The sequence below is a fragment of the Ascaphus truei genome, chromosome 1 (assembly GCF_040206685.1).
Source record: "Ascaphus truei isolate aAscTru1 chromosome 1, aAscTru1.hap1, whole genome shotgun sequence".
Taxonomy (NCBI): Eukaryota; Metazoa; Chordata; class Amphibia; order Anura; family Ascaphidae; genus Ascaphus; species Ascaphus truei.
The window spans coordinates 548,057,346-548,179,778 of NC_134483.1; the positions used below are offsets into that span (position 1 = coordinate 548,057,346).

At 42.9% G+C, this 122,433-nt stretch overlaps 1 protein-coding gene across 1 annotated transcript; it reads left to right on the forward strand.

The window, feature by feature from the left end:
- The first annotated feature begins 51,069 nt into the window (after positions 1–51,069).
- On the forward strand, positions 51,070–118,847 carry LOC142465849 (vomeronasal type-2 receptor 26-like). Its single transcript, XM_075570259.1, has 7 exons — positions 51,070–51,665; positions 60,255–60,546; positions 85,933–86,818; positions 112,571–112,632; positions 113,427–113,654; positions 116,125–116,248; positions 117,837–118,847. The coding sequence occupies exons 1-7, from the start codon at positions 51,070–51,072 to the stop codon at positions 118,742–118,744; spliced, it is 3,096 nt and encodes a 1,031-aa protein (XP_075426374.1). The 3' UTR covers positions 118,745–118,847.
- Positions 118,848–122,433: the final 3,586 nt, after the last annotated feature.

A 122,433-nucleotide genomic window follows, 5' to 3' on the forward strand; every position in this document is an offset into this window, starting at 1 on the left:
TTTTATATGTGGAAGTGTTTCGTGTGATTGGCTGTACATTTCTTTTCTGTTTTTTGTGAGTGCTGTAAGTATGCCCGCAAAGCATGGGAAGAGTGATGCTGGTGGGAGTGGTAGTGCTACTCGTGCGAGTATGCATCAGAGTGAACGTACTGTTCAGGGGAGTGATGTTGCTAGGAGTGCGAGTGCTGTTGCTGGGAGTGGGAGTGCTGTTGCTGCGAGTGCTGTTGCTGGGAGTGTGAGTGGTGTTGCTGGGAGTGTGAGTGCTGTTGGTGGGAGTGGGAGTGCTGTTGCTGGGAGTGGGAGTGCTGTTGCTGGGAGTGGGAGTGCTGTTGCTGGGAGTGGGAGTGCTGTTGCTGGGAGTGGGAGTGCTGTTGCTGGGAGTGGGAGTGCTGGTGCTAGTAGTGCGAGTGCTGTTGCTGGGAGTGGGAGTGCTGCTGGTGGCTCAGTTGCTGATGGGGTGTCTGGTGATGGCGTGCTTGCTGGTGACCAGCTTTTGGAGTCTCTTCCATTGGAACAAGGAGAGTCCAGTCAGCAGCAGTCAAGCTCTGAGCCTAAACCTGCTCGGAAGAAACGTGTGGAGAAGCCACGTAATCCTCGCTTCAATGACCAGGAAAATAGGGCTCTTGTCACTGGGATTCTGGAGCACTATGACAGTCTCTATGGACATTTAGTAGGTAAGTGTACCTTTCCATTTATTCTTCAAATACATGTGATCCTAGGTCATGTGAGTTTTGTTCATATGCAAATATGGGTACAGAATATCTGTCTATGTTAATTATTGTGGAAACACAGCTTTTTATCATGCGTTACAAGGACAACTAAACACAGGCGTTCAATTTCCGATAACTGCATACAATATAAATGCAAGCTTGCTTACATGTCTAGGTTTAGTAGTGAATGCTCATGTGCTTCACATATTACACCTAAAACAGCATGTTTGCTATCTCTTGGAACAGCTAGCAGTGTAGGAAACTGGTGCTTCTATTATTATGAATTAACGTCATATATTTTGTTTCTATTTCAAGCGCGGACAAGTTCATCAAGCAAAAAAGAAATGTGGGACACAATAATAACTGGTGTCAATGCGTGTGGGAATCGTGTCAGGGACAAGGGGAATTGTCCCAAAAGATTTGATGATATTCGGTCAAAATTGAAAAAGAAAATACAAGACCAACGCGTGCATGCTTCTGGCACTGGAGGTGGGCCGACACCACAACGTCTGATATTAACTCCATTGGAGGAGCTGCTTCGGGGAAAATTACTTCCCGTCGTCGTGGAGGGCTTGGCCGGTGACCGGGACATTGGAATTTATCCCTCACAATTTCCACCAGGTGAGAAATATTACTGTACTAGGCGTGTCGTTGCTTACAGTTATTTTGCATATTTCCGCTGCTTTTTATACTGTCTTCACAATATAAGCATACCTGCATCTATATATGTATATGTCTGATTCTGTATATATATATATCTCAAAATATACATATATGTTGTAGTCCTACTAAAAGCAGTAACTAATATAGCACGTGCCATTGCGTGGTCATTTACATGTGAATTACCAAAATGCATTGCTGCAGTGGAACCAATTGATGGTGGGCGAAGATGGGGAACAATAGGGTAGTACACATGTGTAACACATGCTAATGAGAAATTATTACTAGCTACAGGTACAGAACATAAATATGTATAATATTATTGTGTATTTTATTTATTTTACTCCTACAAACACGACATTACTGCCTATTCTAAGCATGCATCGAATATATTGCATGCAACGGCCTACAAACATCACTTGCACTAACACATGTATAGTTGTTTATGAAAAGGTCCATTTTTGCTTTATGTCATATACAGACAGCATAATGAGGCACACGTAGCATATGTTATGTCATTGTGTTCATAACTTGCACACTGCAGACGACTATTTCGCTCCCCTACCATTGTGTTAAAGCAGCTGCAATGAATATATCATCACAGCATACACGTCAACAGAGGGGGTGGGGTTCAGCACACACCCAAATTACAGGGTCATCTTAGGGTCAACTTAGTTCACACCATTTTAACCTGTTTGAAGTAATTGAAAGGTCTGGCTGATTAGGGTTTTTGGGGAAGGGAATACCGTTCTTACAACCTGACTAGCAAAACTGAAGTTAATCACACTCATTTGAAAGCTTAACTCTAGGTACTAAATGCCCCAACAAGTCATTAGTTATCAAACCGTACGTCACACATTAGTTCACTCATATCTATAGTTGAACTGCTATCAACGACACATTATCACACACTGCATGTGTTGTCTTGTTGAGTGACAGCCACATTCAGGTGTGCCACATCTTCTATTAATGTACCACACATATCCTGTAGCAAAAACGAAACTTTTTGCAATATGACCACCTTCATGATAACCATTGTGAATGTTCATCTCATGATAGTTATGTACATTTTGATACTGATATGACTACACAACATATGATTTTTATGTACAGATTTAATCAATTTATCCTCACGCATTACTGCAGAAACATAGTATGTTGTATGTTAGGGAACTCAAAAGTTCTAAGTACACAGGCATGTACATTGTTATTACAACTATTTATGTTCACTTTCACACACACATTTTGGGTTAAGGAACTGATGCTGTTAGGTACTCATAAATACAGAACATACAATAACTGTTTGTTCAATATTTACACATGTAAATGTCCAACTAATGTTATTGTTATATATAGTTGCCCCTGGAGGACATGTGTCACCTGAGACGGAACAAGTGTCTTCACCTGGGTCATGCAGCTCAACACACCTATTAGGTGAGTGTATGAGTTGGTGGCCATATAATATGTGCACTTCTATATGTTATGTTGTCATGTTCATTATTTGTTTTGCACATGTTCTTTAAATAGGATTACTTAGTGTCAGTGAAAATGAAGTGTAAGGCAACATGTATTGTGTTAGTGATGTTAACTATCATGTAGGAGTTGTGAGTTTAGAGCAAGTTTTCATTCATTCATATTTCATACTGAGTCCAAACATTATTCGTAAGTCAAGGTAGTTTTTAATGTGAGGTTATAAAACGTATGGAAACATGTTAGGTGTTACTTATGACACAGTATAATTACATAGTAACACAGCAGAGATTAACATGCCATTTAATAATGTGTACATTTATTTTTAGAACATGATGATGAAGATGATGATGATGCCGCCATAGACACAGAAATACAATCAAGTGAGCATGAAGAGGTTCCCATTGAAACAGTTATACAGCCAAATCGTCCATCAACTAACACATACGATGCAATAGTAGCTTCTGAGGGAAAAATTGTTGAAGCAGAAAATCGTCGCCATTCTGATCTGATGACAGTGCTCGAAAGGATGATTTCACTGCAGGAAGAAACGATATCACAATTGGCACATCTCCACAGAGTTTTCATTGAAGTGCCTAAACAGTTGCAAAAAATCAACACCTCATTCGAAGCATTAGTTGTTCAGCAAACCCAAGCGAATTACTTGAGAATGACTACAGTACCAAATTTCAACTTCAACACATCACAGGAAGGATCTTTACATGGTGCTCATTTTTCACCCCATGCATCTGATGTTCATTCCCCAGGTCGGGATGTTACCGGTCAAGTAGCAGAAAGTTCTGTGCATGTTCCTGACAACATCCTACCGCTGCCATCTGTAGAAATTCTGGAGCAGACACCTACAAAGGAGGCAGCAAAAACAAAGAAGCACAAGCAGTTACTACTGACCAGTTTTTGGACACAAACAAAAAAAGCCACACATGAAACGGACCAACCATCACTTGTGCAGTGTCTACCAACTTGCTCACATGTGTCAGTGGGCACAAGCCCTGTCGGTGAGTCACTGGCCACAAGCCCTGTCCGTGAACAGTCACTGGCCACAAGCCCTGTCCGTGAACTGTCACTGCCCACAAGCCCTGTCCGTGAACAGTCACTGCCCACAAGCCCTGTCCGTGAACAGTCACTGCCCACAAGCCCTGTCCGTGAACAGTCACTGCCCACAAGCCCTGTCGGTGAGTCACTGCCCACAAGCCCTGTCGGTGAGTCACTGCCCACAAGGCCTGTCGGTGAGTCACTGCCCACAAGGCCTGTCGGTGAACAGTCACTGGCCACAAGCCCTGCCCGTGAAGTGCCAGAGGCCCCTCAAAGTGGCTCTGTTGTGCCTAAAGTTGTTGGTAAACGAAAAAGGAAAATCCAAGAGACAACAAGCAGGCCTGTTACTCGCTCTCAAAAGGAAAAAAAATAATAAATGTTATAATTCACTAAATATGTCTTTGGCCTTGTTTTGTTGACTTCAGATTATCTAATGAATATTGTATGTATGCTGAGGACCTGTTGTTTCCAAATTTTCAAGTATGTTCTTGTACACGTGAAGTTTTGGAAATGTTAACAGTCCTAATTAATGAATAGTGTTATTAATATTGATGTATTAATCATCTGTTCAGTAATGGTCCACCAGGAGCCAGTTGCTATGTTTAGAGAAGCTGCCATTGACTTACCTGCAAAACATTTTATTTGGGTGTGTTACTTGATGTAATCATTGCATGTTAATATTATTCACATGCAATTAAAAACACACATCTATTTAACTGCAAACATCTTTCTTGTCCGTGTACAGCAGGATTAAGTGTAAAACATTACTTACCTTCACCTTGCTTGCCCATTGTAATGTTGTCCTTTAATCATTTATGTATTCTTGTTTCAAGAACATATCTGTGAATGTATAATAATATATATGTAGTATGTATGGATATATGTACACACAGTGTGTGTGTGTGTATATATATATATATATATGATTTGTACTATCTAAACTGGTATAGATGTATTTTCAGAAAACATACACTTCATGCTTCCTTGTGAAAACACAGTATTTTAATAATACAGGCCTAATGTTTGTGAACTATACTAACTGTGAGCCTATAACAGTATTGGCCTAAAACAAATGTTTATTACTTAATTCACTCATGTTTATCACCATTTAAATAGGTTTCATACAAGGCCTACTTACTGCCATCAATATGTTCTGTGTACACCTGCATTACAGAGATATTATTGGTTGTAACACTACAGGCCTTCTAAATTAAAAAAAAACCTTGTTTGATGGTAAATCACATTTACCAGACAGGTCAATGCAATAGGCCATAACAATTTTTAAGCCTCTATTATTTTAACCTTTAAATAAATCACACCAATATAAAAATCCCTCTTTTCATATAAACCCTTAAATATTGTAATATACACACACATTAAAAGTTTGGTTTTACTGACATTATATATATATATATATTTATGAGAGAGATATATATATATATATATCTACATATACACACGTACTTAAACTCTGATGCAGACAGGGAGTTAACCAGACTTTCAAATAGACACAGAAATTTATGGGGGAAAAAAAATTACTTTTGCAGGTATGTGTGTATTTCATTAGATGGCTGTGTAAGCACTATTTTCATAAAGTGGACAATGTTTTTTTCCTCAACCCACAATGTTTCTTAATTAAAAGTCTACAAATGTTTTGAGAAAGTAGATAAAAGTTGCTACATGTTGGTCAGTCAAATGGCTATCACAAACCACAAATGTGAAACCAATTATTTCTAGACCTACAATTGGTGCTTGAAACAAGGAGTACAAGTTGAAACATTGTGTGACCTTGAAAAGGAAAGACACAAAATAGTTAGCATTTGAACCATTTCATTATTATGAGCAAAGAACATAGAACTGCACACATCATTTCTGATACTCTGCAATGGCTGATGATTTATGTACAAATATGCATCCACACAAGGGGTACAAACTGATGATTGCAGAAGCGATTGTGTCAAGTCCGGACCAGAAAGCCAACGTGGGACAAATCTATGATTTGATTAGAGCAAAGTATCCTTATTACCAAGAACCTGGGCGTGCGCGAAATTTTAAATCCTCAGTAAGATTCACTTTATCAACTAATGACTGTTTTGAACGTGTGCAGGATAAGCTACAAGAAAGGTATGGTTTTTGGAAGATTGCTAAGGAAAAACAATTCACCGTGGAAGACGGCACACATACACTGGCGACACACTTTATTCGAGCTCGGATAGTCCCACGAATTCGGGTATACCCGGGTGTATTGAGGTTTGTGACTGTTTTCTGCCCGAGTGCATTGAGGTATTTTCCAGGCAGGGATTGAAGCATTTTATTCCCGCTGGCTGCAATACTGCACAGTATATATATATATATATACTGCATTACAATTCATGAATTTATGCCATCTGGTAGACACGCGAAGCATTGCAGCCTATTAAATCCTAATCATTATCATTTAACAGATCAGCCGCCCGTCAGCCAGGCATGAACCCAGGCTGGGAAGGCAAATGCAACGGGGCTTGTCAGAGGTGAGGAGCGGCGCATTCCAGGTATCTGCCAGGTACATACTGGGTATTTGCTCGAATAAAGTGTGTCGGTGCAGTATTGTGCTAAATGGCATATTTATTCCTAATGCCAATAGCAATGGATCCGCTACTACTGTTCCGTGTGAATCCATACCTGCTGCAATATATGCACCCGCCATTGCTGAAACACACATTCTACAAGAACATAACTACTATGATTTTGTACAAAGCGTTTTTGCTGCAAACGCATTCGAATGGGTACCCGAAGAAATGAACCTACCTCCGGACCAATTGTTTGAAGAAAGCAGTGGCGATTCCTATGAGCGCTTCATGGAGGAGATGTGTGTCATACAGGATTCAGCGTTTGGGTTAACCGTGGATGCAAATGCCTTGGTTTTCTGGAGCGACCAGTTGCAGCCAGTAGAAGTGTTACTTCTACAAGAATGGTAAATATAAAATCGTTATGCGTTGACTCAGCGTTAAAAGTTTTTTTTTTGTAACCACCATTTTGACTTTAAATGCGTGGATACAGCGTAACATTGCAGACTGCATAACATGTAGCGATCACAAACACATTGTTTCCTATTACAATATAGTAGAACCTGAAAGAGTAGTACACATTGCTCACGGAATAAATATATGTACTTTCCTATCCCTTTAAACATATTATAAACATGTTACCATAACTGTAACACACACCTGTTTTGTTATCATGCAACATCTACAAAAAACAAACCGGGTCGACCACGTATGACGTGGGACCCTTGTCATGTGCCAAGGCGTCCTTAAAAAGGATTACGGATGTAAGTCCCGCCCCCAAGCGACGTGCGCGCTGTGTTGTTTTGTTATAGTTACTGGCTGTGTTGTTGGCTGTGTTGGCTGTGTTGTTTTGTTATAGTTACGGTAACTGCACTGTGTCATGCGTGCGCCTCAGTGTTTGTGGGCGTACACTGGGCGTTAGCCGAATGTTAATTGAGTGGGAGGAGTGTTTGCGTGCGCTTCACGCTGGCTTAACATGACGTCACACGTATTGCATTTGCGCATTGTGTTATCGGCCGTGCTTTCTTTCCACACACGTCTGTTTAAAAAGAATACAGATGTACTCGTTTAGAAGGAATGTAGTTTCGCCTTCATTGTATTTGAAATAAATATTTAATGGTTAATGCTATTTTCAACATGTATTGAACGCACAACGTACGCATTGCTTTGCGCATGCGCTAACAGTTAGTCGACCCAAGCGTGAAGTGCGTGCGCACACTAAGATGTGCGCGCACATTTTTCAGTATACAGGCAACGTTAACTTCATATACATAGTTATGCCTGCTACTAATTTAATTAACGATTACATAATGATGTACACTTGTAGTTCTAACATATAAGGGACTGACGTGTGTATGTACACAATCATATAGAGCTGTGTAACGCGTTGTCACGGATACATATATAGTAAGGTGCCATCTTTGACCATCATGTGTTTGCTGTATTTCAGAGATGTCGGGGAAGATACAATCGGATCAATGTATGATTTCGGAAGAGTCTACCTTTATATGAGATGATTGTGAGGAGGAGCCACCGACTACTATACTACATATGGAACTAATTTTATATTGCTTGCAGCGCTTATTAACAAACAATTAAAAATGTGATACCCTTATGCCTATATTGCATAAGCACTTAATTAACATAATGATGTTGCAAAAGAGTGCAGCTAGAAATTTTCTTGAGTGTTCTTTAATTACTACTAATATTTTATGCCATGGTGTGTTTTATATATAACAACCATTCCCACTCTGCTAACACATTTGTGTATTCTATTGTGTAATGGAACGTATGACTGTCGAAACTATGTAACAATAATAATAATTATAATAATAATATGAGCATGTTCTTGTATAGCGCTGCTAGTTGTACGCAGCGCTTTACAGACACAATTTTCAGGCTGAGGTCCCTGGCCCGTGGAGCTTACAATTTATTTTTTGCCACCTGAGGCACAGGGAGATAAAGTGACTTGGCCAAGGTCACAAGGAGCCGACACCGGGAATTGAACCAGACTCCCCTGCTTCAAACTCTCAGTGCCAGTGTGTATCTTTACTCACTGAGCCACTCCTTCTCCCAATGTAAAGGACACTTACAACCAACTAGCCATTTCTTGTTAAAAATCTCTTGTTACATGGGTATGTTGATAAAATGGTTTGGGACTGTAGCAAATAATGTTATTGGCAAGATGTTGTGGTCCCCTACAATGCATGATGTTCTGAATATTACATCAACATCATGTAATGAAGTACGTTTATGTGTATATTTCATGTACCAAACTAACTATAGTTTACTGTGTTTATTAAACGTTCAACACGTACATACTACAGTCAATATGATGATATAAGCTACCATAATAAACCCGCTGTTATCATTTGTCGGTGTTATACATGGATCATGCACAAATTGATACAGATACAAACAGTTGTCTTAAAAAGTGTGCCTATGCTTATGTGCACGTGATTGACGTTTATATTTTGAGAATACTTGATAATTATCATCATGATAATGATGAAGTGACGTCAATGACATTCCAAATATATTACCAACATTGTCATTGTGGGAAATTAGAAATGCAAAATTACAGTAACATTTTTGACACAATTGTGGTTTTGTTTACACTTTGACACTTGTTACATGTAGGTCACATCAACACACGTGTGACTTATACATACACATGTGACACATTTTAATTAATGTTGACAAATATTTTGTAGCATTAATAATCACCTACATTGCTAAATATAAGATGTACCACGCATTGTTGTGATTACAGGCATTCATGCATGGAGTGTTATGATCAGTCAATTGCATCCGTGATGAATGAGCTCCCGTAAGTAAACAAATAAGTACAGTTATCCCCTTCTCTCCAAACACCTCTATATTACATTAATGGAATTTATAAGGGAACATACATTAAATGTGATGAAATGGGAGTAATCATTTTCTAATACAATGCACATGAAACCTCAATAGTAGCTAAATGCATGTACATGATACAGAAAGTACATATATGTAACATTTGTCTTTGAACCAATATGTTGGGTTTATAGTTCAAATAATTATACGAATATTGAGGTAGGCACATCTTATGCCAGATGTCAGCAAATATACATACCATGATCAGTCATACTGGAGATATACCTATAATGCAAAGGAACAATATATAAATGGCAAACATTGACATGCCATCTTCAGTACCGTAAGCAACACAGCAAAGTGTGTATTTGGTGTTAAATGTGCAACACCATGTATATTTAATGACATTCAAAATGTAAAGCAGCCTGGTGTACACATCATATGGATGTACATGTTACACTGCACCAATAACATTGTATGTAAGCATACTGCAAGAATGAATGACTATGGCCATACTATGTGTATTGTGTTAGCATAAGGAACAACACAATGCTAAAATATTACTGCTTTGTTACCCCAGTTGTATTCACATACACACAACTAATGTACAATTGAAGAGGGATTATATAACCTGTGCAACAATAACATACGGCTGCGACCTCCCTTTGTGCACACAGCAGAGAAAATAAAGGTGTGCAACCCATATTCATCTGTGTCCTAACAGAAGGTTATATAAAGAAACATTATTGTTAATATAACATAATTAATCTATAAAAGTAGTACTAGGAACATATATGTTTTTACTTACAAGAAAAAAAGGAATTGATGAGATTCTGGCGTGTCTGGCCACCACTGGCTGTTTGTTCATTTTCAGCAGCTACATGGGTTGGATGCTCGTCTACCAAAGCCTCAGCTAGGTCTGATTGTACATTGTGCCTGAGTGCAACATTGTGCAAAATGCAACAGGCAAGGATAATATCAGACACTTTTTGAGGCTTGTATAGAAGAGCCCCACCAGTTCTGTCCAGACACCTAAATCTGGTCTTGAGTAGGCCAAATGTCCTCTCTATAACAGATCTTGTAGAGATATGGGCTGCATTGTACCTCTCCTCTGCTTCAGTTTGAGGGTTTAGCACCGGAGTCAAGAGCCACGGCCTAATTCCGTATCCTGAGTCATCTATAATCAATGGAGCATACATAAAGTAACATTAGTGATAACATTCTAAAATGAAAATATTCCTAATGAAAAATGTGTTTTGTGTTACAACATCCAAATATGTACTCACCCAGCAGCCAACCATGTCCAAAATGGCCTTCTTCGAAAGCATGGAAGACTGAAGAGTTCCTCAGGATAGAGGAATCGTGACTGGAACCAGGGAATTTGGGTACCACATGCACTATCCTCATCGTGGCATCACATACCACCTGTACATTGAGTGAATGGTAGTGCTTACGATTGCGGTACACATGCTCACTCTGACTAGGTGCAATCAAAGCAACATGTGTGCAATCGATTGCACCCAGCACACATGGTATCCCTGCTATATTATAAAAGCCATTCCTGACTTCCAGCCACTCTGTCGCCTCTGTAGGAAAATGAATATAATTCCTAGCGCGTCTATTGAGTGCATAGAGAAACTGGGTCAAGGCCCGCGAGAATGTAGATTGCGAGACCCCGCCCACTATGCCCACAGTTGTCTGGAATGACGCGGAAGCAAGATAATGTAATGAGCACAGCATTTTAACAAGCCCAGGGACTGCACGACCTCTGGCTGTCAAAAAATCTAAATCTCCCCTTATCTCCTCATAAAGAGATAAGATTGCTGCTGAACTCAAACAATAGCGACTTACTATCTCCTCCTCACTCATCCCATCTAACAGGGTTCTCTCCCTGTACACACGCGGACGAGGCACAACTTGTCTCCTCTGTCTTCTCCTCTGATCTCCTGTCCCTCTACCTCTCCCTCGGCCTGTCCCTCTCCCTGTCCCTGTCGTATCCGCGTGCCTGTCCCTGTCACTGTCCCTCGGTCTGTCCCTCCCTTGCCCTATATCATTCTCTTGATCAGCAAGCATGTCATGAAAAAGAATGTTCCTCCGTCTCCTAAACAATCGCAACATTTTGAAATGAGTAGCTGTGAATGAGCAGGTAATGGGCGTCCTTTAAATAGGTATGTGATGATGTCAGGTGACATAGTAAAATGCAAGGTGTTACATTAACATAATAAAGTACTTCTGTGCCAAGCTGTGTGCAGTTGATCTTAGAAGTATTTGTTGTGTGTATTCTGCAGGGAATGATGATATTTGACAATGATGTCACGTGAAGCTTTGTACAAACATTGGTTGAAAAAAATTAATTTAATGTGCAATGCATGTAACACTTCTGAACGCAACAGTCAGTCATGTAATTAGACAAAAAGCCTGAGATTGGCGTGTAAAATGTTTGCTGCAACATGTGTAATTAGCCATGTTATTGTCACATGTTGACAACAATGAATTGTCGTGTGCATATGCATACATTTATTGCATGAGGATAGTTGCTATAGAATCAGTTTGAAAGGTGTCACAATGATTAATTACTGTACATGTGTGTAGAAGTTAGGTTGAAGTGCTTGTAATGCAACGTTTACAATGTAAACATGCAATGTGATTGAGTGTCCAATAAGTGACGTCATGAAAAAGGGAGGACCCAAAACTACATGTAAACATGAGAAGAAAGATGTACATGAACGTTTACAGATGCGTTACACATTACAAGCATTGTGTAATGTAAAGCAACATGAATATACGGTGTATGTGTTAGATGTGTGACATGTGTAACATCATATAAATAATTGTCGCTCAGTTCAGTAAAATGTGTGATATGATGTGAGGTTCTCCTTTAAGAGTTGAGTATAGGATTCTCCCTTGACACATCATCACATGATGAGTAATGTGACACGCAAATGATGAAAACATCTACAAGTACAATGTTATGCAAATAATACACGTCAGCTGTGACACAATGCAGGGAATGCCCCCCACACTGTAATGCAAATGACCTTTGTATTGTGAGCAATGAAACGTAAACAGTACTATACTGTTATACGTCCCCGCTCCATTGACTCCATCGTTCCGGCAGCCTTAGCGATCGTTCTCCCCTCCAACTTGCCAACTTTAGTTGGCGGGAGAAATTGGCCATAACATCTCAATTTCCTAGTGCCGATCAGCCCCGATAAGCTGATTTTGGTACTTGAATCCAGCCGAATTAAAAAAGTGGCGATCAGTGCCGAAAACAGGCTTATCGGCAGCCGACTGGCCATAACAAAATTATCGGCTACGAAACCTGCCGAAATCAAGCACTTATCGGCGCTTACTGAATCTCAAACCCAATTTTGGCTATAAAATGCCGAAAAAATCCTTATCAACGCTTACTGCATGAGGCCCAATGTGCCTAAATGAATCCGAGAAACAGGCAATATTTCTTTGTACATTTATGGGGCATCCGACAACTCCGGACCCCAACCTCCTAGTCACATTCTGTTAATGGTTCCCCCACAAAACCCCCCTTGAACGCATACCCCAGCAATCCCTGCTTGATTGCATGCCGGGAAAGGGAAAACCACAAAAAAAACTTTCATTACGCAAAGTACAATTGAAACATACAATGTTACTTGGCTCAAGAGCAAACTCTCTTGAACACTTATACACGGGGTAACCAAAACTGGCTTAACCTTTATTTGAGTGCCTTGTTACCCCCTAATATCACACATCCCCCCTCAAGATGAGGGCTCTGTGGCAGTCACCACATCAGGTGGCTCCGCAAGCCTGGATGTCCTTGAGGCTTTGGAGTCGCTGGGGGTGTCCTGTCGGGAGAGTCCATCGGCATTACCATGCTCACTACCCTTTTGTGCTGGATGGTAAAGTCAAACTCCTTTAGGGCAAGGCTCCAGCAAAGTAACTTGCCATTCTCCCCAAACATTCTCTGCAACCAACTGAGGGGATTGTGATCTGTTATCACTGTAAATGACTTGCCATACAAATAGGGCTGCAGTTTCTGCAGTGCCCAAACAAAGGCCAGGCATTCCTTTTCAATAGTGGCGTAAGCCACTTCTCTGGGTATCAGTTTCCAGCTCAAGTAGACAATGGGGTGTTCACCCACTTCCTCGCCCACCTAGCTGAGTACAGCACCGATACCATAGTCAGAGGCATCAGTCTGCACAAGGAAATGCTTGCTGTAATCAGGTACTACCAGGATAGGAGCACTAGCCAGTGCTGTCTTCAAGGCCTGGAATTCTTCCTCACCGGCAAAAAAACAACCTACCAGAATGAGAGTCGTTTCTGAGTCAAGTCAGTCAGGGGTTTGGCAATGGCACTATACTGTGGGAAAAACTTCCTATAGTAACCAGCGGTGCTTAAGAAAGCCATAAACTGCTTCTTTGTCCTAGGCGCTGGCCACTGCATTGTGACTTCTACCTTAGCCAGCTCCGGCTTGAGATGCCCTCTACCCACTCTGTGCCCTAGATACATAACGTCTGCCATACTACTAGGCACTTGATAGGTTTAAGTCAGCTTCCCTTATTCTCTTCAGCACTGCTGTTACATGCATAAAGTGAGTTTCCCATTAATTACTGAACACAGCTATTGACCACGCGTTGGAAGGTAGCCGGGGCATTCTTCATCCCGAATGGCATAACCAAGAATTCATATATGCCACTCAGAGTAATGAATGGAGACTTCTCCTGTGCCTCCTGGGTCAGAGGGACTTGCCAATACCCTTTAGACAAATCCATAGTAGTCAGATACTTTGCACCAACAAGCTCTTCTAAGATCTCATCCATTCGGGGCATGGGATAAGCATCCAACACTGTCTGAGCATTGAGGTGCGGGTTGTACACACAGAACCGAGTGGTTCCATCCTTCTTGGGCAAGAGTGTGACTGTGAAAGGGTCATAAAGTTATTTTACCCGGCTGGTTGCCCCTAAGCCTTGTTGGGGATGAAGGGGTTAACTGTATGGTCACCGTAATGCCATGCATTCCCTGTATATCACCTGCAATGTCCCTTGAGTCATACCGTAAATGTGGAGTGTCAGTTCTGCAGCCCAGACCTGGCTGCAGTCCTGTTAATATGTACTGTGTTATGTAGAATGTGCCCGCTAGGCATAAGGGGCTTTTGATGCTGTGTAAAGCGTTAATTGGATAAGTGTGCATGCGGTGAGTGTCTGCATTGTAACCCTGAATCACTTCCTAACCGCAGACAGATCAGAGAAAGCCTTTACCACAAACTCAAGTGGATAAGTGGCTTGCGGTCTAGTTAGGATGGCGGATTGCAACAATGTACAATGTGGTCTCATTATCGGATTAATGTCAATTGGTAAAGTGTGTCTGCGGTTATCAATCCAGACAAGCAATGCAACATTGAATGCCGGCTTCACACCGGAGACAGATTACAAGTCAAACCACGGACCACATCACAGAGCACATTCAATTAAGGGGCTAACTTGAGTTAGGAGTGAGCTAGCACTCTGATTTTTAAGATGCAGAGAGCTAGGGCATAATAATACACATACATATTGTTATAATACCTTCAACTCATATACAAGTAACATATAAGAGTAAGCCTTGTTTTAGGTATTTTAAAATATTAAGACAGGAACCCTTTCCTGTCAGCCCCGGCAGTGAATCCATTATCATGCACATACATTTGGGCTAAATGAGCTTAGGGTTTTCTAACACCAGACTTCAAAGGGCACCCTGCTGGGCAGCTACCCCAATGTCTGTAGAGGTCCAAAGTTGAAAGCTTAAGAGACACTGAAGTGTAGGGGGGGCGGGATACAGGAAAGAAGCCTGTACCGGTGTAAATTTCTGGCTAGCAACAAATGGTAGCCAAAGCCCAGACTTGCTGTTGCCAGTTAAGGGGTTGGGTCCCGTATGCTAAGTGGCATAGGTGCTAGGTTAGCGCATGCCCTTAGCAGACGTTGAAGCCACCCCTGCCAGGTTTATGAGCTACTGGCAAGTCTGGGATACGTGGGGAATGTTATTCCCACGGGGGGATTGGCTGTACAGGTTAAAGATAGGATTCAAAACCCTATAACAATGCCTGCAGCCCAGTTTTTAATCAGATTCACCTAAGATTCATCTGAGATTCATCCAAGGTCCGTTCCAGCTTCAGCGGAGTTCCTGAGTGTGAGGTGTTAAAACATTGTAACCAAGGATCATACCCCTCTTCCAGAGTTCGTTTGAACAAAGGATTCCTGAACGAATCCTGTAAGGACAAAACGCAAAAGTTTCCCTTCGGCGGAGATACAGGGGTTGCATGATACGCCCATAGCCAAGGACTGTCGCACGGCTCTATTTGCGTACCAACCCCGCTCCTGGGAATTGGTGCCTAGAGACTTTGTTTTCCGGTTATTCGTTCCGTGGACATTATATTTTGTTTCCGCAGCCCAGTAAGTGTATATTAAGTGTGAAAGATAAGGAATGATGCAACGCTCCCCTAGTAGTATCCATCAGGATAAAAACAACGGTGCATTGGGATTATCATATATTGGAGCGGAAATGTAAACAGAAATTTACACAAGTTCCCAAATTAGCTGCACTCGTCTTCTCGTAGTGTAATGGACTAACGTAGTAAGGGATATTGTATCATCCCATAAGAAAGATAACGTATCTCTTGCTTCACATTGACACACTTGGTGGGTTGCGTGTCAATGCTGACTTTACCCATCAGGGGCTCTTTGTGTACCACACATAGGTTTGTGTATGGCTGTGGACCTTGGTCTATATTAATCTTCTTGTGTATATATGTATTTCACTGGCTTTACCCATTGGGGATTAATTGTATGTTACATACATTTTCGTCAGTGAAGGCGGACTATATATTAAGTTAAATACTTTATGTATACACACACAGCATTTGTCTAGTTACCTCTGTGGTATGCTACAATTCATGTTATTGGAAGAGGAATATATATTTGTCCTGTAACAGCACTATTATAGAGACTGTGGAATTTGTACCACTGTTTGTACACACTGTTAAGACTCTATACAGAGACAATTGGACAGTGTGGTTTACCAGCACTGGAATATACTTCCCCTCATGTGTATCTATCTGGGGAGGCAACATTGCTTTAATTGCTAACACTGTTACTCTGTATTGATCATACGATACATTGACATGTCTTGCTAATACTAGCTCTTGAAATTGACAACAAGAGTTTTTTTCTACTATGAAACAGTGTTCCAATTAAAACCACAACTACCTCTGTTTGCTCTATCTAGAGACATACCTGCACGTGAGCTAGTTTTACTCTTTGATCATTGTCTGACACAAGGTTAATATATGTAGCATTACCCTACAAGATTTGCATACTGTATGTAGTAGAATTCTTACAGGTACAGCCTGAGAGTACTTGTTAATTTCTGCCAGTACCACATTGGTTTACGAGAATGATGGTCATTATCCAGTAATATAGGTTCTATCAGTTACTAACTGTCCTGATCTAACACATTGGGATCACCAAGATCACACCGGACAGAGTATAGAACTATACACTTCAATTACCTTCTGTCATAATTCTTTATCGTGCTGCCCCTCTGGGATATTTTAATAATCATGTTTGCATTTTAAAATCGTCGCTGTTATTAAATAATAAAATGTATTTGTTTTGCGCCTATATTAGCATCCCACTAAGTGTGTCAATGTGAAGCAAGAGATACATTATCTCTCTTATGGGATGATACAATATCCCTGACAACGTTAGTCCATCACACTACAAGAATGCCACAGAGGTAACAAGACAAATGCTGTGTGTGTATACATAAAGTATTTAACTTAATATATAGTCCGCATTCACTGACTGTAAGAGAAACTGCCCTGCCAATTGGAGAAGGGCTGGAGGCCTGTGACTGGATACACACACAGCACTGCACCTTGAAGACTTTCCCGGGAAGATTTAGCATGTCCTGACACTGCCCGCTCTGATCAGATAAGACGTACGAGCCTGGGAAACCAAAGAAATGAAACGAAACACAAGCCAGGTTTCAAATCCTTTGTCTCCGTTTATTACTTATAGGGTAATGACTTTGATACAGGAAAAAAACATACAATTAATCCCCAATGGGTAAAGCCAGTGAAATATATGTGAGGGAAGCATATTACTGACAAGATGCTGAATGTACAGTGGGGCAAATTGATCATCAATAGACAATCCACACTCGTTCTTCCAACACTCCTTAAAACGTCTCAGAAAATCACTTATTGACTTATCACTTTTTTGCTTACATGCCATAGCATCAGAAATATCCTGTCTGGATCCATTCTCTGCGCATAAAACTTCCTCCACTTGTGCCCACAGATATGAAAAAAAATTAGAATCTGTCCAAGGATTGTCATCTACCGATGTGATGGTCTTGTCACCCTTTTTTAAGTTAACAACCTTGTCTGTCCATTTAATGCCTGCGTGTTTAGTAACCACACCCAAAAGAAAAATGTAATCTGCAGCTAACAAATTCATTCCCTTTGTGCATCGCCTAAGATAACGTACACAAGCAGCAGGATTTTTCTCCGGATCAGGGCAAGCCTTGACCCATGCCGTCATAGTCAGTGTATCAGGGGGTTTAGAAATTACCTGTCCTTCGACAGTCATGAACGGGTAACAGCATTCCCTAATAGCTCAGTACAACTCTCTTCACATTCTGAATCTGACTCCTCTCCTGATTTAGGATCACACAGCTGACCCATGACAGTTTTACTCTGAGTGCCATCAGCTATAGCAGTAACAACTTCCACAGGCAAACTTTTTCCCTCTTTCCCAACTGACTGCACAACGGGACCAGAGATGGCTGCAACTATAACCTCTTCATCACTGAAAGCTGTTGGAGCGCACGGCAGAACTGGATACAGGGAATGTACATACCATGGGAGAGCCGTAAAGACTGGAGTCTCAGATGCCACATCACATCCGTACGGGGCAAGCTTAATCCATGCCAGAGCACATTCTCTCATATATTTCTTATTCCACACAGGGTCACCAGAAAACCACGGCCACGCCGGATCATTCAAACAGGTACCTCTCAACATTGATATATGAAAATCATCAAATGCACCCTCTCTGGGAAATGGATCAACAGATTCCATAGTTTCTGACCAGCCAGCAACACAATCCACAAATGGATTACAGTAAAAATCTCCCACTGTCTGCGCAACAAATTGTTTTGGAGTCTGGCCAAGTTTGCGCTTACAAGGAATAATTTGACTTGTCTCGGCATTCTTAATTTTGTTAGATTTAAACTTAATGACCTCTGACTTAACTCCAGGGTTCTGCTTACTAAAGTTAGTGCCCATTAGTAACTTAAAAGAAAAACAACAAAATAGTGGCAAACAATAGCAGCAATGACAAATACTTTTCTTATGCTTTATACAATATACAATGGTCATTTACCCAGATCAGAGATGACAGTTCAGTCGTGTACAATGATCTCTGGACTCAAACCAGCAAAACGTTGGCACAAAATTCTCTGGACTTAAACCAACATTTTTGTCAAGGGACTTAAACCCAATCCACAGTCACAATTTAGGTCACATATTCCCAGAGGAGGTGAGGACAACACATAAAAATTACATATATACTCACCACCTTTGTGAATCCCACTTCTGACACCATGTAAGAGAAACTGCCCTGTCAATTGGAGAAGGGCTGGAGGCCTGTGACTGGATACACACACAGCCCTGCACCTTGCAGACTTTCCTGGGAAGATTTAGCACGTCCTGACACTGCCCGCTCTGATCAGATAAGACGTACGAGCCCGGGAAACCAAAGAAATGAAACGAAACACAAGCCAGGTTTAAAATCCTTTGTCTCCGTTTATTACTCATAGGGTAATGACTTTTATACAGGAAAAAAACATACAATTAATCCCCAATGGGTAAAGCCAGTGAAATACATATATACACAAGAAGATTAATATAGACCAAGGTCCACAGCCATACACAAACCTATGTGTGGTACACAAATAGCCCCTGATGGGTAAAGCCAGTATTGACACACAACCCACCAAGTGTGTCAATGTGAAGCAAGAAATACATTATCTCTCTTATGGGATGATACAATATCCCTGACAACGTTAGTCCATTACACTACAAGAATACGAGTGCAGCTAATTTGGGAAATTGTGTAAATTTCTGTTTACATTTCTGCTCCAATAATTGTGAAAGATTGTGTTTGTCTAAAAAGGAAATAAATTACAATTTATTTTTCCCTCCTTGTTGTGGTCAATCAAGAATGACAATATTAAAGTGTTAATAAAACCTGGTCACCAATGACAACGAGGACTACAGGACAAGAATAAGGACTCTGGGATGGGACAATTACCCCTAGGGCGAGCATCTCTTCTAGCTCCCTCTCCATACTCCCATTCATCTCTACTAATACCCTATAGGCATGCTTATATAGAGGTCTCTGATCACCGGTATGGACCGAGGGATCAGTGATATGTGTCCTGCCTGGCTTATCCATGAAGAGGACCCTGTGCTGTTCTAATATAGCTTGTGCTTTCACCTGCTGGGTGCACTGAGCGGAGACCATTTCTCTATCAGCTCCACTGTGCCCCAAGGCCTTGCTTCCACTAGGAGGTCTGGCAGAGCTTGGCTCGCCGGGTCCCTGTCACGAAAAACCAGGTATTTACACATTTATACCGGGATCATATCACTGAGCAAAGCCAAGAAGTAAAATAAATTGTAATTTATTCCGTAGAAACAGGCAAACACACATTGGCAGAAGAAAAATACACTTACTGGGGGTTTCGGGTTGAAACACTGACTTTCCTGATTGAAAAAAAATCTTTAAATAGTCCGTTGGTTGAACGGGTCTTACCCCGAAAAGTTCTGGAGCTCAAATCGGCATGATCCTCCAGCAACTTCCACACTTTCCACTCCAAATGGTACTGAAAGTGGGACTTAGGAACCTTTCTGTTTAAAGTCCTGTAGCTATTTCCTTGCTGTCTCCGCAAGGCTTCTTTGGGTCAGTCCAACTCCTCCGTGAAGGTTACACACTTTGGACATTGGAAATCGTGGAACACACATTGAATCTGACTCTCTGGGCTGGCTGCTCACTTTTTTGCAACCTGTTCAAAGTCATCCCTGCAGTATTACACCCAATCTGCAGCGTGGGAACTTCATCTCTAGACACTCACACACTTTGCCAGGTTTGTGAAACCTGGCACCTGAGCCTCAGCATGGCAAAGGAGCATGTGCGAATATCGCCATGTTGCCTACTTGTCATGCAGAGCCCAAGTGCCTCTCAGTCTAGTTAGGTGACTACTTGACCAGATGGCCTGTCTTATTCCCAGGATTTGGACACTTAACTCAGCCATCCTGTTTAGATAGCTTACACACCTCTGCAGCATGTGTGACTTTGATCTACGGACCCAGCAACAGACTGGTTGGCTCCACACTCTATTAGCCATAAGCCCCCCTCTGAGACTTGCAGAACAAAGACCCTGCCTGATTTAATGTATAAAGTTTAGACATATTTTAAAACACGGCTGCTTAATAAAATATACTTGTATCCATTCTGCTGCTAAAATGTGTTACAGTCAGGGTTGCCACCTACGACTGACAGTCAACCTGGAGATTTTTTTTTAAATGACACTGTGTTGCCATGACAACGGGATGCTATGTAACGTCATGCAGCGTCAAGTTGCCATGACAATGTGGCACCGCATGATGTCGTGACATCATGTGGTGTCTCATTGTCATGGCAACGAATATCACGTGATGCTGTTACATCACATGACGTTCCCGTTGGCATGGCAACGCAATGCCATTTAATGCCGCGCAGCCATATTGCCAGTAGTTGCAGGGGTAGATGCCGGGAGACATTGCTGTTGCGGGCACTATTGCTGCGTTAACGGTATATGGAATTATATATTATCTTACGTCATTTCTATTATTTATAACTAACGCTGATGACAATTGTTGCAGACAGAGTCGTCGCTGATCAATATTAATTTATTACAATGGTTTATTTCAGTTTACTTTGCTTGAGTTAAGTAGTAACACTGAAGATGGACAGAACCCCTATATAGCACTCTATTCCTATGTGAGATGGTGGATGAATTAAAACGTATTTATTCAAGAACTTCGTTAAAACAATGGGGTTTAAAACATTTATTAAATAGTACCAAGTGCTTAATAGACTCTTGGGGTAGGTTACTCCAGAGGAGTGTTATATGGATATTAAAGTCCAGTGTTAGTGAATTCACTGGCCCTAGTAATCCTCATATATAGTGGTTAGCTAGGGATTGGTTTTGAGTGGGAATGAAAGTATTGACCATATACTGCACCGACACACTTTATTCGAGCAAATGCCCAGTTTGTACCTGGCAGATACCTGGAATCCGTCGCTGCTCACCTCTTGCATGCTTCGTTGCGTTTGCCTTCCCAGCCATGGTTCATGCCTGGCTGACGGGGGCCTGATCTGTTAAATGATAATGAGAAGGATTTACTAGGCTGCAATGCTTCGCGTGTCCACCAGATGGCATAAACTCATGACTTGTAAAGCGCCGAATCAGTAATGTGTGGGCATGCAGTTGCAGTTGCCCGCTTTATTGTGTGTAGTGGGGATGGGTGAGGGGGGGTATTTGGCCCTTGGTGTGAGTTTAGGACTTGCGGGGGTGGAGGGGTTTGCGGGTGCACTTAACCCCTTCACGACCGTAGCAGTTAATACCGCTACGGTCATGAAGGGGTTAAGCCCTCCCGCTACCCCCCCCCTCCCGCAAGCCCTAAACAACCATCGTTGGGGCTAATACCCCATTCACCCACCCTCCCGCTACCCACAATAAAAAAATACACACACACAGCACAGCAGCCGCCAAAAAATAAATAAATAAATCTAAATAAATAAATGACAATAAATACATTTGAAATACATTTTTATTGATAGTGTAGACTGAAGGGAGGACACCCCAAAAATTGAAGCCGAAGTTGCGGCAGTGGTTATTATATGTTACAATATTTTGCACTAAAATAAAATGTTAAAAGGTTTTCCCCGGTTTCCAGTGGCACATCGCTACAGACAGGCCCCACTCCCCCAAAGGAAGAGCACTAGACACCGAACACCCGATGACTACCTCCTAATACGCCAGGCCAAAGACGGCAACAACCGAGTAAAAACAAACAAGAAATAAAAGCAAACACAATCAAAAAATCAAAGGCCTACCCCTCCGGCAAATCCCTCTACAAGATGGCGAAGGTAGCTGGGATGGCGGGAACCCACGGTGAAGTGCAGGAGCCGGAAGAGCGAGGAGCAGGAGCAGCCGCCCATACCTCCAGCCTGGTGAGACGCAAGATCCAAAATGGCGGCGGCCCGGAAGCGAGTCATAAGGTGGACCCGGAAGGAGCGACGCCATCTTGAAGGTGGCGCGTGGACGGGCCCCGTCGTCGCAAGCCGATGACGTCATCATCCAATATAGCCAGCGCCGGAGGCCCCGATAGGTAGCCAAGAGGCGCCGGACCGGTAAATCAGGCAAGACCGGGACACCACAGCGGGAAATATGAACTCCATCAGTATAAAAAATAAAAAAAAGACGGCACAAGAGCAAAGGAGCGGCAAGAGGGAGATGGGAAGGGATATGTAGGTAGGATAAATAGTAGACGAAGGAAGACAGGCAGGGGGCATCATGGGATAAGGGGCCAGCAGGAAGTAAGACGAAGGGATAATAGAGTAGGTGCGGAAGGAGTAGAGAGTGGAGACTGGGGGAAGAGATGCAGGGGGAAGTGACAGGACGGGGCGAGACAGACTAGTAAGTGAGGGAGGAAATTGCAAGGTAGGAAGGAAAATGAGCAAGTTGCAGAAGGGAGCAGGATAGGTTATGTGTTAGAAAGGTAGGTGAGTTAAGGTTTTGAAGGGAATAAGACATAGGGTATAGACACCATTCGGAGAAGATGGCTACGGGGAGGAACAGGATGGCAAGTCACACAGTCACAGAGAGATGAGGAGTTAATATATAATTCAAACACATCAAGAGGCTGGGGGTTCGGGACGGGTAGGCAAAACCAAATAGAGATAGGAGTAGGGGAGGTATAGAGAGGATTAAGCGTAACTAAGGGTAAGGGGAGACAGAGGGGCCGATGCAATAAGACAGACAAGAGCTGGGATGAGGGGACATCCACTAATAGTTAGGTTTTGTTAAGAAATTATTCAGAGAAAAGCGAGGCGGGAGTAACTGGAGGTGACCTATCTCAAAGTCAGTATGAGCCTCACGCTAGGGAGGGGGAGGGAGGTTCCCCCAGCCCCTAGTGAAACCCTTTGGGTCAGGACTCTTGGACGGGGCATCACCCGCTCCAAGCCAACCCCGGACTGCTGGAACAGAGTTCGGGAACCTAAAGGACAAGTCCTCGACGTGAGGACAATCTCGTTAAGACGTCGAGAAAGTTTATGTTATGAAATGTGTTGTGTGTTGTTTTTGTCTTCCCCGGTTTCCCCTTTTGTGTGCCCCCCCCCCCCCTTTGTATCCTCAGGAGAGAGGGTGGCGGGCCAAGATACGTGGAAGAAACATCGCTCCAGAGGCGAGCCCCACGTCCAAGGGCGAAGTGAGACATCACAACCTGAGATTGAGAGAAGAGTGGGGATCTGGTCCAGGGAATCAGCAGCAAAGTCATCTCATATCCTCAAATGAATAAGGAACTCAGGCTTGTATCACACAACATTAAGGGGTTCAATAATCCGACCAAACGTAGAATCGCCTTCCGAGATTATAAGCGCAAAGGGGCAGAAATTCTGTTCCTACAAGAAACCCACTTTTCCCAAGATAACTTCCCCAAATTCTTAGATAGAGACTTCCCGACACACTTTCTGTCCTCCGCAAGGGTCAAAAAAAAAGGAGTAGCCATACTAATTCATAGAAGAATACCGTTCATACTTGACAAGACCTTTAGAGATAAAGAGGGACGATTTCTTATAGTTAGAGGGACAATTCAAGGGTTTCCAATTACTTTAGCAACAATTTATGCCCCCAACGAGACAGCTCCAGGTTTTTTCTCTTCTTTCTTTGGAAAACTTAACAGAGTGGCCAGAGGCAATATCATTGTCGCTGGGGATCTGAATAGGACGCTACGGGAGGACCTTGACAGATGTACATCCACTAAAAATACACACAGACCCGACGTACTAACACTCAAACAGGGAATACGTGACTGCCAGTTACTCGATATTTGGAGAGAACAACACCAGAGACAGAAAGAATACACCTTCTACTCACACCCACATGACACATACAGCAGGATAGATTACTTCCTTGTATCCAACAGAATGGTCCCTGGGGTCTCTCACACCGAGATCCATGATATTTCATGGTCTGACCATGCACCTATAGAGCTGCGGTGCACACTAATCCCACTAGACAGACCCAGAGCGAACTGGAAACTAAATGAAATCCTGCTGAAAATCCCGGCCCTACAGCTAGAAATTGGACTAAAGATTGCACAATATTTTGAGGAAAATGAGGGGAGCGTGGCTACACAATCCACACTGTGGGAGGCCCATAAGGCTACCCTCAGGGGGGTCATTATGAACCTGGCCGCTAGACGGAAAAAAGAGCGGGAGGGTAAAATTTTGAAACTAGAGGACCAGTTAGCGGAGCTTTCCTCTCTTCACAAAAAAGACAAAAATGCCCACACATTGACTCAAATACTAGCCACTAAAACGAGTCTTAACCTCCTCCTCTCCGCCCAGGCTGAGAAGGAATTGACCTGGTCCAAGCGGAAATTTTTCGAAAAGGCCAACAAGCCTGACACACTACTTGCCAATAAGCTAAAAAATAAGCTGCCAAATTACCACATTCACGCGATTCGGAACCAAAATGGGGACCTTACATCCATCCCAGCGAACATCGCGGGGGAATTCAAAAAGTATTATGAAGTACTATACAATGGAGATAAGGTGACCCATAACCCAAAAACTAAGGAAGACCTACGGACCTTCCTGAAAGAGGCACATTTACCCATTCTGAAGAGATGCGATAGGGAGGCGCTCCAGTCGGATTTCACGATGGAGGAACTCTCTGGGGTCATTAAAGCACTAAAACCAGCTAAAGCCCCAGGGCCAGATGGCTTTTCAAATTTATACTATAAGAAATATTTAAAAATCCTAGCCCCCCACATGTTGAAGCTATTCAACGAAATCTTAGCAGGGGCCTCATTCCCAGCACAAATGCTCCAAGCTTCAATATCAGTGATCCATAAACCCGGAAAGGACCCGGCAGACTGTAAGAGCTACCGGCCCATTTCACTGATTAACTCGGACCTCAAAATTTATAGCCAACAGGGTGGGTAGCGTTCTTCCCGGGTTGATACACGCAGATCAAGTAGGGTTTATCGGAGGCAGACAAGCGGCAGACAACACCAGGAGAATCATTGACCTAATTGATCTGGCCCAAAAAGAAAAAATTCAATCCATGGTGTTAAGTCTGGACGCTGAGAAAGCCTTCGATAGGATAGACTGGCCCTACTTAGCGGAAACACTGAGAGCATTTGGCTTTGAGGGACGCCTCCTGCAGGCCATCTTGGCGTTATACAAAAACCCCACAGCAAGAGTGAGATATCAAGGGTCCCCCTCAGAACAGTTTCAAATTAAAAGCGGAACTCGTCAGGGATGCCCGCTGTCGCCTTTACTGTTTGCTTTATGTATTGAGCCTTTGGCGGCTCACATTAGAAATAGCCCAGATATCTCTGGTATCCCGGTGGGAGACCAAATGCACAAAGCCGCTCTTTATGCGGATGATGTCATTCTCACACTAACCAAACCTCTCACCTCTCTTCCTAATGTATTCAACATATTGGGTAAATTCAACCAAATATCGGGATTTAAGATCAATCAGTCTAAATCAGAAGCCCTCAATATCAATCTACCAAAAGAAGTCGAAAAACTGATTGACCTCAATTTTCAATTCAAATGGCAACCCTCCGCTATCAAGTATTTAGGGGTGTATCTCACAAGGGAATACAAAACACTATATAAAGCAAATTTCCCCAAGATCATAAAGACGCTGGGGGAGGATCTCCGAACCTGGATGAAAGGGAGCATATCATGGATTGGGAGGATACATAGCGTGAAAATGAATCTCCTCCCAAAGATGTTATATCTCTTCCAGAGCCTCCCTATTCCGTTGGTGCAGGCGGACATCCTCTCCCTCCAGTCAAAAATTATGAAATTTATCTGGAATGGGAAAAACCCAAGAATCAATAAAGGAATACTAAAACGTCCTACAACACGCGGAGGGTTAGCGGTGCCTTGCTTGTTGGCCTACTATAAAGCAGCCCAATTAGGGCAGATTTTCCAATGGCACACAGACCCAAGCCTACGGAGATGGGTCGCATTGGAGAAAAGTTGTTGTGCACCAATTGATCTCCAAAACTTAATCTGGCTACCCAAAGAAGGGGTACGCAAGATGAACAACCCAATACAGACCATGGTCAATTCACTAAAAGTTTGGGAGGCCACGAAATTCAAATGTAATCTGACCACCAAAACATCGCTAATGACACCAATAGTGGGCAACACAGACTTCGCTCCGGGCCTGAATAGCAAAAACTTTCTAATGTGGACACAGAAAGGATTGTCCCGACTACGAGATCTGGAGGGCATAAAGACCATACAAACATTTGATCAAATTAAATCCTCTAAAAATATCCCAAACAGGGTACCTCCAGATCAGAGATTTTTATAATAAAATGCCAATTCGACCGTCGCGAACAAATTTCGAGCACCTGTGTTCTAGAGCTACGGACACAAGGGGACTCACATCTAGAATGTACAGGGAAGTGATCTGTCAGAAGTCGCCTATAGACAACAGACTGAGTTATATGAGACACTGGGAATCCGATCTAGGCGAGACTTTAGAGGACGACGAATGGGACAGAATTATTCAGGCGGCAGCAAAAAGCTCAATCTGCACCACATTAAAGGAGAACGCATATAAAGTCCTTATGAGGTGGTACTACACTCCGACGCGCTTAGCGAAATTTGTAAAAGGCTACTCCCCCCTCTGCCCTAAACAGTGTGGGGAAACTGCAGATCTCCGACATATGCTGTGGTCTTGCACTAAAGTGGCCCCTATTTGGGAACAAATCAGAGACTGGATTCAGCGGATTCTCGATTTAGAGATCCCCCTGGACCCGTGGCTGTTCCTCTTGGGCAGGCGGATCCAGGGTCTATCAAATGCGTCGCATAAATTAATCGCGCATTTCGCCACCGCCACAAGATGCGAGATCGCAGCACTATGGAAACAGCAGGAGGTCCCAATTATCCCAAAGATCAAAAATAGAATTTGGCATGTCTGCCGGATGGAACAATTAACGAGTTTAGTTAATGACACCGGCACAAACTTTCTAAAAGTCTGGGATCCATGGCTGACCCAGGCAGACATCCCCGGAGTGGAGGCCACCTCGATCCTGCACTAATTAAACCAGATGCGGTCTCCGTTAAGGTCAGATTAGACAAAATGACATAGTGACGCGCAGCTAGCAGACCCCCACACGGTCCCAAAATTAGGTAAACCCAATACCAGAAAGAACCCCTAGGAGGACCTGCCCCACCTAAATTCCCTAAATCCCTTGGATATGGCCTACCATCGGGGCCAAGACTCAGTGAGAAAGACACAGTTTTGCCTAGCCATCCTACACCCCCCCCTCCCCCCCTACCCCCTTCCCCTGTCCCCTTGTCTAGTTTGTCTGGTCTTGTATGTACAGTCTCAAATGGTTGAGTTTCAGAGGCATTATTATATATGTTTAACAAAATCGGAATGATGATAATGGGCTGTGGAACAACGGTTGTATATGTACTTTCCAATAAAAATTTAAAGTTGAAAAAAAAAAAAAAATACAGAAATGCTGCGTCATTACCATAGCGGATAGCCGCTAAGGCAATGAAGGGGTTAACCCACCGTGCCCGCTTTATTGTGTGTAGTGGGGATGGGTGAGGGGGGTATTTGGCCCTTGGTGTGAGTTTAGGACTTGCGGGGGGGTTGCGGGTGCACTTAACCCCTTCACGACCGTAGCAGTTAATACCGCTACGGTCATGAAGAGGTTAAGCCCTCCCGCTACCCCCCGCAAGCCCTAAACAAGCACCGTTGGGGCTAATACCCCATTCACCCACCCCCGCTACCCACAATAAAAAAAACACACACACAGCAGCTGCCAAAAAATAAATAAATAAATCTAAATAAATAAATAAATAAATGACAATAAATACATTTGAAATGAATTTTTATTGATAGAGTAGAGTAGGGATGGAGTTCCCACGCTCTGATTGGCTACCATACCATGTGAGGACGGCCATGTGCCTTTTCATGACGTCATCTTAAAGGCAATTGAAGCAAAGCCATTCTGATTGGCTGTGCTTTCATTCCCTTTAAGTGACGTCATCATTTTTTTTTTGTCGGCCAAAAAACATGGTTTTCACGTTCCAATCAGGACCGTGGGAACCATGACGCAAAATGTGACGTCATAGGCCTTTAAAAGCCTATGTCGTCTCATTTTGAAGCCAGACGCCGCGGAGGAAGGACCTCCGGAGAAGAAAGAAGACCAGGGCGTGGCCGCAGACGGGGAGAAGACCCCGCCCCGCCCCGCTGGAAGGAGATAGAAGAAAGAAGAACACAGATGAAGATAAAGATGGATTACAACTAGAAGACCCGTGGATTGGTTTGTATTTTTAGTTTAATGTTTATTATTTTATGGTTTTTTATTTTATGGGTTCCTGATCGTGGATTGGTTCGTGAGTAAGCTGCGCAACGGGAGTCAGTGGGGGCAAGTAATGGTAAGTGAACTACAGTAAAGAAATGTATTTTATTTAACTTGTTAATTTTTTCAAAAGGTTTTTTAACATGTGTATTTTTTTTTTGTGGTATATCATTTCTTGCCACTGTATGTATGTATGTATATATGTCTAGAGAGATATATACATACAGTACAGTGCAGGGTAAGAAATGATGTTGTTTTAAAAGCTGGATTAGATGTGTTTTAAATTATTTTGTGTATGCTGCTACTGTATGCTTTATTGTGAGTTTAAAGTATTTTAAAATTAGATAAATGTATTCCTTGGTATTGTATTGTGTGTTTGAGGAAGGTCAGGGATAGGCTTGGTTTGTAAAGGTTGTATTTTTGTCGGTACTTATATTTTTTCAAAGGCTTAATTGTTCTGCTCTAGGCGTGAATTTGTTAATGGATTTATTGTTCGGGATCTAGTGTGAATTGTTTAGGGATGTAAATAATGATTGCTAATTGAGTTTTGTTTACTTGGTTGATTAATTTGCTGAATGTATATGGTGCATAGATATTTAGGCATCATTTATATTGGAATGTAAGTTGTTTAAATGGCTTTTCAGAGGTTTAGTGATGATTTACAGTAGATTGAGAGATCAGTTATGAATATTAAAGGAAATTGATTTTAATTTAGTGTGTATGTATGGAGAAGTGTTTGGTTGTAGGACAGTGCTTTTGATAACCCTTCTACATTTATTTGTACTGTATATTGGTTTATCATGGATGTGTATATAACGTGTGTGTATATATATATATATATATTTCCCAGAATCCCTTGCTGCAGTGGAAGTGCTGTATGCTGGGTGATAATGGGGAAAGGTGGGGTTGCAGACCTGCCTAAGACATGCAGATGAGCATACAGCTATATTTGCATATTTGCTTTCCTGTGGAGGGTTTTTGTCACTTTTTTTACTCACCATAACTTAACTCAGTATTATGGTTTAGCCTATCCCATAAGCCTCTCTTGCATTCCCAGTAAAATCAACCCCACACTGATGAGACCCATCAAGGTCGAAACAGCTGTCTGTGGGTGGTTTTCTGGGTATGCACCTTAACCCTGGCTGTGCTCAAAGCTGTGATCATGCAGCAAGCTTAAGCCTATAGGGAACCATGTTAAAAAAGGTTATTGAGGCAAAAAGTGACACTGTGTGCTCATTTGCATGTCATTTCCCAGAATCCCTTGCTGCAGTGGAAGTGCTGTATGCTGGGTGATAATGGGGAAAGGTGGGGTTGCAGACCTGCCTAAGACATGCAGATGAGCATACAGCTATATTTGTGTATATATATATATATATATATATATATATATATATATATATATATATATATATATACTGTATATCTCTCTCTCTCTCTCTCTCTCTCTTTCTCTCTGTCTCTCTGTATATATATATATATATATATATATATATATACAGTATATATATATAGTTGCATGATGAAGCCACAGTACAAATTCATGGGTGAGGGTGGGTATCGGGCCTGTGTGGCTTAACCCCTTAATCACCTTTGCGGTTATTATCTGATAAGGTGTTTAAGGGGTTAATTGATATCTGAATGTAATTGCAATGTATTGGCTTTTGATTTTTGTTTACTTGGTTGTAGGGCAGTATGTTTTGATAACCCTTCTACATTTATTTGTACTGTATATTGGTTTATCATGGGTTTGTATATAACGTGTGTATATATGCAGGCTGGTGGTTCCACGGGTGACACATGCGGGGATGACGATGTGTGGTCCCACTTCTGTGGGGGCACCTCCGACCCGTAGTCTGCGGGCATGACGATGTGTGGTCCCACTTCTGTGGGGGCACCTCCGACCCGTAGGTGCGGGGATGATGATGTGTGGTCCCACTTCTGTGGGGGCACCGCAGACCCGTAGTGAGCACCCGTGAGTTCCCCAGACCCCCATGGGAACCACCCGAGGCCCCGCAGACACCTGTGGGTTTGACCCGGGGCTCCCAGACATCCTTGGGCCTACCGTGGGGACCCAATTGTGGCCCACGGTGACCCAAGGAGACTACCTGAGGGCTATGGTGCTAGCAGGATCCACCAGCAGGCCTCCAGAACCTGTGGAATGCTGCTGGTAAACTGTAGGTCTGTCCAGGTGCCCTGCCAGCCCACCGGGGACTAGCGTGGGGCTGCGTTATGGACCCTGAATGTAAAAGAGTAAATCTTGTATTTATGGGGGGGCACAGGGGGTGGGTAATGTATTTAATAAATATAATGCTGTTTATTGTGGGTCATTGTACTGTTTTCATTGTGGGTACTGGGGTGGGGGTGGGGTGTTTCCCCAACGGTATGTGGGTAGGCCTACCTTGTGGGTACTGACTGGGTGGTTAGGCCTCACGGGTGGGGGGTTTAGTGTGGGAGGGTATGTAGGCATCCCGAGTTGTGGGTGAGGGTGGGTTAACCCCTTCATGACTGTAGCGGTTAATAACCGCTATGGTGATTAAGGGGTTAGGGGACATTACTTTGTATGTTTTAATTTTTGTCTCTGTTTTGCAGAAGCGGAGGGGCCATGGCCAGGATGGGGGGGGTAACGGTATGTGGGTAGGGGGTGAGGGTGGTTAGCAATGCAGGGAGGGAGATTTACTGGTAACAGAAACATCTCTCTCCCTTCAGTGTAATCTGTTTAAAGCCCCCTCCCCCCTAATGTGTGTTTCTGTAAAATTTCTCTCCCTTCAGTGTAATCTGTTTAACAGAAACATTAGGGGGGAGGGGGCTTTAGGCCTTTACATCTCTCTCCCGTCAGTGTAATCTGTTTAACAGAAACATTAGGGGGGAGGGGGCTTTAGGCCTTTACATCTCTCTCCCTTCAGTGTAATCTGTTTAACAGAAACATTAGGGGGGAAGGGGCTTTAGGCCTTTATATCTCTCTCCCTTCAGTGTAATCTGTTTAACAGAAACATTAGGGGGGAGGGGGCTTTAAACAATGCTGTGTATAATGTATAAGGTTTTTTACAATTAGATAGATGTAATCCTTGGTATTGTAAGGGTTAGCTTTGGTTTTAAATTGTGTTTTCTGGTTGGTACTTACAGTATATATTGATTTTTGTATACTTGATTGGTTAAAATAGTTGAATTGTTTGGAAGTGTTTGTATTTACTGGTAGAGTAGCTTGCAATTATATTGTTAACATTCATTTGCAGAATGTATATGGTGCATAGATTTTATGCATCATTTATACAATGTAAATGCAATGTACTGTGTGGATTGGAATGTTATGTTTTATATTGTAAAATCAGTTAGGATTATTAAATGGATTATTATTATTGTCTGTATAGAGAAGCGTTATCTGTAGGACAGTATGATTTTGATAACCATTCTACATGTATTTGTATATTGGTTCATCATGTGTGTATATATACTGTATACTGTATATATATATATATATATATATATATATATATATATATATATATATATATATATATATATATATATATATATATATATATATATATATATACATACAGTGTATATATATACAAAGTATATAATGTATATGTATAGGGATTTTTATTATATATATACTGTATATATATCCAGTATATATATACAGTATATATTTATTTCTCTTCATGTATTTATTTAGATTTATTTATTAATTGTGGGGCTGCTGTGTGTGTTTTTTTTTATTGTGGGTAGCGGGGGTGGGTGAGTGGGGTATTAGCCCCAACGGTGCTTGTTTAGGGCTTGCGGGGGGTAGCGGGAGGGCTTAACCCCTTCATGACCGTAGCGGTATTAACTGCTACGGTCGTGAAGGGGTTAAGTGCATCCGCAACCCCCCCGCATGTCCTAAACTCACACCAAGGGCCAAATACCCCCCTCACCCATCCCCACTACACACAATAAAGCGGGCACGGTGGGTTAACCCATTCATTGCCTTAGCGGCTATCCGCTATGGTAATGACGCAGCATTTCTGTATTTTTAATAATATTGAGCAGGAGCAGGGGGGGTCCCTGAGCATTAATTTCTGGCTCAGTGAACCCCCTGCTCACTGTACAATATTATTAAAATACAGAAATGATGCTTCTTTACCATAGCGCATAGCCGCTAAGGTAAAGAACGAGTGTTTATTTATACTGTATATTGTATGTGTTTTATTGATACAGTACATGTGCAGAGGGTCTCCAGAGCAGAAGCGCACAGGTTTCAGGTCTGGGGACCCCCTGCCCCCCGAGATACAGGCCCCTTTAGGGGGTGCCGGTATCCCTCTGCTCTGCTTGGTTTACAGGCCGCGATCACGTGATCGGGCCCTTTAAACCAAGCAGAGGGATACCGGCACCCCCTAAAGGGGCCTGTATCTCGGGGGGCCCCAGACCTGAAATCAACGCGATTCAGCTCCGGAGACCCCTTGCACATCTACACTATCAATAAAAATTAATTTCAAATGTATTTATTGTCATTTATTTATTTATTTATTTAGATTTATTTATTTATTTTTTGGCGGCTGCTGTGTGTGTGTATTTTTTTTATTGTGGGTAGCGGGGGTGGGTGAATGGGGTATTAGCCCCAACGGTGCTTGTTTAGGGCTTGCGGGGGGTAGCGGGAGGGCTTAACCCCTTCATGACCGTAGCGGTATTAACTGCTACGGTCGTGAAGGGGTTAAGTGCACCCGCAAACCCCTCCCCCCCCGCAAGTCCTAAACTCACACCAAGGGCCAAATACCCCCCCTCACCCATCCCCACTACACACAATAAAGCGGGCACGGTGGGTTAACCCCTTCATTGCCTTAGCGGCTATCCGCTATGGTAATGACGCAGCATTTCTGTATTTTTAATAATATTGAGCAGGAGCAGGGGGGGTCCCTGAGCATTAATTTCTGGCTCAGGGAACCCCCTGCTAACTGTTCAATATTATTAAAATACAGAAATGATGCTTCTTTACCATAGCGCATAGCCGCTAAGGTAAAGAACGAGTGTTTATTTATACTGTATATTGTATGTGTTTTATTGATACTGTACATGTGCAGAGGGTCTCCAGAGCAGAAGCGCACAGGTTTCAGGACTGGGGACCCCCTGCCCCCCGAGATACAGGCCCCTTTAGGGGGTGCCGGTATCCCTCTGCTCTGCTTGGTTTACAGGCCGCGATCACGTGATCGGGCCCTTTAAACCAAACAGAGGGATACCGGCACCCCCTAAAGGGGCCTGTATCTCGGGGGGCAGGGGGTCCCCAGACCTGAAACCAACGCGATTCAGCTCCGGAGACCCCCTGCACATCTACACTATCAATAAAAATTCATTTCAAATGTATTTATTGTCATTTATTTATTTATTTATTTAGATTTATTTATTTATTTTTTGGCGGCTGCTGTGTGTGTGTATTTTTTTTATTGTGGGTAGCGGGGGTGGGTGAATGGGGTATTAGCCCCAACGGTGCTTGTTTAGGGCTTGCGGGGGGTAGCGGGAGGGCTTAACCCCCTCATGACCGTAGCGGTATTAACTGCTACGGTCGTGAAGGGGTTAAGTGCACCCGCAACCCCCCCGCAAGTCACTGTGTCAACCCTACAGTTTTTAGTTGTGCTGGAGTTGTGCTTCTGATACCATCTTGAATGTCACTGGATTGCTGGAGTTATGCTTCTGATACCATCTTGAATGTCACTGGACTGCTGGAGAATTGCTAGCGGATACTTCTCCATCCCCCAACCCTAAGTAAGTGTTATCTTTTTGTCTGTTAATTGTACTATATTGCTGTGTTCACCTTATTTAAGGAATAAATTATATTTTATTATATCTAAGCCTCGTTCAGTTCAACCGAGATATTTGGTGTTCATTATATCTTGTCATAAGCTACCGTGACAAGCTCTATAATTAACTGGTGGCAGCGGTGGGATTGAACTGGACCTGTATTACTAGTGTTCTGCGGGATACTGTAATATAGTGGGAACTTGATGGTAATTGCAAGTTCCTGGGACTAAAGATATTGAACACACAGTAGTGCAACAGTTAACACAAGTTGTAACACCACCTCACTGCTGCGACCGTGAACCATGAGCGAGGCTGAAGGCTCATCCAACATGAGGACCCGAGCTCAGCTGAAGGAAAAGTGCCGTGAATATGGACTGCCCTATGAGAACCAGGAGGTCGCAGACATGGTTGACGCAATCGGTGACTATGAAGCCCGGCTTGCAGAGCCTCAGGATACGGCTGAGCTTGCCCTTTTACAGCCACCCGGAGATAAGGGAAGGAACCCAGTGCCGGGGCGGCGGAATCTCGGGGAGGGAACGAGTGCACCTCCCGGGAGCAGTGCAACAGGAGGGGTACTGGTTGCTGCGGCTACCAGTCCGTTCACCCCTGAAATGTTGGCACTGATTACTGTGTGGGGAGACAGAGGGACACCGGAGGAGCGGCTACAGTTTATCACTATGGCAGTGAACAGACCCGCTTATTGCCCCCCTGTCCAACCCAACACAGATGAACTCAAACTGCACCAGCACAGTCTCACCAAGTTCGTGGAAGGCACAGACCAGATTGACAGTTTCTTAAAGAACTTTGAAACGCAGTGCCGGCGGTACAAAGTGCTTCACCAGCATAGGGTTGCACGTTTGGACACCTTACTGTCCGGCTTGGCTAAGCAGACAATGATGCGCTTCCAGATGAGTATGCTGATGACTATGACCACCTGAAATAACTGTTATTGTTTCAGTACGGTTTTACCCCTGAAGTCTACCGGGGTAAATTCCGGCAGGAAGAGAGGCAGCCCCAGGAGTCCTATGTCACCTACGTGACCCGCATGGCTTTGTAGGGGATACGCTGGGTGGAGGGCTACAGTATGAGGCACGGACTTACCAACGCCTGCTGGACCTCATCTTTCAGGAGCAGCTCATGGAGCAGTGCCCGCCGGCGGTGAGGGCTTGGGTGTACAACAAGAAGCCCAAGACTTACCAGGAGGCGGCGAGGCTTGCAGATGACTATGTGGTCAGCTGAGCCCTGATGACCGCCAAACCAGTAGCCAAGGCGGCGGTGGCAGTGGCACCGGCCAGAAAGTCTGCCAATACCCCCCAATGGACTCAGAGGCAGCCTGCAGGCAGCAGTCCATCGAAGGCGGGGGAGCTCCGGCACGAGCGCCGGTGCTACAACTGCAACCGCCCTGGTCACATCAGACCAGATTGCCCGGAACCCCTGCGTTCCGGCAGACCCCATCTGGGGCAACGCACCCCAGCTGCAAAGCCGGTAGCCCGCGTGCAGGTGGCTTCCACCGAAGCAGCCGGACCGGTCCTGAAGACAACTCCCAGCGAGACAGCCCATGCAGCCCCTGTCCCTGTTTCATCGGTGCCTACAGCCAGGAGCGGAGGACTTCTCAGCGTGGACCTGCAGCAGACGGACGGCCGGAGTAGACATCTCACCCCGGTCACAGTCGGTGACCGGCAAGCAGTCGGCTTGCTGGATTCAGGAGCTGCAGTGACCCTGTTCCGACCTGATATGGTCCGGCCAGAGGAATTGATCCCAGGCCCTGGGATACAGATCACTGTGGCCGACGGAGAGCCACGTTTCTTGCAAGTGGCCAGAATCTTTTTGGATTGGGGGGAGGGCCAGGGTGTGCGGGAGGTGGGTTTTTTACCCGGTTTGGATGCCGATGTTCTTCTTGGCAACGATCTGGGACCGGTGATCTTCACCTATGACCGAGTGCCCAAACCCGCTGCAGTGGCGGCGGTTACCCGGAGCCAGACAGTGGCAATGGCGGCGCCGCCAGTCCCCCCGCCTTTGGGACCAACGTTAGCGGAGGGCGCAGAGGAGCCCGGGGAGGTAAGCCAGGATCAGTTCCAACCACAGACTGACTTACTGTTTCCCCTCACCCTTCCCCATTCTCCAGACAATGACATGACTGGGGGGTGGCAAGAATTAGGAGCCCAGTTTAGGGAGGCAGTGAAGACAGACCCTACCCTGGCCGGCGTGAGAATTCGGGCGTCCGAATCTCAGTCAGGGGAAGGCACTGAGCACTGCCTATGGTATAAGGGACTCCTGTATAGAGAAGAAGGGAACCCAGGGATAGAGGAGTGATTGACCGATAAGCGACAGCTAGTAGTGCCCCAGGGGTACCGACAGCAACTGTTACGGGTAGCTCACTCTATTCCATTAGCGGGACATCAGGGGGTCAACAGAACGCGAGCCCGGTTATTACAGCGTTACTACTGGCCGGGGCATCTCGAGATGTGGGCAATTTCTGCCACTCTTGTGATGCCTGCCAGCGAGTGGGTAAGGTGGGCGACCGTGTGAAGGCACCCCTGAAACCCCTACCGATAATAGGGGAACCCTTCCAGAAAGTAGCGATGGATCTTGTAGGACCCCTTATGATTTCTAGCAGGCAGGGAAACACTGTGGAGCAGGTGGAGATAGGGGCACAGTTGAGTGCTATGCAGAAGGGAGAAGCCAGGGACATGCTAGCTAACTATGGGGCCCTCTACACTGACATGCCAGGGACCACACATCTCACAAAACACCCAGTGCTCACAGGGGACCTGCAGCCTCTGCATAAGCATGCTTATAGAGTGTCAGCAGAGGTCAAGACTAGTATGGAGAGGGAGATAGAGGAGATGCTGACCCTAGGGGTTATTACTCCGTCCCAGAGTCCATGGGCAAGCCCGGTAGTCCTAGTTCCTAAGAAGGACAAGACCACCCGGTTTTGTGTGGACTACCGCTTGCTCAACGCTGGGACGGTGTCAGATGCCTATCCCATGCCCCGCATGGATGAGTTACTGGATGAACTCGCGGGGGCAAAGTATTTGACCACCATGGATTTGAGCAAAGGCTATTGGAAAATCCCACTGACCCTGGAGGCTAGGGAGAAGTCAGCATTCATCACTCCAAGTGGCCTCTATGAGTTTTTAGTGATGCCATTTGGGATGAAGAATGCCCCGGCTACCTTCCAACGCCTGGTCAATAGGTTACTGGAAGGGATGCAGAGCTATGCCAGGGCTTACTTAGATGACATTGCTGTCTTTAGTAATTCCTGGGACTCCCACTTAGGCAGAAGGAAGTTTGTCCCACAGTACAGCGCCGTGGCCAAACCCCAGACTGATTTGACTAAGAAGCAACTGCCTGTGCTTATCACCTGAACTCCTGCCTGTGAAACTGCTTTCCAGGCACTGAAAACTGCACTTGCTAGGGCCCCCATACTGGCTGCCCCAGACTATTCCAAACATTTCCTCATACAGACTGATGCCTCCGACTATGGCATTGGGGCTGTGTTGAGCCAAGTGGGGGATGAAGGTAGAGAGCACCCTGTGGTGTACCTCAGCCGAAAACTACTTCCCAGAGAGGTGGCCTATGCCACCATTGAGAAAGAGTGCTTGGCCATTGTGTGGGCACTCAAAAAACTCCAGCCCTATGTGTATGGAAGGGCTTTCACGGTCCTCACAGACCACAACCCCCTGAGTTGGCTGCAGAGGGCATCAGGGGAGAATGCCAAGTTGCTAAGGTGGAGCTTGGCCTTGCAAGAGTTTAAGTTTACTATTCAGCACAAAAAGGGTAGTGAAAACAGCAATGCTGATGGATTTTCACGTCAGGACTATCCCTCTGAGACTGAGTTCATTAAGGGTGCCAGCAGTGCCCCACTCCCCGTTAGGGCCAGTGGGCCACAGTTCACCCATTAAGAAGGGGAGGTGTAGAGGGAGAAAGGGGGTGGCCCGGTATTAAAGGGGTTGCACCCCATATGGCCATCCCCTGACCTCACCAGAGAGACAAGGGGTTAACTGGACTGTGGTCCAGGGATGAGGTTTGCACCTTGTTGTACCTTGAAAATGTATGTTCCCCTGTTCCCATGTTTCATTATAAGCATGTATTTTAATGTTTTAAAGTGCATTTCTGTATCTCCTGTTCTGGAGGTCGCAGAGAGTTCATATTTGGTCAATATGTGGAATCACTGTAGGCATTCAAAACTGGCAAAGGTCGACCCACTGAGCCCACCAGAACGGAACTTATTAATATGTGTAGATATTAAAGTGTATATGTATTTTATTTTGGATCTGTTCTGAAAATGCAGACGCCATTTGCTAGGCTAATAAGTCATGAAGGGCAGATGGCTGAGTAGCCTAAGCACGGTAATCACAAAGTTAACTGCCTTGATTGTTACCCAATGTCTAGGGATTAAGTATTAGTCAATCAACAAACTCTGGCAGTCTAATTGTTACCTGAGGGCATGGGTTAGTCTGTTAGTCTGTTAGTCTCCACGTTAGATAATTGATCACCAATAGGCTGTGTTCAATGTTAAGAATAGGGTTGCACAGGTATATAAACTGTGTCAACCCTACAGTTTTTAGTTGTGCTGGAGTTGTGCTTCTGATACCATCTTGAATGTCACTGGATTGCTGGAGTTATGCTTCTGATACCATCTTGAATGTCACTGGACTGCTGGAGAATTGCTAGCGGATACTTCTCCATCCCCCAACCCTAAGTAAGTGTTATCTTCTTGTCTGTTAATTGTACTATATTGCTGTGTTCACCTTATTTAAGGAATAAATTATATTTTATTATATCTAAGCCTCGTTCAGTTCAACCCAGATATTTGGTGTTCATTATATCTTCAGCAGCAAGGATGTAGAGGAGCACAGCAGCGTTTCCAAGCAGCATATCAGCTAGTAAATCGCCAAAAAATGAGGGTAACTCCAAACAGGGGTAGGTATTAAAATAGGGATTTAATGGTCAGTAACAAAAAACAAACAATGGTAGGAACGCACCTACGCGTTTCGTCCGTAAAGGACTTTCTCAAGGTGTAAAGCCTCGTTCAGTTCAACCCAGATATTTGGTGTTCATTATATCTTGTCATAAGCTACCGTGACAATCATACGACGAGAAAGACCTCACATGCAGGGTGGGGGAGAGCAGGGTGAGCAGAGAGCAGAGTGAGCAGAGAGCAGGGTGGGGGAGAGCCTTTGACTAAGGGCCCATTGTAGACCACTTGTCGCACCCTGACCCTTTAGCATATTACAGAGCCCATCTCTTTTCCTGGGCTTTTATGCCAGATACAAAATACAATATTTCTGACAATCATGATTACAGTATATCAAAATAATCCGTTCGGTTGGGCCAAGCGGACTAGAACTTGCCCGACTCTAATGCCGGAGGGTGCTCTCCATTGTGGCCAAGTTTCAGCTCGCTAGGACCCACCGAACCGGAGTTACAGAAAATGGGTTTAAATGCCTTTTTAACCCAGATATATTTCTCCGCCATTGAAGTCAATGGCAGAATCACACAATTCAATAATTACCCCGACTCCATTCTGCTGATCAGAGAGGGTCAGGATTTGCCATGCAATCAAGCCGATGCTATGACTATCTGCTGGCCAAATCCTGGCTCTCCAGTTTCCGCAGAACCGGAGTTCCGGGGCTACAGTTTTACCTTCTTTTCACTTAGCCGTTTAAACACACAGCTTTCCCCCATTGGAATCAATGGCCGGCGCCGCCATACGAAATGCATGGGCCGGCGCCGCCATTGGAGTCAATGGTAGGACCCTCCGGTCTGGCGCGACCCTTTCCCGGGGTCATTGACCGTCGGACCCTGTTGGGATCAAGTGAGGGGGGTCCTAGGATCTAGGGGCAAAAAGAACTTTATTCCGGGGTGCCCTAGAACCTAAGTTTCCCACGCCAATTGCACGTGAACTTGACCGGGGATTGATCAAAGCTCTTTTTTGAAAAGGTTTCCACTCTTGCAGTTCTGCGGGCTGGCGGGCTGCCAGCTTGTCTCCGGAGTTCGGCATCGAGGAATCCCCATTGAAACACATTACGCCATTGACTTTCAATGGGGAACCGCCGCTCCTCCTCTCGGGCGCCACCTGCAGGTCTTCTATGATGGCTAGGACAGATATCCGGGCGCTATCTCAATAAGGTGTATATATTGTAAAAATGTATAAAATATAATACAGCCTGTAATGAATGTTTCTCAAGTTGTCCTCCTGTGCCTCAGAACCCCAGCAGGATCAATCCAGGATCCTTATTGACAATGTGATGCAGAAAGAAGAAGAGGGAGCACAGTTAGCGGTGTTTTCGATATATTAATAATAAATTCTATGGAGGACACCTCTATTGCGGGTGCCGGTCTACATAGTAGACTCCATATAGTAATGGTGTGGAGACAGTGATACATGTATGTGGATTGGATGAAAATGAAAATAGATATAAATAGAAAACTTACACGGCCTTGTGTAAGTTCTGTCCCATCAAGGTTTCTTTGGGTCGATTTTCTTCTCGGTAGAAATCTCTTCCCGTCTTCTGTCGTCTCTTTGCTAGATGTTTCCTCCTCTGTCTCTTCTTCGTTCAGTGGGGGTTTTATCCTCGTGGAAATGAAAATATAAGATAGTCAATACACATACACTACCGACACGCTTTATCACTCTGCGGCCAGATCCGCAAGCCGGGAGATTTCCCGGCTTGCTAGTGGCCGCCCCTCGGCGTGCCGCGCGTCATAGACGCGCGGTCACGCGTCTTCGGGAGCGTGCGCCCCCTGCACGCGCGTCCAGGGGCTCCCCGAGGGAGCCCTGGTGTCCCGCAATCGCGGGACAGCGGCAGGGGGTTCCGGGGGACCCGGCGGACCCGGCAGCGGTAGGGAGAGCGCCCCGATCGGAGGGCGCTCTTCCGCTGCTTCGGCGCGCGCCCGTCACTCTCGGGCGCGCGCCAGGCTACTGCTGCGGCCAAGAACGGGCAAATGCTCGAATAAACTTGGCCGCAGCAGTATGTGCGAAAGTGGTAGTGTAAAGGGAGGTGATAGACTAGTGCAACAAAATATAGTTGCAATGCAATGTTATAAACCAACACTCACACGGGCTAATGTGAGAGATCTTTTATCAGGAGGAAGTCCTGTTACAGGACGAAACGCGTTGCTCTGCACACCACATTGGGACATTTTCTTCAACCTATCAAGCAGGACTAGAGGCTTAGTCTTAGCCCTCCATCCGGACGTGGAGCGAGGGATCCCCTATCACTATTGCCCTAGCATTCCCCTAGTCCACTTTGCCTTGGAGACCACTGGTTTCCATTTTTTACTTCATTTATTTTGTTTTGTTTCTGTTAACCCCTTTTAGAACAAACAGTCTGCATACATCCTTTTGATTCAGCATTGCAGGAAGACCCCAAGAAAACATCAGAAGAGAAAAAGAAACCACTACCAGTGTGTACTCACACTGGCCCGTGTGAGTATTGAGCTATTTTTCTCTTTCACCACTATCCACCCTGATCACAAGGTTGCATTTAACCTCAATATTTGCCAGATATTTAACATCTGACACCCTGATCCAACCCTTGAGGTGGGAAGATCAAGATACCCTGATAAAAGATCTCTCACATTAGCCCGTGTGAGTGTTGGTTTATAACATTGCATTGCAACTATATTTTGTTGCACTAGTCTATCACCCCCTTTACACTACCACTTTCGCACTATGTGTATTGACTATCTTATATTTTCATTTCCACGAGGATAAAACCCCCACTGAACGAAGAAGAGACAGAGGAGGAAACATCTAGCAAAGAGACGACAGAAGACGGGAAGAGATTTCTACCGAGAAGAAAATCGACCCAAAGAAACCTTGATGGGACAGAACTTACACAAGGCCGTGTAAGTTTTCTATTTAGGTCTTCTATGATATCAGGCCCAAACCTCTGAAATTCCCATTGACTTGCATGGGGCTTCAATGGAGGCCTATGGAGAAGCTGCAAAATGGAGACTGCAAAGGCGGGAAAAGGGACAAATGGCCATAAATATTGAATTAATATTAACCCTTTCCTTCCCGCATAGATCCCAGTGTATGTGTTGGTGCAGACACTGGAATGGGAACAATATATATTTATAGCGGAATACACATTTGGGTGTTGGGTAAAAAACACATTACTGGACCACAGTCCAGTTAACCCCCTGCCTCCCATGTGAGAGCAGGGGGTGGCCAAATGGGGTGTAACCCCTTTAATACCGGGCCAAACACCGGGCCAAACCCCCTCTCCCATGAGACATGTGACGGCGTGCACTGCCCTCCAGCTGCGAGTCAAGTTTCACGCCCCTTTGTGGCGTATTCTCTTCTGTCAATATTCTCTGATGTCCCTCTGTATGGCATGCACCACCCTCCAGTTGCGAGTCAATTTTCTCTGATGATTCTCTGTGTAGTGGGTGCCGCCCTCTAGCTGCAAGTCTATCTTCCTATGCATCTCTGCCCCCTAGTATGTTGGATCGCTCGGAGTTCGATCATGAAGAGGGGGGTACTGTGACAATGCACGGAACACGCCCCCTGCGGCGTGTTCCATCCTTACCTGTTTCACTTCTGATTGCCGCCCTCTAGCTGTGAGTCAAGATCCTGTTGTGATGTGGGGAGGAAGGGGTTAAACTGATTTGCTATGCATTACTGTATTTGCCCTGTCCCAGCCATTTTTATCCCCCATTTGCAGGCCATTCCCTGCCTGCCAGGTTAAAAGAAAAAATGCATTGCTTGCCATACCCTCTAACCGACACATGATGGCAGTCTAGCAGCTGGCATTTCAATGAGAAATACTAATTCTAGAACGAAAGCACCCAGAAACCTGATTTTTGAGGTGCAAGTACAGGAAGACACCACATGCACCTACACATAAAAATTACAGTTATAACATAAATGTAACATGTTGTTTTAATAAAGTGTGTAAAAACTGCAGACCTTAAATGTAAAGCAGGAGGGATTTTTTGTAAGTCCAAGCAGGAATTCCGTGGACATACATCTGTGAGATGGGTGAATGAGCTGTGGTATTTTTATGACGGAGCCTCAAAGGGATTAGCTGATTAGCATCTCCCTGTCTAAAAGAGTGTCAGTTATGAAAAGACCCAGAGACCCATAATATAGACATGGCCGGCATTCTGAGGTATCACAGATGACAGGCTATTGACATCTCTGGGTAAAAAATCAGACTCAGTGGTGCCAAGATATGGGTGTAGCCCAGGTATGCTAAGTGGCATGGGCGTAAACCTGACCCATGCGCCCTGCCCACCGAACAGCCCTTTTGACCGGTCTTATGAACTGTGGGTAAACTGGCTATTGGTGGTTAATGGTTCCCACAAGGGGGATTGGATCCACATGTTAAAGATAGCTTTGGGCATTCTATAACTGTGGCTCCCCAGGTATCCCCAGTGTGATTCCTGAATTTTGATCCATGATGTAAAGATGCAAGGCTTTGTTCCAGCACAGCGGCAACTGATCCAGGAGTGAAGGGGTTAATAATAACGTAACCAAGGATTTGCACCAAACTTCGGAATGCGTTAGCCCTGGTGACCCTGGAACGAATTCTAACAAAGTTCCACTAAATACTTTAAGGTGACTGAGATATCAGATCAGCAACTTGTGATCTGGCCACAGAACCTTTAAATCAAGGCTGCATTTCTTCCACTTGCAAGCAAAGGACAATTTATTTTGTTCCAAGGACAATTTATTTCGTTCCCTTATCACAGTAAGTGTTGTTTTAAGTGCATTCTGCAGATGTCGTGTGTTTGTCTATTAAAGGAAATAAATCACAATTTATTTAGCAACTTGTTCTGTTCAATCAAGTACCCAGAAATATAAATGTGTTGAAAAAGTTGGTGTCCATCGTGACACTTGTGCCTTTAAGTATTCTGACGCAAGCGTCGCCATCTTGCTTTCTGGCAAATCCTGCCCTCTTCCTCCTGACAGGAAGTAAGCCTCACTCTGATTCACATTGCTATCAAGTCATTTGCTTCCTGCCCTGGTTCCTCCAAGTACTACCATCGCATGCTGTTGCTGCCTGGACCTCCTTGGGACTTTTACTCATCTCCTTTGGATTCCGGAAGACTGGGACAGTCACTCATTTACTACTGAGGTTAGTTTAGCGTGCAGGTAGTGTAGGACCTGCTGATTAGGGTTTACCTTGACGTGGTAGCAGGCTTACAATACTTTTGTCAAAGCATTCAACTAAAGAACCCTTACTTTGAACTTAGTATTTGTTGCACTCTTCTGTTACTGGCACTATGCCTTTAAGGAGGCTGGACGTCTTCCAAGAAGCATTTCTATTGTGACCTTGTGCTCTGGACTCTATATTCCCCTGCTCCTCTCTAGTTCTCGTTATTAGTACCTGAGTATCCTGAGGCCTGCTGCTACTCTCCACGCAGAGGCCTGTCTTCCCGTGTTCCCAGAGGCCTGCTGTTACTCTCCTCACAGAGGCCTGAGTTCCTGTGTTACCATGTTTCCTGAGACCTGCTGCTACTCTCCACGCAGAGGTCAGTGCTGCTATTCCCCACACTAGGCCTGTGTTCCTGAGTTCCTAAGGTCTGCTGCTACTATCCACGCAGAGGCCTGTTCCAGAGTCCTGTCCTGTATCATTGGTTTTCCCCCGTGTTGGTGCCAGGGAACGCGTGCATTCACGCTCTGCTGCCAGAGCATGCGCACACATGCAGCTGGGCTAGTCGTGTCTCTGAGCTTGGCTCCGCACACCTCCGGACGCGTCGCGCATTCTCCTGCATGCGTCGCGCTCACGTGACTACGTGCGCCGATCCCTAGCTGCGCAGAAACTCACTCCCTTTCGTCTGTCCTGCGGCTCCCCCACCTCGCTATCAGGTCCCTTCCCCTTCTCTCGCTTGTGTGTAGGAACACAAGCGTAACAAATAGGACTTCCCGTGCATTATTGCAAAATCAGCACTATCACACCTTATTGTATAAGCCCCATAGATCCCAAAGTGTGACCAGGATTCACCCTACTGTTACATATTTACACCCCTACACAACTTGTATTATTCTTGCTCCTACCGCAGATATAAATTATAGTATTACACAAAGTTCTTAATTGCATTGAGTCCTAGAGGGAAAATAACAAGAGGCTTTAGGGGATTAGACACAGAACCAATCACTTTGCTTCTCTGTTGGGAGAAGTTATGGATAGACAGAATCTATTTTAGAAATTATTCAAAGTCACATAGGTGGAATAAAATAGAAACAGCTTCTCTCTCTGTGTCCATCACATCGAGTTCATTTTCTATTTAAACCTCACTCCTTCCTTCCCACTAAATGCAAATCACAAATCAGCTCAGACCGATCGCAACCAGTGCAGCAATACCCAGGAAAATTCTATTCCAGGACCTCGTCCCACACACCACTCTGTGCTTCCCTGTGAGGAGAGATTACAATGAGGCACATTCAGTGTGTTCTGGCCTCTAGCAGGTCTCTTCGGCTCACAGTAATATTCTCTGTAAGTGCCTTACTGGTGACACAATGCAGACTTCAGGACTCAGCACCTGGATGTTATCACTATCAAAGGGAATCTTTATTTCACCCCAAATATACTCAGGATGGAGACATCATTATTGGGGGGATATTCACAGTGAGCAGTATAATGATAGAAATGAAAAGAGACCACAGAAGTATCCCTCGCTATTTTTGTTTGCTGTAAGTATTTTTTACATATTAAACTGTATTTTATCTTATAACGCAAATTATTTATTATAAAAAAGTTATGGGAACAAATCATCTTATACATATCTAATATCTTGAATGATGCAGAATTACTTTTTCCTCTGCTTATATAAAAAAGATGTGTATAATATTATGTGAATGAGGACGCAGGATTTCAGCAGGTTTGTGGCATGTTGATACTCTCATGCTCAGCGCTGTACATGCATAAACAGAAGGTGTGATATATATTTCTAGCATAAGCCTATTTATAATACACAGTTGTTATGTAATTGCCCTGTGCTGGATACCGGGGACCTTCCTGCCCATGTAAGGATTTAGCAGGGCGCTGTGTGCGGGGTTTATACGTTACATCCTTACATGTTTCACACCATGGGTTTCAGTAGATATGCATCTTATAACCATACCGCATCCTATAGCAACAACCCTGCACATAAATTAACAGTTTTAGGCCACATTTACTAAACAGTGCTGTACCTGTCATACCGTAGCACGGATTAGTAAATATGGCCTGTATTGCTGCAAGTACTAACATTGTAAATGAGGTCACATTATTGTCTGTGGGCATTCTGGGGTAACATGCAGAACACATATTCCATAAATTGGGGATCCCATGACATACTGTACTATTACATGTATGTTCTGTGCTTAACTCGGGCTGTATCATACATATGCACTGCACATTTCTCATTGATTAATATATAATTATTTAGCATGTGTAATTCTGGTGAATTTAACCTAAATTGCTAGGAAGACGAGGTTAATGTCAGCTCTTCCTCTGGCTGCATACACCCAGTCAGTGAAATGATGCACTGGCCAGAGAATGACTTGTAATCTGCATTACTTTGTTCTGATACTAAACAGAATAGGACTGCACCTCCCTGTGTCTGCCCGTGGGTTCCTGTATTACTTCTGCGCTTCTGCCTGCTCCGCCCTGACCAGCACTGGGATCATTATTACAATATTACACCAAACCGTTCTCTGTGTAACTACCCCCCTTATCCTTGTGTGACACAGGGGAGACTAAAAAGAGGCAACTGCATTTAATACAACTAACCTGAGACGTACACTGTGCTATTTAATGTCACTTTGCTGCTGGAACATACAGAGCAAACACTTTATACTTTGCCTCTTTTACCCTTTAGTATTAAGGCAAACGTGGTGCAATTCTGGGGCAGAAAGAAATCCACACTCAGCACATCAGGGATCAGAATTAAAAATAACAATTTAATATCTGGTCAAATGACCACACACATAATAACCAATATACAACTGAATAGCACAATTACAAATGTAGCCATGTATCCTCTTGGCTACTAATCTGCCCTGCCTAACATATAAGCCCTGGTGCCCGCGCAGGCAGTGTTAGGGTTATTCCAGGCTTTCCACTGCAGTAAGCAGCTTCCTTGAGTGACAAGGGGGTGGGCTAAGGCCTGTGTTCTGCTCAATCAGGGGCTCGGACCTTGGACCCTCCTCCTGAGTACAAAAGGAGCTGCAGAGCCTAAATTTAGTCTGTTCTGTACAGAATTCCATGCGGAGTTTTAGGAAGTGTGGAGTAAGGGCTCAGCCAACCTTCCTTCCCCTACATTAGGGGAGTGAGACAACTACCCCATATTCCACCAGGGAATAGGGGAAGAGCTAAGGATAGACCTTTAGGGCTTCAAGCTCCCTGTGTTGAGGGATACTAAGAAGGGACTGCACCCAGCTCTGCTGGGGCCTGCAGGGAATGGAGGCACTGCACCGAGTGATGAAGTTAGAAAGAACCCTAAAGCCTGTCCTGTTTGTCCCCACTATTTATTTATTTATAAAATATTTTACCAAGAAGTAATACATTGAGAGTTACCTCTCGTTTTCAAGTATATCCTGGGCACAGAGTTAAAACAAATAATACATGGTTACAAATTCAGTAACATAAATGAACAGAGTATACATTATATACAAGACATTGCATGCACAGTTAAAGAAAATATGTATTATGGGCGTATGAAACAGTTACAGACCAGATTAAAATGTGAGACAGCCTTAGATTTGAAAGAACTTAAACTGGTGGTGGATGTGAGAGTCTCTGGTAGGTTGTTCCAGTTTTGGGGTGCACGGTAAGAGAAGGAGGAACGGCCGGATACTTTGTTGAGCCTTGGGACCATGAACAGTCTTTTGGAGTCTGATCTCAGGTGATAAGTGCTGCATGTGGTAGGGGTCAGGAGCTTGTTCAGATAGCTGGGTAGCTTGCCCATAAAGAATTTAAAGGCAAGACAGGAAAGGTGAACTTTGCGCCTAGACTCTAGTGATGACCAATATAGTTCTTTGAGCATTTCGCAGTGATATGTGTTGTAGTTGCATTGGAGAACAAAACGACATATTGAATTGTAGAGGGTGTCAAGTTTGCTAAGGTGGGTTTGAGGTGCCAAGCCATATACTATATCTCCATAGTCAATAATTGGCATTAGCATCTGCTGTGCAATACGCTTTCTGACCAGGAGTCTTAGGGAGGATTTGTTCCTGTAAAGTACCCCTAGTTTGGCATAGGTCTTGGTTGTCAGGGTATTAATGTGCATCCCGAATGTTTAGTGGGAGTCATACCATAAGCCCAGGTATTTAAAACTAGTGACAGGGGTTAGGGTGGTGTTAGCGTTAGTTCTTATCAGGAGCTCAGTCGCTGAAAGCTTTAAAAAGTTAGTCTTGGTCCCAAATAACATTGTTACAGTCTTGTCAGTGTTTAAAAACAGTTTGTTTTGGGAAATCCAGTTTTCGAGTCTCAAAAAGTCAGACTGAAGTATGTGTTGAAGGTCAGAGAGGCTATGGCTGTGTGCATATAGGATTGTGTCATCTGCATACATGTGTATTGAGGCTTCCTGACAAGCTGTGGGAAGATCATTAATGAACACTGAGAAGAATAGGGGCCCCAGAACAGAGCCTTTCGTGACACCACAGGTGATATCCAGGGGGTTGGAGTTAGAGCCTGAGATGGACACATGTTGGGATCTTCCTGATAGGTAGGACTGAAACCAGTTTAAAGCATGCTTCCCTATTCCAGAGCTCTGGAGTTTGTTAAGCAGGATAGCATGATCAACTGTATCAAAAGCCTTTGTAAAATCTAGGAATACTGCACCAGTGAGTTGTCCCCATTCCATTTCACACTGGATTTCATTGCAAACTTTTTGCAGGGTAGTTACGGTGGAGTGTTTGGGATGAAAGCCAGATTGGAATTGGCTAGGAAAATTTGTCTTGGTATAGTAATCGCTTAATTGGCGAGTGGACACATTTTTCCATGACTTTGGATAGAATTGGGAGAAGTGAGATTGGCCTGTAGTTTGAGACAGTGTTTTTGTCCCCACTTTTGAAGATTGGGACAACCCTGGCAGTTTTCCAGGTCTTAGGGATATGGCCTGCAGACAGGATAGAGTTGACTATGGAAGCAATTGGTTTGGCAATTGCTGGGGCACCAAGTCGTAGGAACCTAGATTGTAGTAAGTCAGGTCCACATTGGCTGCTTAGTTTTAGTTTGAGGAGCACTTGTGTAATCTCCTCTTCAGATACTGGGCCAAATTGAAAATTGTGGGCAGTGTTGGGAGGGGGTGGGGCTATTTGGGTACTCCCTGGATGAGATTCAGGTTTGTGGTTTGGGCTGCGTTTTGCTAATAAGTTAGTAGCACACCCCACAAAGTAATCATTGAATGCATTTGCAATGTCAGTGGGGTTTGTCAGAGTAATATCCCCCTTAGTGATATTACTTGGTTGTTGATGGTTAGTGTTGTTGATGTGGGTAGTGTCTGGGGGGGGTTCGCCAGAAAAAAAAAGCCACGCCCTGAAAAGTGTTCGAGTCGGCGCGAAAGCTGAAGCCACACCCATCTACTGTGAGTGGTTTGGCGCGAACACCGAAGCTACACCCATCTGCAATGTACCTGTACTCCGGGATCCACCAGGGGAGGAGGCATTGTACTACCAAAGAGTGCCACCAATGGGGATGGAGCTGGAATGTAAGCTACCGCAACCTCAGTTCCTCGTGGTGAGGTAGCAAGCAGGAGCTAATCCACAATATTACCGCGCTACACCCTACAATGGCCGGGTGTCCCAATATCGACTACCAGGAGGCTTCCTGTTAGTACAAGTCAATGGGGAGAACTTCTTGAAATGTATCTGCCCCTGCTGTGATTTCCCATTCAGGTGAGCCTAACGTCTAAGTGGCAGTGGTGTGGGATCACCCACCTAAAGCTAAAGGTGTGGTTGCCACCCCTGCAGGCCCGCTGGGATGACGCGACCTACCAGCAGAGAGGTGCGGATTGGACCGCAGCCTCGGGAGCGGGCGCTCCAAGGGACCTGCGCGTCCCTGTTCCAGTACCTAGAAAAGACTTACCCAGTAAGGTGACCGCCCAGGAGGAGGCTGAGGCTCTTCCACTAGTGGCACAGTAGTGGGACCACTACCTGCAAGCAGCCGCCAGCGATCACGAGGTGTCCTGGTCCTCTTCCCCTGGGGACGAGTTCCAAGCTACGTTGGATGACTGCAATGGGAGGCGCTCCATTGTGATGCACCGGATGGAGTTTCACTCAAGTGGGGCAGCCAAGGAGATGCCTACCCCCAAGGACGAACGGGAGGGGAGTCCCGTAATCATGACATCAGCGAGAGCTACGGTGTACCCTAAGCGTAGGAGCACCAAGGCCTTGGCGGTTCCTCGAGAGATGGCATTGGGCATGCCTGCTCCCGGTTGGGAGAACCACGTGACTGCTAGGAGTCAACAAAGCAGTGAGGATACTTCTTCTCTCCATGTTCCAGTGGAGGGATCCAGCGGAGAGGTACCAGACGATACTTCTTCCTACGCCGAGGACATCAACACCCTTCCGGTGCAACCGGATGTCGTCATCGTAAAGACGACCGCCGCGACGGAGGAGGACACTACTGTACCCGCTCTGATGAGCAACGCCCCACTTGACCATTTATTACAGCAGCACCACGACCGAACCAAGGGCCGAGGGCGCAAGGCCCCTATGGACCCTGAAATACATAAGTTGTTGGCAGTAACAGGCTGTGGTAGGCAGGCCAAGACTGATTCATCCAGAGACATTGAGGAGCCTACAGCCTTTACCAACCTTACCCAGGACAATCAGGGGGTAGCAAAATCTACACAGGACAGGGGAAACTGGGTGGCGTTCGATGATGATCCTGCTGGGGGCGGGATGGTTGAGTACCTAGCTTTCTCCAGGGAAGGGTCAGAAAAGGGTCCCTAGGTTAAGGGGGGATCCCCAGTTAATGCGCAGGTCACCCAGAACCTGGTATAGTTCTGGGGGTACTCCAACGATATATAAGGTTGTGTGCAGTTTTTAAAGTCTAAGGGGGCTATGCACTAAACAGTGATAAGTCGTTTTAAGAGCGCAAAGTGCTCTTAGAACGAGAAGTTCTGCCGAGCGCGATTCAAAGAGCCGCGCAAACAGGCACTTTGCGCTCTAAAACTGACTTTTTTCAAGAAATTTTTCAAAGTCCAACTTTGCTCGTACGATCAGCTGTTTGCGCAGAAACCTGCCCTTCTGCGGGAATCACTAAGCAACGCAAACTTATCGTACACAAAAGTTGCGCTGAACAAAGCTCACCAGCTAAAGGCAGGTGATAAAAAAAGCTGTATTTTGAAAAATTTCTTTGTTTACATTTTTGCAGGTGCAACACCCATACAACAGGCCGGCGGGTGTCCCCAGCTGACCCGCAGGGGTCCCCGAGGGAGGCTGGGGGTCCCGCGGGTGTCCGGGGGTCCCGCGGATGTACCCGGCTGATCAAGCGGGAGTCCCCGCGGGAGTCCCGGGGTTCCCGCGGGCCTGCGGTACCAATGTTGTGCCTCCAAAAAAATAAACAATATTTCTAACTAAATACACCCCCCTCCCCCCGCCCTCTAAGACATACAATACAGTATTGGGCAAAATTACTATTATGCATATATGGATAATAATGCATTTGCCCATTTAAAATACATATAAATCACAATAAATGTAGTAAATACATATTACACTTACCTTTTCCAGGCACCCATGATGAAGGCCGTCTTCATCCTCATCTTCATACTGCCCATGTCCCCTCCTAAGCTGCAAAACATACAAAACAATCAAAATAGCCAATGTAATGTCCTTTTACCGTTAATCACCATAGCGGTCATTAACCGCTATAGTCATTAAGGGGTTAACCCACCCTCACCCACCACTCGGAAGGCCTATTAACCCTCCCCCACTACCCACCCCATGGGGCCTAACCACCCACTACCCACAAGGAGGCCTACCCAGCCTGGCTTGGGGACATTACCCACTTTCCTCACCCCCGTTAAACACAATAAACAGCACTATATTTAATAAATACTACATAACACACCCACTGTGCCCCCCATAAATACCTGATGTATACTTTTACATACAGGGTTAATACCCCAGGCCCACAGAAGTCCCCGGTGGCCCTGACGGGTGTCCGTAAGCCTCACAGTAGGCCAGCACAAGGTTTCAAACCGGGTCTAGAGGTCTACGGGTGGTCCCCACAAGGCGCCGTGGTCCACCAGGTGGTCTCTGTGGGTCACCATGGGCCACAATGGGGTCTCCACGGGTAGGCCCGCGGATGTCTGGGGGGCCCCGGGTCAGACCCACAGGTGTCTAAGGGGCCTCGGGTGGTTCCCACGGGGGTCTGGTGGCACTCGGGTGGTCCCTACGGGTCTGCGGTGCCCCCACAGATGGGACCACTGGTTCTTCCCTGCAGGTGTCCCCGGTGGACACGCCAGCTTGGAAACTCCGAAGAGACCTCAGGTGGTCTCCAGAGGTCCCCGCAGATCTGAAGAAACAACCCTGTATGTAAAAAAAATAAACCTGTCCTATACATTTAAATACATAAATACCCCCCCCCCCCCACACACACACACACACACACATACAGTACAATAATGTGCACAATAACTATTATCCAGATATAATAATAGATTATTTGCCCATTATGAAACACATAAAACAGCATAAATAAAGTAAATAAATAGAGTTCTACTTACAGTCCGGTCATCAAAGGTCCTCCATTGGCAAAAAAAAAAAACCATTGCAAATATTTTCTAAGGCCAGTTAACCCCTTAATCACCTTAGCGGTTAATAACGGCTATAGTAATTAAGGGGTTACACCCACCCTGCACAGATACCAACCCTTCACCCATTCATTTGCACAGTGGGTATAATATATATAGATTTTATATATATACTGCTCCGACAAAGTTTATTCATACAAAAGCCGCACGGCAGGATGCCGGCAGCGTTGAGAAGCGTGGAGAAGCGGCCCGTTCGCGTGTCACGGTGACGTCATAGTCACGTGCGCGCCCGGCTTCCCCGGCTTCCCCGGCTTCCCCGGCTTCCCCGACTCCCCTGAAGGTTTGAAGTGAGGTAAGCGGGGGAGCGAGGAAGCAGAGGGGCACAGCAGGAGCAGCTAGGGGGTCGGGAAGGGACATAAAATTGCACGCGGATTGGAGGGGGGGGGCACGGAGGGGATGCGGGGGCATGCAGCTGGCGCGCTGTCAATAAACTTTGTCGGTGCTGTATATATATATATATATATATATATGAACAACAAGAAAAGAAAGCGCCCGATCCTAGTGCAGCATGAAAAAATACAATTTAATAAAAATGAATATGAATAAAACCAACAAATGCGAACTCACAAACACAGGATAAATAAATGCATATAATGAGTATACTCATTCGCCAACCGCCCACGTTGTGCCTTGGATGGCGCGCCCTCTCTCTGTCTGGGTTTTCTCAGCTCTGCTGAACCGACATCCAGCAGGGGATACAGGAAAAAGCTCACCACAATGTGACCCGGAAGTCCTCCACAATGTTAGTGTATCCGGATATGAGGTCTGTAGTCCGTGACCCCGCGATGCAGGGGCTGATCAGAGAAGTCTCTCTGCACTCCCAAAGGCAGTCCGTAATGAGGTGGGCAGTGAGGATAGAGTCAAAATATATATCACAGTGTGACAGCAGCTAAAAAACGCTCTTCTCTACGCGTTTCTTCACATAAAGTGATTTCATCTCCTGATGAAATCACTTTATGTGAAGAAACGCGTAGAGAAGAGCGTTTTTTAGCTGCTGTCACACTGTGATATATATTTTGACTCTATCCTCACTGCCCACCTCATTACGGACTGCCTTTGGGAGTGCAGAGAGACTTCTCTGATCAGCCCCTGCATCGCGGGGTCACGGACTACAGACCTCATATCCGGATACACTAACATTGTGGAGGACTTCCGGGTCACATTGTGGTGAGCTTTTTCCTGTATCCCCTGCTGGATGTCGGTTCAGCAGAGCTGAGAAAACCCAGACAGAGAGAGGGCGCGCCATCCAAGGCACAACGTGGGCGGTTGGCGAATGAGTATACTCATTATATGCATTTATTTATCCTGTGTTTGTGAGTTCGCATTTGTTGGTTTTATTCATATTCATTTTTATTAAATTGTATTTTTTCATGCTGCACTAGGATCGGGCGCTTTCTTTTCTTGTTGTTCACAGATTTCTGGGAGTTCGTTGGTCCTTGATGAGAGCAGCCAGATCCTAGCATGGACCCTTGGTTTGGTTGATATATTTTTACATTTTTCACATTTTTTATTTTTATTTTTATCTTTGACACACTTAGTGTCATTTTTTCTGTATTTTTCCATTCATCATTCATTTAGTATCATTCAGGAGGGATTCATTAGTGCAGTAGTCATAACTACCAACACATGCCATTTTATTATATTTGTATTGTTCACTGGCATATATTTGTGTTTACAGCAGCTTTTTAAACATTGGCACTCAGCATTTTATTATAACATATTGCATGTATTTTTATTAGTGTGAGTCAATCATCCATAATACTGTTGCATTCACTTTTGCCATTCACCTTTGCTATATCCATTTCATACAATCATTTGGTAATTAGTCTGATTTTACACCTGAGGAGCGCAGTCTATTCTTTGTTTGTTATATATATATATATATATATATATATATATATATATAATCAAAAAATAAATAGATGATACCGTTCTGTGGCTAACGAAATGCTTTTATTTGTGCGAGCTTTCGAGATACACTGATCTCTTCTTCCGGCGATGTTACAATGAATGAAGCAAGAAAAAGCTATACTATAAACAGTGTCTATTGGAATGTTATCTGTGCTGGTCCTTCCCCCGGTGTGGATGTGTTTCGTTAGCCACAGAATGGTATCATCTATTTATTTTTTGATTATTGAAGCTCGGCTAACACGGTACTGATACCTCTACATATATATATATATATATATATAGTGAATAGATGAGAACAAGGCACTCCGTCAGGTAGAAAAAGGTGGGTGCAAATCCTATATAAATCAAATAGGTGATACGATACCGTTTGAGCGAATATCAGAGGCAGCACTCCACAAAGTTGTCAAAAAAGTATTGTATTTAGTGAGACATAGTAACCAACGTTTCGGTCCTCCACACGGGACCTTTCTCAAGGTGATGACACCTCACTAAATACAATACTTTTTTGACAACTTTGTGGAGTGCTGTCTCTGATATTCGCTCAAACGGTATCGTATCACATATATATATATATATATATATATATATATATATATATATATATAACACCAATATACAAATACATGTTAAATGATTACATAAACATGCATAAATAAAAACATGAAATCTTAATCTTAAAATCACCACATTGCATCTTGAAATTAAACCAACAGCACTTGAAAAAATAAATGATATCTCCTCTCCTCACAAAGCCGCACGTAGACAAATATATATCAAATGTCAAACAATTGCATTTTAGTGTGTACATGATGCAATTAATCTGTGGATCATGTAACACTATGTAAAATCAATTTCAAAGTAAAATACACTATGAACAACAACATACAATGCCATACACAAAATCAAATAGAAACTAAGCAAGTAAACATATATACATTTACCATCAATCAATTAATCATTTTCCTAAATCAATTACAATACAATCCAAATCAATTATACAATTCACTATTCAATTCCTAAATCCAAACTATAGGGAAAATAATTCTACTTCAAAGTAACCACCATCATACAAATCTAACTACCAGAAATAAGCCTTTATTAAAAAGCAAGCCCCTGCAAAGACCATTACAAATGACATGTAACTAAAAAAAAAAAAAATTACACACACAACAATGTAGAAATCAAGCAGCTAAATACATTTGAAATACATGAAAAAAACATAAACATTAGCAAATCAATCATTTATTATCCCTGTATGTCTATCCATATATATACACATTACATACAGGGCCAATAAAAGAGCATTAAAAACAATGCATTTCTATCAAAAAAATCACATACAATACACCCATTCAGTGTCCCTGAATGTATGTATAACCATAGGGACATAGATCAATTCAGGGGCAATAAATGGAAAAAAAAAAAAAACACATGAAAAAAAACTTGTAAAAGTTAAAATAATATACTTTTCTTTTGTTTACTTACCATTAGATGGCCCACTCGCCGAAATCCAGGGGAATCGGAAGCTCTCTAACCATATGTGTATGGCATTGTATGTTGTTCATAGTGTATTTTATTTTGAAATTGATTTTGCATAGTGTTACTGTACATGATGCACAGATTAATTGCATCATGTACACACTAAAATGCAATTGTGTGACATTTGATATACATTTGTCTAGCTGGTTTGTTGGGAGAGGAGATATCATTTATTTTTAAAAGTGCTGCTGGATTAATTTTAAGATGCAATGTGGTGCTGGTTTAATTTTATTATGTGATAATTATGAGATTCAGATTTGATGTTTTTATGTATACATGTTTACTGTATATAATTCTTAACCGTTTATTTGTATATTGGTGTTATATGTATATATACATATATATACTGTATATATATATATATATATATATATATATATATATATATATATATATATCCCACTGTACAAATGAATGGGGGCAAGGTGGGTGACCGGATGCCCATCATTGCCAGGGGGTAAGTAGAACTCAATTTATTTATGCTGATTTATAAGTTTAATAATGGGCAAATAATCTATTATCCATATGTGGATAATAGTTATTTTGCCCATTACAGTATTGTATGTGTTAGGGGGCATGGGGGATGTGTGTTGTATATTGCTATGTTTATTGGGGGCAATTGTCCCCAATAAACATGCTATTGTGCCTTAACCCCTTCATTGCCTTAGTGGATAGCCGCTATACTGCACCGACACACTTTATTCGAGCAAATACCCGGTATGTACCTGGCAGATACCTGGAATGCGCCGCTCCTCACCTCTGACAAGCCCCGTTGCATTTGCCTTCCCAGCCTGGGTTCATGCCTGGCTGATGGGCGGCTGATCTGTTAAATGATAATGATTAGGATTTAATAGGCTGCAATGCTTCGCGTGTCTACCAGATGGCATAAATTCATGAATTGTAATGCAGTATATATATATATACTGTGCAGTATTGCAGCCAGCAGGAATAAAATGCTTCAATCCCTGCCTGGAAAATACCTCAATGCACTCGGGCAGAAAACAGTCACAAACCTCAATACACCCGGGTATACCCGAATTCGTGGGACTAGCCGAGCTCGAATAAAGTGTGTCGCCAGTGTAGTAATGAAGCAGGTTTAATGTATTTTTAATAATAGTGTGCGGGAGCAGGGGGTCCCCTGTTCTGCACCGCATTGATTTCTGCCTCAGAGACACCCTGCTTCCCGAGTTACAGGCCCCGGTTTGGGGCATCAGTGCCAGTGTCGCCGCCATCTTTATAGCGTCCACGTCGTGTCTTGGACTCTATAAAGATAGCGGCGACACTGGCCTCCGATGCCCCATACCGGGGCCTGTAACTCGGGAAGCAGGGGGTCTCTGAGGCAGAAATCAATGCGGTTCAGCTCAGGGGATGCCCTGCTCCGGCACACTATTATTAAAATGTACATTAATGCAGCTTCATTACCATTGCAGATAGCCGCAAAGGTAAGGAATTATTATTTATTGTTATGTGTGTTTTAATACTAGTGTAGATGTGTAGGGGGTCTCCAGTGCTGAACCGCATTGGTTTCAGCCTCGGGAACCCCCTACTTCAGGAGATACAGGCCCCATTAAGGGGTGCCGGTATCCCCTGCAGAATATAAATGTCCTCGTCACGTGACACGGAAGCTTTGAAAGTGCAGGGGATACCGGCACCCCAGTTTTTGCTCCCAAGTTCTGTGAATTAAACGTAGTGGTCGCGGTTGGGATTTTATGCCGATGTTAGTTCCAGGACATTTGGAGCTAAGTTGCGGTCAAGTTATTACAAGTCATCCGGAGCAGATACAGTGGCGCCGTCAGGAACCTCACGCCGATTTGAGTTCCAGGACATTTCTGGCTAAGTTCCGGTCAACTAAAACCTTTGTTCTACGTTCTATTTAAGCTACGAAAGTCTGGTTTTGTAGCCCAGACCCCCAGTAAGTGTGTCTTTATTATGTATTTTGTGTCCCTTTGTGTTTACGCCTATTTTAAGTGAATAAATTATCATTTGTTTTACCAACTTGTTTTGCTCAGTGAATGATCCCGGTAAAAAGGTGTATAGCATAGCCTCCCGGCCGCTACTTATCTGCCTTGACCTTTCCAGTGTAAGTCCTGTTAGGTGCAGGCAGTGGAGGGGTTAATTCCTTCTTTAGGCTCTGTGTGTGTATTCCAGATTTGGATACATTTCAGGTATCCAAGGACAGGCCTAGCAACTACCAGAGAGTGTCAGTCAGAGAGAAGGATACTGATTGGTGATCACTAATTTTGGATGAACCAATCAGTATTCAACCTGTTCTGTTATGGGGCAGGGTTTTAAAGCCCAATCTCATGTTATAAATTCTGACACTCTCCTAAATTGAGGGAGAAGAGCCTGGAGTGTGATCCTGTTTGATCCTTTCTCCTCCACCTGTGGAGCGAGGAGCCTCTTCCTCCATCCCACCAGGGGATGGGAGGAAAGTGTAACAGGCCTGAAAGGGGCCAAATGCCTGAGTCAAGGCTCTGACCAGCATGGGAGACAAGAGAGAAAAGGGATACATCTGTGCTTGCTGTATTATTACCATCTGCCTGCAATAAAGCCAGTTGTATCAGAAACAATGTGATTACTGTCTGCTGCTGTGAAGGAAGACAAGGTGTCAGTATGGAACATCCCCTGCCCCTGCAGAGAATCTATGCTGACTGGAGGCGCTGCACCAATGAAAAATAAAGGTAACCTGCACCCCTGTTCTGGCTCTCTCCACCATCGCGGAGCACTCAGCCCTCCTGTTTACCAACAGGTCACAGCACAACAACTAAGTAGTAGCCAGAGATGAATCATACCCCCCCCCCCAATATCACTTAGGGTGGGGGTACAAGGACTACAGGTGTAAACTGTTTTGTCTCCCGTGACAGGCTTGTGTGTATTTCGTTTTGTCTTTTTGAGGTCCCCTCTGGTGGACCTCCATTTAGGAGCGCTTGGGAAGTTGCTCCAGCATACACAGCTGCAAGGGGATATTTCCAGTAGAATACATAGGACAGCACGAGCGTGGATTGTGTGCTTTTAATTTCTGGGGCAATTAACACGTCTCACAGTGCGATACTCGGCATTGGCACTGAGTGAATCCCGGGGACAGAACACTATGAATAGGGCTCAGTTATATATTTATATCTAATTGTTTATTAAACATTATCAGAAAAGTGACGTTATTAATTCCTGGATGGATCAGAGATATATTAACATGCTGACGTGACCATTGAATATCTGAATAATGGTGTAACCCTGTTCCCTATCTTCTCACAGACCCATTCCCAAAAATTATAGGCATCTCCTGGCTTTTATTTTTGCCATTGATGAGATAAACAGGAATCCTGACATTTTGCCCAATGTCACTCTGGGATACCATGCATACGATTCTTGTGCAGATGTGAACAAAGCTATAGAGAGTGTGATACAGATATTATCGGGGCCCGGGAAGACAGCCCCTAATTACTCCTGCATGCAGCACGGTAAACTGGCAGGTTTTATTGGAGATCTGTCCTCACTCACATCTTTACCGATAGCACAAACACTGAGGATATACGGGTACTCACAGGTAGGTGATGTTTCTATTATAAGTTATAGTATTTCCTCTGTTGCAAACAAAACAGTAAAATATCACCCAATTATATCTCATAAGGGAAAAATAAATTCCTTCCTGACTCCAAATATTGGCAATCAGATTTCTCCCTGGATCAACATTCTTTCCAGTGTTGATTTATTTTGGTATTTGGCTCAGTACAGAGGCGCCAGCCTTTATTCTAAAACCTCGCCAGGCGTACCGCTCTGAATTCCGGGTCATGACGCGCTATGTTTTTCAATCGTATAGCAATTGACTTGGGTTTCTCTCAGGTTTCTATCGGGCGCAGAAAATTGCATTTTAGCGTTGTCTGCAATACCGTCTAGAAACTCACGTGAGCGATCGCGAGCAGTATGCTCGGTTGATTAATCCTAATTCGCATTGGGACTGAAGGGGTTACATTTATGTGCACCACTCATGTAGTATTTTCCCTTCTATGCATTGTTGTCCCCATTTTGCAGGCTAGTCTCTACCTGCAGTGCTGAATAACAGGAGCCGTTCCATTAAGACTGCTAACTCAGGAACGGAGTGAGCCAGCACCCTGATTTTTGATGTGCAGCCTCAGTCTAATCCCCCAAGCACACACATATTAAAAATATAACTGTACGACAAGTGGAACATATGTTTTTATTAATGTGAATTACTGTGCAATTTTAAAAGTCAGGACAGGAAACTTTCCTGTCCGCCTTTGTAAGTGAATCATTAAGGAACAAATGTTATGCATACATGAGCTGGGGGGTATTTCCCTCTGCAGCTTCAAAAGCCCCCTGTTGAGGCAATGCGTCTAGGGATGTGTGGTGGATGAAAGGCCCCAGAGTCTTAAAGTGTGACTTAACCGGGATGTTTCTGAGTAGCAGATCCTGTTACTCATCCTGGATATTTCACACCTTGGGACCACACTCCAGATGTTGCATCCCCCGAAACGAGAGGTCCCCTTTTACTCAGCAGTGCTACCAAGCTGCTCACTGAGCATGCTCAGAGTTACCCGGGCTGGCCTTAGGATTTTCCCACGTTACAGAGCAGGCTCTGATAGGAGGAAGATAATTCCTTGCCAATGGGATGAGGCTAATGAAAAAAACCCTAAGGGCCCCTGTCCTTAAAGAGGCCTGTAGCCCTCATTCCTGTGGTTGTTACCTGATTTCTTCAAAGCGGATAAGATCTAAGTACAGCGACTGCGATTCCAGAACGCAAGGGGTTAAAAACATCGCAACAAGGAAACTAGCCCTGCTTCAGGATTTAGTTAGCCCTGGGGATTCCAGAACGAACCCCAAAGAACCAGAACAGACTTTTTACATTTCAAGGAAATAACGGGCTGGCATCTTGCCCCCCTTGCAAAAGGACTGCAATTTAAAAGACTATTTCTGTGTTTTTCGTTCACTGGAACATTTATCCCGTTCCCCCATTTAAGTAAGTGTTTTATTAAGTGTATTCTGAAGTTGTCGTGTGTTTGTCCATCAAGGAAATAAATGACAATTTATTTTGCTTAATTTGTTTGCTCAATCGTGAATCCCCAAAATATAAAAATTGTTGATAAGTTCCGTCCATCGTGACACTGTTGTCTTAAAAGTCTAGTAGCAATTCAACCTACTGTACAGCCATACAGTTCTGCAAGTCTGTGTGCGTGTGTGCGTGTGTGTGTTTGTGTGTACAGTAATTGTAATTTGAAAATGTATATTTGAAGCAGAGATTAACTGTTCCAGCACCCATCCCCTACGGTGCTCTGCTATGAACCCCTATTTCATCCGCTCCAGCACCCATCCACATAGATGGCAACAGCACTCCTCGCACCAGATCCAGCTCTTTCACCCGCATGCTGAATGGTTTAAGCTGTGTCGATATCCCTGACAACTCTATGGTGCAAAAGATTGACCATCTTTTGGAGACCATGTTAAATATGGATAGGCGTATGGAGAAGATGGAGAGGAACATGGAGAAGATGGAGAGTAACATAGCGGGGATAAATTCTTTGCTTGGAGTTCCTGGCCCTGTATGTGGGACGCAGGAGCAGGAGGGTGGCCTGGACGTGTACCTGTATGCCATTGATGAGGATGTGATGACAAACCCTGTAAGACCACGACAGGAGATGTCAACCCCGATAAGGCCACTGCGACAGGAAGAAAGCATCCCACTACAACATGAGGAAAGCATCCTCCCAGACCACCTACCCTCACTCTCCGCCAGAAGCACACCCACTCCCAGAAGCACACAAGCTTGCATTGAAACTTTGCCAGACATCATCTTGCGCGACCTGCCCCAGCAAGTCTGGGAGAATACAAGATCGGAAGTGCTGGTGTAGCCCATAAATATGCCCTGTACATCTTTAAACACCACGTCAGCTATGAGATGTACAGCAGGTGGACCCACAACGTTAATTATGAAGGGAATAGAATCAAGAAGGCTCTGCCAGAAAATTTAAGGAGAACAATATTGGAGGAAGTGCAGCGTTATTTTACTGTTACCGATCATTTAATGAGAACTTGAGAGACACCATCAATTGCCTTTTGAGGCATATAAGGGCTCGTCCCTGGAAGGACAGACTGGTGGGGATCGACTTTGCTGCTGCTTGATTGTTCTGTTGTTCAAAAGTTATAAAATAATGTTTTTACTCCCAAAAAAATTAAAAAGTTGATTTTTTAAAATTGTTTCATTGTGTCACCTTTTATAAAACATACAGTAAGTACTGTATAACATTTCACATAATGGTTCCTTCAAGAAGGCTACAAGAATTTTCATGAATGGCCCAGGGGGTGGGGGGGGGGGGCAGGGGGTGTTGATAAGTGGTTGCATTACCGTTGTCTTGTTACTGTAGTAAGACTTTGTGTGCGAGGTGGGTGGGGGTTGGGGATGTGATGATACACATATGCGTTTCAACAAGGTACCATGAGACATACACGCATGCGCCTAGCTGTCCACCAATTGTTCAATATCTACTGTAGTAACATCAAGCCAATATATTGCTGGACTACATTTTCTAGTATTGTGAATAAAATAATAGAACTAAATAAGCATGAGCAAAGCGATTGATTACAGGAACACGGACCGATCTGCAGTAACTAATCACTTGTCTGTGTGCATAATGTATTGATATTTAAAAAAAAGAATAAAATACGGCAGCTTGAACTGCAGGTAGTGTAAGTAATGCACATACTCTAGTGTAATACAGGTAGTGTAATACAGGTAGTTAATGTAGTAAATAATACTGTATTTACGTTCATTATAGACTTTGCTAAATGGGTGGTGATGAGCCACTGTCAGTCCTGTAGTCTTCACTAATCACGTAGTTGACAGGTGACAGCGGGCCTTCTACATCTGTAGTTGACAGCTGATGAAGCTGGAAATCATTTTGGTACATGCAAGCTTGCTGGTATCTCTACGTGAAATCTGGCTCAGGCTGGAAGTTATGCAGGTATCCTGGCGGGGACATATACAGAGTTGAACAACTTTATTCTAACTCGGCTAGCTCCGCGAATTTCAGATTATCCCCGTTATGTGCGGTTTTGTGTCGTTTTCGCCCGGGATGTATTGCGTTATTTTCGTGGCTGTGATTTAAACATTTTATGCCCGCTGTCTGCAATACTGCAATGCCGTGTAAAAACTCATGGGGGCGTTTGCGAGCTGTTGTCTTTGCAGCCGAGAAGCCGTCCCCTGAAATTCATGAATTGTAATGCAGTATATATATATATATATATACTGTACAACAACAACCCCTATAACCCCTAACATTCACATACAGTACTGTATATGCACATCAATGATACTATAGGCCGTCCCCTGGCGAGATGTGTTTGCAGCAGAGAGAGATCCGCTACTCTCTCTGCGCAAACATCGGCACATTAAAAATTATTTAAAATTAATTTGTATTCATAGTGTAGATGTGCAGGGGGTCTCCGGAGCTGAACCGCGTTGGTTTCAGGTCCGGGGATCCCCTGCTTCCCGAGATACAGCCCCCTTTATGAGGTGCCGGTATCCCTCTGCATTTAAAGGTCCCGATCACGTGACCGCGAAATGTAAACAAAGCAGAGGGATACCGGCACCCCATAAAGGGGCCTGTATCTCAGGAAGAAGGGGGTCCCCGGACCTAAAACCAAAGCACTTCAGCTCCGGAGACCCTCTGCACATCTACAGTATGAATAAAACACACATATCAATAAACACTCATTCCTTACCTTTGCGGCTATGTGCTATGGTAACGAAGCAGCATGAATGTATTTTTAATAATATTGTACAGTGAGCAGGGGGTTCCCTGAGCCACAAATCAAAGCTCAGGGGACCTCCTGCTCCTGCACAATATTATTAAAATATAGAAATGCTGCTTCATTACCATAGATGATAGCCGCTAAGGCAATTAAGGGGTTAACCCACCGTGCCCGCTTTATTGTGGGTAGCGGGGGTGGGTGAAGTGGGTATTTGGCAGTTGTGAGTTTAGGACTTGCGGGAGGGTTGCGGGTGCACTTAACCACTTCACGACCGTAGCAGTTAATACCGCTACGGTCATGAAGGGGTTAACCACTCCCGCTACCCCCCCGCAAGCCCTAAACAACCACCGTTGGGGCTAATACCCCCTTCACCCACCCCCACTACCCACAATAAAAAAAAATCACACACAGCAGCCGCCCAAAAAAAAAAAAAAAAATCTAAATAAATACATGAATATAAATAAATATATATATATATATATATACTGTATATATATATATATATATATATATATATATATATATATATATAAAACAACAACCCCTGTAACCCCTAACATACAGTAATACACTTACTGTATATGCACATCAATGATACTATAGGCATGAATGTCTTTTTAATAATATTGTACAGTGAGCAGGGGTTTCCCTGAGCCACAAATCAAAGCTCAAGGGACCCCCTGCTCCTGCACAATATTATTAAAATACAGAAATGCTGCTTCATTACCATAGCTGATAGACGCTAAGGCAATGAAGGGTTAAGGCAGAATAGCATGTTTATTGGGGACATTTGCCCCCAATAAACATTGCAATAAACAACATACAGTACACCCCCTGTGTATTTAAAGTACATAAACAAAAATAAATACATTAAATACATATTTTGAATGTGTCTGTTAAGCATCCCTGCCTTGACTGTAATTTGTGTAAAGCCCCCTCCCCCTATTGTGTCTGTTAAGCTTCCCTGCCTTGACAAATCTGTGTAAAGCCCCCTCCCCCTATTGTGTCTGTTAAATCTCCCTGCCTGTGTTTCTGTGAGTGCAGTGTATGTAAATGTGGGGAGGGGGAGGGGGATCCCGATGTCCATACACTATAATGCAGCGCCTCACTGCCAATGACCCACCCGTGAGGCCTAACCACCCTCACCCACTACCCACAAGGGAGGCCTACCCACATACCGTTGGGGAACCCCCCCCCCACCCCCAGTACCCACAATAAAAACAATACACAGCCCCACAATAAGCATCATTATATTTATTAAATACATTACCCACCCCCTGTGCCCCCCCCCCCATAAATACAAGATTTATCCTTTTACAAACAGGGTTCATAACGCAGCCCCACGCAAGTCCCCGGTGGGCTGGCGGGGCACCTGACAGACCTACAGGGTGCCAGCAGCCCTTTTCAAACAGGTTCTGGAGGCCTGCTGGTGGGTCCCGCCAGCACCATGGCCCCCAGGTGGTCTCCTTGGGTCACCGTGGGCCACAATTGGGTCCCCACGGTAGGCCCGCGGATGTCTGGGAGCCCTGGGTCAGACCCACAGGTGTCTGCGGGGCCTCGGGTGGTTCCCACAGGGGTCTGGGGAACTCACGAGTGCTCACTATGGGTCCGCGGTGCCCCCACAGAAGTGGGACCACACATCTTCATCCCCGCACCTATGGGTCGGCGGTGCCCCCACAGATGTGAGGCCACCGCTTCATCCCCGCAGACTACGGGTCCGCGGTGCCCCCACAGATGTGAGGCCACTGCTTCATCCCCGCATATGTCACCCGTGTAACCACCAGCCTGATACCCGTGAGATACCCGAGGAGACCCGCAGGTGGTCTCCAGAGGTCCCACGCAGAACCACGGAACAAACCCTGAATGTAAAAAAAATAAACCTGGCCTATACATTCAATACATACACCCCCCCCCCCCCCCAACACCTACAGTACAATAATGTTCAAAATAACTATTATCAAGATATGGATAATAGATTAATTGCCCATTATTAAAAACATTAACTAGCATATTCAAATAAATAAAGTACTACTGACCTCATCAATAAGAAGTCTCCGTCGCCAGCGACATCCTTGTCTTGCCCACAAAATACATAGCAAATACAAAGCCAATACATTGCAAGTACATTCAGATATCAATTAACCCCTTAAACACCTTATCAGATAATAACCGCAAAGGTAATTAAGGGGTTAAGCCACACTGGCCCGATACCCACCCTTCACCCATGAATTTGTACAGTGGCTTCATCATGCAACTATATATATATATATATATATATATATATACAGAGATATATATATATATATATATATACAGTATATACACACACATGATGAACCAATATACAAATAAATGTAGAACGGTTATCAAAACCATACTGTACTACAAATAACACTTCTCCATACAGACACACTACAATAAAATCAATATCCTTTAATAATCCTAACTGATCTTACAATCTATATCATCAAACGCCAATGCAAGCAAAATACAAATACCTCCAAACAAGTAAACTATTTTAACCAATCAAGTAAACAAAAATCAATTAGCATTCATTATTTACACCCCTAAACAATTGACAGTCCATCACGAACAATTAAACAATTAACTAATTCACGCCTGGAGCAGAACAATTTAGCATGTGAAAAAATATAAGTACCAACCAGAATACAAAATTTAAAACCAAGGCTAACCCTGAACACAAGCACACAATACAATATCAACAATTACAGTACATCTATCTAATTTTAAAATACTTTAAACACACAATAAAGCATAGCAGCATAGACAAATTAATTTAAAACACATCAAATCAAGCTTTTAAAACAACATCATTTCTTACCCTATATGTATATATCTCTCTAGACATACATACATACATACAGTGGCAAGAAATGATATACCACATGAAAAAAAATACACATGTTAAAAAAGCTTTTAAAAAAATTAACAAGTTAAATAAAATACATTTCTTTAGTTCACTTACCATTACTTGGCCCCACCGACTCCCGTTGCGCAGCTTACTCACGAACCAATCCACCAGGCACAGGAACCCATAAAATAATAAACCATAAAAAAATAAACATTACACTAAAAATCCAAATCAATCCACGGGTCTTCTAATTTTAATCCATCTTCATCTGTATTCTTCTTTCTTCTATCTTCTTCCGGGCGGGGTCTTCTTCCCGCCTTCGGCCATGCCCTGGCCTTCTTTCTTCATAGGAGGTCCTTCCTCTTCGGCGGCTGGCTTCAAAATGAGACGACATAGGCTTTTAAAGGCCTATGACGTCACATTTTTCGTCATATGGTTCCCACGGCCCTGATTTTGAAAACCATGTGTTTTGGCCGATAAAAATACAAATGATGACATCACTTAAAGGCAATGAAAGCACAGCCAATCAGAATGGCTTTGCTTCAATTGCCTTTAAGATGACGTCATTAAAAGAAACATGGCCGGCCTCACATGGTACAGTAGCCAATCAGAGCGTGGGAACTCCATCCCTACTCTGATTGGCTCTAGTATACCATGTGACAGAGGCTTGGGGGAGAAAGGATGTGACGTCAATGAAAACCTGTCACATGGTACTAGAGCCAATCAGAGTAGGGATGGAGTTCCCACGCTCTGATTGGCTACCGTACCATGTGACAGGTTTTCATTGACGTCACATCCTTTCTCCCCCAAGCATCTGTCACATGGTATACTAGAGCCAATCAGAGTAGGGATGGAGTTCCCATGCTCTGATTGGCTACCGTACCATGTGAGGCCGGCCATGTTTCTTTTAATGACGTCATCTTAAAGGCAATTGAAGCAAAGCCATTCTGATTGGCTGTGCTTTCATTGCCTTTAAATGACGTCATCATTTTTATTTTTATAGGCCAAAACACATGGTTTTCCCGGCCCAATCAGGGCAGTGGGAACCATATGATGAAAATGTGACGTCATAGGCCTTTAAAAGCCTATGTCATCTCATTTTGAAGCCAGCCGCTGAGGAGGAAGGACCTCCTATGAAGAAAGAAGGCAAGGGCGTGGCCGAAGGCGGGAAGAAGACAGAAGAAAGAAGAATACAGATGAAGATGGATTAAAATTAGAAGACCCGTGGATTGATTTGGATTTTTAGTGTAATGTTTATTTTTTTATGGTTCATTATTTTATGGGTTCCTGTGCCTGGTGGATTGGTTCGTGAGTAAGCTGCGCAATGGGAGTCGGTGGGGCCAAGTAATGGTAAGTGAACTAAAGAAATGTATTTTATTTAACTTGTTAATTTTTTTAAAAGCTTTTTAACATGTGTATTTTTTTTTGTGGTATATCATTTCTTGCCTCTGTATATGTATGTATGTCTAGAGAGATATATACATACAGGGTAAGAAATGATGTTGTTTTAAAAGCTTGATTTGATGTGTTTTAAATTAATTTGTCTATGCTGCTATGCTTTATTGTGTGTTTAAAGTATTTTAAAATTAGATAGATGTACTGTAATTGTTGATATTGTATTGTGTGCTTGTGTTCAGGGTTAGCCTTGGTTTTAAATTTTGTATTCTGGTTGGTACTTATATTTTTTCACATGCTAAATTGTTCTGCTCCAGGCGTGAATTAGTTAATTGTTTAATTGTTCGTGATGGACTGTCAATTGTTTAGGGGTGTAAATAATGAATGCTAATTGATTTTTGTTTACTTGATTGATTAAAATAGTTTACTTGTTTGGAGGTATTTGTATTTTGCTTGCATTGGCATTTGATGATTTAGATTGTAAGATCAGTTAGGATTATTAAAGGAAATTGATTTTATTGTAGTATGTCTGTATGGAGAAGTGTTATTTGTAGTACAGTATGGTTTTGATAACCCTTCTACATGTATTTGTATATGTTTCATCATGTGTGTGTGTATATACTGTATATATATATATCTCTCTCTCTCTGTGTGTATATATATATATATATATATATATATATATATATATATATATATATATATACTGTATATATAGTTTCATGATGAAGCCACTGTACAAATTCATGGGTGAAGGGTGGGTATCGGGCCAGTGTGGCTTAACCCCTTAATTACCTTTGCGGTTATTATCTGATAAGGTGTTTAAGGGGTTAATTGATATCTGAATGTACTTGCAATGTATTGGCTTTGTATTTGCTATGTATTTTGTGGGCAAGACAAGGATGTCGCTGGCGACTGAGACTTCTTATTGATGAGGTCAGTAGTACTTTATTTATTTGAATATGCTAGTTAATGTTTTTCATAATGGGCAATTAATCTATTATCCATATCTGGATAATAGTTATTTTGCACATTATTGTACTGTAGGTGTTGGGGGGGGGGGTGTATGTATTGAATATATAGGCCAGGTTTATTTTTTTTACATTCAGGGTTTGTTCCGTGGTTCTGCGTGGGACCTCTGGAGACCACCTGCGGGTCTCCTCGGGTATCTCACGGGTATCAGGCTGGTGGTTCCATGGGTGACACATGCGGGGATGAAGCGGTGGCCTCACATCTGTGGGGGCACCGCAAACCCGTAGTCTGCGGGGATGAAGCGGTGGCCTCACATCTGTGGGGGCACCGCCGACCCATAGGTGCGGGGATGAAGATGTGTGGTCCCACTTCTGTGGGTGCACCGCAGACCCATAGTGAGCACTCATGAGTTCCCCAGACCCCCGTGGGAACCACCCAAGGCCCCACAGACATCTGTGGGTCTGACATGGGGCTCCCAGACATCCGCGGGCCTACCGTTGGGACCCAATTGTGGCCCACGGTAACCCAAGGAGACCACCTGGGGGCCATGGTGCTGGCGGGACCCACCAGCAGGCCTCCAGAACCTGTTTGAAAAGGGCTGCTGGCACCCTGTAGGTCTGTCAGGTGCCCCGCCAGCCCACCGGGGACTCGCGTGGGGCTGCGTTATGAACCCTGTTTGTAAAAGGATAAATCTTGTATTTATGGGGGGGGGGCACAGGGGGTGGGTAATGTATTTAATAAATGTAATGATGCTTATTGTGGGGCTGTGTATTGTTTTTATTGTGGGTACTGGGGGTGGGGGAGGGGTTTCCCCAACGGTATGTGGGTAGGCCTCCCTTGTGAGTAGTGGGTGAGGATGGTTAGGCCTGACGGGGTGGGGGGTTAGTGTGGGAGGGTATGTAGGCATCCTGAGTGGTGGGTGAGGGTGGTTTAACCCCTTAATGACTGTAGCGGTTAATAACCGCTATGGTGATTAAGAGGTTAGGGGACATTACTTTGGATGTTTTAATTTTTGTCTCTGTTTTTCAGCTGCGGAGGGACCATGGGCAGGATTGGGCGGTGGAGGGGGGGGGGCAACGGTATGTGGGTAGGCCTCCCTTGTGGGTAGTGGGTGAGGGTGGTTAGGCCTCACGGGTGGGTCATTGGCAGTGAGGCACTGCATTATAGTGTATGGACATCGGGATCCCCCTCCCCCTCCCCACATTTACATACACTGCACTCACAGAAACACAGGCAGGGAGATTTAACAGACACAATAGGGGAGGGGGCTTTACACAGATTAGTCAAGGCAGGGAAGGTTAACAGACACAATAGGGGGAGTGGGCTTTACACAGATTACAGTCAAGGCAGGGAAGCTTAACAGACACATTAAAAATATGTATTTAATGTATTTATTGTTGTTTATGTATTTTAAATACACAGGGGGTGTACTGTATGTTGTTTATTGCAATGTTTATTGGGGGCAAATGTCCCCAATAAACATGCTATTCTGCCTTAACCCTTCATTGCCTTAGCGGATATCAGCTATGGTAATGAAGCAGCATTTCTGTATTTTAATAATATTGTGCAGGAGCTTTGATTTGTGGCTCAGGGAACCCCCTGCTCACTGTACAATATATATATATATATATATATATATATATATATATATATATATATATATATATATATATATATATATATATATATATATAGACTATACACCAATAGGGACCACTAAGTATCCACACACGCTTTTAGTTGTGCTACAAACTCTCACATTTCCACACCCACCCGCACCATTTATATCCACTCCCCTCCACACACACCTTGTGTAAAGCACTGTATATACTGTGGGCTCTCCATTCATTTTTATTCACACTGATACACATACACACTCTTTCTTCACTTGCTTTCAGTAACCTTTTGACACCTCTGGCCATAAAACACATCCACACCGGGGAAAGGAACAGCACAGATAACATTCCAAGAGACACTGTTTTTAAGTAAAACAAAAACAGAAATATAATGCTCACTAAATCAAATGGTGTGATAGTAATATGATAGTGCCTGAGCCGTCAAGGTTGACGGTGGGTGCAGCTGATGAGCTGAATATACTAGAATTAACTACAGCTGAGAAGTGAAGACATATTTATTGCCCCCACTTAGCAACTAGAAGCTCATTTGGAAGTGCACTCCTAGGCATTAAAACTTAACATTTAATAGGTAGATAGAACAAAATAAGTTCTTAACATAAAGTGATAATATTAACTACATATAATGTACTGTGGCGGGAGGGAGTGAGGAGATGATAGATGGCCAAGGTATATAGTAAAGTATGCTAGTGCCTAATAGTACTTAGCAAAAGCAGTGATACCAAATTGGCTTTAATTAGGGAGTGGGTTACTCAGCTGAGGGCAAGCATTTCTGAGCTTTCTCAGCTGAGTAACCCACTCCCTAATTAAAGCCAATTTGGTATCACTGCTTTTGCTAAGTACTATTAGGCACTAGCATACTTTACTATATACCTTGGCCATCTATCATCTCCTCACTCCCTCCCGCCACAGTATACATATGTAGTTAATATTATCACTTTATGTTAAGAACTTATTTTATTCTATCTACTGCTGCGGCCAAGTTTATTCGAGCATTTGCCCGTTCTTGGCCGCAGCAGTAGCCTGGCGCGCGCCCGAGGGTGACGGGCGCGCGCCGAAGCAGCGGAAGAGCGCCCTCCGATCGGGGCGCTCTCCCTACCGCTGCCGGGTCCGCCGGGTCCCCCGGAACCCCCTGCCGCCGTCCCGCGATCGCGGGACACCAGGGCTCCCTCGGGGAGCCCTGGACGCGCGTGCAGGGGGCGCAGGCTCCCGAGGGGCGGCCACTAGCAAGCCGGGAAATCTCCCGGCTTGCGGATCTGGCCGCAGTGTAATAAACTGTGTCGCCACTGTACCTATTAAATGTTAAGTTTTAATGCCTAGGAGTGCACTTCCAAATGAGCTTCTAGTTGCTAAGTGGGGGCAATAAATATGTCTTCACTTCTCAGCTGTAGTTAATACTGTTTTTAAGTATACTGTACCTTTTGCTTCATTCATTGTAACATCGCCGGAAGAAGAGATCAGTGTATCTCGAAAGCTCGCACAAATAAAAGCATTTCGTTAGCCACAGAATGGTATCATCTATTTATTTTTTGATTTTATATATATATATAACGAACGCGGCATGCTCCGGGTGAACAGCGTCGCATTCCAGGAACAAGCCGGTGACAAAGGATGAATGTGCAGTGATTGTATATATTGTCTTTGCTCCACACCAATAATACATTATTCAGCATATAAATGCTGCATAACTAATCTGAGAAACAAATCAGAAAGAACATGATAGAGATAATGTAAATATAAGCACAGTAAAATGATCTGCATCAAATTCAGGTTATAGAATAAACTAAGAAATAAAGGAAAATGTTAGTTCTGACCTTTTTTTAAACCCTTATTCATGTCGCTATAAATTATGGAATCAAATTATTATCATTACATTTCATTTGGTCCAATGTAAATCGTCACCTTTAAAGGTCCTCTTATGGCTTTAGGAGAAAAACATGTGCACATACAGTGCAGATATAGCAACGGTAATATCTCCAACTGGCGCGTTAGGGTGGAATATTCTGTGATATATGGTGTCATTGTTCTTTGAACCTATAAGTTCAGTGGGAGCAATTAACGCTGCTACATCTATTGTGATGGATCCTTAACGTATATAATCTCCAAATCTGTGCTTTAGCTAAAGTCTTACAAATAAAAGTGGCACCAATACCAACTCTTTCTACTGGTAACAAGTCTCCCTCTACAACTTCACACTCTTGTGGCCATTACAACTTTCTTGTTACATTGTTTGTCCATTGTAAAGTAACTAGATATTATGTTATGTTGGCTATTATATTATGTTCTTACAGTGACTTCCCATAGCTTCTACCTCACTCACCGCTCCACTTCTACTGCTTCACTACACATATCCCCACCCTGCCTTCCCATAGCTTCTACCTCACTCACCGCTCCACTTCTACTGCTTCACTACACATATCCCCACCCTGCCTTCCCATAGCTTCTACCTCACTCACTGCTCCACTTCTACTGCTTCACTACACATATCCCCACCCTGCCTTCCCATAGCTTCTACTTTACTCACCGCTCCACTTCTACTGCTTCACTACACATATCCCCACCCTGCCTTCCCATAGCTTCTACCTCACTCACCGCTCTACTTCTACTGCTCCACTACACATATCCCTACCCTGCCTTCCCATATCTTCTACTTTACTCACCGCTCCACTTCTACTGCTTCACTACACATATCACCACCCTGCCTTCCCATAGCTTCTACTTTACTCACCGCTCCACTACTACTGCGTCACTACACATATCCCCACCCTGCCTTCGCATAGCTACTCCTCACTCACCACTCCTCTTCTACTGCTTCACTACACATATCCCCACCCTGCCTTCCCATAGCTTCTACCTCACTCACCGCTCCACTTCTACTGCTTCACTACACATATCCCAACCCTGCCTTCCCATATCTTCTACTTTACTCACCGCTCCACTTCTACTGCTTCACTACACATATCCCCACCCTGCCTTCGCATAGCTACTCCTCACTCACCACTCCTCTTCTACTGCTTCACTACACATATCCCCACCCTGCCTTCCCATAGCTTCTACCTCACTCACCGCTCCACTTCTACTGCTTCACTACACATATCCCCACCCTGCCTTCCCATAATCCCTACCTCACTCACCTCTACACTTCTACTGCTGCACTTCACATATCCCTACCGTGCCTTCCCATAGCTACTCCTCACTGACCACTCCTCTTCTACTGCTTCACTACACATATCCCCACCCTGCCTTCCCATAGCTTCTACCTCACTCACCGCTCCACTTCTACTGCTTCACTACACATATCCCCACCCTGCCTTCCCATAGCTTCTACTTTACTCACCGCTCCACTTCTACTGCTTCACTACACATATCCCTACCCTGCCTTCCCATAGCTTCTACTTTACTCACCGCTCCACTTCTACTGCTTCACTTCACATATCCCCACCCTGCCTTCCCATAGCTTCTACTTTACTCACCGCTCCACTTCTACTGCTCCACTACACATATCCCTACCCTGCCTTCCCATGGCTTCTACCTCACTCACCGCTCCACTTCTACTGCTTCACTACACATATCCCTACCCTGCCTTTCCATAATCTCTACCTCACTCACCTATACACTTCTACTGCTGCACTACACTATCCCTACCCTGCCTTCCCATATCCTCTAACTCACTCACTGCTGCACTTCTACTGCTCCATTACACATATCCCTACACTAGCTTCCCATAGTCTCTACCTCACTTACCACTCCACTTCTACTGCTTCACAACACATATATATGTGTATGAGTTTCAAGGGGGGGTTTGCGGAGGATTCGTTTACAGAATGTGCCTAGGAGGTTGGGGTCCGGAGTTGCCGGTTCCCCCATAAATGTACCCGGTAATCATGCCTGATTCTCGGATACATGTAGGCACGTTGTCCCAGCAATATCTCCTCTAGAAAAGGCAAGCGCGACTCACCAATAGGGTACCTTGCTTCAGCATAGCTCAGAAAGGAGAATGAGGCACAGGGATGAATAGGTATCCCTGTACCTGAGGGAATCCCTAGATTAAGGGGGGTACCTCAGCTAGTGCCAAGGTGACCCAGAACCAGTGTAGGGTTCGTGGGTGCCCCAACCATATAAAAGGTTGAGGGGGGACTCTGAGAGTCCAGTATGAGTCCAAAAGATAGTGTATGGGGATTAACACAGCTAGGAATAGTAGTACAGCATCTTCTTTATTCTGTCCCCTGTACCCAGAGACTCAGAATTATATTAAACATACTGTATACCTTAGTGTATCAAAATATACTTTATTAATGTACAGGTTCCTACCGGGTATACCGGTTCCGGGGGTTGGGTATATACGATGGGGGACTCCACATAAACCAGGGAACCCTGACTATACCTGGGATATGCTTATCCCAATGCCCCCTTTTACATTTCTGGTCTGTGCTGAAGCAGGGCATCCTGGCGGTGAGCCGCATAACGGCTTTCCAGGGAGGACTTTGACCGGAAGTCTGTGTCTACATGTACCCGGAAATTCGACTCGGCTCCTGGCTACATTTTTGAGGTGGCCAGTAACTCTGGGCCCCGGGAATCTAGACACAATCCGAAAACACAACCAAAGTCACCCTTGAAATTCATAGCCTTAGAACCTCCACTGGTTACATTACATGCGGTTTTGGCAAAAGATATGTGGGGAGGACTATTAGAGCACTTAAAATCAGAATTTTAGAGCACTTAAGACTGATAAGATTAGGGTACCATAACCACCCAGTGTCCAAGCACTTCTCTGAATGTCGACAGGGAGGTGTTAGAAAATGTTCATTCTTGGGTATTGAATTAGTTCACAATAAATTGAGAGGTGGTGATCATGTCAATTTGTTAAACCAAAGGGAGGCATATTGGATTTTTATTCTTAGAACACGTCACCCCCTTGGTTTAAATATTGAATGGCATATGGGCCACTTACTCTGATTGTCATATTCCCTGGGCCGTTTGTATATTTCAGTATCCACTATATAATATGCAAAATGATGTCCTTTGAGTCCGTAAACATATTTATCATGATACAGTAACTTGTGATTTCATAATTACTTACAGTACGTATTTTAAAGAATGTTATAACATGTTATGCTGATTTATCACCATTTATCAAGCTGCTTTGTTGGGATTATAGCACCATGGTTTATATGTTTATATTTTTACATATTTATTTATTTAGGTTTTTTGTTATGACTATTGTGATTTGTCAATTTTGTTTCTCTTCATATATTCTTTTTTCTCCTTTTATTTGGTGCTTCCTTTACAGTTCTTGTTATTGATTTTAATTGTCATTATTTGTTATCATCCTTTTTTTCTTCTTTTTTTTCCCCTTTTTTCCCCTTTTTCCCTTCTCCCTCTTTTCTTCTCTTTCCCTTTTTTGTTTTCTCTTTTCCTCTCTCTCCCCTGTCTTTCTTTTTCTCTTTTTGTTTTTAGTTTGAGGACAGCAATGATTTATTATGTTGTTATGTTTTTTTTGTTTCTCTATGCTTTCCGTTGGTTCGACTTTGCCTTTGGTTATTTTAGTTTCATTGCCCTTTCTTGCATCCACTTCCGCCCTTAGACTGCTTCTGACGTCTTGGTTGCTCGCACTTGCGCGGTTGCGCATGCGAGGACGTCATGATGTCATTACGCATGTTCTTTCGGCGCGAACGGGATACAGGTAAGAAGGATATTTATAAGGACTGGTTTTCACTGTATGATTATCCTTGATAAAGAACGCTAACACGTTCGAAACGTGTTGGATTTTAATGTCTTGATGACTCAATAAATGTATACTTTTGTTACCTGGGTCCTCTCTTTGCTCCTACCGGATTGTGCGCTCCTTATATCATCTGCATCACATATACTTCATTTGGAAGCAGCATATCCATCCAGCAACACCAGGTATTGTGAGTAATTATTTTGTTTTTTCTACAGGGATACCCCCCAATGAGATTGATGGTGGGGACTTTTTCTTGCTTCCCACCACCCTTCTTCAGGGGTTGTTTACCCACAATTGCTGGCTATATTACTTAAACGTCTTATTAATTCTGACATCATTTTCCTTGGCTGGTGGTTTGGTGTTATTTAACATTCTTCCTGGCATTGAGCGCTCCTCAACTTTCTATGTACTTGTCGCATATCTTACATACAATGCATGGCAGAACATATACAACAGAATGAAGGAACAAAGGGCACTGCGGATTTGAGCAAAATAAACTCATTTATTGAGCCAACACGACGTTTCGACCTAAGTGGTCTTTTTCAAGTGACAATGGCATAAATACATTCCACAATAGTAACATATAAATAGTGCCCCAAATCCCCACAATGCAACCTGTCCAATTAGTGTAGATGAAGTTCATGTGCTGAGACAGTCCCTTTAGCCAATCTCCAATCTGTGCTCCTTTACACCAGCTGTTGGTGCTCCATGTTAGATTCTGGTGTTCACATCCTCCTTGCTCCTGTGTAGTCCGGCATCCATCTTGATGACGTCATCACTCCTCGTTTCTGGCGTTTGGAACGCATCCTGGTCCCATTCTGCCATTGCACGTCATCTCCGATCGTGCTTTTCAAGTCCGCGCGTGCGCGGTGTCAATCCGGTCGATCCTCTTCATCCCTATACCCCTTCCGATCGTAGAAAGCGCAGATCATTGCAGAATCATTGCGCCTGCGATTGTCAATCATCCTGCGGTCCTGCAGGCTCGGGGAGGGGGGGGGAACAACTGATCTCCAGTGTCAAATCGGTCAGGTGTCTTGATCCTAGTACGTCATCTTCATCTGTCAGACAGTGTGGTAGGATGTCTTCATCACCAATGATCCATAATGCATAAGTGGAGGAGAAAGGGGAGGAACAGATCAGCATTCCACATATGGAACAGGCTGTGTGACATATTATATCACCGTGATTAAGTGTTGATAATAAAAATCTAAAAAAAAGGTTTGTCTTTGTCAATGAATTCAAATGCCTAACCCCAGAGGTACAGTATAAACGGACGAGTATACTTACAGCAGGCAGTGGCAGCAACCTAAGGAAAAAATCATCTCTCCTCAATGAAACAACCTAATGACAAAAAGTCATTTAGTCCATTTGGGTATACAGTATTTAATGTGTGGATCCAAAAGGATTCCCGCTGTAATAATAGCGTATCCTTATCCAGACCAGCCCTAGCTTTTTTAATATGCTCAATACCCATTAACTTTAGTGAGGATATTGGGTGACTGAAGTCAGAGCAATGTTTGATAAGAGCTGTATCCTCTGCATGATTATTAATTTTGCTCTTGTGTTCTATAAATCTAGTTTTGAGCATGCGACTGCTCTTGCCAATATAACATAGTCCACAAGGGCATTTAATCATATAAATGATGTTCGTAGTGATGCATGTGATACGCTCCTTTATTTTATACAGTCTGCCACTTCTGGGGTGGTAGAACTTATCCCCTGTATTCAGACTGTTACACACGCTACAGCCATAGCATTTATAACAGCCTACTTTAGGCAAACTCAAGAAGTGTGGTGTTATGTAATGTTTTTCATTATCCGCCTTTATCAGGATGTCTTTAAGATTCTCTCCATGCTTATAAGCAAAACGTGGGAAATCCTTACAAACATCTTTGAGTGTTTCGTCTGTCTGTAAAACTTTCCAGTGTTTTTTTTAAGTGTTTTTAATGAAACCACTGGCCGTTGTGAATTTGCTAACAAATGTCAGACGGTCACTTTTAATCTTTGATTGGGGTGTTGTATCAAAAGCCTTTACAATCTCAGATCTGTTGTGTCCCCTCTCAACAAATCTGTCCTCAATCTCCTTTAAAGTTTCCTTCAAGTTAGTTGGCCTGTCTACTACAGTATGCGTGTAACCCTAACCTTTTGTGAAAATGGTAACATATGTTTTAATGGTTCTGGGTGGAAGCTGGTTGCATGTAACGTGCTATTCTTATCTGTTGGTTTTCTATATAGATCACTATGAAGTACTCCATTTTCATAGGTAAGGAGCACATCTAGATACGAAATCTGCTTTGTGCTCCAGTTTTTTGTAAACTTAACAGTGGTGTTTAGACCATCCAGATAGTCACAAAAGTGGATAAGTTCTTCCTCTGTACCCTCCCACAGAAACAGCAGATCATCAATATATCTACAGTAAAATAACATTCTCTTATAGTGTTCTGTAGGATAGATAAATTGCTCCTCAAAATCAGTAATGTATAAATTAGCATAGGACGGGGCCACATTGCTGCCCATAGCTGTCCCTGCAGTTTGTAAATAAAAGGTCTGCTCGAACTTAAAGTAATTTTTGTACAAAACAAAATGTAGGAGGAGCATGATAAAATCCACAGGTGGATTTGATTTGTGAGAACTAGTAAGATTCCTTCGAATGACATCTAAGCCACCATCATGAGGAATTATGGTGTACAAATTAGTAACATCCATAGTAACCATGATAAGATTTTTTCCAGTTAATGGCACTGTGCGTATTTTTGTAAGAAAATCAAATGTGTCACGTATGTAAGATTTGTTCTTAATTACCAAAGGTTGAAGAAAGGTATCAATAAATACCGCTAACGGTTGATTGATGGAACATGTAGCAGAAATTATGGGTCTGCCGGGGGGATTCTGTAAACTTTTGTGGATTTTTGGGAGTAGATAAATAACCGGGCGTCTTGGATTTTTCATAGTAAGAAAGTTAACTATCTCCTCACTAATCCATAAATTATTTAATCCAAGTTGTAGTATCCCCCTAATTTCTGTTTGATACCTTACAGTCGGATCCATATCCAATTTAATGTAACACTCTTGATTCTCCAATTGTCTTAAAACTTCTGTTTTGTACACACTATAGTCCTGCACTACAAGTGCTCCTCCCTTATCCGCTTTTTTAAAAATGATGTTGCTATTCTCCCTAAGTGTTTTTAAAGCCTCCTTTTGTGCAATTGTCAAATTATAGTTTGTGTAATGATGTTTCTTAAAATGTTGTTTCACATCATGTTTTATAAGATTCATGAATACACTCACACTAGAATTTTTGAAAGGTGCAATAAACCTTGATTTCAATTTACACCGGTTAGGGTTTACCTGCTCTTGTTGCTGCCACTGCTGATCTTGCTGATCTGTGGGTCTTAAAAAGAAAGATTTTAGATTCAAGTTTCTTTCAAATTTGAACAGTTCAACCTCTAATTCAAAAGGGTCAGGTCTAGTGGTGGGGACAAATGAAGGACCTTTGGATAAAACACAGATATCCATTTCTGTTAACTCATGAGAAGACAGATTAATGATTAGATTATGCTTACTCATGGTCGTGGGCGGAGAACCGGAGGTGTTCTTTGTGCATCTGCAGCCCCTCCTTGTCTTGCGTCTTTGGCCATTGATGTCTGTCCTCGTCCCTTGTCTAAAAAAGACCTCCCTGGGGTGTGGGTTGTTGCACCTTCTGCTGATGAAGCGGTGTCAGAATCACTTGTGAAGTCTGATTGTTTTTTAGCCACTTTTTTTTATTTCGTTAGGTTTTTTGAGCGTCTGTCAGACTTTCTCCAAAAATAGACGTTGTTCTCTTTGTAATCTGTCACTACTACCTTACATTTTTGTTTCTTAAAGTGGATTAAATCATCCTTAAATTTTTGTAGCTTAACTTTAAGGTCATCTAGTGATTTGACAGTAATGTCATTTTGATGTGTCTGCTCAATAATGATTTCTATTTTTAAAATCTCATGCCTCACAGTGGTGAGTTGCTGACCCACTTCTTCTATCACCAGCAGTATCAAATCAAGTGATGCTTTATTCAAAATTCTACACCAGTTGTCACAAAAAATAGTATTGTCAATTCCAATAGTTGGGCGATTTTTTATACGAAACCCCCTAGGAATGAGTTTCTGTTTATAGTAAACCCCAGGGAGGTCTTTTTTAGACAAGGGACGAGGACAGACATCAAGGGCCAAAGACGCAAGACAAGGAGGGGCCGCAGATGCACAAAGAACACCTCTGGTTCTCCGCCCACGACCATGAGTAAGCATAATCTAATCATTAATCTGTCTTCTCATGAGTTAACAGAAATGGATATCTGTGTTTTATCCAAAGGTCCTTCATTTGTCCCCACCACTAGACCTGACCCTTTTGAATTAGAGGTTGAACTGTTCAAATTTGAAAGAAACTTGAATCTAAAATCTTTCTTTTTAAGACCCACAGATCAGCAAGATCAGCAGTGGCAGCAACAAGAGCAGGTAAACCCTAACCGGTGTAAATTGAAATCAAGGTTTATTGCACCTTTCAAAAATTCTAGTGTGAGTGTATTCATGAATCTTATAAAACATGATGTGAAACAACATTTTAAGAAACATCATTACACAAACTATGATTTGACAATTGCACAAAAGGAGGCTTTAAAAACACTTAGGGAGAATAGCAACATCATTTTTAAAAAAGCGGATAAGGGAGGAGCACTTGTAGTGCAGGACTATAGTGTGTACAAAACAGAAGTTTTAAGACAATTGGAGAATCAAGAGTGTTACATTAAATTGGATATGGATCCGACTGTAAGGTATCAAACAGAAATTAGGGGGATACTACAACTTGGATTAAATAATTTATGGATTAGTGAGGAGATAGTTAACTTTCTTACTATGAAAAATCCAAGACGCCCGGTTATTTATCTACTCCCAAAAATCCACAAAAGTTTACAGAATCCCCCCGGCAGACCCATAATTTCTGCTACATGTTCCATCAATCAACCGTTAGCGGTATTTATTGATACCTTTCTTCAACCTTTGGTAATTAAGAACAAATCTTACATACGTGACACATTTGATTTTCTTACAAAAATACGCACAGTGCCATTAACTGGAAAAAATCTTATCATGGTTACTATGGATGTTACTAATTTGTACACCATAATTCCTCATGATGGTGGCTTAGATGTCATTCGAAGGAATCTTACTAGTTCTCACAAATCAAATCCACCTGTGGATTTTATCATGCTCCTCCTACATTTTGTTTTGTACAAAAATTACTTTAAGTTCGAGCAGACCTTTTATTTACAAACTGCAGGGACAGCTATGGGCAGCAATGTGGCCCCGTCCTATGCTAATTTATACATGACTGATTTTGAGGAGCAATTTATCTATCCTACAGAACACTATAAGAGAATGTTATTTTACTGTAGATATATTGATGATCTGCTGTTTCTGTGGGAGGGTACAGAGGAAGAACTTATCCACTTTTGTGACTATCTGGATGGTCTAAACACCACTGTTAAGTTTACAAAAAACTGGAGCACAAAGCAGATTTCGTATCTAGATGTGCTCCTTACCTATGAAAATGGAGTACTTCATAGTGATCTATATAGAAAACCAACAGATAAGAATAGCACGTTACATGCAACCAGCTTCCACCCAGAACCATTAAAACATATGTTACCATTTTCACAAAAGGTTAGGGCTACACGCATAGTAGACAGGCCAACTAACTTGAAGGAAACTTTAAAGGAGATTGAGGACAGATTTGTTGAGAGGGGACACAACAGATCTGAGATTGTAAAGGCTTTTGATACAACACCCCAATCAAAGATTAAAAGTGACCGTCTGACATTTGTTAGCAAATTCACAACGGCCAGTGGTTTCATTAAAAACACTTAAAAAAAACACTGGAAAGTTTTACAGACAGACGAAACACTCAAAGATGTTTGTAAGGATTTCCCACGTTTTGCTTATAAGCGTGGAGAGAATCTTAAAGACATCCTGATAAAGGCGGATAATGAAAAACATTACATAACACCACACTTCTTGAGTTTGCCTAAAGTAGGCTGTTATAAATGCTATGGCTGTAGCGTGTGTAACAGTCTGAATACAGGGGATAAGTTCTACCACCCCAGAAGTGGCAGACTGTATAAAATAAAGGAGCGTATCACATGCATCACTACGAACATCATTTATATGATTAAATGCCCTTGTGGACTATGTTATATTGGCAAGAGCAGTCGCATGCTCAAAACTAGATTTATAGAACACAAGAGCAAAATTAATAATCATGCAGAGGATACAGCTCTTATCAAACATTGCTCTGACTTCAGTCACCCAATATCCTCACTAAAGTTAATGGGTATTGAGCATATTAAAAAAGCTAGGGCTGGTCTGGATAAGGATACGCTATTATTACAGCGGGAATCCTTTTGGATCCACACATTAAATACTGTATACCCAAATGGACTAAATGACTTTTTGTCATTAGGTTGTTTCATTGAGGAGAGATGATTTTTTCCTTAGGTTGCTGCCACTGCCTGCTGTAAGTATACTCGTCCGTTTATACTGTACCTCTGGGGTTAGGCATTTGAATTCATTGACAAAGACAAACCTTTTTTTTAGATTTTTATTATCAACACTTAATCACGGTGATATAATATGTCACACAGCCTGTTCTATATGGGGAATGCTGATCTGTTCCTCCCCTTTCTCCTCCACTTATGCATTATGGATCATTGGTGATGAAGACATCCTACCACACTGTCTGACAGATGAAGATGACGTACTAGGATCAAAACACCTGACCGATTTGACACTGGAGATCAGTTGTTTCCCCCCCCCCCCCCCCCGAGCCTGCAGGACCGCAGGATGATTGACAATCGCAGGCGCAATGATTCTGCAATGATCTGCACTTTCTACGATCGGAAGGAGTATAGGGATGAAGAGGATCGACCGGATTGACACCGCGCACGCGCGGACTTGAAACGCACGATCGGAGATGACGTGCAATGGCAGAATGGGACCAGGATGCGTTCCAAACGCCAGAAACGAGGAGTGATGACGTCATCAAGATGGATGCCGGACTACACAGGAGCAAGGAGGATGTGAACACCAGAATCTAACATGGAGCACCAACAGCTGGTGTAAAGGAGCACAGATTGGAGATTGGCTAAAGGGACTGTCTCAGCATATGAACTTCATCTACACTAATTGGACAGGTTGCATTGTGGGGATTTGGGGCACTATTTATATGTTACTATTGTGGAATGTATTTATGCCATTGTCACTTGAAAAAGACCACTTAGGTCGAAACGTCATGTTGGCTCAATAAATGAGTTTATTTTGCTCAAATCCGCAGTGCCTTTTGTTCCTTCATTCATCTGTCTTGGACTGATTGCAGGCTTTCGTGCAAACACTGGAGCACCGGTAATTGTATGTTTTTTCTATTTTTGAGGTGTGCAGCATCACTCTATTTGTTCAGAACATATACAACAGTCATGCCCAAGAGCTAACACTCTTGGACCCCAAAACATGGATCAGGGGCAACCAAGTAGACTTGACCTTTATTAGTGAGCCTGGTTACCCCCTCACCGTCACAACTGTTCTGAAGAAGGGAACCCTAGTGGTGAGTCGCGGTTACCTTTTCAAGGGGAGATATTGCCGGGACAATGTGCCTACATATATACGAGAATCAGGCATGATTCCCGTGTATATTTTTAGGGGAACTGACAACTCTGGACCCCAACTACCTAGGCACATTCTGACAACAATTCCTCCTCAAAACCCCCCTTGAAACTCATACCCTAGCAATACCCGCTCGCTGGCATCCCTGAAAAGGCAAAAAGATAACAATTATTTATTACCGCAAATTACAGGTTATGCATATAACGCTAATGGGCTCAAGAGCTGACTCTTCTTGAACCCTTATTTTGGATCAGGGGCATCCAAAAACGGTTGTAACCTTTATTAAGAGCCTGGTTACCCCCTCACTTCACACTAAGTCCTACAAATTGTTATTAAATATGTGTTACTGTTGTCATGTTTCCATTCCTTTTTCTTCTTATTGTTATAAAACCTGTTCTTGTGCCAGGAATACAGTATTTGGCCCAGATTTACAATGGGTGCTACATTTTACTCCTATGTATATGAATGAATGAATGAATGAGGTGTGCTAAAGCGTAGTATCTTTTAGAGTATCTAGACCAAGGGTGGCCAACTTCCGTCCTCAAGGGCCACCAGCCAGGTCAGGTTTTAAGGATATTCCGGCTTCAGCACAAGTGGCTCAATCAGTGGCCCAGGCAATGACTGTGATGGATAGAAGGGAGAGGATGCATTTCCACCAAGCAACTGTCCCCATTCAGTCAATGCAGTAACTGAGTAACCTGACCTGCCTTAAGGACTCCTCCAGATCTTTGTCTTTTGGCTTTGATGCCAGTTTAGAAAATTCTAAGTTCAGAGTTACTTTACTGTTAAAATATAATCACATGCAGCTGTATAGACTGTGACTGCAAACTAGCTGAGATGGTTATTAGCATCTCTGCTTACTGATGCATTTTCATTTTTTTAGATCAGCTATGGTGCAACAGACCCTCTTCTAGGCAACAAACTTTTCTACCCATCCTTTTTCCAAACCCATCAAAATGACCAGATTCAATACAAAGCAATTTCCAAGTTACTGAGACATTTTGGCTGGACGTGGGTTGGAATTATTGCATCAGATGATGAGGGTGGAGAGACACAGAGTCGGGAGCTGGAAAAAGAGGCCACCAATCATGGAATATGCATTGAGTTCATCCTGAAGATAGCTCGTCTCCAAAGCACAAATAGAAGAGAGCTTAATGCTAGAAACACTGCAATTCTCCAATCCTCAACCTCCCAGGTTGTTGTACTTTGTGGCGCAGTTTCCTTGTCCTGTATTTATTCCATAGGAAAAGAGTGTGCCGCCATTACCGAAAAGACTCTTATTGTTCCTGCTACTTGGACGTTTCACAAAGATAATCACAATGTCTCCATAACACCATTTAATGGCAGTCTGTCATTTACACATCCCAGGAAAAATATCCCAGCCATGAAGGACTTCTTAGAGAACGTTAACCCTGCAAGTCGCCCACATGACCAGTTACTTGAACATATGTGGACAATGTATTTGAAATGTTTATCATCAAATCCAGATAGGAACATGATCATTGAAAGGCTTTACAATGTCCATCTCTCCAACTGCACCGAGAAGGAACGTCTTACTGATATTGGCAATCGTGTGTACAATACTCATAGATTTGGAACCACTTACCATGTGTACGTGGCAGTGTATGCCATGGCTCATGCTCTGCACAAAATGCACTTATCCATCTCTAGGAATCCTGCTAAAAAGCACCAACAAAACTATGAATACAAACAGCAGGTAAATATACACATTGCAGACACTTCCCATCAAACCCTTTGGTTGCGCTCCTGTGACACATTCTGCTTTACTCAAAATATTAACATTATTAAACATAACAAGTAGCAAAGAGCTGCACTTCCTTCATTGTCTGTTTTATATGAAAGTATCAAGTATGTACACTACCGACACGCTTTATTGCGCATCGGCCAGATCCGCAAGCCGGGAGATTTCCCGGCTTGCTAGTGGCCGCCCCTCGGCGTGCCGCGCGTCATAGACGCGCGGTCACGCGTCTTCGGGAGCCTGCGCCCCCTGCACGCACGTCCCCGAGGGAGCCCTGGTGTCCCGCGATGTGGGGGACGGCGGCAGGGGGTTCCAGGGGACCCGGCGGACCCGGCAGCGGTAGGGAGAGCGCCCCGATCGGAGGGCGCTCTTCCGCTGCTTTGGCGCGCGCCCGTCACCCTCGGGCGCGCGCCAGGCTACTGCTGCGGCCAAGAACGGGCAAATGCTCGAATAAACTTGGCCGCAGCAGTAGCTTTAAGTCTCAGGGGCCTATGCCGTAAAGGTTCAAAATAAATATCGCCCGGCCATTTATATCGCCGTTTTTTGGAGCGTTGGTATCACGGTATTCAGAAAAGCTTAATTACCTGTCACAGGAAAATTTCCAAAACAGCGAGTTGCTGCCGGCGATAGGATCGCCTCTCCGTGAGAAAATCTCACCCGAAATTTATGATTTTTAATACACATTTTCTTCCAAGTGTAGATGAGCTGGGGTTCTCTGGAGCAGAACCACCTTGGTTGGAGGTCTGGTGACCCCCTGCTTCCTGAGATATAGACCCCGTTAGGGAGTGCTGGTATCTCCTATGCATTTAAATGTCCCGGTGACGTGACGTGTGAATCCAATGCATAGGAGATACCGGCACCCCATAACGGGGCCAGTATCTCGGGAAGCAGGGGGTCCGTGGTTCTACTCCGGCGACCCCCTGCACATCCACTGTAGTGCTGACGAGTATTCTAAAACAAATCTGGGGCAATCACCAACAAGACCCAGGTACATGCTGGATACATGCTGCAACAATTCAGTGACATTTCTGCAGACAGACTAATGGCCCATTGGATTAACAGCGGGGGTCCCTGGCAATCCCTGGGACCCTGCTCTGTTAATCTGATGGGCCATTAGTCTCTGCAGAAATGTCACTGAAATGTTTGCAGCATGTACCTGGATCTTGTTGGTGATAGCCCCAGATTTTCCAAAGCAAGTTTATGGCAAGTTTTAGAATACTCGTCGGCGCACTTGTACACTAGGAAGAAAATGTATATTAAAAAATATTTACTAAGCATCAATACAACACCACCCCCCATGCACCCCATGCACCCCAATAATGTAAAGCCATTATTTATTTTTTAACATGTATAGGGAGTGGTTGCTGCAAGGATGATGAAATCTTCACACAATAATATCCATAAAGATTAACGTGTAGGGCTCTTATAACAGACTATACTGCGGAGTGGGTAAATTATAAAGGGTTATCTGTGAGTGACCAATCAAGTAAGATATAACTTCTCCTGAAGGAAACAATCAAAAATGCTGGATATCACCTTGATGTAACCTCATTGGAGGAAATAAACTATGCACTGGTACTCATCCATATCCATAAATCACATAAGGAATATTTGGGAAAGATCTTACCCACTCCTTAAGTTTTGAGGAGTCCGTGATGGCGTGCCATCCGCTGATGCAGAATTTCAATTGTAGAAAAAAAGAGGAAAGCAGCACACTGCCAGGGAGTCAGGTGTTGTAAAAATAATCTTCTATTTATTCAGCACAAATACAAAACATCACCCAAAGAGGTGAAAACCCCTCCTACGCGTTTCAGACACGTGTCCTTTATCAAGGATTTATTTTGTTAATATACAGGATTCATAGCAAACAGCCCAATGACATCACAGTCCAAAATTGAACATCAAAATTGAACACGAAGCGCCTGTGTGCGTGAAACATGTAGAGGAGGAGGCTGTGCTGCAGCCTGCTGTGTCCACTGTGTGTCTCCAATAAAGCTTTGATGTTCAATTTTGGACTGTGACGTCATTGGGCTGTGTGCTGTTGCTCTGGATACACCTCTCCCTTCCACATGGCCTCTCTGCCAGATGCACGCTGTAGGACTCAATGCTGAGGAACCATTAGGACTCAGGACGTTGAGCTGACAGGGGTAAGATTTCTGTTTTGCCCCTGAGCCCCAACTTTTATAGTGGTTATTATTTATCCTCTCATTTTCCTACCAGCCCTGCACAACCAGTGCTTCATTCAACTTTAGCCTAGGAGCGCATGACAGTTACATATCTCTGTATTACAGGATTCATACCCCAGATCGACGGGGGTCCCCGGTGGGCCCGACGGGTGTCTGCAGGCCCCACAGTGCATCCCGGGGGGTGCTCATGGATGTCTGGGGGCCCTCAGGTGGTTCCCACGGGAGTCTGGGGCCCTCGGGTGGTCCCTGCCGGTTCCCCGGTTCTTCCCTACAGATGTCCCCCATGGGTCCACAGGTGGTACCCGTGGGCATCTGGGGGTCCTCGAGTGGTACCTGGGGGCATCTGGGGGTCCTCTGGTGGTCTCCATAGGTCCCCGCAGACCAAAGGTATAAACCCTATATGTCAACAAATAAAACATGAGTCTACATTAAATAAATCAAAACACAACCTGTAAAAAAATACATTTACAAACATGAAATATTTTACTTACCATTAGAAGCGCTGGCCCTCCGACTCCCGGGGAAACAGGAAGCTCACGTACCATGAAGGCATGAAACAGCATCCATGCAGGAAAAAGGCCTGATTTTTTTCTAAGTCCCGTCTCTCTGCTTATCGCCAGCTTCTCCCCACCAACTTCCCAACTTTCCCTGGCGTTTGGATTTGGGGAGAAAATCGCCATTCTAGAGAGGCGATAGGCGTCGATAACCTACTCGTTACTACTAGAATTGCACGAGTTGATGAACATTCCGAAAAGCGTCAATAAGTGGCTTATCGCCGCTCAGTCAGCGATTTGGTTTTGTTCAAAAAAAATTTGGCAAATCAGGCATTTATCACCCACTTATCGACGTTTACTGAATCGGAGTAGGCATTTTGGCTGATATGTGGTCAATAAGTGGCTAATGAACGCTTACTGCATGAGGCCCTTTGAATGCATAACCATTTGTACTGCCTATCATTACACATTAAATAATAGGTAGGAATATTCCGCACACCCCATTTGTAATACATAGTTACATAGTAGAAGAGGTTGAAAAAAGACATACGTCTTTTAGATGCTACATTTAGATGACAGATACTTTATCATATATCCGTACTTACAGTATCTTGATCCAGAAGAAGGCAAACAAAAAAACCCAGGGACATATCATCTAATGATATCTCATGAGGTGAAAAATAAATGCCTTCCTGACTCTAAATATTGGCAATCAGATTACTCCCAGGATCAGCATATTTCCCATGTTTACTTATTTGGTATATCCCTGTATACCTTTCCTTTCTAAAAAGATGTCCAAACTTTTTTTGAACAAATCTATTGTATCTGCCATCACAGTCTCCATGGGTAATGAATTCCACACTGTAACTGCCCTTACTGTAAAGAACCCTTTCCTTTGTTGCTGGTGAAATCTCCTTTCTCCAAACTAAAGGGATGCCCCTGAGTCCTTTGTACTGTCTTTGGGATAAATAGTTATTTTGAAAGCTCCTTCTATTGTCCCCAATTATATTTATATATAGTTATCATATCCCCTCTTACACCGCTCTTTCCTAATGTAAACAAATCTAAATTCGCTAGCCTCTCTTCATAGCATAAATCAGATTATCCATCCCCTTTATTCATTTGGTGGCACTTCTTTGCACTTTCTTTAGTTCCATAATGTCTCTTCTAAGGAGTGGTGCCCAAAATTGTACTCCCTATTCAAGGTGTGGCCTTACTAATGCTTTATAAAGGTGCATAATTATGTTTACTTCCCTTCCATCCATTGCAACATATTATCTTGTTTGCCTTTGCAGCTACTGCATAACTTTGGGCACTATTGCTAAGTCTGCTGTCTACAAACTTTCCTAAATCCTTCACCATCCAGGACTCTCCTAATGTATCCCCATTTAAATTGTAAGTTGAGTGTTTATTAGAACCTTACATTTATCTGTATTAAAACTTATCTGCCATTTACCTGCCCAAGTTAAGAGTATATCCAAGTCTTTGTAGAGAGAAATTACATCCTGTTTTGATTCTACTTCAGTACCTTACACAATTTAGTGTCATCAGGAAAGATGGATACAGAGAAAGTTGAGAATGTTATATAAGGAGGGGGGTCTGACGTAAAAAGAACTAAGCAGCCATTTTGCTCAGCATCCATCTTGGTTGCCTTATCTTGGCAGCCATTTTGTCCCAGTATGTATTCTCATTTCTGTGTGTCATCCAACTTAATGTTTGTCTGCATGGAAGTTTGAGTTTGAAAGAAAGATTTTTTCTTTTTCTCACTCTCAGAACATTTTGTTGATATTAAGCCATCTAGCTTGCTGCAAACCTTGAGATGGAGATAAGCCGTTGTGAAACTGAAATAAAGATAACAGTCACTTCTCACATTTAAAGTGGTAGAAATACAGAGGGAGGGTCTCACGGTCAAATTTACCCCTGTAAGAAATACATAAACACAGGAGACACTGAAAAGTTGCGTATATATAATAAAGGTTGCGAGCTTGCATAATGATTTTTTAGCAGACTCAATTAATTTTTGCTCATTTCTGTTATTAAACTAATGTTCTCATATTCATATTTTGTTTATCTTATACGCATATGTAATGACGCACAAGCCATTTAGATCATTGTGATTGGCATCTTCTTTCTTCAGGGGACTGCTGTTTCTAGCATTTGCAAAGAGTGGCATCAGATTGGAAGAGGGGGTAGCACATTTGTGGATCATATCTTTGAAACATGTGACACACACATATATGATAACAAGTACCATTAACACACACTACAAAGCATTCATCAGTTTCGCTCCCAGTGATCCAAGCCATCCGCCTAGTCCCAAAGGATCCCATTCTATCACTTCCCTTTCTAAGACTTTCTTGAATCTCTTCTATTTCATCTAGTTCATGCTGTAAATTGCCACTCTGATCTTGGATGAAAACACAGCTTTGTTCTTTAATTAGGGCACATACACCTCCTCTTGAAGCTGAAACATAGTCTAAAGCCATTCTGCTTTGTAAGGCTATATGCCTAATCAGTACCTGTTCTTGATTTAATTATGCAATGGCTGTAGTTGTGTGATTGAGAGCATCATCTAATACATCTGCTGATGCATTGAGCCTGTCATATAGTAACCCAAACCATACATCTGAAAATAAACTAGCCCAAAACTCTTCTTTCCATAAACTACTTTTCAGCCCTGAAGTATTGGGTGTTTCTCGCTTGTTTCTGAAATGGCCTTTAGATAATTATTTGGTGACTGTGAAAGCAGGGACCACTTTTCCTAAGTAACAAGAGCCTGTCCATCCGCATTGCAAGACTCTATAGGCCCACCTACCACAGAGCCAATAGAGTCCGCAGGGTAAAGAAGAATCTTTGCAAGCATTTTTTAATATACAAATTAAAACTGTAAAATTAAGGCTACATCCTCCTGTAATTCTTTGCTGCGGGCTGTAAATACATTTTTACACAGATTTCATTAATTGGTGGAGGCACATGACCCATAAATTTATTGTTGTTCCCAGTGTAATTTATGTAAAATCCACCTACTGGAAACTCATTTACTAGTGGAATTCGGTTTAAAAGTTTAGAAAAGTTTCCTGTAAGCAAATTCAAATTGATGTTCCCTTCTCTAAATTCACCAGCAGTGCCTCAAGGGCCGCAAACAGGCCAGATTTTCAGGATTTCCCTACTTGAGCACAGCTGGCTCAATTAGTGAGTCAGTCATACTGAGCCACTAATTGAGCCAGCTGTGCTGAAGTAGGGATAAAGATCACACAAAAGCACCTTGCTCACCAGACATAAGAGAAAAACAATAACTGGTGCACAAGGGGTCACTAAAACTCCCTTAATGTTGCACTCTAGGTATAGTATAGTATATTGTATACATAAAGTAACAGTTAAATAACTGATACCACAAATTCCAAAGTAGAAACAGACCAATTGTAAGGTCCCACAACCCCAAATATAACACGACAAAAATTACGTAACCTTTAATACAAAATAAAACCAGATGAGAAATGTAATATGACAACTATCATATCAATTTAAATTTAAAAAGGTCCCCTTAAGGGCGAAACGGAGATGTAGTGGAAATAAGTACTGGTATATTACTAGAAATGTACTACACAGGAGTTACAGTAATGTAGAAACCAGAATATAATAACTTGGTTAATAACCTCACTACAATATCATGCAATAGAGCAACAGCTAGATAACAAATGATCACATCCTGCTAAGAGTAGGGGATAGCAATGGTGACTGAGTGATAGTATGTCACAACTAGATGTTATTCAATATTCCAGTGATCAGGCAAAGAATGGTAAAGTACATAACCACATATAGTATACACCAGACATTGGTGTAAATATAGTGTACACAGTATGTTATAAGGGCTGCAATTTGCCACATCCCACAGACTATGGTGAGCAGGAAGTATACAACCTGACCGCCGAGTGGTTGGGAGCAATGTTCCAAAAGCCTGATACCAAAAACACCAGTTAGAAGGAATAGCTGTGTGTGTACGCTCCATTTCGCCCGCCGTGACCGTCAGTGTGATGACATCACTATGCCCCGACAACCGTTTTGCGCGTCTCACGCGCTTCTTCACAGGGTTAGGAGGAGTCATGTACAGATGGTATGTGGGAGTTTAAATGCTCGGAGGGCAAGTTTAACTGGGGTGTCAGTAACCAATAGTTGCGTGGGTGTGTGTGGAGGGGAGGGGCATGCTTCCCAACTCACAAAGTAATGATAGCTGAACAGCTGTAGGCTACCATGTAGCACAAAAGAAAGAAACAGTACCAGCACTGCAAAATTACACATAGGGGTAGGAGGAGCTAGCAAAAGTCAGAGACATGTCAACAAGTACAAGGAGATAATATGATGTAATATTATAGTAGGCTGCGAGGAACATAAATGTCAATATAGATGATACTGTAAAAATATATTATTTATTCACCATGAATACGTAATGGGATAGGCCAGTGGGTAACAGGTATAATGATGTAGGAATGTGCTACACTGTCGGAACCGCCTAATTAAAGTCAAAACGGATCCTTCTAATAGTTAATAGCATACTGTATACCTGGATACCACTAAGCTCATATTGATACACAGAACCATATTGAGTACAATAAACCAAATTAATGTTATATCATGAAAAAAATGTGGACTTAAAGAAATGATGAAAAAATAAAACCCTCATTAAAACCATGAGGAGATAAAGTGTTCAATGTGTGAATCCATTTGCATTCGCATTTCAGCAATTTACAGTCCTATTTGCCCTTGCGTGGGCTCCAAGGGACATGTGCAATACCCATAAAACATAGGGTAGTTGCATCTCCTTTGTGTGTACCGTTGACATGTCTCACGACAGGTGTATCTTGTAGGTTACAGATTGAGCCCAAATGCTCAAGTAAATGCACTTTGAAGGCCCTATGAGTCTCACCTACATATTGCATACCGGACTTGCAAGTAATCAAGTACACTACCCCAGTGGTGAGGCAGTTGATGAAGGAATTGACCTGGTAAGTGATCTTAGACTCTGAGTCCATAAACTCCTTGCCAAGCCTAATAAATGGACATGCCTTACAGCGGCCACACGTATAAGTGCCACGGGGTTTTGGTCCCAGCTATGTCCTAGCTTGTTGAGTCTGGTAATGGCTGTGGACCAGTCTGTCCTTCAGGCTTTTGCGCGGCAGCATACCATCGTGGGTGTAGAATTTAAAACATGCAAAAAAATCATGATCCTCCACCAATAGATGCCAATGTTTACTGAGGATGTGGTGTAGTGTAGACCACTGATTGCTGTAAGTGCCTATGAAGCGTATCACACCTTAGTCAGTTTCATTCGTTTTAGCATGATCAGTGAGGAGTGATGGTCTTGGGGTATGTAGGGCTCGATGGAAGGCCTGCTTGATGATTTTCTTCCTATACCCCCTTTCGACAAATCAACGCATCATGTCCTTGGCCTGTATCCTAAACTCACTGATCTCTGAGCAATTACGTCTGAGACGCAAAAACTGACCCAGGGCAATGCTGTTAATCATGTAGGATGGATGGTGACTATCTGCCATGAGCAGGCTATTGGTGGATGTTGATTTGCGATAAATCATGGTAGTTAGTTTACCATCAGCCTTCCTATGGACCGTGATGTCAAGGAAATTGATTTTGGACCAATGGACCTCAAACGTGAGTCTAAGGTTAAAGGTGTTGTTGTTAAGTGTGTCAATAAAACTTCTCAATAGTTCCTCAGTGCCTGACCAGAGCATCAGCACGTCATCAATGAATCTGATCCCGAGATCAATATGATCCGTATACTTAGCGTTGGCCTCCACGAACACCACGGCCTCCTCCCACCAGCCCAGATATAGATTGGCGAAGGTGGGAGCGCATGTGGTGCATATGGCGTGCCCTGGATCTGATGATAGATTTTCTTATCAAATAAAAAGACATTTTTGGTGAGTACAAATCTTAACAACAAAAGAACAAAGTCATTATGGATGAAAAAGGATTTAGGAGTGCTTGTAGACAGCAGGCTTAGCAATAGTGCCCAAAGTCATGCAGTAGCTGCAAAGGCAAACACGATCTTATCTTGCATCAAACGGGCAATAGATGGAAGGGAAGTAAACATAGTTATGCCCCTTTACAAAGCATTAGTAAGACCACACCTTGAAGATGGAGTACAATTTTGGGAACCAATCCTAAGAAAAGACATTATGGAACTAGAGAGAGTGCAGAGAAGATCCACCAAATTAATAAAGGGGATGGACAATCTAACTTATGAGGAGAGGCTAGCTAAATTAGATTTATTTACATTAGAAAAGAGCAGTCTAAGAGGGGATATGATAACTATATACAAATATATTCGGGGACAATACAAGGAGCTTTCAAAAGAACTATTCATCCCACGGACAGTACAAAGGACTCGGGGCCATCCCTTAAGGTTGGAGGAAAGGAAATTTCACCAGCAACAAAGGAAAGGGTTCTTTACAGTAAGGGCAGTTAAAAAGTGGAATTCATTACCCATGGAGACTGTGATGGCAGATACAATAGATTTGTTCAAAAAAAGATTGGACATCTTTTTAGATGGGAAAGGTATACAGGGATATACCAAATAAGTATACATGGGAAGGATGTTGATCCAAGGATTAATCCGATTGCCAATTCTTGGAGTCAGGAAGGAATTTATTTTTTCCCTTAATGGGGTTTTTTGTTTGCCTTCTTCTGGATCAATAAGTAAGTATAGATATAGGATAAAGTATCTGTTGTCTAAATTTAGCATAGGTTGAACTTGATGGACCTACGTCTTTTTTCAACCTCATCTACTATGTAACTATGTAACTATAGAACCTCTTCCCTGGCGGCACAAAGTCTGGGGTTTGACCACCAAGTGTGAAGTAGCCATACTTTACACCGGTATCTGGCACTTACCATATCCTGTCCATCCTAACATCTAGGATCTCTGAGGTTTTTCAACTCCGGACTTCTCATAGACTTTGAGGCACCCTCTAAGCAGGGTGTCTCTGTAGTACGGAGATGAAAAATCCCTCAGTCCATTCATCCTTAACATTTTTTCATGTTAAAGGATTTATTCCCGGGCTGACAGAAAAAAAACGCCCGTCTTCACATTTAAAACCATCAGTACAATACAGTTTATTAATAAAAGTATATTCTGCTTATGTAACTATAATAAACTTTATATGTGTGTGCATGTTTCTTTATTTCTAGCTGCATTCCAAGAATTAGAGTGCTTGCTCACTTCTAGCGTGCGTTAGCTTACTTAATTGAACGGGCTTTGATGTTGCTTGCTCGTGACTCTACGCGTTTCGATGTCGTCGCTTCATCAGGAATCTGTCTCCTGAGAGACTCCTGACGAAGCGGTGAGTGACGTCAGCAGGGCGCTCGTGATTTTACGCATTTCGCTGTCTTCTCTTCGTCAGGATTATGTCTCCTGACAGACACCTGACGAAGTCACTCACCCGCACCTCTTGCACCCACGATCCTCCGTGATTTGGAAAGTTGGAGCGCGCCTCAAAACCAGAAGTAACGCGCCGAGAGATCCGTGCTGAGGATGGGGTGAGAGTCTGGAAGAAGAGTTCGCTTATCTTATGTGCCTATGATGTATTTTTATTGATGTAAGCATACATCCTTATGTTTTTATAGATTAAATTAAATTTGAGTATTATCAGTACACACTATGTTTGGCTTCTCGTTTTCCCATACATATATGGTTGTGCATCCACTATCCTGACTAACACCCCATCACAGAGAGTGACCTGACCCCCAAGACAACATACAATAGAGGAAGGCTGGACCTGCAGCACACGCCACTACAGTCATTCCCCTGAGTTTGGGATAAATGCTTGATTTTAACAGAGAAAATGTGAGTCCTGATTTTAAAGAAGCCTTCAGAAAGATAACACTTTGAAGAGATGTTGTTGCACTATATTGTGTTTTTCTTATAATTGCATATTCACCATTGATTGAGTTGCGCTCCCCTTCAACTGCCACACGTTCCAGCAGGAGGGATTACTGTGGACCATCCGTTTAAGGGTTTTTGAGCAGCATTTATCAATTTTTTGCACTTGAGTTGCACTATATTATCACTTAATTGTTCACTTTCACGGTCATATTTATAAGTCACATAATTTGTGTTGATCACTGGATTATCACTATCACTTAGTAGATGAGGTTGAAAAAAGACGTACGTCCATCAAGTTCAACCTATGCTACATTAAGACAACAGATACTTTATCCTATATCTATACTTACTTATTGATCCAGAGGAAGGCAAACAAAAAACCCCAGAGTCATATCATCCAATGATATCTCATAAGGGGAAAAATAAATTCCTTCCTGACTCTAAGAATTGGCAATCGGATTAATCCCTGGATCAACATCCTTCCCATGCATACTTATTTGGTATATCCCTTGTCATGATCAGGATAGGAGGGGTTAATGGGATCTGTGTATATGTTGATCTGTATCCCCCTGCTTCAGCAGAATTATCCCAGGTCTTAGATTTATTTCCCCAGCAGTCTGTGTTATATTCCGGTATGTGTATAAATCATGTCGGGAGGGAAAGGGTTAACCATATTGTGTATATGTGGATCTGCATTTCCCCGCTTCAGCAGAATTAATTGCTATGTTATGTATTAACATGGAGGGAGGGGAAGAATTGTATTGTATCATTGACAATGGATAAAGTGTAAAAAATTATAACTTTTGCTATATACATGCTACGAAAGTGAAATTTGGATATGTTTTCCTATGCAAATAACACAGGTCGCATACATATTATTAATCTGATTTATGACATGTGAAATATAAGTATGAGTTATCGCTGTTTTTACTATAACTTTGGACATAGGACAAAAAGCTTGCCAGATGACAGCTTTGATGTGTAATTGTACAATCAAAGGAGGATACTTGAACGGCATTGTGAGGTATTTTACTCCTCGGTCCCCTGTGGAGGTTAGCCATAGGTGCTAAAAGACCTGGACATCAATGGAGGTGACTCGCCTCATTGCATATGCAGCCAGCTCTCACAGATGGACACTAACCATTGTGACCTGTTACATGTAACACCCTTTCAGGAACGGTCTCTGCCCAATAAGCATTTTGCTAGACAGAACGGCACCCAGACCTGTGGTCATAATTTTTTATAAATGGGCTGGCCAAGTAGTAACCGGGGAGGGGTGTATTAATGAGGGGCTTGGTAAACCCTGCTTCTCACGTTACCTGTCAACCTGTGATTGAGACAATGTAATTGTTCACCAATAACTGAACTGCCATGTTAGGAAAGGGAGGCCTGCATCTATATAGTTGCTAGCACCCCTTATTCCTGTGCTTGTCGTGACTGTAACAACTAAATGAGCTGCTATTCGGATGAATATCTCATTATCCAACCCCAGTAAGTGTGAATATATCTGTAATGTTATTTGCTTCATGCATTGTCTGTTCTGCTCAGAAGGAATAAACTTTTTCAGTTTACTATATCCTAATCTTGTTCAATCTGTCCCGGTTATTGTATATATTGTCTGTTCTCTCGTGACATCCCTGTATACCTTTTCTATCTAAAAAGATGTCCAACCTTTTTTAAACAAATCTATTGTATCTGCCATCACAGTCTCCATGGGTAATGAACTGCCCTTACTGTAAAGAACCGTTTTCTTTGTTGCTGGTGAAATTTCCTTTCCTCCAACCTTAAGGGATGGCCCAAGTCCTTTGTACTGCCCGTGGGATGAATAGTTCTTTTGAAAGCTCCTTGTATTGTCCCTGAATATATTTGTATATAGCTATCATATCCCCTCTTAAACACCTCTTTTCTAATGTAAATAAATCTAGCTAGCCTGTCCTCATAAGTTAGAATGTCCATCCCCTGTATTCATTTGGTGGCTCTTCTCTGCACTCTTTCTAGTTCCATAATGTCTTTTCTTAGGATTGGTTCCCAAAATTGTACTCCATATTCAAGGTGTGGTCTTACTAATGCTTTGTAAAGGGGCATAATTATGTTTACTTCCCTTCCATCCATTGCCCGTTTGATGCAAGATAAGATCTTGTTTGCCTTTGCAGCTACTGCATGACATTGGGCACTATTGCTAAGCCTGCTGTCTACAAGCACTCCTAAATCCTTCTCCATCAAGGATTCCCCCAATATATCTCCATTTAATTTGTAAGTCGCCTTTTTATTCTTGCATCCCAAATGCATAACCTTACATTTATCTGTATTAAACCTCATCTGCCATTTACCTGCCCACGTTTCCAGTCTCTCCAAGTCCTTCTGAAGAGAAATTACATCCTGCTCTGATTCTATTACCTTACACAATTTAGTATCATCAGCAAAGATGGAGACTTTGCTCTTGATCCCAACCTCAAGGTCATTAATAAACAAGTTAAAAAGCAGGGGTCCCAGTACCGATCCCTGAGGTACTCTACTTACGACTTTAGCCCAACCTGAAAAATTTCTATTTATGACAACCCTCTGTTGTCTGTCCTTTAACCAGTTTTCAATCCAGGTGCATATATTATTACTGAGTCCAATTTTCTTTATTTTGTACACCAACCTCTTGTGTGAAACCGTATCAAAAGCCTTTGCAAAATCTAAGTAGACCACATCAACTGCATTACCCTGGTCTAAATTCCTACTTACCTCCTCAAAGAAACAAATAAGATTAGTTTGGCATGATCTATCCTTCATAAATCCATGCTGACTATTACTAATAAAAAAAATTTCCGTTAGGTATTCCTGAATATTATCCCGTATTAAACCTTCAAGTAGTTTCCCTACTATTGAAGTCAGGCTTACAGGTCTGTAATTTCCCGAGTGTGATCTAGCTCCCTTATTAAATATAGGCACCACATCTGCTTTACGCCAATCTTCTGGTACTGAGCCTGTGGAAATGGAGTCCTTGAATATTAAATATAATGGTTTTGCTATTACTGAGCTTAACTCCTTGAGAACTCTTGGATGTATGCCATCGGGGCCAGGTGCCTTATTTACTTTAATTTTTTCAAGTCGCTTATGATCTTCTTCCTCAGTTAACCAATTGTTCATTAATATGGAGGTTGTGGCTTCCTCCTGCGGCACTACTATTGAACTTGATTCTTCCCTGGTAAATACAGAGGCAAAGAATTTGTTTAATACCTCAGCTTTTTCCATATCTCCAATAATCTGCCTACCCATCTCACACTGAAAGGGTCCTATATTTTCTTTTCTCATTTTTTTGTTATTAAGGTACTTAAAGAACATTTTAGGGTTGACCTTACTTTCTATTGCAATCCTTTTTTCATTATCCATTTTTGCTAATTTGATTGCCCTTTTGCAATTTTTGTTACATTCCTTATAAATCTGATGCGATGTCTCTGTCCCTTCTGACTTAAAGAATCTAAACGCCTTCCTCTTCTTGTCCATTTCCTCCCCTACCTGTTTATTTAGCCACATTGGTTTTGACTTATTTCTTTTATACTTATTACCCAAGGGTATACACTGATAAGTGTGCTTTTCTAACAATGTTTTAAAGACTGCCCATTTATCTTCTACATTTTTCCCTGCAAAAACATCATCCCATTATATTACTTCTAGATTAGACCTCAGTTTATTAAAATCTGCCTTTCTAAAGTTTAAGGACTTTGTTGAACCCAAGTAATCTGTTTTTTGATAAATTATTTCAAATGAGACCATGTTATGATCACTGTTACCCAAATGTTTCAGGACTTGAATATTTGTTATTACTTCTACATTGTTTGATATGACCAAATCCAGAACTGCCCCTCTCCTGGTTTGTTCCTCAATAATTTGGGTCATATAATTGTTTTTAAGCACCCCCAAAAACCTGTTTCCTTTTGTTGTAACGCTAATCTCATTGCCCCAGTCTATGTCTGCATAATTAAAATCCCCCATTATGCAAACATGACCCAGTTTTGATGCCTTCTCCATTTGCAAAAGTATTTTAGCTTCCTCAATCTCACAGATTTGTGGTGGTTCATAGCATATTCCCACAAACATTTTCTTTATACAGTACTTTTATCTCCACTGCTAATTTCTATCCACAAAGTCTCTACATTTTCATCATTCCCTTCATAGACATCATCCCTTATAATAGGTTTTAGATCCGGTTTAACATATAAACATACTCCACCTCCCCTTCTATTTGTTCGATCCTTCCGAAAAAGAGAATAACCCTCTAAATTAACTGTCCAGTCATGAGTTTCATCCCACCATGTTTCAGTAATCCCTATGATATCATACTGCTCCCTTGCAGCTATTAATTCAAGCTCCCCCATTTTATCTGCCAGGCTTCATGCATTAGCAAGCATGCATTTAAGTTTTTTTCAGCCTGTACTATTATCTGCTCCTTCCTTTCTGCTCCCACTTGGTATAATCTTTAGAAGTTTTCTAGTATTATCTGTAATTACTATGGGTGTCTCACTGCTTGTCAAACTTGCACTTTCCCCCATTCTACCTGCATACCACCTTGTATCCTCATCTTTTCCATTTAGTTAATTATCTGTTTCATTCCCCTCCCCCCTCCATTCTAGTTTAAAATCTCCTCAGTATGCTAAGGAGCCCAGGTGTGAGGTTAACGCCTGCTCCGTGCGATCCGGGAAAAAACTTCTGCCCTTTCTGCAAAGTACTGGCATGTCGGGGATAGGTGGGAGAAATGTTCCCACGGGCGTATTGGTTATGCATCTTAAGTATGGGACCCTGAACCCCACAAAAATGCCTGCTTCTCCCTAGGATTCCACTAAGAAGAAAAATCCAAGGTTAGCGTCAGCGGTTCCAGAGTGTGACGGGTTAAACTACATTGCAATGAAGATTGATGCCCTCTTCTGGAATTCGTTAGAGCTAAGGGTTCACGAACAAACCCTGTAAGGACTGAATGAACTTTGTCCATTTGGCTGAGAGAGAGGGCTGGCAACTTGTGCCCCTAGCCAGGAATTGCTACACGGATCCTTTTGCGTATCCACTTGCATGCGTGCAGGGTTGTCCAGCGACTTTGTTTCGTTCCAAAGACATAAGTTTTTGTTCCCCCATCCCAGTGTTTTATTAAGTGTATATTGTGAAGATTCTGTATGTTTGTCTGAAAATAAATAAATTACAATTTATTTTACTCATCTTGTGTGCTCAGTCCAGAATCCAGGTATTAATGTGTGCATAAGTCTTGGTCTCCCGTGACAATAATTAATGTCAACATGTATATATGTAAACTGCGTTAATAAGAAGCATATCAAAATACAGGCAAACATTCAACATATTGTGCTAGGCAAGTGATGGTGTTAAAAATTGGTGCTGTGTGATGTAGTGTATGTGCGTTCAGAGTGTTCTATTCGCGCATGTGCATGAGTTTAATGTAAAATCTTATCATGCATACGCGTCAACAAATATGTTCCATAACAATTCTACACAGAGTCGTTTAAGTTTAAGTCCCTCTCCTCCGCCTCTCCCCAAAGAGCATGGACACATGAGACTAATGGACTGTGGCAACGCAAAAAATGTTGAATTAGCACATTTTAAGCACTTCAAGTAATCTGTAAATACCTATAAGCTTCTATTCCCAGGTTCATCATCATCTCCTGTTTTTTGCGGTCAATAATAATGAAGCCATTTCTGCTAGAGAAAGGACATACATGTTTTGTTATCTCTGTTCGTTATAATGTATCTAATTGTCAGGTACATATGTTAATATTTTATCCAAACATTTTCTTTAGATATTAACACAGAGTACATAATGTTAAACAAAATAGATTTAATGTTAAACTTTAATGTACGTACATTTTTAGAGATGTCTTCAATGATGATTAGTTTAATATGACTGAAAATTAAGAAACACCAAATTTAAACGCATACACAACACAAAAATTAACATAACACTTGTACATGCTCAACATAGTCCTCTCATGCACACATGTTACACGTGTTATTACATGTTTTTATACAAGATCATTTGGGCAAAGATGTTGCTTATAGGCATCCCTATACTAAGATAATAATATTTGTAAAATGTCATTGTAATAAACATGAATGAATGTATATATTCATGTTAACATATACATTGTTGCTTACCTGAAAAATAGTTGTTTATCACATTCAGACGTGTCTCCACCCCACTGGCTGTTTGCTCCTGATCCCCTGCAGCATGGACAAGAGGGACCTCCTCCAGACCCTCCCATATGTTGCCTTGAAGATTATGACGCAGTGCAACATTGTGCAGAATGCACCAACAAATCACTGTGTCAGACACCTTTTTAGGCCTGTACTATAGGGCACCACCTGAGTGATCTAGACATTTAAACCGACTTTTCAACAGTCCAAATGTCTTCTCTATAACCGACCTAGTGGATACGTGTGCCACATTATATCTTTCCTCTGCTGGGGCTTGAGGGTTAGCAAGTGGGATTAAGAGCCATGGTCTGATCCCATATCCTGGGTCACCTATAATACATCATATTCAAATAATTAAAAAAAACATAGTACCATGTAAAAATATTTCTACTTGTATATTGTTATTGACACACTAGTTCTATGATGTCAAACATATTGTATATCTAATTTATGAGGTGTTTATCCATATCTGAGAGGATCATAAAACATGCAGATATCTGTATTTGAAACCTTAATAAATCATATTATTTAATGACATTAAACATCCATAGTAAATTTAATAACATAATGTCATGTTTGGATGTTAGATAGGTAGTATTCAAATATGGCTCATCTTATTTTTTAACTTAACAGATGTATTGTATGTCAAATGTATTGTTGTGTATGTTTGTTTAGTATGTGACAAAAACAATACACATGGATTTTTTATTAACAAAAATCTAATCTACATTCTAATAATTAAGTTTAAAAAATATTTATGTACTTTTGAGTATTTGACAAAATGGATGTGATAATTAAAATAACTAAACTTATAAAACAAACAACATTACCACAAAATGTTGCCTAACAGTGAAATGAATTATTTATACTCACACACCAGCCAACCATGCCCAAAATGACCTGTTTCAAATGCATGGAAGACAGATGAGTTCCTCAGGATAGAGGAATCGTGGCCGGAACCTGGAAATCTGGCTACCACGTTCAGAATTTTCATGTAGGCATCGCATACGACCTGCACATTCATGGAGTGAAAGTGCTTCTGTAAGGTATCGGGGAACACGTCCTTTGCAACGGGTTCCCTCCTTATCTGTCTCATCTCAGACCTCCGCTCTGGCACCAGCGCATGCGCACGCACGCGCAGCTCTTCTAGTGTGCCATGTAGCTTAGCTCTGCCCCCTAAGATGTGACGCGCTTCTCTCATGTGTGGCACGCACACATCACGACGTGCACCGCTCCCCAGCTACGTGCCAAGTATTCATTAGCCCACTTGTCTCCTGCAGCCAATCCTTGCCTCCGCAGAGGCCGTGCCTCTACTCCACCTCCCTAGCTACTGGTTCCTGTTTCCCATAAGTACACCTGCTCTCACTCCCAGTCATTGCTGAGCATAACTTCCTCTAGCCTTGAGCGCTTATGTCCATTGTGACCTGCTCCTTGTCTTGTGTTTACAATCCACCTGCCAGGCAAGCTCCCGCTGTTGTGGGTGCGTGGATTGCTACATCCAAACCTCAGTACCGGGGTCCAGTCTTGCTCATGGGCAGCGCAAGCATTACAGTTTCCTATTACGGTAGCCATACTCATCTACAGTGCAGGCATACCCCGGTTTGAGGACACTCACTTTAAGTACACTCGCGAGTAAGGACATATCGACCAATAGGAAAACAGCAGCTCACGCATGCTCCTGTCAGCACGTCCTGAACAGCAATACCGGCTCCCTACCTGTACCGAAGCTGTGCGCAAGCGGGGAGACTATAGAGCCTGTTACAAATGTGTTATTTACATCAGTTATGCACGTATATGATGATTGCAGTACAGTACGTGCATCAATAACTGGAAAAGGGGAGTACTTCACTTTAAGTACATTTTCGCTTTACATACGTGCTCCGGTCCCATTGCGTACGTTAATGCGGGGTATGCCTATATGTATTTTTGTTATTGTAAGAACTGTACCTTTAAGAGGTAACGATAGCACTATCCTGAGAACGTAAACATTAATGTACCACGTAAAGAATCATAACATCAGCAAGTCATATCTCAACACATTAATAACTTATGCAGGGACACTATTAGATCAATAAGTTAAACACTTATATTGATTAAAAATAGTTCTTTTTAACCCTTTGCAGTCCAATTAATTTTCACTAAGTGCGCCAGCATGTCTAATTTATTTTTTGGGAAAAATAACACATACAGCTTTTTTTTACTGCACACACACTGCACACACTCACAGCGCATATGCGCACACTGCACACACTCACAGCGCACACTGTGCACACTCACAGCACACTGCACACACTCACAGCGCACACACAGCACACTGTGCACACTCACAGCACACTGCACACACTGCGCACACTCACAGCACACTGTGCACACTAACCGCACACTGCACACACTCACCGCACACTGCGCACACACACACCCCCTACCTCCGATGTCAGCTGCTTTGTCTGCCTTTGGGGATTGGTGCGGCACTGTGGGGGAGGGGGCGGATTGGTGCAGGGTTGGGGGTGGGATCGGTGCAGGGCTGGGGGGGAGGAGGAGGGATCAGTGCGGCTGCTGAGAGAAGGGAATGCAGGGGACTTGTGCTGCTGCCGGCGCCTCACTCCACAACTTCCGCCCTCCTCCCTCCTCCCTCCTCCCTCCTCCCTCCTCCCTCCTCCCTCATCCACCGGATCCGACATTGGACCGCAAGTGGCAAAATATTTTGTCGGATGTATTCCGACATTGGACCAGAAAGGGTTAAGGCCACGGCATCACAAATCCTAAATAATATGGCTCAGCTCCATAGCCTCCATACTTTAAAGCTATGATCAAATAAAGGCCTGATTTTTTCTAAGTCCCGTCTCGCCGCTCGTCCCCAGCTTCTTGCCAACTGTTTGTGCCGAGGCGATTTGGCGATAAATTCGCCATTTTTGAGCGGTGATCCGCTGTGAGATGCTGATCGGGGGAAATTGAATACAGCGAGTTTAAAAAACTGTCGATGAGCGGCGATATAGGGCTTCAGCGGTCAGTGGATTTTTTATTCCGCCAAAAAAAAAGGCGAGTTTTCCTATTCTCGACAACTTCTCAGGGCTTACTGAATATCAGTAGGCTTTTTGGCGAGATAGGGCTTATCGTTGCTTACTGCATGAGGCCCCTAGTCTTTGTTGTCCACCATCCCTTTGGAAGCTTTTTCTCTTCTAGAGATAGATTATAGTTAACATGATGTTTCCTTTTGTGATACAGATGCAGCGGCTGTTATTCAAACAAATCTCTAAATGGATTCTCGAGATATGCCCGTGATCCGTCTTGGAACTTGGGTCGGTGAGGCGCTGGCAGGTTTTTCAAAAGTGCTTTGCTCTGAATAGCAAAGCACTCAGCACGGAGTTGCCGGAGAAGCCTTCCTAGTTGAGACCAAGTTCTGCATTTGCGTCCAAGTTCCAGCTTTTGCCTTGCTCGCAGTTAGCGGGAATAGCCAGGTATCTTCCCCGAGGAAGGTACCATGAAGTTTCTGGACATGGAGTGGACAGGGTAAGCCTTCCGAAGCAGGCACCCTGCACCCAATTGAGGCTATAGACTCCCCCCACACCCAAGTTAAGTGTGTATTCTACTTAATTTTGTGTATAATTTGTATATCTGCTGGTCTCACTAGAATAAACCTCATTTATTTCACTATGTACCTTGTTCTGCCTAGTACGAAGGTAAAAATGTTAAAAGTGTTAAAAGTACTGGTCTCCCATGTCATTAATTCAGTAATTTTGCCTATTATTGTATTGTGCTGTACTGTATGGTTGTTGGTGGTAGAGGGGGTGCCGATTCATTCCCATTGAGCTTATCATTGCTCCCATTGAGGGCATAGGTAACCTCAATAGCAATGAATAGGTGTGTGCAAAGAACTTAGCTTCTAGTAGACATCCTCGTGGGAGCGGATGAATGGCAGCCGTCCAATAGCCGTCATCACGGTATCACGTGCTGCGCAATGATGTCACCACAGCGTGTTTTGCGCCTTCATGATGCTTCATCAGGGGTTGGTCTAATAGATCTTAAGGCGCAGTTTAAATACCAGAAGGCTCGAACCTTCATGCCAATCCAGATCGCATCAGGATATTGTTAATAAGCCAACCAATCAGAACATTGCATTACTAAGGCTACATACAAGGCAATACAAATAGTACATGAAACATAGCATAACTACTAAACAAAAAACAAAGCACATAAATAAAAAGAAAAGGCTACGTATATAGCAATACAAATATTGCAAAAAAAACATGAAAGCAAAACATAATTGCTGACACAATACAAAATTATATATAAATTACACAATAGAACAGCGGTGTGCAAACTGAGGGGCGCGGGGTTTACAGAGGCCCCACGCACTTCCTGAAGGAACTTAAATTAAGTGCCTGGGAAGCGGCGAAGGCCTCTGTAAACAGCACTTACCGTGGCACCGGTGGTTCCTGGAGGCGCGTCGCCATGGCAACGCAGTGTCAAATTACGCCGCAAGGTCATGTGACATCATGTTGCCATGGGTTTTCCTCAGTTGGTGCATGCCTAGTCACTTGAGAAAGACCTATTGGTCTAAACGTTGTGTGGCACAATAAATTAACTTTATTTTAAAAAACGTGGAGCGTTGGATCCTTCCTTCCTGAGTATTGCCTTGGAACATACCTGACAGGTACCTTCTTGAACCAGCAGCACCGGTAAACTGTATACATTAATTTATCATTGTGGAGTGCAGTATAACCCCCTTTAAATTGCCATGGCAATGTGACATCATGACGCCAACGCCGGAGCCGAGGTAAGGGGGGTGGGGAGGGGCCGTGGAGGGCAGGGAACAGCCGGCAGGGGGGCGCAGGGGAAAAAATTGCGCTCCCCTGCAATAGATAGGCGGTGTGTGGTCCCGTGGGATCCGACGGCGGAGCACTGCAATTGTAAACAATGGGGGCTGCAAACCAGTTCCGAATTAAAAAGAATTTATTGGGTGGTCATGAGGAGTACAAAAGAACACTCTGACGCGTTTCAGGACTTGCGTCCCTTTATCAAAGAGTAAATGCGCGTCTGCTAGGTTCTCCGTTATAAGCTCTGGCTCCCGCCCCCAACGATGACGTCACAGGGTCTACAAATATCGCGCGAGTTGCTGGATAAGCTAGCTCATTGGTACTGTAGGTATGACAACCAATAGCGTAACTCGTAGGAGAATAGCCTCCCCTATAGGAGTGGCCTGGGAGTCATATGTATAACGGAGAAATAGCCAAATATACAAAACACAACGTGAATAATAACAAAGAAATATTTGCTAACACTATACTAATTAAAAAGCGCAACGTTAAAAACATAAGAAATGGAAAACTGTCTAAAATCTAGCACATGCATAATTATGCTATTTCTCAGAAAGTAACTCGTATCAAGTATGCAAACAAAGTTATACATCCAAATTGGTCCATTTTAAACAACACCATAACTATGCATATTCTTTCCAAAAGCTACATTCACATACCCCAAATGAATAGATGGGTAGTGCAACTCTAGAATGACAGTAGGTATACACATACAGTATGATATTGCTACATGGAAACAGTACAAAAGGGATTTGTGAGGACAGGATATTATATTCCCATTGTGTAAGACCTCTAATTACTATTTTGGAACCAGATAATACCACAGTGTATTTACAGTCTTGTTAATATAGCACAGTATCTTATTTGTGTTTCTGATAGTAGCACCAGATGCATAAAGATTTTTTAAGACATGAATAGTGGGTAGACATTAGTAAGTATACATAACATACAGATACCTTCTTGAACCAGCAGCACCGGTAAACTGTATACATTAATTTATCATTGTGGAGTGCAGTATATCCCCCTTAAAATTGCCATGGCAATGTGACATCATGACGCCAACGCCGGAGCCGAGGTAATGGGGGGTGTGGAGGGGGCAGTGGAGAGCAGGGAACAGCCAGCAGGGGGGCGCAGGGGAAAAAATTGCGCTCCCCTGCAAGAGAATATAAAAGTAAATATATATATAGAATATGCACTGTCACAAATACACTCAACTAATAATGATTAATAATACAACAAATATTATATTGAATATTGAAACAGATATAAAAAATAATAAATATAACCATTGAATAAATCCAAAATAAATTAAAATATAATTTTTATGAAAGCATCCACAATAAAGGATGTGATAAAAAAATTGATAAAATCTTGATAAATAATAATCAATCAATATCAGAACTATTCTCCATTAACATAGACAGCAAAGAAAATGTGAAATAGTAAACACTCTGAACACAGGATCTGGATGTCATACAGTTATAGATAAGGCAAATTCTATTTCAGGAATGGAACATCCAGGTTATGTAATTTTTTTATCTTTATCCAAATTACTTTGGGCATTTTTTATTCCATTGACATGTTCACCAATCCTTGTTTTGAGTGGCCTAACTGTCTTACCAACATACCATAAATTGCATGGACAATCTATGATATACACAACAAACGTTGTCAGACAATTAAATTGTGTAATACTGTGATATTTTCCAGTCTAACATCACATAAGCTTCTCTCACGTGCCATGTATTTACACATAACACACTTTCCGCATATGTAGTTCCCCACTGGTTTAGATTGGAAGTTCTCATTTAAAGGTGCATTTAGGGTTATCCTTTTCAATGCACTGGGATCTAAAATGTTTGTAATGTTTCTGGCTTTTCTAAATCCTATTTTAGGTTTCCTTGTGATTTTATCTTGCAGAATAGGGTCCATTTGGAGGACACCCCAATGCTTCTTTAGGATCTTTATTACTCTGTCATCCTGCTTACAAAACCCTGTAATGAATAATGGTGTATCACCAAACTCATTTACTGTGGTTTTTGTTTCTTGGGGATCAGCAGTTGATCTCTAGGATAATCTTTGCTTTTCTGAATGGACCTATTAACAAGTGTTGAACCATAACCCTAATCAGCACATTTTTGGGCTAAAACTCCAGATTGTTCGTCAAAATCTGATACCTGGGAGCAATTTCTCCTGGCCCGTAGCATTTGACCGTATGGGATGTTGTTCAACCATCATTTGGAATGACTGCTCTGGAAATCCAGGTATGAGTTTACATCAACTTGATTAAACTATGTATTTTGTAACGATATTCTTGTTCTCAATTTTCAAGTTGAGATCCAAAAAGTTAATCTCAGTACTGTGGTTTGTACCAATCAGTACAAGATTTCTACCATTTCGATTCAAACAGCAGATAAAGTTATTGAGATCTTCCAAAGTCCCTGCCCAAACAATCAAGATATCATCTATATATCTTCGATAATATTTAAGGTGTTTGTTAAATTCATTAATATTGCAGATGAAATCGAGCTCCCATTTTCCATAAAAAGTCCCGCATAATTTGGTACAAAACGTGTCCCCATGGCCGTCTCAGTGGTCTGGAGATAGAATTGACCCTCAAATAAAACACAATTGTGATTCAATATAAAAATGATAATATCAATTATAAATTGTTGTTGTGCAAAATGAGAGTGTTATCTGCATGCAAAAAATGTGTGATAGCCTCAACACCCTGTGAATTAAGTATACAAGTGTACACTGGCGACACACTTTATCGCAGTGCGGCCAGATCCGCAAGCCGGGAGATTTCCCGGCTTGCTAGTGGCCGCCCCTCGGCGTGCCGCGCGTCATAGACGCGCGGTCACGCGTCTTCGGGAGCCTGCGCCCCCTGCACGCGCGTCCAGGGCTCACCGAGGGAGCCCTGGTGTCCCGCGATCTGCGGGACGGCGGCAGGGGGTTCCGGGGGACCCGGCGGACCCGGCAGCGGGAGGGAGAGCGCCCCGATCGGAGGGCGCTCTTCCGCTGCTTCGGCGCGCGCCCGTCACACTCGGGCGCGCGCCAGGCTACTGCTGTGGCACAGAACGGGCAAATGCTCGAATAAACTGTGCCGCAGCAGTATACAAGTGTTTCTTTTTATTTAAGTGCTTTGTTTTTTATTTAGCAGTTATGTTATCCCACGAGGACGCCGACTAGAAGCTAAGTTCTTTGCACACACCTATTCATTGCTATTGTGGTTACCTATGCCCTCAATGGGAGTAATGATAAACTCAATGGGAATTAATGGGCACCCCCTCTACCCCGACAACCATACAGTACAGTACAATACAATAATGGGCAAAATTACTGCCACGGAAGACCAGTACTTTTAACACTTTTACCTTCCGAGATCACCAGGCAGAACAAGGTGCACAGTGGAATAAAATGAGGTTTATTCTAGTGAGACCAGCAGATATACCAATGATACACAAAATACAGTAGAATACACACTTAACTGGAGGACTGGGGGGAGACTCTTGCCTCAACTAGGTGCAGGGTACCTGCTTCGGAAGGCTTACCCTGACCGCTCCACGTTCAGAAAGTTCATGGTACCTTCCACGGAGAAGATACCTGGCTATACACACTAACTGCGAGCAAGGCAAAAGGCGCAAAACTCATTGTGGTGACATCATTGCGCAGCACGTGATACCACAGTGACGGATATTGGATGGCTGTCATTCATCAAGCCCCACGAGGACGCCGACCAGAAGCTAAATTCTTTGCACATAATATCTGCTAAAGAGGTTTGAATCCATTATTTAGATCTGGGACTCTTCAGTTCGAAGGACCCTGTTTTTGCAGGATCATGTCCTCTGTGTTTGATGAGCAGAGGACCATGTGATTATTTTTTTATGTGATTTTTCATTGATGTGAATATCACCTGTGTTTTTTACATAAATGTGATTATACTGTTACTGATTCTGTTTTTGTTTCCTCTTTTGCGCCCTTTTTTTGTTTGACTGTTTCCTTCAGTGACCCCGCTGATCACCGGAGAACAGGAGCTCCAGGGAGATACTGTAACAATTATTGGTTAAAGGATTTAATGAACCTTTGGGACAGCGCGCCTTGTATTTCCTTTCTCTACAATGAATAGGCGTATTGCTTCGTATTGTGTTTGTATTTTGTTTTTATGTGTATTGTGGGCAGCGGGCATCGGTGAAGGTGGTATTTGGCCTGTGGTGGGTGTTTATACCTACCGAGTGGGTAACGTGAGGGGTTAACCCCTTCATTACCTTACCGGTAGTAACCGCTAAGGTAATTAAGGGGTTAGTTCCTTCTGCAACCCCCCCGCTATGCCTAAACACCCACCATGGGCCAAATACCACCTTCACCCACCCCCGCTAGCAACAATAAACCAGACACTGGTATTTAACCCCTTCATTGCCTTAGCAGTTAGCCGCTAATATAATAAAGCAGCCTGTAAATGCATTTTTATTGCATCGGATAGAAGCCGGGGGTCTCCGGAGGTGGAATTAATGGGTATCAGCTCCGGAGACTCCCGGCTTCAATCTGATGCAGGAACAATGCATTTTTTATTCTAAGTCCTTCTCTCAGATCCCATCTCGCCACCCTAGTGCCGGCGAGATGAATCTTTGATAAACCCGCAATTCCAGAGCTCCGATTATCTCATCTGAGCTACTAGAATAGCATGACTTCAGAAAAATGCGAGTTGTTGCAGTTTTGCAGCTTCCGCTCAGCAAGTTTGTCCAGGAGCCAGAAATCACACAAAATATGCCTTCCCCGTATGCTTTCACCAACTCATTGAGGCTTATTGAATAGCTAAAGTACGGAGCAAAATTTTGCGATAGTTGCTCAAAATCCTCGGTGAGTTGGTTATCGAAGCTACAAAAACAAGCCCCATAAAGTCTTCTTTGCTGCATTCTTCCTCAAGGCTGTTCTCTCATATCCTATAGTACAATAATCAGAAGGAATTGGGGTTTTCTGATGGGTTTATACCAACTTATAAATGAACCTGTTATTAACAAATCTACCAATCTGATAGTTACAGAACTTTATACGAGGAGTTCGATTCAAGGATCCCACTGGGGAGGATGTATATTTCAATGAGAAAGGAGAAATGGCCACACTGTATCACATTATGAACCGGTTTGTTTTAGCCAATGGGACCTTCTTGGTGAGACATGTTGGAAGCTTCAATACATCAGCTCCTGAAGGAGAGCAGCTCATCATCAATCAGAGTGACATCATGTGGAAGCATAACCTCAGTCAGGTCAGTCACCACATAAACTGTAACCAACCATCTTCAACTCAGGAAATTCCCCCATTCTCCTAGTATCTAATAATGATATATTATAGTGTGTGTGTTGTGTGTGAGTGTGTGTGAGTGTGTGAGTGTGTGTGTGTGAGTGTTTGTGAGTGTGTGTCTCTGTGTGTGTGTTTGTCTCTGTGTGTGTGTTTGTCTCTGTGTGTGTGTGTTTTTGTCTCTGTGTGTGTTTGTCTCTGTGTGTGTTTTTGTCTCTGTGTGTTGTTTGTCTCTGTGTGTGTGTTTGTCTCTGTGTGTATGTTTGTCTCTGTGTGTGTGTTTGTCTCTGTGTGTGTTTGTCTCAGTGTCTCAGTGTCTCTGTGTCTCTGTGTCTCTGTGTCTCTGTGTCTCTGTGTGCAGGTGTGCGTGTGTGTGTGTGTGCGTGTGTGTGCTTGTGCGTGTGTGTTTGTCTCTGTGTGTGTGTCTCTGTGTGAGTGTGCGTGTTTGTGTGTGTGTCTGTGTGTGTGTGTGTGTGTGTGTGTCTGTGTATGTGTGTGCCTGTGTACGTGTGTGTGCTTGTGTGAGTGCGTGTGCGTGTTTGGTGTGTGTGTTAAATATATTAAGGTTAGAAACTGTCCAGATTATTCCTAACTTTCTAGTAGAAATGCTGGAGATATGCAATGTAGATGATTCAATCATTTGACTATACTGTGAGAATGCCAGAGTTTGGAACTATAAATGCCAATGTTAAATCACCACCTTCTCTATCAATATCCTGGTAGCTGCTCTCACCAAATCTGTGATCGTATTCCATTTACAGTCACAGGAAGGGTTAATGATATCATTTCATTCAAATCTCCTTCAACAAAGTTATTCTTCGTTTATAGTAATGACACACAATATTATAAAACAATATTAAAAGGTAAAGTGATTACGCAGTCAACAAAGATTTACAGTATGCTGAGCCACAAATCCTTCTATAAGGGAGCAAACCCAAGGAACCTCCCTATGCTGAGCCACAAATCCTTATATAAGGGAGCAAACCCAAGGAACCTCCCTATGCTGAGCCACAAATCATTCTGTAAAGGGAGCAAACCCAAGGAACCTCCCTATGCTGAGTCACAAATCCTTCTGTAAAGGGAGCAAGCCCAAGGAACCTCCCTATGCTGAACCACAAATCCTTCTATAAAGGGAGCAAACCCAAGGAACCTCCCTATTCTGAGCCACAAATCCTTCTATAAAGGGAGCAAACCCAAGGAACCTCCCTATGCTGAGCCACAAATCCTTCTATAAAGGGAGCAAGCCCAAGGAACCTCCCTATGCTGAGCCACAAATCCTTCTATAAGGGAGCAAACCCAAGGAACCTCCATATGCAGAGCCACAAATCCTTCTATAAAGGGAGCAAGCCAAAGGAACCTCCCTATGCTGAGCCACAAATCCTTCTATAAAGGGAGCAAGCCCAAGGAACCTCCCTATGCAGAGCCACAAATCCTTCTATAAAGGCAGCAAGCCCAAGGAACCTCCCTATGCTGAGCCACAAATCCTTCTATAAAGGGAGCAAACCCAAGGAACCTCCCTATGCTGAGCCACAAATCCTTCTATAAAGGGAGCAAACCCAAGGAACCTCCCTATGCTGAGCAACAAATCCTTCTATAAAGGGAGCAAACCCAAGGAACCTCCCTATTCTGAGCCACAAATCCTTCTATAAAGGGAGCAAACCCAAGGAACCTCCCTATGCTGAGCCACAAATCCTTCTATAAAGGGAGCAAGCCCAAGGAACCTCCCTATGCTGAGCCACAAATCCTTCTATAAGGGAGCAAACCCAAGGAACCTCCCTATGCAGAGCCACAAATCCTTCTAGAAAGGGAGCAAGCCAAAGGAACCTCCCTATGCTGAGCCACAAATCCTTCTATAAAGGGAGCAAGCCCAAGGAACCTCCCTATGCTGAGCCACAAATCCTTCTATAAAGGCAGCAAGTTTGTTTAACTAACTTTAATCCCCATCATTTTTACACTTTGTGGCATTAAAATTGCATTACTTTAATCTCATAACTCTGGATAACACTGGCATTAAGGAGTGGAGAGCCTGGAATCATACATAGTACTGTACATGTCTGAAAAGCAAAGAATAGATCTGACTCTTGAGATCATTGCAGATACAATCGTAAATCTTAAAATTCATTAGGCTAAGCAATTTAATTTCCTACCCACAGGAAAAATATATACTTAGACAAGACAAACGTAATAGCTACAGTAGATGGTTTCTAACATAGGTATATTCCTTCATTTACGTCTTCAAATATAGTCATGTTTCTGTTACTAAAATAATAATGATAAATACAAACACAAACCCATTGGTTATTTTGAAATGAAGAGGATGTTTTCGCGCAGGCTCCTAAACACACAGACAGATAAGTATCGACTTTTGATTTTGGGAATATGTTCTGATCATCTAATTGTATTTGCAAAACAATTGTTTATTTTCCTATTTGTTATAGATTCCTCGCTCGCAATGTTCGGAAAACTGCTTGCCTGGTTATAGAAAAGTCTCGCGGAGAGGACAGCCAGCCTGCTGCTATGACTGCATAAGATGCTCAATGGGAGAGATTTCCAATCAATCTGGTGCACAAGCTTTCTATGTACTTAATACTGCATGTGGGGAGGCAGCAGGTCCTGCTGTAGAATGTACAGATGTAGCAAGTGGTACTGCAAACTGTGGTGCACATCCGTGGGTGGAATGGTGCCACAGCCCCTCCTCCTGCTCACGTGCCACTAATTCAAAACAATGGCCACTTCTTCCAATGGCACATCATGTATGTCCCGCTGAAGTGCACTATGGGTTGCAATAATGTCCGCTGCATCTGTAGTAGTAAAATAGTATTCATATTGAAGAAAGCAGCTTGTTCATATGTTGTGGCCAAGGTAGAAAAAGGAGCCCCAATGCACATCCAATATGTCAAATTATTTCGTTAATGTCTATATGTGTTTTATTCTTCTCATAAGTATGGGTTATTTAGTGCAATATTTTGGCCCACATTTGTCAAGTCTTCAACAACGTGAAGGTACCTACCCCCTCATCAGGTTCGTACCCCCTCATCAGGTTCCTACCCCCTCATCAGGTTCCCACCCCCTCATCAGGGTCCTACCCCCTCATCAGGTTCCTACCCTCTCATCAGGCTCCTTACCCCTCATCAGGGTCCTACTCCCTCATCAGGTTCCTTACCCCTCATCAGGTTCCTACCCCCTCATCAGGTTCCTCCCCCTCATCATGTTCCTATCCCCTCATCAGGTTCCTTCCCCCTCATCAGGTTCCTACACCCTCATCAGGTTCCTACACTACCAATGCTACACTGTGTCCTTTGTAATTTCTCCACAGCATAGAGATTAGAGGAAGAAAACAACGATATCGTCAGTAGTACGAGATGCGGGGCATGTATTCAAAGCCTAAGGGGTTAACACTTAGGAGCACTATAGCCTGGATACATCAACATCCAGTATTATTTGCCAAATTAATGTATTATTTTTATGGTGCAATACATCAACGTTGCAACACCATTATTCTTTACCACGACTTTAAAAATATCGAGATAGGCATCAAAATGACTAAATGTTATATATCCAGTTCAGATATGTATAATTATTTTTTTATCACCTACAAATATATTAATATTCAACTATACTAGCTACCCCCTTCGCTATCTCAATGGCTAGCAAAGTTTTACCATGAAGGCAATTAAGGGGTTAACCTCTACCATCACCCTTGTGGCATATACTCCCAGACCCCCCCAACAAACCTAAATCCTGCACCCCTCTAGACTAATGACCAATAGTCATATTAGTCAAATGTTAATTTTGGCCAATCCAAATAAGAAAAAAGATGTACTGTATTAAAAAATGCATTGCAACCATAAAGCCATTGATTATCACTGGGGCTACCTATACCTTCTTAATGGGGACCTACAGTAGATACACACATTGGCAATAAATGATGACCTGTAAAAAAAATTGTGCTACTTACCCCAATGAGAATTATGGCCATTCTCATCTTCAGGGCTGATGTCTCTCGGAGGAAATCCAATGGACAATGCCCAACTATAAAAAAAAACAACCCATAAAGATAAATCCGAGGCCCGATGGTCATCCCAAATTTTTTATATAATAATATTACAGATGCATTTTAACGTTCCTCCTTTTTTACCTTTTACAACAGACAGTGAATCTTGCCAGAAGTGTCCAGATGATCAGTGGCCAAATGAGAAGAAGAACAAATGTGTTCTGAAAAGCACCGAATTTCTATCCTACAAAAGGGATCCAATAGCTGCGATCTTCTCTGTTATTTCTGTTTTATTTTCTATTATAACTGCCATTATCTTGCGTATCTTGATTTTATTCCGGGACACTCCCATTGTCAAAGCCAATAATCACAACCTCAGTTTAATCCTCCTCGTCTCCATCATGCTGAGCTTCCTCTGTGTGTTCTTGTTCCTTGGTCGTCCTGTGGATATAACCTGCAGGCTGAGACAAACCTCTTTTGGAATTATCTTCTCCATAGCGGTCTCTTCTGTGCTGGCCAAGACTATCATGGTTTGCATTGCTTTCAAAGCCACAAAACCTGGTAACACCTGGAGAAAATGGATGGGAGTCAAAATATCCAACTGTGTGGTCTTTATGTGTTCGTTTATTCAAGTTTTAATTAGTGTTAGTTGGTTGGCTATTTCTCCCCCCTTCCAGGAGCTTAACACACACGCTTATCCTGGAAAGATCATTATTCAGTGTAATGAAGGCTCTGTTGTTGCATTTTACACTGTCCTGGGTTACCTGGGATTCCTTGCAGCTGCGAGTTTCATTGTAGCTTTCCTCGCTAGGAAATTACCTGACAGTTTTAATGAAGCCAAGTACATCACCTTCAGCATGCTGGTGTTCTGCAGTGTGTGGGTCTCTGTTATACCAGCATATTTAAGTGTTATGGGGAAGAACATGGTTATTGTAGAGATTTTTGCCATATTATCATCAAGTGCGGGAATTTTGTCCTGTATATTCTTTCCAAAATGCTACATTATGTTGCTGAGACCTGATTTAAACACAAAAAGTTATTTATTTAGAAAGGCTAACATCTAAAAATATTGCTGCAACTTATATGTGCGAAAAGGTAGTAATGGAAATTTATTTTGTTTTTATCACAGATTTTTTATTAAGATTTTCATTTTGGGGTACAGAACAAAGAAAGACGGGGAAATCAAAACATTATCACTTTGGAGTTCAAGTTTGAAGGCAAACATCAACATCAATAAGGATATTTAGCAGAAGAGAAATGTATTTTAATGCAATTTACTGCAACTGTTACTCAACCAAGAGAAATTGATCCTGTTAAACCAATGACGTTGTGTTACAATTGTTTGCTTTAAATATTTTGATTTATAGGTCATGTACATCTGCGATATTTGCCTGTAAATGGGAGGTTAAAGTAACTTTTATTTATAACGTGTCCCCATTACCTTTTTTTGACATGAGAAGTTTAAGTTGAAGCTGAACCTAATAAAAATCCTGTTGATCATTTTCTCTAGAAGTGGTTGTGCCGATACGGGTAGATTTGGGTCCTTTGAATAAAGGATAAGCCTGCCTTTACCCCTACCTGTCCACACTACTGTATGAATATATCTAGGTGTTGAGCAGCCCGGTTCCAGCACTTCAAGGACAAGGGGTTAACCCTGTACTCAGGAGAAATGTTGCTAGTTCAGGTTGACCTTTTCCATGTAACTCTTTTTATGTAACCAAAGTTATGTTGCAGTTAGCCCACCAATCAGGGGGCTAAATAATATTGGACGCACCTGCCAATGTCCCTGCCTAAATATATCCATGTTGTGCCATGGGGTATAAGAGGTTGGGAGGTCCCTGTTATGTAGAGTTCCAGGTTAGAATTCCCGTCAGAGACTTAGGCATTTGTGCCGGTGTCTACCTTAGAGTGGGTTCCAGTGCCGGTTCCGAGCCTGAAGTCAAGTTCCTGTAGACACTGCGTAGGAGCAGAACGGGGAAAGTCTCCTCACGAAGCTACCCGCGCCTAGGCCTGCAGGGTATTTCCCAGTTATCCCAGTGGGTGAGTGTATGTCTGATGTCTTTGACAGTCGTGGATATTATTTTCCAATAAATTCACTTTTATTAACTCTGTAGTTCTGTCTGGCGAGTTGATTCCTGGTGTGTTAGTCCTGGTCTCCCGTTACAGTGATTTATTCAGGTACAGCTTTATCAATAGTCTGTGAGCACTTGGAAATAAAGAAATAAACTATACTTAAAGTATAAATGTTTACAATGTACTGTAAATTCATTTGTATTCTATATAGATTTATAGCTATCTCTTGTGTGGTTACACTTGTAACCTGTGTATGTGGCTGCAATGACGACACACTAACACCTAGATGCATGAAGCTCCCTTAGACAATTTAACGCAACGTTAACCAAAATTAACATTATCTGAAAAAGAACAAGATGCACAAGCTCCAAATCGTAATGTTGTATAAAAATTATTTCATCAAAAATAAAACCGTCCTATGGACTTTCCATCACAAGTGAAGCAGGAATGATCACATATGTAAGTGTTTTACTCTACTGCACAAGTCAACAGCTCACGGACACAGGGGAGGTCAGCGAGGCAGGTCCCACACAGTTCAGGCTTTTTTCCTCACCAGCAGTGACAATGGTGCCCGCAGAGGTATCGGGTCACACACAGAACACGCCTGTGAGGTCTCTACTGAGGGAAAAGATTTGCCAGAAGGTTCATATAGTGTCCACCACCCAGAGTGTTCACCTCCATATCAGCCAGCTCAGGGCGTCGTTGCACGTAACCCTGTGCATTTCATCACTTACGTGACTTCATCAGGAAGTGGTTGGCTAAAGCGTAGCATGGGTTTAAATACCCCCTGTTGCTAAGCAACAGTACACACAGACTGTGCAATCAGTAGTCTGCTACAATCAAGCAATAAAGTGACAGAACGTGTTAGACTGACCGAGAAGGGTAAAAGTCTCACAAATAATACATAATACAGCATTATAATGGTGACCCCTGATGAAGTTGAGACATTAGGGGGTCTGACGTAACAGCATGAGGGTCAAAGAAGCCATTTTGTTTGACTATTTTAGTCCACCATCTTGTCTTGTCTTTGTGAGTTTTAATGTCATCTTTCTATGTGAAGAAATCTGTGTGAAAGAGAGAATGGAATGTTTTCGCTCCTAGCTGACTTTATTGATCTTTCCTCATCCAATCAGCTCCAAATGAAAGTGTAAACAGGCCAGAAGTTATGAGAAAGCCTCATTAGTAGTCTAAAATAAGGTCAGTTTCTCATACAATGTGCCAAGTGGCAGAACTGACATCACATTTAACCCCATAATGATTTTTAGCTTACATACATTTATTATGTATTACAAAATGACATCGGCTTTAGTATTGTTATGTATTACAAAATGAGGTAATATTTAGTGACGTGCAAGCCCCCCCATAAAGGGGTGGAGCTTTAGGTTTTAGGGTATAAATATTTGGCATACCGTGTTATCTGGGGGAGAGCTTTTTGTTTTGAAGCTGTCTCCACTGTGTGCACCTGAAATAAACTCATTTGATAACTGAATCTTTGTTGTAACATTTTTACAGCTTTTACAGATGGTAGCAGAGGATGGTTTCCAATATCTCGGATGCAGAGCACCTGGACAGGCCTCTCCTTGGACACTCAAACCTGAGCACTCATAAGAATTATGGTAAATGGCACCTTTTGAGGAAAGCCTGAGTTTAAAATTGTTTGAGTGCTGTGTAGAGAGCTGGTCCTTAAAGGGTGTTTCTCTGAGTGACGGAAACCAGCTTTATCAAGTGAGTTTATTATTCTCTGTTCCTGTATTCATTTTAAAGTGTAAGAGTTGTTAAGAGATGTTAGGGCCTAAGGTAAGAGTCCCGTTAAAAGCTTTGGTGATTTTGGTGAAGAGAGGGAGTATTTGTATTCTTAAGGGATTGTTTTCAGACCGGTCTGGGTTGTGATAAATATTTTTGTTGTCTGAGCAGGACGGGTCCCTGATTGTACATTTGCTCTGTCTTGTCATTAACATACCAAGTGAGTTATTCATGGATATCTATTTAGAAGGTCTTATCTGTATCCATGTTATAAAAGTATAAGGTTTATCAGGACTGGGTTGGACCCGCTGAAGTGATTCGAGTTTTTCTTTGGTATAGTTATGGTGAAAAAATGTGATTGGGGAACAGTCTCGTGACAGGTCCTTATTTGCATATTTACACTATTCAGAACAATAACACGCCAAAAGAGTTGTACGTAATCAGCTTGCGCTGATTATTGTAACGCTAAATAGTACAGGTCAATTAAATTTGATTATTGTATCAGGAGTATAGTACAGGTCAATTAAATTTGATTATTGTATCAGGAGTATTGTACAGGTCAATTACATTTGATTGCTGTAACAGGGGAATAATGGGAAAACAAAAATTCTCAAAGGATTGTGTGTCTGCAGACAAAAATAATAAAGAATGAATACAGAGAACGAAAAGAGACAATATAAATATATTTTGTTGGCCAGTGAATGGCACTGTTTGTACTATTATCAACAATTTGCGCAGATGTTTAAATGAAAGAGGGGTCTTTTTCTGTGGGATTGATAAGCAGGGAAACATACCTTACGTTAATAAGGGGCAAAAGAATTCTGTTGAGGGACAGGAGGATCACGCTGCATTTATTTTAACCATTGCCAGGACAGAAGTTAATATAATAACAAGTGAAATAGAAAGTGAATAGGAAAGAAATAGCAAGTGAATTTGC

Excerpts from the sequence above, each read along its gene's own strand:
- LOC142465849 (XM_075570259.1), top strand. The coding sequence starts at position 51,070 with ATGACATCAGCGAGAGCTACGGTGTACCCTAAGCGTAGGAGCACCAAG. Across the intron at positions 51,666-60,254 it reads CTAGCTTTCTCCAGGGAAGG|ACCCATTCCCAAAAATTATA; the intron begins GTCAGAAAAGGG and ends ATCTTCTCACAG. Across the intron at positions 113,655-116,124 it reads GGAAGCATAACCTCAGTCAG|ATTCCTCGCTCGCAATGTTC; the intron begins GTCAGTCACCAC and ends TATTTGTTATAG.